The sequence below is a fragment of the Manacus candei genome, unplaced genomic scaffold (genome assembly GCF_025592945.1).
Source record: "Manacus candei isolate 608988 ecotype Guabito, Panama unplaced genomic scaffold, ASM2559294v1 h1tg000015l, whole genome shotgun sequence".
Taxonomy (NCBI): Eukaryota; Metazoa; Chordata; class Aves; order Passeriformes; family Pipridae; genus Manacus; species Manacus candei.
In genome coordinates this window covers 9,144,409-9,272,600 of record NW_026138063.1, presented here as the reverse complement: position 1 = coordinate 9,272,600, position 128,192 = coordinate 9,144,409, and the positions used below count along the sequence as shown (strand labels likewise).

At 62.2% G+C, this 128,192-nt stretch overlaps 16 protein-coding genes and 2 non-coding genes across 39 annotated transcripts in view; 10 read left to right on the top strand and 8 right to left on the bottom strand.

Annotated features, from left to right (window-relative positions):
• LOC127468356 (PHD finger protein 13-like) overlaps nt 1-915 on the top strand; it is a 4,294-nt gene extending 3,379 nt beyond the window's left edge. The window contains 1 exon segment of the mRNA XM_051781409.1: nt 1-915. This exon segment is cut by the window's left edge and continues 14 nt beyond it. Within this exon segment, the coding sequence (XP_051637369.1) occupies nt 1-213 (213 nt within the window). The 3' untranslated portion in view covers nt 214-915.
• A 171-nt stretch (nt 916-1,086) lies between these two features.
• LOC127468357 (uncharacterized) lies at nt 1,087-4,187 on the bottom strand. Of its 2 annotated transcripts, none has more exons than XM_051781411.1 (2): nt 3,936-4,187; nt 1,087-2,972 (listed from the first exon to the last, which is right to left on the bottom strand). In XM_051781411.1, exon 2 carries the CDS (start codon nt 2,946-2,948, stop codon nt 1,818-1,820), a length of 1,131 nt encoding a protein of 376 aa, XP_051637371.1. In that variant the 5' UTR covers nt 2,949-2,972; nt 3,936-4,187; the 3' UTR covers nt 1,087-1,817. The 2 variants fall into 2 exon arrangements, with proteins under 2 accessions (XP_051637371.1, XP_051637372.1); XM_051781412.1 differs by lacking the exon at nt 3,936-4,187 and adding an exon at nt 3,407-3,467.
• A 2,808-nt stretch (nt 4,188-6,995) lies between these two features.
• On the top strand, nt 6,996-19,286 carry VWA5B2 (von Willebrand factor A domain containing 5B2). 3 transcript variants are annotated; one of them, XM_051781281.1, is made up of 22 exons: nt 6,996-7,234; nt 10,580-10,735; nt 11,145-11,306; nt 11,624-11,837; nt 11,957-12,111; nt 12,532-12,663; nt 12,776-12,900; nt 13,024-13,200; nt 13,283-13,393; nt 13,509-13,711; nt 14,014-14,128; nt 14,206-14,391; nt 14,493-14,652; nt 14,729-15,018; nt 16,125-16,350; nt 16,436-16,780; nt 16,855-16,992; nt 17,069-17,188; nt 17,432-17,509; nt 17,722-17,791; nt 18,015-18,252; nt 18,377-19,286. In XM_051781281.1, exons 2-22 carry the CDS (start codon nt 10,597-10,599, stop codon nt 18,983-18,985), a joined length of 3,993 nt encoding a protein of 1,330 aa, XP_051637241.1. In that variant the 5' UTR covers nt 6,996-7,234; nt 10,580-10,596; the 3' UTR covers nt 18,986-19,286. The 3 variants fall into 3 exon arrangements, with proteins under 3 accessions (XP_051637241.1, XP_051637243.1, XP_051637242.1); XM_051781283.1 differs by having other exon boundaries at nt 7,015-7,234; nt 18,015-18,123; XM_051781282.1 differs by lacking the exon at nt 6,996-7,234 and having other exon boundaries at nt 10,278-10,735.
• Nucleotides 19,287-19,418: 132 nt separating this feature from the next.
• ALG3 (ALG3 alpha-1,3- mannosyltransferase) lies at nt 19,419-22,820 on the bottom strand. Of its 3 annotated transcripts, none has more exons than XM_051781285.1 (9): nt 22,645-22,795; nt 21,808-21,907; nt 21,566-21,713; nt 21,244-21,404; nt 20,985-21,105; nt 20,505-20,710; nt 20,193-20,269; nt 19,862-20,006; nt 19,419-19,758 (listed from the first exon to the last, which is right to left on the bottom strand). In XM_051781285.1, exons 1-9 carry the CDS (start codon nt 22,793-22,795, stop codon nt 19,569-19,571), a joined length of 1,299 nt encoding a protein of 432 aa, XP_051637245.1. In that variant the 3' UTR covers nt 19,419-19,568. The 3 variants fall into 3 exon arrangements, with proteins under 3 accessions (XP_051637245.1, XP_051637244.1, XP_051637247.1); XM_051781284.1 differs by lacking the exon at nt 22,645-22,795 and adding an exon at nt 21,984-22,096 and having other exon boundaries at nt 19,420-19,758; XM_051781287.1 differs by having other exon boundaries at nt 19,421-19,758; nt 22,786-22,820.
• On the top strand, nt 22,794-28,662 carry EEF1AKMT4 (EEF1A lysine methyltransferase 4). The gene is made up of 3 exons (XM_051781288.1): nt 22,794-23,086; nt 23,953-24,239; nt 26,644-28,662. The coding sequence occupies exons 1-3, from the start codon at nt 22,912-22,914 to the stop codon at nt 26,944-26,946; spliced, it is 765 nt and encodes a 254-aa protein (XP_051637248.1). The 5' UTR covers nt 22,794-22,911; the 3' UTR covers nt 26,947-28,662.
• CAMK2N2 (calcium/calmodulin dependent protein kinase II inhibitor 2) lies at nt 28,004-32,161 on the bottom strand. The gene is made up of 2 exons (XM_051781289.1): nt 31,894-32,161; nt 28,004-29,313 (listed from the first exon to the last, which is right to left on the bottom strand). Exons 1-2 carry the CDS (start codon nt 32,060-32,062, stop codon nt 29,243-29,245), a joined length of 240 nt encoding a protein of 79 aa, XP_051637249.1. The 5' UTR covers nt 32,063-32,161; the 3' UTR covers nt 28,004-29,242.
• Nucleotides 32,162-37,450: 5,289 nt separating this feature from the next.
• On the bottom strand, nt 37,451-40,935 carry LOC127468352 (mitochondrial ubiquitin ligase activator of nfkb 1-A-like). 2 transcript variants are annotated; one of them, XM_051781404.1, is made up of 5 exons: nt 40,852-40,935; nt 40,234-40,364; nt 39,916-40,003; nt 39,718-39,838; nt 37,451-38,946 (listed from the first exon to the last, which is right to left on the bottom strand). In XM_051781404.1, the coding sequence occupies exons 2-5, from the start codon at nt 40,345-40,347 to the stop codon at nt 38,250-38,252; spliced, it is 1,020 nt and encodes a 339-aa protein (XP_051637364.1). In that variant the 5' UTR covers nt 40,348-40,364; nt 40,852-40,935; the 3' UTR covers nt 37,451-38,249. The 2 variants fall into 2 exon arrangements, with proteins under 2 accessions (XP_051637364.1, XP_051637365.1); XM_051781405.1 differs by lacking the exon at nt 40,852-40,935 and adding an exon at nt 40,713-40,826.
• A 551-nt stretch (nt 40,936-41,486) lies between these two features.
• Nucleotides 41,487-49,896, bottom strand: ECE2 (endothelin converting enzyme 2). Of its 5 annotated transcripts, none has more exons than XM_051781399.1 (19): nt 49,728-49,896; nt 47,963-48,052; nt 47,435-47,579; nt 47,030-47,245; nt 46,831-46,955; nt 46,540-46,686; nt 46,398-46,463; nt 46,038-46,226; nt 45,517-45,659; nt 45,274-45,388; nt 44,912-45,022; nt 44,621-44,719; nt 44,456-44,533; nt 44,157-44,260; nt 43,754-43,864; nt 43,357-43,424; nt 42,543-42,733; nt 42,368-42,463; nt 41,487-42,245 (listed from the first exon to the last, which is right to left on the bottom strand). In XM_051781399.1, exons 1-19 carry the CDS (start codon nt 49,767-49,769, stop codon nt 42,069-42,071), a joined length of 2,313 nt encoding a protein of 770 aa, XP_051637359.1. In that variant the 5' UTR covers nt 49,770-49,896; the 3' UTR covers nt 41,487-42,068. The 5 variants fall into 5 exon arrangements, 4 of the variants coding, with proteins under 4 accessions (XP_051637359.1, XP_051637360.1, XP_051637361.1 ...); XM_051781400.1 differs by having other exon boundaries at nt 47,963-48,049; XR_007903532.1 differs by lacking the exon at nt 41,487-42,245 and adding an exon at nt 43,108-43,166 and having other exon boundaries at nt 42,370-42,463.
• A 1,779-nt stretch (nt 49,897-51,675) lies between these two features.
• Nucleotides 51,676-59,006, top strand: PSMD2 (proteasome 26S subunit ubiquitin receptor, non-ATPase 2). Its single transcript, XM_051781303.1, has 21 exons — nt 51,676-51,845; nt 52,526-52,582; nt 52,953-53,117; nt 53,364-53,485; nt 53,861-54,085; nt 54,189-54,347; nt 54,631-54,775; nt 54,962-55,022; nt 55,276-55,422; nt 55,593-55,699; nt 56,091-56,218; nt 56,303-56,390; nt 56,719-56,881; nt 56,978-57,079; nt 57,167-57,312; nt 57,530-57,613; nt 57,746-57,914; nt 58,010-58,104; nt 58,302-58,428; nt 58,516-58,634; nt 58,716-59,006. Exons 1-21 carry the CDS (start codon nt 51,711-51,713, stop codon nt 58,896-58,898), a joined length of 2,727 nt encoding a protein of 908 aa, XP_051637263.1. The 5' UTR covers nt 51,676-51,710; the 3' UTR covers nt 58,899-59,006.
• A 1,250-nt stretch (nt 59,007-60,256) lies between these two features.
• EIF4G1 (eukaryotic translation initiation factor 4 gamma 1) lies at nt 60,257-78,901 on the top strand. Of its 9 annotated transcripts, none has more exons than XM_051781240.1 (35): nt 60,257-60,354; nt 61,412-61,472; nt 62,778-62,886; nt 62,984-63,070; nt 63,361-63,393; nt 63,996-64,016; nt 64,545-64,718; nt 65,075-65,174; nt 66,946-67,058; nt 68,098-68,190; nt 68,271-68,337; nt 68,701-69,582; nt 70,707-70,795; nt 71,004-71,190; nt 71,552-71,685; nt 71,956-72,075; nt 72,268-72,441; nt 72,521-72,718; nt 72,985-73,131; nt 73,226-73,462; nt 73,549-73,653; nt 74,052-74,205; nt 74,313-74,410; nt 74,509-74,611; nt 74,731-74,833; nt 75,459-75,715; nt 75,809-75,924; nt 76,083-76,255; nt 76,411-76,536; nt 76,620-76,701; nt 76,929-77,027; nt 77,148-77,282; nt 77,370-77,451; nt 77,531-77,671; nt 77,782-78,901. In XM_051781240.1, the coding sequence occupies exons 3-35, from the start codon at nt 62,812-62,814 to the stop codon at nt 77,961-77,963; spliced, it is 4,887 nt and encodes a 1,628-aa protein (XP_051637200.1). In that variant the 5' UTR covers nt 60,257-60,354; nt 61,412-61,472; nt 62,778-62,811; the 3' UTR covers nt 77,964-78,901. The 9 variants fall into 9 exon arrangements, with proteins under 9 accessions (XP_051637200.1, XP_051637199.1, XP_051637198.1 ...); XM_051781239.1 differs by having other exon boundaries at nt 71,938-72,075; nt 74,743-74,833; XM_051781238.1 differs by having other exon boundaries at nt 71,938-72,075.
• Nucleotides 70,841-70,917, top strand: LOC127468884 (small nucleolar RNA SNORD66). Its single transcript, XR_007903716.1, has one exon. It is a non-coding gene; the product is annotated as a small nucleolar RNA SNORD66 (small nucleolar RNA).
• On the top strand, nt 72,117-72,192 carry LOC127468885 (small nucleolar RNA SNORD66). Its single transcript, XR_007903717.1, has one exon. It is a non-coding gene; the product is annotated as a small nucleolar RNA SNORD66 (small nucleolar RNA).
• A 1,171-nt stretch (nt 78,902-80,072) lies between the features above and the next one.
• Nucleotides 80,073-86,548, top strand: FAM131A (family with sequence similarity 131 member A). Its single transcript, XM_051781603.1, is given in 7 exon segments — nt 80,073-80,669; nt 80,671-80,714; nt 82,324-82,448; nt 83,308-83,401; nt 83,645-83,827; nt 84,036-84,164; nt 84,524-86,548. Coding segments are annotated over 7 exon segments (1,077 nt in total). The 5' UTR covers nt 80,073-80,613; the 3' UTR covers nt 84,970-86,548.
• A 256-nt stretch (nt 86,549-86,804) lies between these two features.
• On the top strand, nt 86,805-88,688 carry LOC127468405 (heat shock protein beta-7-like). Its single transcript, XM_051781526.1, has 3 exons — nt 86,805-86,946; nt 87,754-87,905; nt 88,444-88,688. Exons 1-3 carry the CDS (start codon nt 86,805-86,807, stop codon nt 88,630-88,632), a joined length of 483 nt encoding a protein of 160 aa, XP_051637486.1. The 3' UTR covers nt 88,633-88,688.
• A 105-nt stretch (nt 88,689-88,793) lies between these two features.
• Nucleotides 88,794-101,399, bottom strand: CLCN2 (chloride voltage-gated channel 2). Its single transcript, XM_051781493.1, has 24 exons — nt 101,256-101,399; nt 96,480-96,624; nt 95,870-96,001; nt 95,627-95,755; nt 94,971-95,104; nt 94,808-94,885; nt 94,620-94,698; nt 93,900-94,025; nt 93,748-93,832; nt 93,531-93,632; nt 93,362-93,446; nt 93,129-93,284; nt 92,691-92,760; nt 92,407-92,517; nt 91,940-92,153; nt 91,709-91,842; nt 91,439-91,590; nt 91,250-91,355; nt 91,108-91,181; nt 90,534-90,584; nt 90,004-90,042; nt 89,698-89,802; nt 89,536-89,622; nt 88,794-89,455 (listed from the first exon to the last, which is right to left on the bottom strand). Exons 1-24 carry the CDS (start codon nt 101,304-101,306, stop codon nt 89,246-89,248), a joined length of 2,655 nt encoding a protein of 884 aa, XP_051637453.1. The 5' UTR covers nt 101,307-101,399; the 3' UTR covers nt 88,794-89,245.
• Nucleotides 101,400-103,527: 2,128 nt separating this feature from the next.
• Nucleotides 103,528-111,510, bottom strand: CHRD (chordin). Its single transcript, XM_051781492.1, has 23 exons — nt 111,160-111,510; nt 110,726-110,829; nt 110,105-110,231; nt 109,556-109,693; nt 109,358-109,475; nt 108,362-108,458; nt 108,114-108,255; nt 107,899-108,039; nt 107,325-107,407; nt 107,089-107,236; nt 106,883-106,989; nt 106,686-106,802; nt 106,442-106,598; nt 106,109-106,350; nt 105,913-106,026; nt 105,473-105,685; nt 105,296-105,389; nt 105,121-105,177; nt 104,902-105,005; nt 104,661-104,763; nt 104,388-104,542; nt 104,135-104,228; nt 103,528-103,979 (listed from the first exon to the last, which is right to left on the bottom strand). Exons 1-23 carry the CDS (start codon nt 111,287-111,289, stop codon nt 103,912-103,914), a joined length of 2,853 nt encoding a protein of 950 aa, XP_051637452.1. The 5' UTR covers nt 111,290-111,510; the 3' UTR covers nt 103,528-103,911.
• A 5,898-nt stretch (nt 111,511-117,408) lies between these two features.
• THPO (thrombopoietin) lies at nt 117,409-121,031 on the top strand. 3 transcript variants are annotated; one of them, XM_051781524.1, is made up of 6 exons: nt 117,409-117,518; nt 118,379-118,829; nt 119,625-119,752; nt 119,822-119,908; nt 120,107-120,271; nt 120,377-121,031. In XM_051781524.1, exons 2-6 carry the CDS (start codon nt 118,790-118,792, stop codon nt 120,557-120,559), a joined length of 603 nt encoding a protein of 200 aa, XP_051637484.1. In that variant the 5' UTR covers nt 117,409-117,518; nt 118,379-118,789; the 3' UTR covers nt 120,560-121,031. The 3 variants fall into 3 exon arrangements, with proteins under 3 accessions (XP_051637484.1, XP_051637483.1, XP_051637482.1); XM_051781523.1 differs by lacking the exons at nt 117,409-117,518; nt 118,379-118,829 and having other exon boundaries at nt 118,859-119,749; XM_051781522.1 differs by lacking the exons at nt 117,409-117,518; nt 118,379-118,829 and having other exon boundaries at nt 118,859-119,752.
• Nucleotides 121,032-121,125: 94 nt separating this feature from the next.
• On the bottom strand, nt 121,126-123,618 carry POLR2H (RNA polymerase II, I and III subunit H). 2 transcript variants are annotated; one of them, XM_051781527.1, is made up of 5 exons: nt 123,456-123,604; nt 123,005-123,088; nt 122,194-122,287; nt 121,750-121,833; nt 121,126-121,654 (listed from the first exon to the last, which is right to left on the bottom strand). In XM_051781527.1, the coding sequence occupies exons 1-5, from the start codon at nt 123,526-123,528 to the stop codon at nt 121,537-121,539; spliced, it is 453 nt and encodes a 150-aa protein (XP_051637487.1). In that variant the 5' UTR covers nt 123,529-123,604; the 3' UTR covers nt 121,126-121,536. The 2 variants fall into 2 exon arrangements, with proteins under 2 accessions (XP_051637487.1, XP_051637488.1); XM_051781528.1 differs by lacking the exons at nt 121,750-121,833; nt 122,194-122,287 and having other exon boundaries at nt 121,557-121,654; nt 123,456-123,618.
• Nucleotides 123,619-128,192: the final 4,574 nt, after the last annotated feature.

The following is a 128,192-nucleotide window of genomic DNA, read 5'->3' as shown; positions in this document are numbered from 1 at the left end:
GATCTGATCACCTGCTTCTGCATGAAGCCCTTTGCAGGGAGGCCCATGATCGAATGTAATGAATGCGCTACCTGGATCCATCTCTCTTGTGCCAAGATCCGCAAATCCAATGTGCCTGACATTTTCATCTGCCAGCGATGCCGGGATGCCAAGCAGGAGATTCGTCGCTCGAACCGAGCTCGGACAGTGCCCCGCAAGCGCCTCGTTGACTGAAGCTCCTGCAGAGCAGGACGGCTGGGGGCCCCTTTTTAACCTGAAGACAATCAATGCACTGGCAGGGGAGGGGCTGGGACACAGGGCCAGACTGTTCCCCTCACACTTCTGACTCCTGAAAGCTGCCACACGTGTCCTCCCTGAGGATCACATTAGCTCAGTTATCCCAGAGGTGTGTGGGGGAGAGGAGGGTGGTCCAGCCATGATCCCTGTGGGTGGTGTGTTAGTGTTTGTGATCTCCTGGGGCCCCACATGCACTAGCTGTTGGATCCCACCTCCTCCTCACAGCCCCTCCAAAGAGCCCTGCCCATGTGCCTTCTGCACTTTCCCTGGGGGATGCAGACCCCACTCCTGTCCTGGTGACACTGAGCTCAGCCCCTACCTGCCAGTCCCCATGACTATAATTCTTAACTGGGTTCTTTCCTACTTGCACATCTGGTTACTGTGGGACCACAGCTGGGAGGAGGGTGTGGGACAGCCCCCTGTCACACAGCAGCCCCCAGGCTCGTCCCTGTGCCTCTCTCCTCCTGTGGAAAGCCTGGGCCCCAAAAGTGCTTTATGTTTTTATAGTTACTTTGTATTATAGTTAATTTGTATTATAGTTACTTTGTATTATAGTTACTTTGTATTATAGCAAATTCTGGTCCTTGCCCTGTGGAGTGTGACTGGAGTCTTATGTATATAATAAATACTTTGCCATAACAGTGGTGGCCTTGGCATAGTTCCGTGACCTTGGGTCTCGTGTCCCTCCAGGACCCGAGTGCTCCCCTTCTTCCTTTCTGCTGTGGCTGGGAGGGGACCTGGTGTGGGAGTCCCACTCAGCCCCACTATACCCCCCCGGGGAAATCCCAAGCTGCAAAATCACAGGGAACAACCAGGCCAGTGGATCTTTTATTTAACAGAGTGACAACCACCTCCCCACACTGCTACATAGGTGCACAGGGATGGCTCTACAGAAAGGTCCTCAGGAGGTGCATGGCTTGGGGGATAACCTTCAATGGGAACCTTGGTTCAGAGGCTGCAGCCATCTCGTGGGGAATGTCATGGGTTATTCCACAGAAGCAGCAGGTCCGATGGCTCAGGGAGGGAAGGTGTCCACAGGCTGTTGCTCTGACGCTTAAGGCACATCACTGTTTAGATAAGTTTCGCTCTTGGGCTCTGACAAACCTTGCCTCTGTCTCCACTCTGGAGTGCAGTTATGATTTAGTCCTGACAGCAATTGAGGTGCTAATGGTTCCAGTTTTCTCCACAAAATAAGTCTATTTCAGGCTTATTTAATTCCAACAGACATATCACTGGCTTTCCCTGAAGATCCAGAGGTGTGCCAGCTTCCACCAGGCATGCTGTTAGGTTAGATGGGGGATGCAGTGAGGGGGGCAGGGCAAGAAGGCTCTGGGGGTCAAGCACTGACCTGCCTAGGGCAGGAAGAAGGCACTGTTTGTGGGAACCCTTACCACGCAGGGTCCTGCTGGTACAACATTTCAGTCCTGAGGCTGCAAATGGTCCAGGAACAGCAGCTAACAAGGATGTAATTTCTATGCTAGGGGTCAAAGCTGGGTTTATGCAGCCAAGCAAGCATCTAGGTGAAGTAGCTAGTCAGGGGTCTACTCCTCCTTAGCCCAGGCAGAGCCACCTGCCTTCTGCTCCAGGTGGGGAACCACTGCCTCTGAGTAAAACTTCTCCAGCTTGGGCTCCGTCTTCCTCCAGAACTCAGCATCAAACTGGACTGGGACTACAGCCGTCTCCTTTTTGGTGTGCACCACAAAGTCAGCCCGCTCAAAGCCGGCTGTCGCCAGCTGGCATTGGACCTGGGTGAAGTAGCCATGATTCTTCTTCAGGGCATAGGAGTCCCCATCCACCTCCAGGCAGAAGTCCTTGTCCTTGCAGGCCTCGCGCACCGTCCTGTTCCTGTGCTTGTAGGGACACTTAACCTCCAGCAGCCCCAGGTCCTTCCCCGTAGTCTCCTCCTTGATGACTCCATCTGGGCTGGCAGCAAGCCACTTCTTGTCTGGGTGAATGAAGAGGCCACAGTCCTCCACCTTCACTGGCTTGCCCACTGCCCTTGCCTTCTGCTCGTAGGCCTGCACGGCCGCCTTCTCATTGCGAATTCCCCAGGACATGGCCGGGGTCTGCACCCCAGGGCCGGGGTTCACCACAGCTTTCAGGTAGGACTGGGGCACCTCATCTGTCTTGCCGTTGGCAAACTTGCTGTTGGCAATTTTGGAGGCCACGGAGGCCGTGATGCGGTTCTCCCGCATCTCGTACCACTTGGGGTTGCTCCACTGGCCCCGTGTCTCCTTTTCCACCCGTGGGATGTCCTGGCTCTCCATAGGGGGCAGGAACCGGTCCAAGGCTTTGCTCGTGTCAGCCCCAGGCTGCTTCTTCTGCGGACATGGGTCAGGTCTGGCCAGACCAGCAGCTGCTTTGGCATCAGACAGCTTCCTCTGGGTTGTAGAGGAATTCCTAGGAGGTGCTCTGCTCTGGTCCCCAGCATCTCCTCGGGCTCCACAGGATGCTGTGGGTCTTGGCTGAGCAGAATCTGCCTTTCTTCCCCGCCCCTGACTGAGGGTGGTAGCCTTGGCAGCTGGAGCACATTGGGATCGGCTGCCTGCAGTCGTGGCCTTGGCCCGAGTGGCCGAAGTGGAAGGTGGTGGTGCGGCAGGGGCAGTTTTGGAGGCAGTTGTGGCCGCCCGAGGGGATGATGTGCCAGCAGACTCCTTCCTGGGTCTTCCCATTGCTATGAGTCAGAGAGTCTTATGCTGTGGGCACGGAATAAAGTTTAATGCAACTCCCCAAAACACTCATTTCCTTTTCCTTGCGCCTCCCTGTGCCTGCCCCAGGGCGCTGTGTTCCTGCCAGAGCTGCTGTACCCACCCCTTTCTCCAGTGTGCCACGGTGGAATGGCGGCTGGCCCAGCTGGGCTGCTTGTCCTCAGCCCACTCCCCCCATCCCAGCCCTGGCCACCCCAAGGACAGGGCGGGGGGACAGCGAGATCCCCTGGGGCCACCTCCGCGGGGATGCGGCAGCGGTGCCCGCGGGCGCCACGGTTGCCCGGGGACCGGGCGGGATCCCCGCGGGCCCATCCGCTCGGCCAGCGGGGGTGCGGACACGCGTGGGGGGCCTGCCTGGCTCCGTCCCGGGGACCCCACGCGCGCTCCGGGACCGGGGCACGGAGCTCTCTCAGCCGCCTCACCCGATGCCGCCTCTGTCACGGCTCCGCCACCGCTCCGGAAGCGCGTCCCGCCCGCACCACGTGCTGCGGGGCGGTGGCGGCCCGAGGCGTGCGGGAGGGAGGTGCGGTGCTGGGCGCAGCCGGCGGCCGAGCCCCCGGTCCCCGCTAGAGGGAAGCAGCCGCACGGCCATGCCCGCCGCGGGATATGCCCGGACCTGCCCGCTCCGCTCCCGGCCCGACACCCCTCAGCCTTCCCCCGCATCATGCCCCCACCGCCCCCAGGCCCCCAAACAACATTTTAGTCCGGCCTAGGGACAAGCCCCCGACAGCCTCCACTCGTGGCCAGGGATCCGAGCCTGCCCCCCGCGTACCCCATCTCCGGCCGTGGGGAGCGGTCCGAGCCTCTCGGGCTCCACTGCGAAGGGACGGGCTGACCTGACGGGATCCCGCCGAGCCCCGATGGCCCAAGCTGATCTGAACCGCCACGTCCCACCGCGAGCAGACCCTCGGGAGAAGGATGGCAGCGAGAAGCTGGAGCAGCAATACCCACCCTCGGGCACCCGCTGCCCGGCTGTGCTGCCGTGTGAGGAGGGTCCCCGCGCAGAGACCGCAGAGCTTTGCTCGCAGCCCGCGGAGGGTTCGGCCGCTGTGGAGGAAGAAGAGAGGCAGGGCGTCAGCGGCACGAGGAGTTTCGCTTTCCTCAAATCCGGGGAGTCGCTTTGCTCCAATCCGGGGAGTTTCGTTTTCGGCAGCGAGCCTGGCGCCACTCCCTGATCCCGGCGGGCTGGCTGCTGCGCGATCCCCCACGTGCCCCCCCAAGGCTGTGAGCCCCCGCTATTTCCGGCCGCCGAAAGGAAACTCAGCAGACACCAGTGCGTGTCCTGGATCTGTGTAAGAGCCAGCCCCACAGGGGCTTCCAGCCCCATCTGCCTGCGCCAGCATCCTGCGGAGACTTCAGTTAAGTTTGGGCAAGCAGAAGTGCTGGCAGTATTCCCAGCCCCTCTCCCCAAGGATCCCTGGTGTCTCTACCAGCGTCTCTATCTCTGCTGATGTGTTGTTTCATTTTTTCCCTCTGGCCCCCTCTGTAACTCCCTGCAACTTGGCAGACTGATATTACACAGGTTAAGCCAAGGTGCACCTGATTTTGACCAGAAACATCACTAGCATTCCCTTCCTCCTCTGTGCTACCCATCCTCAAGGTCTTGTTTAGTTCTTGCTGATTATGGAGCAGCCAAACAGAACACCCCTGTCACTCTCCCTGCAGGCCAACCCTCTCCCCTTGCAGCCCTCGGTGGGGTCTGAGAAGCTGCAGCTGTGTTGAGCACAATCACTGCCAGCCTGACACCAGCTGGTATCTCCTTGGGTTTTGGGTTATTTCCCAAATAACTAAACTCACACTAAAGTCACAGTGACACCTATCAGTGACTCAGGACCTGAGAGCATCTGTAAGAGCTCTGTGGTTCGAGCCCCTCCAGCCAGCCTCGTCTCTGCGTGATAATTCAGTTCAAGGTATGGGGCATTTGGGGATAAATACCCAGGCCCTGACTGGTCCCTTGGGCTGTGCTGTGGCTGCTGGTGAGGGCTGCGTGGGATCACTGGGCTGTGTGGGGTCACTGGGGTGTGAGGATGATGAATGGAGCCATTGGGCTAAGCTGGGCCTGTGTTTAAAGGGTTTAACACATGCCTTAGCTCAGCACTCTGCCAAAAGGCAACACCAGCCTCTCCAGATCTATTTGTGGCTGTGATGAGGTACTGTAGTGAAGCTGTGACAGTGCAGAGCAGGGACACACACGCCTGATGCCTGACGCTGCTGGGAGCACTGTACAGAATGGGATGGAGCCTGTCTACGTCTGCCTGGGGCTGCTGTGGTCACCAGTGGGCTGGGGAGGTTCACCTGTGCCCCAGTGCTGTGCATGCTGTTGTTATTCACCTGCTGTCACGCCGAGACCGACGTCTGACACGGTGGGCTGGCCAAGCTGCATCACCCCGGCTGGTGGCACTGACCCAGCACTCGCATTTGGACACTTCTCTTTGCCTCAGCTTGGCCTAGAAATGATCTCTCAGGGAAAAATCAAAGCTTGCAGGGTTTTTTGTGGGTCTGGAGCAGCTCAGCACTTGCCATGAGGATGGGAGCAGGAGTGTCGTGCATGCTGCAGGCTGTGAAGATGTGCTGTGGTGCGTGCGGGGCCTCCAGCAGCTCCCAGAGCTGGCAGCTGTCACGGGGGGGGGATAATACATGGGTTAGCATCCTTCTCTTGTAAATGAAAGGGAAGGGGAGCAGCTGCACACTTCAGCTCACTCTCTGTGCAGCACAGAGAGGGGAAGCAGCGTGCCGTAGGGCATCTCACATGGGAGAGAGAATGGCTCAGAGTGCTCTTGCAAGGACCCTAGGGAACCACAGAGTGCCTCTTGGCCAGATAATTGTTGATTGAATCTCAGGGTAAGGGGTCAAGACGGGGGAGTGTGTCTCACGTGCAGCAAAGGATGTCTTCCGCCAAGATTTCCCTCCGTTGTTCCTGCCATCACCTGTGAAACCCGTGTCAAGAAGCTGAAGCTGTAGTGACATATGGGTCAACTTAGAGGTGAGATATAAAAATACCTGCTGAGGACTAGGGGCTGCTCCCCTCGTGGTGCTGCTGGAGCTTTCTGCCCCAGTTTGTGCCTGGACTGGCTCCAGGTTTGGCATGGCTGCAGTGGTGGGTTCTGCAGTGCTTGGGGGTGGGGTGGGGGACTCCTCTCTGTGTGCTCTATAAAAAGAGCTGCAGCAGCACAGTCCTATCTATAGCACAGGGAGCTGCCTGGGAGAGGCAGGGCAGGAATTAGTCCCAAATCAGGTGGATTTCTCTGGTCCCACTTGGGAACACAGATCTGTCAGTGGTGGCGGAGGGATTCCCAGTGCATCTCAGGCTGTGAGATCTCCCTGCCAGCATACATGTCCTGACTTCACTGGGACTTCCTGACTGTCTGCACCCTCCCCAGGGGAGTTTGTTGTCATACTTGTCACCCTAAAGCTGGGCTGTCCCTGAATTCCCCCTCTCTCCTGCTCCTCAGAGCTGGGATTTCACTGCAGCACATGGAGTCTAATGGGGACAGCCTAGTGGGACCCCAGGGCATCTGGGTTTGGAGTGGATGTGCAGCATCTGCCTGCACCTGGCTGTTTTGTGGTGGTCCCAGGGCAGCTGACACCTTTCCTAGTGGAGCTTGTTGTGACATTTGTGGCCCATGGTATTTGTACTGGAGACTTCAGCTGGCTGATGGGGGCTGTTTTGCCCTGTGCTCTGTTTGGGGGGGGGACGGACATGCAGGGTGTGGTACATGTCTCACTCAGCCAAACTCTGTGGTTTTGATGTTGTAGCATCACCTGGGGTCTCACCAGTATACAAGTTTGCCTGGAAATTGATATTCTGTTGGTGCAGATCAGCCCACAGCTGTTGACTCTGCTCTTGACTGGTCCCTGTCACTCTTTGGGGGTGTTGGCCATCCCCTGAGACCCCCAGCGTTCCCCGTGAGAGCATCCCCCCACCTCCCCCCCGGGCGGCGGTACCAGGGAGTGTGTCTCTTTAATGAGGCTGGGCTTGGAGCAGCTCAGCTGCTGGCACAGGGAGTGAGGGATGGAGCGAGGGCGGTGAAGGAGCCAGTGCCAGAGAGGGAGCCTGCAGCAGGGAGAGGCGGGGAAGGACCGCTCATCCCTCGGGTACTGCAGCCATCCAGCCAGAGGGGCAGGGAAACCCATTCCCAGGGAAGAGGGCTCTGCACAGGGCAGGGACCCAGTGGGTTCTGAGCCGAGCCTGCAGCTCCTGTGTCATCCTCCTCCTTCTCCTCCTCCTCCTCCTTCTCCTCCTCCTCCAGGTAAGGGCCAGGGTGGGGGGGAATCTGGGACTACGGTGACCTGGGACCCTGCACATCTCCTGCAATTCCTTGGTGTCCCATGGTCGCACACCCACTGCCAGTGCAACCCGGCTGGCATGAGGGGTGAGAGGTGGAAGATGAGGCAGCAGGGCCACAAAAGTGCTGAAATCACCATCTGGCAGGGACTGGGCAGGGCTGGCCCCAGTAACTGCTGGGAACATGCTCCAAGGTATCTGAAACCAGCCCCTGGCCCACGCCACAGCTGTCTCGTGGTGAAGGAGCACTGGGACCCTTCTGTGGGGCTGCCCAGCTGGGATGTGTCCATGTCAGGGGAAATCCATGGGGCTCTGAAATTTTTTTGAGAGGGGGGTGCCTGTGTTAGGATGCGTTGAGGACAAGTAACTGTTGTTCCCTGACATGGGGCTGGGGTTTTCCAGGGGTTTTAGTGGCTCTGGGGAAGCAAGAGCAGCAGCACAGGTCCTGGAGGTGGTGGTCCTGGATGTGGTGTCAGAACCAGGGTGTGTGTGCATGCTTGCACGCATGTGTGCAGTGGACTCTACTCTCTATTTCCACTTCCCAGCAGACAAAGCAGACAGTACCATAGGCTGGAGACAGCCCTTTGCCTCATCTGGGAATCTCTTTCCTCTTCAATCCTGTCTGGTCTCCACAAAGTGGCATGTCCCATGGGCACAGGCCAGCAGCAGTACCACCACCACTGTCTATACCATGCCTCCTGCCTCCATAATCTTCTCCATGCTCCAGGAGCTGGGATGGATCCTGCTCTCATGTCTTTGTGCCCATGGGATGTCCCACAGAGAGGGGAGGTGAGGGAAGCAGGGAGTAATGTGGGCGAGCAGGAGGGGCAGCAATACCTCCTCACTCCAAGCATTGTTGCAGAGGCTTGGTCTCCTCTCCCTCCATCCTTCCTCTTGTACCTGCCTGTGTATCTGTCACCAGTGGAAATTTCCGCTTGGTTTGCCTATGCTGGCACTGGCCCCTTCCTTCTCTGGGACCAGCCTGAACCCTGGTGCAGGTAGCTGTTGCTGCAGCAGGTGAAACTCTGACAACTCGTCAGACAGCTGAGGAGAGTCAGCTGGACTCAGGCGCCTGCCTCCCTGCAGCAACCTCTCTGGAAAACTCAGCCTGCCCATGGGTGAGAAGAGAAAGCCTGAATTATTCTGACATAAGGAAGAGTTACCTCCTTTCCTTCAAAGATGACTTTTAGCTGCCGGCACAGAGAGCTGCTCACTGCCTCCTGTGGCCCCTCCGTACTGGGGATGCTGCTGGTTAAACCAGCTCGTGTGGGCAGTAGGTGAGAAGGAAAGAAGAAGAGGGGGCTGTTAGGGGACTGGAAATCATGCTGGGGATGGGGAGAGGTCTGGGGACTTCTTGGTGATGTCACGCTGGCACCTGAGGACAATTTGCTGCCCTGGGGAAAGAGGACGAAGAGAGTGGGGTGAGGACCATAGGGTCTGGTTTTATTCATTACCACGGGGCTTAGAGCAGCCAGCATGAAGCGTGGCAGGGCCAGATGGGCCCTGTTTACTCTGTGAGGGTAAATGTAAAGAGAAGTGATAAAAAGCAGCCAGGACACCTTCTCCAGTAAGTCCCTGGTAAACAAGCTGGCAGTGACCTGGCTAATGGGCGGCACGGCAAATAGTGGGCAGGTTGCTGAGCATCTAACGGGGTGCCTTGGGAACAAATGGAAGGGCTTTGGGGTGAAATATGTCTTTAATAGCTCAGTGTGGCTGGGTCAGGGGAGTCCTGGTCTCCAGAGCCTGTCTGGGTGCTGCGGTCAGGGCAGGAAAAAGCTGATGATGTTCCCAGCTGTGGCACAGTCAGTGTGGGGGAACAGTGGGCTGTGCAGGGACCCTGCGCAACCTTTGTGTTCTGGGAGAGCAGTCTGGGGGGCTCAGCAGTGTGTGCAGCATCCTGCACACAGGGTGGGGGATTGGTGATGCTGGGGAGTGGTTGAGGGGCCAGGATCTACCAGCGTAACCCTGCAGTGCCTGTTGAGCAGGTAAATGTCTCTCCTCAGGCCTAATGGACTGATTTTTCTGGGATGCAGCCACATTGCTAATACACTTCTGTGAGGCTCCCTGCCTTGTGCTGGCTGTGGGCTTGGTCCTGGTGCTGCCTCCAAGGATGTATCCCTGCTCCACTTTCAAGGGTGCTCTGTGAGAGGCACTCTGTGACCGCGTGCCAAGAGCACCCCAAGCCTCCCATTACCGATGCTCTTATGAGCTGTTCCCAGGATGAAGGCCACTGGAGTGGGGGCACCAGATGGCTTACTTGTACCTGGCCTTGTCCTTGCCCCAGGCATGTTACATGCTGGAGCACCAGCACATGGTGTTGAGGGGGAACCTTGCTGCTGTTGGGTCACAGGTGCTTGGGGCAGGCAGGGGATACAGAGCAGAAGTCAGACCCATGTCTGCAGCAGACTCCATGCACACTATGCACAGATCCACACAGCCAGGGCTAAGGCTGATACAAATATTTTACACAAATATTTGATGGCATAGGGTGGGCTGATGTTAGAGAGTTGCGTTGGCTCCAGACAATTATTTGGGATGTGGCTCCTAGGTATTTTCCCCAAGGGGAAGAAAGATGTGGAGTGGGTTGGTGCCCAGGCACGGAAGGCATCCTCAGCTGCCTCTTTTCTTCCCAAAGGGTGGGACACCAGACTTATCCATTTCTGGGCAAAGCATTACTCTCCCAGAGGCGAGGATCGTCCACTTGCCAGGCTCCACCCTGCAGTGCCTTCCCCACTGTGCTGTTCTTCAGTGCAGCGCTGACCTTGTTGTTAATTATTAAACCCCCAGCAAACACTGCTCGTGTCTTTGTCCTAGTTACACTGTGGGCTTCTCGCCCTTCTGGTTTTGGTTGGGGTTTTTTTGTCCTTTTTTTCTTTTAAACAAATTTCCCTGGTAACCTCTGGGGTGAATGGAGATGGGAGCAGCAGATGTTCATCTCCCAGCCACTGAAAGAGATGACCTGGGGAGGTTCTGGAGCTGCTCTGGGGTGGTTGAGAGATGGGCTGGGTGTGGCTGGCCATTATCTAGGAGTCTCTGCTTGTTTGCCAGGGCTTGGGGCTTGCGTGTAACCACTGCCCACGGGAGTTTTGTTCCCCTCTCTGTGGGCTCCTGTGGCTCCGGTCTGAGCAGAGACCTGGGACCAGGTGTATGTGTTTTGTGGATGCTGAAGAGTAGCATCCCCAGGATAGGGGAGGGCTGGAGACCTGCTCCCCCCTGCAGACTGGGCAGATGGAAATGGCTTGTGCACAGAAGCCCCTTCCAGCAGACCCCATCCCTCAGCACCCAGTCCCTGCCTCCCCTCTGCTCACAGCTGCACGCTGAGGGACCATGCCGGGCCTCTATGCCCTCTCCTCCTGGGAGGCTCTACCCCTGAAGAGCTCCACAGTGAAGGCTTGTGCCAACGGATACACCCTGAGCATCACTGCTCACCTCATGTACACCAACCCTCACGAGGAGCCTGTGGAAGGTAAGAGGGGGCTATCAGGGCTGGCAGAGACCCAGGCTGCCTGCACGGCCTTTTAAAAGCCATGATGCTGAAGAGCATCCTGTCTCCAGCCCACCTGTGTCCCAACTCCCAAACCTTGCTCAGTTTGGGGAGCAAAGGTGGAGGCCAGCGGAGGTGGGGGTACTGCTACCCACTGTGGGCAAGAGGAGAGTGAGACTGAGCAAAAACATTCCAATCGTTGAGAAAGAGCGGGATTTCATCCTCCCTCTGGGTTAGTGAGGCTCTGGGTCCTTCCTGCATGGTGCCTTGTTCTCGTGCATCTAAATCACCTTGCAAGTCAGAGAGGTTCTCAGCAGGGCTGCCACGGGCTGTTGCGTGCCACGGATACGGCCATGCCGGGATCTGCCTCGGGGCTCTCTCCTGCCTGCAGGCATCTTCATCTACCCGCTGGAGGAGTCGGAGGTGGTGGCCAGCTTTGAGGCAGCGGTGGGCAGCCGGCGGGTGACATTCCAGGTCCAGAACCGGCACCGGGCACAGGACTGCTGCCTCCAGTGCAGCCCCAGCCCCGGCCGGCCGTGCCGCTGTGCCAGCGGTAAGTGCTGTGGCATGGGTGATGCTGTTGGGTGCTCCTGGCCAGCAGGCTCAGAATGGGCAGGGTGAAGTATGGGGGGATATGAGGGGCTGAGACCCCTGCCAGGCCACCCCAGCACCTTCTAAGGGGTGTCTGGGGCTGGAAATGTCAGCACCTCCTTTCCCCTCCCTCCACTTCTCCTAGGGTTCTGCCCACCTTTGGCATGGCCCACATACCTGAGCCCTGCTGCCACCTTTGAGAGCAGTCAGGGCCATTAATGCCCTCCTCCACAACCCCGTACGCCTTGCTGACCCCGCCACCATCCCTCCCCTGCCCAGGCCACATTGTCCTGGATGAAGATGCAGAGCGCTCCACCTTCATCATCGGCACCGGCACACTCTGCCCATTGGAGAGCCTGGCTGTCACCCTGAGCACGGCGCAGGAGCTGCCCACACTGCCAGACGGGGCCCTGCGCCTCCTCCTGCCTCCCATCCTCACGCCCCGTGTCCCCGCTGACCCCGAAAGCGAGCCGGCAAGCTTGTGTGACGACAGGTTGGCCCTATGGTGATTTTCATGACTTCCTCAGTCTCCGCCATCCCTGGGGGGGGAGATGCAAATGCTGGGCAAGCGGGGAGAGAGGGCGGGAGCCATCACCCGCTCTCCCCTTGCAGCCCCACCAGCTGTTTCGGGGGGCCAGGTGCCCGGAGCCAGACACCCACCAAGGCACCCGTGGAGAGCATGGATGTCTTTCGGGGACGACCCTACAACCCTTTTCCTTATGAGTTTGCCTTCGAGCTGCTGGTGAAGGGCCCCTGCTTGCTGGCAGGTAGCAAGGGCAGCTTGGGTGGTATCAGGTGGTTGTGTAAAACCTCTTCAAAATGTGTGTGGTGTGCCCTGGTCCTTCCATGCTTCTAAGAGGATGTGAGCCCCTGTCCTCAGGCATCTTCTTGCACTCCCTACAGGTGAAGAAGCCTTTTCCCCCACCCTTGGGTCTGGGACCCCTCAAAGTCACCCTGCCTGTGTGTTTGAGTGGCTTTAGGTCAACAGCCTCCTGTGAAACAGGGAGATGTGATGGATAAGGGAGAGGATGGGCAAGGAGGGAATGATGGGGATGTGCTCCTGGCTGTTGACCCAGTTAATCCCATTAGATCTGGCAGGGAGTAGCCACTGCTGTGGAGTGTGGCAGGTCAGGGAGTTGAGGAGGAGGTATGTGAGGGGCTGCCCTGCTGCACTGCTCTCTCCGCAGGGCTGGAGAGCCCATCCCATGCCCTGAGAGCTGACGCAGATCCCTGGGCCAGTTCTGCCACCACCACCTGCGTCACCCTGGCTGAGCCCCACCGCTACGATAGTGACCTGGAGATCATCCTCTACCCTTGTGGTGAGAGGGGACAGTGCCCTTGGCAGGTTTGGGGCATCACCCCAAAACCATCTTGAGTGTCGCCCAGCCCCTTGTGGCACAGGCTGGCTCCAAATTCTCCTGTACCCCTCAGAGCCCCATCACCCCCACCTGGTGATTGAGGATGGCACCATGACATACCCCGAGTACGAGGCACACATCCGGAGCCGCCGGGATTACGTGCGGATTGCCAGGAAGGACAGCAGTGGCGAGAGACAGGTGACATTGCTGGCCCAGCAGGAAGGAGGAGGAGGAAGGGGGGGAGGTAATGGAACGTGGGCGAGGAAGACCCTGACATGGTCCAGGTGGTGTGAGAAAGCTCCTGACCTGCCTGGCTTGCAGGTGGCTTTTGTGCAGAGGCGTTTCCACAAAGACATCTTCCCCAACCCTGTGCTGATGCTGAACTTCTGCCCGGTGGTGGAGACCATCCCTGGGGACCTGCAGAGTGTCACCCGTGAGATCCTCTTCCTCGTCGACTGCAGCAGCTCCATGAGCAGCCCAGACCTTGAAAAGGTCAAGGTGAGGCACAGCCATGGGTCCAGGGATGCTCCCTGGGTGGCTGGTCCTTAGCAACACTCCCTGGTCCCCAATGTCACCCCAGGAGGCTTTGCTGGTGGCTCTGAAGAGCCTCCCATCAGGGACACTGCTCAACATTGCTGGCTTTGGTGCTGATGTCAAGCCACTCTTCCCCTCCAGTCGCCTCTGCAGCAACGTGAGTGCTCCAGGCAAAGCCCCCCACCAGCTTGTCTCTGTCCCCGTCCCAGCTCCCTGGGGTGGGGGCTGTTGAGCTGTGGGACTGCTGTGAGGTTGGCTCTCTGTGCTGACAGGAGACCCTGCGCCGTGCCTGTGAGCACCTTGGTGGGCTGCGGGCAGACCCCGGCAGCACCAACCTGCTGGCAGCCCTGGGCTGGGCGCTGGCACAGCCCCTCCACCATGGATACCCCCGCCAGCTCTTCCTCTTCACTGGCACAGCGGTGGGCAATGCAGGCAGGATCCTCCGGCTGGTGCGCAGACAGGCCAGCACTGTCAGGTATGGCACTGGCACTGCGGCAGGTCACGGTGTTCTCCATGTCCCCTGTGCTGTTCCCACTGATTTCTCCTTATGCAGCCCAAAGTCTCACCTCCACCAGCCCCGAGGGTGTCCTTCACCCATCACATCTCTCAACCCACTGGCTTAGCTCTCCCTGCGGGTGGCAGAGCCCAGCATGCAGCCAGGGTGGCACTCTGGCTACCAGACATTCCTTTCCAGCCCTGCTGCTGAGCTCACCACTGGGCTTGCCAGTCCCTGGCACCAGCCCGGCCATGGCTTTCCATTACTCGGCTCTCCTGCAGGTGCTTCAGCTTTGGCATGGGCCCTCGGGTGTGCCAGCAGCTGCTGAAGGGCATGGCCAGAGTGAGCCGGGGCCGTGCTGAGTTCCTGAGCCCGGCCGAGAGGCTGCAGCCCAAGGTAACGCCCGGGCAGGGGCAACAGGGGGCACTGGGGGGCACTGCCATGTCTGACACTGTGTCCTCTCCCCACCCCAGCTGATCAAGTCCCTGAAGAAGGCGATCGAGCCGGCTGTCAGCGACATCACCATCGACTGGTACGTCCCTGACAGCATGGAGGCTCTGCTCTCCCCCACTGAGCTCCCCGCCCTCTACCCTGGCGACCGCCTCATCAGCTACTGCGTCCTCTACAGCATCGCCCGCTTTGGCAACAGGCACCATCCGGTACGGCTGGCACCACCCTGGCACGTGGAGGATGGCATGCTCCCGGTGCTGCTGGCTTCTCCCCAGGCAGGGGGCTGATGGTGATGCCTTCTTTCCCTTAGGGCCGGGAAGGGGCATGCCAGGGCTCCCGGGGCTCAGCCTTTCCCTCCCAGGAGGAGGTGCCCAGTCCTGGGGAGAGCCGCCAGCCACCCCAGAGCAACCCAGGATCTGGGGATGCCTCCCTGGAGCTTTTTGCTGGGAGTACAGAGGTGTCAGAGCGGAGTGAGTGGGGTCCAGGGCCAGGGTGGGTGGCACACATGGGAGCTATGGGCTGACAGGGTGTCTGCTCATCGGGCAGGTATGGATCCTGTATCAGGGGGAGACATCTGGAAGCGGATTTACCAACCCTCCTACATCCAGGAGCAGTATGTCCTGACACACTGCTCTGTCAGCACTGACCACAGCCGGGGGCTGCTCTCCCGCAGCTCCACCAGCAGCGAGTCCACTGGCTCTCGGGATGTAGCCCCCGAGGGAGGCTCCTTGGCCCCTGGTGCGGATGTCACCTCCCAGCAGGGCCAGAAGAGCCTGTCCCTCTGTGAATCCTCCACCAAATCTGCCCCACTGCCCTCCGCCCCGGCTGGCACCAAGGTAAGGATGCCAGTGGAGTGCAGGGACTCACAGGTGTGGGGGTTGTTCCTGACTTAGCTGGGGTCTTGCTGCCCTGTTGTGCCCAGGCACATGGCTGCTGGGCTGGGAACCAGAGTGCTGTAGCCTGGATTTTAAGCAAGGATCAGCCATGGGTGCCATGAGGAGGTTCTTTGGGGGGTTTTCACTGCTGGAATGGGACAACTGGGGACCAAGCAGCTGATCCCCCAGTGTCACTGGCCAGCAGTCAGCTGGGTGTCTAACAGACCCCTGAGCCAACTCAGTGCCTCCTTGATGCTGCAGAAACCAAGTGAAAATAGCTGGGCCAGCATCAGGTAACAAATCTGTTGAGAGGAGGGGCCGGCTGGCTGAGCTCCTGCCTGGCTCCTTCAGCTCTCAGCAAATGCTGCCAGAAGCTTCATTAGCGGTGGGCCACATTCCTGCTGTTTCATACCTGGGTTTAAAACCCAGCTGGGTCCCTGGGATGGGGAGAGGCAGTTGCCCCGGTGATGACAGCCCTGAGGCCGGGCGAGGCCAGCTGTCCCCCAGCCCCAGGACATGCTCCTTCCCGTGGTATGGGTTAGGTAACCTGTTCCTGTCGCCCAGCAGCACAGCTGGTGACCTTTGCTGCTGAAATGTCAAGCGTAAGTGATTTCCCTGCAGCGTAAATGATCCTCCCCGGCTCCCTGCTGCCTGGGCAAGAGGTGGCTTGGATGCCACTGCCCTGGCGTGGCTTTTAGGGGAAGCATCTCAGTGTGGGGACATGACTCTGCACTGGGGACTGCATCCCAGTGCAACATCACCAGGCCTGAACATCCTGGCTAACCCCGCTTCCTGCACACACACAAATCCCTGGCAACTCCAGTGTCAGCCTGAGTCAGTCCCCAGGGATGTTTGCAAACTCCTGTCTGGGTGCTTCCCACATGTAGGGAGCCAGGCAAGCAGCCTGGGAGGCTGCTGGTGCCAGCCTGCAGAGTGGCGGGGCTGGCAACAGCCAGTGGCTCCAGCCAGCAGCCAGAGGGGTGCAGATGCCACCTCATGGCTCAGTGCAATCTGGGCTTTGTGCCAGCACCTTTCCAGGCTTGACAACAGCCTTGTCCCCACCGCAGGTGACAGTGGCCCTGAGCACGGAGGAGCTGGCGCGACAGAAGAAGGTGCTGGCACGTGCTGCCCTGGCTGGACGCAGCTTTTCCACACCACACGGAGAGCTGGACACCCACCAGCTGTGCCGGGCCCTGGAGAAGGTGTCGCAGAAGAGGAACCAGTCCCTGGAGGGGCAGCTGGATGAGCTGGGACCCCAGGCACGGCAAACACAGCCCAATGCAGTGGAGTCAAGTGCGTGCTGCCTCTGGGGACGAGGGTGGTGGGGAGAGAGTCGGGTGCTCCTGCCTTGCTGATCCCACACCTTGCCATTGCCCAGATAACCTCCTCTCACCCACACCCCTGGACTGGGACATGCTGGTGGAGCCCTCCTACCTCTTCAGCACCTCACCAGCGCCTGAGCCGAGGCAGCCCAGCCTGGGTGATGCCAGCCTGCCCCTGCGCTGCCAGGTGGTGATCCACGGACTACGAGCTGGCAAACCTGTGTCCTGGGAAGTGACAGCCTCACTGGAGTCACTGCTGCAGCCCCGAGAGGGGCTGGGCAGGGAGGACCCACTGCGCCGGGGGGGCAAGGCCTGGGACAAGCCAGTGCACCGCTTGGCAGCGCGCTCCGTCATCCGGGACAATGAGAGCGCGGCACAGCGGGAAGCTGAGCTGGAGCAGGGTGGGTACCAGTGCGTGTCCCCCCTCTGTGCAGCCCCGGCATTTCCCTCTCCCTAAACATCTTGCTCTGGCTAGGTTTTGCCCGCCGGTTTCGCCTGAAAGCTGTGCAAACCAGCAAAGCCTGCAACGTGCCTTCCCTCTACACCCGCCTGGTGCCTGTGGACGGTGCCACACAGGCCGCCCTGCCTGCAGCCCCTGAGGTGTGGAGCACAGGTACAGACAAGGGTCTGGCAGGATGAGGAGGGGGCAGTGAAGGGACAGAGGATTGAGGTGGCATCATCCCTTGCAGCTGGCTCAGCCAACCGGACACGAGCTGCTGCAGCAGGGAGCTGGCACCACCGCAGCTCTTCAGCGGGGCAGGGCCAGCAGCAGGATGCAGAAGAGCAGGATGAGGGCCCTGGCACTGCAGGTACCAACTCAGGCCTTTATTTAGTTTATGCTTCCCGGGGACCTGCACAGGGGTCCCTGGGGATCCTCAGCTGGTGGTTGCATGGGGCTGGTCCTCCCTGGAGTGCTGTGGAGCCTGGAAAGAGGCATCTGCCCCACACTGGGGAGAGAGACATGGGGGAACAGCATAGCAGTCCCTGGCAGCAGCTGTGAGTGATGAGGCTCCCTGGAGCCCAGGGCCCCTCAGGACTTTGCTCTTTTGCAGAGCGAGATGGGACCCCCAGGACTCCAGCCAGCATCTCCTCCCCCACCTACGGCTGGGAAAAGCGAAACTGCTCAAACGGTGTGTCCAGGCTGGAGGGGACTGAGGGCTGGATGAGGGGGAGACACAGGGGGCAATCTGACATCCTGCTGCTGGCAGCTGGGAGCTGGTGCATCCACTGTGCTGTCACCGCCCTGGGCACATGGGCTGAGCCACCCTCCCAGGTGGTGGGGAGTGGGACACACCTCCGTGTGCATCACGTTCTCCCTGTGCTCAGCTCTTCCCCCTTGCAGGGCCTCCATCCAGCCCCTCCACCACCTCCATGGGCTCCCAGAAATCCACAGAGAGCATCGCTGGCTCCAGGTGACACTGTGGGATGGGGGGGATGCAAGGGACCAAAAATGGCATGTTGTGGGGAGAGGGGAACGGTACCGCTTTTTGAGTGCTGCTGGTCCAATGTCCTCTGCCAGCTCCTGCAGCATAAGTGGGGGGTTTGGTGCTCCAGCCCCTTCCCTGCAGCAGGCTGGAGTCCAGCTGCCCTTTTGGAATTTTCCCCCACCCTGTTACCTTGCCTGTTGCCCCACAGGTTTAGCCTGAGCAGGCGCAGGGGTCCCAGCCTGGTGCTACGCCCACAGTGCCTCAGCCCGGAAAGCGAGCGCTCCAGCAACCATGCGATCCATGACTACCTCCCACTGGTAAGGACCCCATCCCTGTCCCCATCCCAGTCCTCATCCCCATCCCACTGGGGGCACCTTCCCTTCTGGGTGCCAGCAAAGCTGCCCAGGTTACGCCCAGCAGCACCAACAGCAGAAGATGCAAACCAGGTAGGTGCCTGCTCAGCCCTGCTGCATCCTTGAATGTCTCTGAGGATCTTGGCTGGCATTTTGGGGGGCACTAGATTGTCCCTGTGCCCCAGGACACTCCTGCAGCCCTGCCTCCCCCTTGCAGGTGCAGCTTCAACAAGCCAGGGGGCCATTCCAGCTCACCGAGAGCTTCTCGGAAGTGGTGCAGATCCCTCTGGACCGCCTGCGCCGGGCCTCCCCCTACGCCTCCCACCGTGCCAGCCTCAGCCCCGTGTCCCCAGGGGCCAGGAGCAGCCCCGAGGCAGGGCCTGCTGGCGAGGAGGGTGAGGAGCCCACCACAGACCCTCAGCCCAGCTCGCCCCCATCCCGGAGTACTTGCTCCGAGGTGCCCAGTGCAGCCGTGTGGGCACAGGCGGACAGTGGGCACGGCTCCGAGTCCGACACCTGCCCCCACTCAGCTGCCCCCTCCGAGGCTGGTGTGAGCTGTCAGGACATGGGGCTGGAGGACCTGGAGAGTGCCAGCTGGGCCACAGCGGTGGCCTTGGCATGGCTGGAGCACCGTTGTGCTGGATTCTTTGAGGAGTGGGAGCTGGTGGCGGCCAAGGCGGACGCGTGGCTGCAGGCACAGCAGCTGCCCGAGGGGGTGGACGTGGGCTGCCTCAAAGGGGCAGCCAGGCACTTGTTCCTGCTGCTGCGTCACTGGGACGAGAACATCAAGCTGAACATGCTGTGCTACAACCCCAACAACGTCTGACAGCCGCCCGAGGGGCCAATAAAGACACCTGGCTCCAAGCCACCTGCACTGGCGTCTCTCTTGCGGACAGCGAGTAGTCGGCTCCATTCAGGCCACACCAGGGCTCACCAGAATCCTGGGGGGGGGTCACCACCTTCCCAGCCATCTACCATGGGAGGGAGCAGACAGGGGAACAGGAAAAGTCCTGGAGGGGTCCCTGGGCTCCATCAAGGCAATTCAAACCTTGAGGCAAAGCTATTCTGCGGATCCTCTGTTTTAACCCCCCCTCAGAGGCTGCTTGCCTGCCCTGGGCACCCTCTCCCTGGGCTGCAAAGGGAGTGCCCATGGCCCCAGCAGCTGTTCTGCCTTCCCCTAGGTGTTCTGACACCGTCACAGCACAAGGACACTGGGGAAGGGCACATAAAAGCCCCCTTTATTGTGGAAGTCCTGCCTTTTGGGGGTCCCCACCCCCCCCCCTTTGCACAGTTCAAGGGCTTGTGGCTCTCCTGGGATGGCTGTGAGCAGCCTGGGAGCTGGGTGGGGAAAGAGCAGGCAGAATTGGCAGTCCCAGAGGCCAGTTCCCACTGTCTGGCCTTCCACACTCTCACTGGGCTTTCTTGGATGTGGCTATGCGTTTCCTGCTCGGTGTGGGGGTGTGCGACACTGGCATGGGGGCCGTGCCATACCAGAGTTGGAGCAGGATGAGTCCATGGCAGATGTGGAGGGAGAGGGAGCTGCAGACTGTGGAGGGGTAGGTGTTCCAGCAGAGCTCGATCACACCCAGGAGCAGCACCCTGCAGTGGAAAAAGCTAGGGGTCTGCATGGGGGACACATATGAGCCCCCCTTGCTCCCAGACCCCCAGCAGCTGGGTGCTCCCCCTCCCTGGCAGCACATACTTGGGCATGTGGGCGAGCTTGGTGGTTGGGGTGCACCAGAGTAAGTAGGGCAGTGTGTGGAAATACCAGACGTAAAACTGGTAGTGCAGGGAGCGGCTGCAGCAGATACCCAGGAAGTTGGAGGAGAAGAGGATGAAGACAATCTGTGCACAGGCATTAAGGAGGCAAACATGGGAGGATGGAGGTGTGATCCCACAACAGCTCCCCAGCCATCCAGCACAGCTCCTTCCTCCAGGACAGGCTGGTCCTGGCAGCACTGCAGGACCTGGAGCATGACCAAGGTCCTCCCTGCCTTCTCCCTGCCCTTGCTGCCCACCCTGTCAAAGGATATCATTGACCGTCAAGGGAGGGGATGGGGGTTTTCTTTTGGCAGGGTCCTTCAGCAAAGTCAGGATGCTCTCTTTGGAACTGAGGGAGAAGCACAAACATCAATCTCAGCTGCTGAAAGTCTCTTCCACCCCAACCCTCCCCTGTAAGCCACGATGCCTGGGCAGCATGGGCCCCAAAACAGAACAGTAACACCCCCCCATTCCTGCCTGCAACTCCAGGACTGGAGCATTGTGGGGGCAGGCGAGTCATGGATCTGTATCCTGTATTATGGGGGCTGGCAGGGACCAGCACCCAAGGGAACCCCAGGTCTCACCTGTGCCACCGGTGCAGTGCAAAGAGCCCCAGGCCAGCCAGGTGAGCCAGGAGCAGCGCGGCATGGAAAGCCCGATTCTGGAAAACCTCTTCTGGGAGGAAGCGCCAGTTCACCGTCCATTTGAACTGAAACTGGCGGCCCAGGTCGAAGGAGCGGGTCAGGTACCCTATAGGGTTCACCAGGAGGAAGGGCAGCCCCAGAACCACCTGCCAGGGACACACCAGCACCATGGCAGCAGCCGTATGCCAGGTCTGTCACCCTGTCACCTCCTCAGTGCCATGTGGGGCGACAAGGACACTCAGCCAAAGATGAAAGCCCCATGAATTAGATTATTTATCAACACCAGCTTGCTGTGTGGGGCCAGCACAGGTGCTGATGCCACTGTACCCAACCATGGCTCTAAAGCCTGGCAGGATGCTGTGACACAGGCAGGTAGCCCACTATTCCTTGCTCCTGCAGCCACTGCAAGCAGGGACCCACCTGGAGCAGGGCACAGATGCAGAGCTTGGGGATACAGCCCAGGAGACCGAAGCGCTGCAGGAGGAGGAAGAGGAGTCCAGGTGCAAAGAGTAGGATGTTCATCTTCACAGACACAGCCAGGCTGAGTGGGAAGCTGTGTTACCACTGCAGACCCCACATGGGAGCCTGGGCAGCCCCCGAGCCCAGCGCAGCCTCCTCCCCAGGGCCCAGCTGGCTCAGGCCCCCAGCACGCCATGGAGAGCAGCCCCCAGCCCCTCACCTGAAGAGGAGGCAGCCCCAGGACCAGTGCTCCTCCAGGAAGAGGTTGATGGCGAGGAAGAGGATGGCCATGGCCACGGGGTCATTGAAGAGCCGCAGCACAAAGATGGAGTGGATGCGGTACGAGGCACAGCACATGAAGAAGAAAACGTATGGGGGTACCTTGCAGAGGGCAGAGACACACAAGGGTCAGCAGCCTGTCACCGAGCCCCTATGTCTGAGTCCCTCCAAACCTGAGACCCCTGCCCGTGTTGCTGGGGTGAAGACTCAGCAGTGCAGGGCAGGCTCTGAGGTGGCTGGCACAGGCCCTGGCCCCAGGGTACCTTGTTGGTTCGGCAGTAGATGCGGAAGACAAGGAGGAGGTTAAGCAGGTAGAGGGCAGCGAAGAGATACTGTGCCAGGCGGATGTTGGAGCCGCGGCCTGTAGCATGGTACAGGCCCAGGAAGATGTAAACGAAGCCGGCGGGGTAACTGTGGGGAGACAGGAGTGAGGGGCCGGGCCCTGCGGCCCCTCCTGGGAGCCGCCGGTCACAGTCACGGGGAGCTGGGTGTCCCTGTCACTCACACCAGCGGCCCTGTGTCACCCTTCAGCTGGGTGTAGTCCAGGGTCCCGTTGGCGAAACCCTCCACCTCCTGCATGTAGGCCTTCCAGTCGATCTCAGTGTCTGTGGGGATGGGGAGGGGTTCAGGTGGGGCAAGGGGGGCCAAGGAGCACTGCAGGGGGTGTGGGGGCTCACCTACCTCCCGACCTGCCAGCCTGGCCCTGTGCCTCCATGCCATGCTGCCAGCCCAGGCTCTGCCCCTCTGGCCCCAGCCCCATCCAGGGCTGCAAGCTGACCCCTGTGTGTGTTGCTGGACTCCCAGCCCAACCCTGCATCCCTCCCATCCCATCCAGAGCCCCCAGCCCTCCCCGTGTGTGTTGCTGGGCCCATCCAGGACCCCCAACCCAACTCTGCATCCTCCTCTGTCCCCTCCAGGACACCCATCCCATCCTTGTGTCCCTCTCTGACCCCTCCAGGACCCCCATCCCATCCCTCCATCCCCCTCCCATCCCTTCTAAAGCCCCCGGCCCCATACAGGCGCTCCATTCTGCCCCTGTGGCCACCCCAGCACCCTTCAGGACCCGCAATCCACCTCTGCATCCCCCCCGTCCCACCCAGGAGCCCCAGCCCGCCCCCCTGCCGGGGGATGCTCTCCCCCGCCGGGGCCGGAGCGGCCCTGTCCCCCCGCCCGCGGGATCCCCGCCCCCCGCGCTGCCCCAGGGCCAGCCCCCCCTCGCCGCCCCCGCGGGGCCGAGCTGTCACTGTCACTGTCCCCGCACCGCCCCGCGCTGTCCCGGACCGGCCCCGCCACCCCCGCGGGGGCAGCGCCACGCCGGGCTGGGCCGGGCCGCGGCACTCACAGGGCACCCTGCGGATGACCCAGAGGTTGACGCCGCCCTCGGCCAGGCAGAGGCAGGCGGCCACCAGCGGGGTGTAGCGGGGCTCCAGCAGCGCCGCCCGCCGCTCCCTCCATGCCCGCCGCAGCGCCGCGGCCCCCCGACCTGCCGCCATGCCGCTCCGTGTTTCCGCCCGGAGCGCTCAGCGCGGCGCACCCGGCGCGGGCCGGAAGCCGCACGTGGGGGCGCGGGCGGCACGTGGCGCCCGGTGCTCCCGCCCCGCTCCCGGGCATGGAGCGGCGGCGGCGCGCGCCCGCCGCCAACCCCCGGTACGGCCGGCGCCGCTTCTGGGACGCGCTGTACCAGCGGGAGGGCGCCGAGACCCGCGAGTGGCTGGGGGGGCTCTCCCGCTTCCTCCCGCAGCTGGAGCCCGAGCTGCGCCCCGGTGACCGTATCCTCGTGCTCGGTACGTGCCCCATGCCCGGCGTGCCCGGTGGAGGGCGGGCAGAGCGCGGGGTCCCGCCGGTCGATGCGCTGGCGCTGGCCGCCAGGGGGCGGTGCGTCACCGAGCCGGTAGCGGGAGCTGCGTCCGGCCCGGCCCGGCGGGGCCGGGGGTGCGGGCGGGCGGCAGGGCGGGTATAACCGCCCCGTAATCCCACCTGCGGGCTGATCCGCTGCCGGGCCGACGGGATTAGGCGGGTGTAATCACCGATCCTGTTAGCGGATCAGCCGCTGCCAGCTGTGCTTAATAGCTCTCAAATCCGCGCCCCCCCGGGATCCCCCCAGTCACCCCGTGGAGCGGCCGAGCCTCGGCGGAGCGGCTCTGAGAGGAGGTATGGGAGGGGGCCTCTCCCAGTGTTCTGCTGGACAGGGCGCTGTTCCCTGAGACAGCAGTTCCTCCATCCCTCTGTCCGTCCGTCCCGGTTAAACCCCCCCTACGAAGCTGCACGCTCCTCTACTTTCCCACTGGAATTTCTCGGCAGCTTCTTAGAGGACACAGCCGACTCCTGCCCTATAGCACTACTGGGGGGAGGACTGGGGATACCCCCTGCCCCCTCCCTGCCTCCAGCCTCTCCATGTATCCCACCGTGAGGTGTGGGGATCCAGTGCATGAGGCTGCCCTGGGACAGGAGCACAAAGCACCCATCTTAAGGGACGAGGGCAATTAATAAATATCCCAGCACTCACTAACTGGCATCAAAGCAATGACCTGCCCCCCTCCAGCAGCCCCAGCCCACCCACACCCTTCCCTGGGTCCAGAGGAATAGAGTTGGGGTGCCAGCCCCCCCCCATGGGCATCCCGAGCCCCGTGGTGAGCTATGCCCCACACAGGCTGTGGCAACAGCGCCCTGAGCCACGACCTGCACGAGCTGGGCTACACCGACGTCACCAGCATTGACTTCTCCCCCGCCTGCATCGCCGCCATGCGCGCCCGCTGTGCCCGCTGCTGCCCCGGCCTGCGCTGGGCCGTCATGGACATCCGCGCCCTCGCCTTCCCAGATGCCTCCTTCGACGTGGTGCTGGAGAAGGGCACTCTCGACGTGCTCATGGTGGAGGAAACCGACCCCTGGAATGTCTCGCCCCAGGCAGCTGCCTCGATGCGCCGGGTGCTGGCGGAGGTACGGGCTGGGGGGAGCTGAGCAGAGGGGCAGAGGGTGGACCCCCACCCCTCTTTGGGGTGGGGGAAGGTGCAGAGTGCCTGCTCACATCCCTACTTCCCTGTGAGTGCCCCAGCCAGTGGTTCTGCCCTGCCAGTTGGTGCTGCCCCCTCAGCTATGCTGCAGGGGGACACCTGGGGGGCTACCAGCACCCCTGGGGGTGGGAGACCCCCACTCTCATCCCCCAGCACCTCCTCTGCAGGGAGGTGGATGGAGCAGGTTGTGTCCCTGGGTCCTGTTGAGGGACTGGATAGCCCCTGTCTTTATTTGCACCCTAAGTATGAAGAGTTGGCAGGAAAAATGAGCCCCATCCAAGTGTGGGTGGCAGCAGGGGACCTGGGGGGACATGCCGAGGTGGCCCTGCCTGCCCAGGGCAAGGTGACGACTGCGGGGCTGTGACAAGCTCTCACCCCGCCCCAGCTTCGATCTTCTTAGCCGGGGTCCCCATCATCTGGTCTGGGGTTGCCATGGCAACTCCAGTCAGCATCGACAGGGCCATGGTGTTGCCACGGGGACAGGCGATGCCTCGGGGCCCCTGTTAATTGGCGGTGGTGGAGACAGGGACCGGATTGAACCTGCCCTGGCGTGGGGGTGCAGGTCCTGACAACCTCCCCTCCCCTGCGGGAAGAACTGCCAGGATAATTAATTGCTGTGCCTGCCTGGCACCCTGGGGTGCAGACACGGGGTGCTGGGAGGGTGCTCATGGCTGTTGACACCCCCTCATCCTCTCTTGCCCCACTGAGCCTGGGAGGGAGTGGGACCCCCAGCAGGGCAACAGGGCTGTGCTCATCATCCGTGCCCTGCACTCCCTGCCAGCTCTGCTGCCTGTCCTTGTCATTTTGCCAAACGGCAGGGATTTAATTTTCCCTTTTTTTTTTCCCTTTTTAATCCCCTGCTCAATCCCTGCCCTCCCCCAGCATTGCTGGGTACCAGCCTCCACCCGCAGCCGGTCCCTGCTGTCCTCATCCCCAGGGGGATTCGCTGGGTGTTCCCACTTGCTTTGGAGGTCCCTTCAGAGGAGTCTGGCCAGGGCATCTCCCCTCCCGCCCCCATCCCGTTTCTTGTGGGAGGTTCACAGCATCTGTCTTGCTCTTGCTCTCCCTGGAGAGGGGACATAAGAACCTGAAAATCCACCCTGCCTGTGGGGAGTCCCCAGGGATACCCCATCCCGGCAATCCGGGGGCAGCAAGTGTGGCGGGCGCCGGAGCGGGGAGCAGCCCCCGCAGCCCCCTTTCCCACCCCCAGGCTCTGGCTGGCGGATGGAAAGGTTTCCTGTTCCCGTCTCTAAGCAACGGCCGTTATTGCTCTATTAACGAGGGATGGGATGCGGACATGCGGGATGCCTTGCTCGGCTCCAGCCGGATATCCCTGTCTACCCCCAGCCCCGGGGACCCCCTTCCCCGCTCATCGGTTGGGAAGCTCTGGGGTCTTCCCAGGGCAGATTTTCAGGCACTTCCCAGGAGGGATGCTGAGCTGGGTGCCCGGGGAGGGATGCAGGGACCTGCCTTCCCCTTTTCCTGGTCAAAACCACTAAGGTTTAGTACAAAATCCACTAATGCAGCAGGGGAGGACACACAGGCTGCCTGTCCCCTCTGTTCCTGGCCCCAGCCAGTGCTGAGCTGTGGAGCTTCCCAGCAGGATTAAACCAGAGCTTGGGAAACCCCCCACTTGGCCCCCAGCCCTCTCCCTGCAGCGGTGACTCTCTGCCCTTGCCGGGGGGGCCTGGGGGTGTCCCCGCCTGGGGCAGGGTGGCCGGGGGGGGACCTGGCCACCCGCCCGCCTAGGGCAGTGCCTTTGCATGCAAAGCACGCAGGCGCTGGCCGTAAAAGCCTTTTGACATTGGATAAAGCCAAGCAAGAAAATTGATGTTCTTTTCCATCCTGTTAGCGGGGCTTAATTCCAGCAGGGAGAAAATGGTGATTAAAAGGGTTGAATCCTTTCCCATCAAACACCCCTTGCCCTCCCCCATTAGATTCTGGGTATTGGCAGGGGGTGGTACTGGGTGCCACAGAAAGGGGTGGGTGGGATGGGCATCCCATGCTGTGCTGAGGGGCCCCTGTGCCCAGGAGGGCAAAGCTTTTCCCCATGACAGGGTTGGGTTTCCATGCTGTCTTCTGTGGGTGGGGGTGAAGAGTTTTGGGGTGTGTTCCTTATTACCACCAAGCTGTGGGTGATCTGGGGGAAGGTCAGAACTGGGGGTGTGTCTCTTGGAGTGTCAAGGTTAAGATAGTGGATTTTGGGGTGCAATGGGAGAGTTTTGGGGGGGGATCTTTAGCAGATGGTGCTGGGGATCCCTGGTAATGGAGCCAAAGGGGTAAACCTCACTGTGTCCCCACACCCCATCCTGGGGGTTCTCTTGCCACAGGTGAGCCGGGTGCTGCGCCCAGGGGGCTGTTTCCTCTCCATCACCTTCGCCCAGCCCCACTTCCGCAAGCCCCACTATGCCCAGGAGGCCTTTGGCTGGTCCCTGTGCCACACTGCCTGCGGGGACGGGGACGCCGGCGCCTTCCACTACTTCCTCTACATCATGCGCAAGGGGCAGCCTCTGGACCCCCGTGACGTGGCCTTGGGGCGCCGGCTGCACCAGCCCCTCCCGCCCCCTGTCCCGCCGCCGCCCCCCGCCCCCCCGGACGACAACGAGGACTACCTCCTTGCCATCCAGCTGTGACCCAGGGGGGCTTCTCTGACCTCTCCCCACCCAACAAAGCCTTAAGCTGCTCCATCTTCACAGGCAGGGGATGGGGAAGCAGTGTATCACCCCCCAAAAGCTGCCCAGTGAGTGAGTAATGGGGGGATACTTGGCCTCCTCCCGAGGGGCAACGGGATGCTCTGGTGATGCTGTACTCCCTCCCTGGCCTTTCCTTGCCTGGCTGGAGAGCAGCCAGGACTCCGGGCTTTGTGGCCGGTAATGAAACCAAATCGGGTTTAATTCCACCCATCCATCTTGTGGGGAGTGGCTCCCTGCCCCCCCGTCTCTTCCCCTTGGCACAGGCAGCTGGGCTAAGGGCAGAATGAGGATGCTGGCACTGGGTGCAGGGGACAGGATGGGGGGTGCCCACTGATCCACCCCCCCACCCCATCGTGCACCAGGACCCCTGCCCCAGCCTCCTCGGCTATGGGGGGATGCAAGGACACCGTGTCCTTGTCACCCCCAGCCAGGTGGTGGGGGGTCCAGGCTGGGATGTGCCAGCATGGGGCAGGGAGCACCACGGGGCAGGCAGGGTGGCACATCTGCCCCTGTACCCCTCCATCCCCACTCTTTGGCTATGGTGACAACCCCGGTGTGCTGCACACGCCTGGCCCACATCTGCCAGTGCCTTGGGGCCAGCAGCGCGGTGACAGGCATGTGCCAGGGCTGGTGACAGGCGTGCCACCGCGTGCTGGCAGGGCTGGCTGCACACGGGTACCGGTGTGGCAGGTGTAGGTGCTACCAGGGTGTCACCAGGGGCTCTCTGGCTACCAGCGCTCCCTGAGGGGGGCACAGAGGGGACCCCTCCTCGGCAGGGCAGTGGTGACAGACCACAGAGGCGCAAGCTGCTGGGCTGCTGTTTCTGCAGAAAGGTGTAAGTGCCTCAGCTGGTGGCTCCCCCCGCACCAGGAAACAGCAAAGGGCTCTGGGGTCAACACCCCACCACTCCCACCATGGCACCCCATCCCGCAGGCACCCCGAAAACCAGCTGGCAACACGGAGGGACAAAGAGGAGCAGGAAGCTGCCGGCCTCACCTCAGTACATGAATGTATTTTATTCATCGCATTTTGTTCACCAGTACAGTGAAAAATGGCATTTAAATTTACAATGGATCGTTTGTAGAACATCATGACACAAGTATCTTTTTTTTTGAGTTTTTTTTTTTTTGAGTTTTTTTTCTCAGTTTTTTTGTTTGGTATTTTTTTGTTGTGTGGTTTGGTTTTTTTTTTTTGCGTCGTTGTCTCCATAAATGCCACTCGTAGGTTATTGAAAAAGATGATGAGTTTCTCATGCACATCAGAACCCCCCGAGAAGCTTCTTAAAAAATAAAATTAAATTAAAGTACAAAATTAAAAACAACGACTCAGGACAGTCCCTGCCCTCCCCACTTCCCCCCAGGCCCCACCACCCTCAAGCAAGGGGCAGTGCTGGGACTCCCCGGCACCGGCAGCCGGCCCCGGTGGGCTCTGCCCTGGTGCTGCCTGGAGGGGACTGCAGCAGCTGGTGGTGCTGCCAAACCCTCTGGTGCTCCTGCTGCTGGCAGGGGGTCGGGCTAGGGGTCCCTGCTCCCCTCCCTGCTCCTTTGGCTTTCCTCGTGCTCCCTCCATCACTCTGGCCCCCCATCTATTTCTTGCCCTCGGTTTTTTCTTCTTTTTTTGTCTTTTTTTTTCTTATGGAAAAAAATATGAACCTTTTTTTGTTGTTTGTTTTGTTTGTTTTTGTTTGTTTTCCTGATGCGGTTACTTCGACATCTCAACGTCAGCAGATCGTTTTTAACAAAGATTCGGATATAAAAATACAAATATGAGGAGTTTCTGTTTAAAAAGAAGCGTGCCGGAGTGGTGGGGCTGACCCTCGGCCCCCGGGCCGGCCGCCCGGGCCACCAAGCTCATGCAAAAAACGATGGAGCAAAAAATGTCTCTGGACAGCAGCGCTCCCCCCGTGCTCGTGGGGCCGGGTCGCCCCGGGATTCGGGGACCCTCCGCCAAGGAGGATGGGGGGGATGTGCCGAGGAGCAGGGGGCTGGACCCCTTCCCCGGGGAGGGGGGTCCTCGCCCAGGGTGGGGGGCTCGGCGGGTTGTCCCGGCCCCGGGGGGAGGCGGAGGGGTAAAGTGCATGGCTCGGGGGGGGGTGGTGGTGGCTGCAGGGCCCCCCCCGGGCCGGGGAGGGGGGCAGCGGGCATGGCCTCCCCCTCCTCATCGGCGGTCCAGCCAGCATGCGAGGCGGCGGGCTGGAGCGGGGCTCGGCCGGCGGGTCCTGGCGGCGGGTCCCGGCTTACACCCCCGGCGGCGACTTCTCCGTCATGCCCTTGAGCACCTCGTCTATCCGGTCATCCTCGATCACCACTGCGGGGACAGGCGGGGGGCGCGTGGGCGAGGGGACGAGTCAGCCTCTGTCCCCCCCCACCCCCCCCGGCTCCATGTGTGCCCCCCAGATGCTGGGAAGTGGGGCAAAGGGGGTTCAAGTGGGTGCAATGAGAGTGAAGGAGAGGGGATCACCCTCCCCCCACCCGGCTTGGTTAGGGGCAGCATCCCTCCCTGCAGCCAGCCGGCTGCCTCTGGATGGGTGGTTAGGGAAGTGGGGGGGCAGGAATAGACCAGGAAGGACCCCCCCTCCTCTCTGCGGCAGGCGCTGATGAGAGCAACAGGACTGGAATGGGTAATGACCCAGCGGGGGGGGGGCACCGCCTGCTCGGCGGGGGTGGCAGCCAGACCCCCGTCAGCATCACCCGCTGCACAGGACACCCACCCCCACCACCGGCATCACAGGTGGGGGAGCCGGACAGCCCCCCACCAGTACGGCGGGCTGCACGGACCCCCACCATCAGCATCACCATGGGAGGCTGAACAGCCCCCCCATCATTGCCACCTTCCAGAGAGCCCCCTCTCGGCATCACCCACTGGGCACCCCCCTCCCCCCGCATCAGCATCACCGGTGAGAGGCCGGACAGACCCCCATCAGCATCACCATCAGGGGGGGCTACACGCGCGCACACACACACACACACACACACACACACACACACACACACTCCGACATGACGGGCTCGGCAGGTGCCTCCCATCACCATCACCCTGGGGGGTGGAGGACAGACCCCCCTACCCCAACATCACTACCGGTCCGTAACCCCTCATCACCACCCTCGGGGGAGATTGACCAGACCCCCCCCACCTGTCACCAGCATCACTGGGAGAGCATCCAGACCACGGAGGGGGAACCATCCCCCCCCCTCCATCCCTGGAGGGGACTGCTAGACCCAGCCTCCACCACCGCAAAGGGGGGCAGTGGAGCAGGCAGTGGCTCTCCCCTCTGCGGGGCTGGGGTGTATTTGTGCTGGGGCGGGGGGGCTCTTCCCCCCCCACCTTGCCTCTGCAGCTCAAGGAGGGGTGTTTGCCTATGGAGGTCCCCCAAGCAGGCAGGATGGGGGGCTGCAGGAAAAGTGGGGGCCATTCTTGAGGGTCCACAAAGCATCAGGGAGGATCAACAGTGACAGATCAGGGTGCACGGGGAGGGGGGGCATTTATTTGGGTCCTGATGGAAGCAAGGGAGATACTGATGGGGGTCTCCGCAGCAGGCAGTAAAGTGGGGAGGGCAGGACACGGGTTCATGGAGTCCCGGGGGGACAGTAAAGCGGGGGGGTGTGGGGGTGAGTGTTTGTTGATCAGCATTACCGGAGACTGTTGATGGGGTCTCTGCGGCAGGCAGGCAGAAATGTGGAGGGAGAGAGGTTTAGGGGGCCAGGGGGCTGTTCCTGCTGATGATGGGGGGAGAGCGGGGGCTTGTTTATAGGGAATGAAAGGGGGGCAGTCCAAGGGGTACTGAGGAGAAGTTCCGGGGGTCCCAGGGGCACTGGGGGGGCAGCCCCAGGGATGACTGGGGACAGTCCCAGGGGCAGCTCCAGGGATGCTGCAGGGTAATCCCGGGGAGATGGGGGGGGGGGGGCAGCACTAGGGGGGACAGTGCTGGTGTCTGGAGCAGGGGGTGGGGGGGCCTATGGTTTTGGGGCAGTGCCTGCCATCAATCGCAGAGCTGGGGGGTCTCAGGGTTGCCGGGGGGGCAGTGCTAGAGTTGATGCAGGGCAGAGATGGAGATTCTGGGGATGTGGGGGGCAGTGCTGGGGATACTGGGGAAGCAGTGTTGGGGATGCTGTGGGGCAGTGCCAGGGGTGGCAGGGGACAGCGCTGGGGATGCAAGGCAGAGCTGGGAGTTGCAGGGATGCTGTGGGGCAGTTCTGGGGATGTAAGAGCCGGCATTGGGGTACCGGAGATGCCATGGGGCAGTGCTGGAGATGTTGCAGGGCAGAGATTGGGGATGCCGTGGGGAAGAGCCAGGGTAGAATCGGGGGTCCTGGGGATGTTGTGGGACGATGTCGAGGGGTGCCAGGGATGCACTGCCCAGTGCTGGGAACGCTTGGGATGCAAGGGCAGAATCGCGGATCCTGGGGGTGCTGTGGGGCAGCGCTGGGGATGCAAGGGCCAGTGCCGGGGGGCAGCACCGCGTGTGCTGGGGCAGAGCCAGAGATGCTGCAGGGCAGAGCCGGGGACTCCAGGGCAGAGCCGGGGATCCAAGGACAGATCCGGGGATGCCGTGGGGCAGCGTCGGGGATGCAGGAAGCAGTGCCGGGGATGCCGGGGATGCCGGGGATGCTGCAGAGCAGATGCAGGGGTCCCGGGGATGCCATAGGGCAGCGCCAGGGATGCAAGAGTCAGCACCAGGGATGAAAGGACAGATCCGGGGGGCTGGGGGATACCGTGGGGGAGAGCCGGGGAGGCAGGAGGCAGCGCCGGGGATGCCAGGGATGCTGCAGGGCAAATCCGGGGGTCCCAGGACAAAGCCGGGGATGCCGCAGGGCAGATCCGGGGTCCCGGGGATGCCGTGGGGCTGAGGCGGGGGTCGGGAGGGCAGAGGCGGGGATCGGGCGGTACCTCTTTTGGCGCGGCCGATCTGTCCCAGCTTGGGGGGCCGCTTGCCCTGATTGCCCGCGAAGAAGGCGTTGGTGTCCTGCAGGCGGCAGCTGAAGGGCAGCTCCCCCGCCTCGGGCTCGGCGCCGTAGCGGCCCACCTTGTCCTCGCCGTAGGGAAGCACCTGCGACATGGCGGGGCCGAGCGGGCCGAGCCGCGCCGCGCCGAGCCGGGAGCCGGTCTGCGGCGGCGGCGGCGGCGGCGGGGAGGAAACCCGGGCGGAAGGATGAAGTCATGCATCCGGGGGGAGCGGGGACCCCCCCGGCGGGGGGCGGCTCCGGAGCGCCGCGGCCCGGCCCGGCCCGGCCAGGACAGAGTCGAGGGACCCCCTCGGTCGGTGCCCGACGCCCGCCCGGTTGGGATGGGGACCCTCCCAGCCCGCCTTCCCAGCCCCTGCCCCGGCCCCAGCGCAGGGTGGTCCCCCGGGCACAGCCCGGCTCAGGCGGTCGACCCGACTCAGGCATGCCCTCAACCACAGGGTGCTCCTGTGGAGAGGGGAGCCCTTGGCACAGGCGGGTGCCCCCGGGTCAGACATCTGAGGACCACCAGACACAGCTGGCGCATAAAGGTGATGCCAAAAAGATCCCCTAATGCCCTTCTCCAATCCACCAGCTCTCTGCAGCCCAGAAGGCTCAATCCCTCAGAATCCCACCCCAGGTCTCCCCAGCCAGGCTGTCCCCAGCCCATTAGTTGTGTCTCTTGGCCTACACCCATCCAGGTACCCTCTCCTGCAGGCTCCCTGTGTTGGAGTCCCCCTTTGGAGCCACGCCGGTCCTGCCTCAACCCCTACCAGTCCCCTTAACTCCCTACATGTGAGTCTCTGCACATGTGTGTGCACGTTTGTTCACATCTTCCCATTATATGCTTTTGCAGGAAAGCAGGGGCACACAGGTGTGATTCTGCAGGAGTGTGTGAGTGTGGCCACATGGGGACTGTGCCCCAGAACACTCCTTGTTACACAGCTTGGCCCTTCCCCATGGGCTCTCTGAGGACAAGGGGAAGGGCCATCCCCTGTGGGGACCTGCCATGGGTCAGCAAGACCCCATTATCCCAGCAGAGCCATGTTTGCATCCCTTCTATACACCTATGTCCCAGACCCGCCCTAACTCTATCCTTCTGCATTTTTCACTGCCAGGGTAGTGATTTTACTAATTGGCATCAGTGTTCCTGGTCAGCCTCACCTGGGATTCCCCCCATTCGGGTCACCTGGGGCTGAGGTGCTATTTAAGCTCAGACTGAGGCTGCTGCACCTTTCCTGAGCCCTGGGTACAACCCTGACCCCTGGATCTGAGGATGACGATGGCAGCAGCAGCTGTGGTTGGTTGGAGATGACCACCCTACCTTGGAGCAGCACTTTTCCTGTTGCTCCCTCACGTCCGGGCCCCGTGGCTTATGTGGGGGTCCTGGGTTGCAGCTAAGCCAGAGCCCTGTGTGGAAATGGCACTTGCCAGCTCCAGATCAGCCCTATGAAAATGTCATGAGGTGTGAGGGGGTTTTACAGACAGTTCTGTGGTTCATCTCTCTGTGCCAGCATCCCCATGGCCTGAGATTCTGTTGAAAGGTGCTGCAGAAGGGCATCAGCTGGAATGGTCCATGACAGTGGGCAGGTACTTCTATTTTGGGAAGGCTCAGCCATGTTTTTACCTTTATGTCTGGCTCTGCAGAAAGTTGGTCCCTGCTCTCCCCCACCAGAGCCAGGTCGGGGCAGCGGTGCCCGCTCTCCTGGCAAAGAAATGCTTTTATTTCTGCCTTTGCTGGGGAACCAGGTTGAACTTTTTCATGTGAAGGCTTCTGTTCTCTGTGAAAAGTGCCTGGGAAAATAGGCAGGAGGCCCACGCTGAGATGTGGCCTGCTTTTCCCATCGCTGAGCCCACGTGCCACTGCCCGTGGGCAGGGACCAGCAGGCCGTGGCACGCGCGGGGCTGGGGGTGAGTGAGAAGAGGAGCAGATGGGCTGTGTGGGATGTGAGTGGCACCAGTGCAGCACTCCAGGAGGGTTTCCAGCCTGGCAGGCTGCTGGGGAGAGGCTGGAAAGGGGTCACCCTGGGAATGGCCCCACTTATCCCACACCTGTATCTGTTACAGTGCCGTGCACCCAGGGGAACTGCTTGGCTTGGCTATGGGGTAGGGGATACTCTGCGGGGCTGTCTGGGATTCTGGGGTGTGGGAAGGACCCTCTGCCCATCCCAGGCAGGAGGAGGGCTGGATTTGTGCCAGCACAGCTGGGCTGTGGGTGGGGCAGGGCAGTGCTGTGTCACGCATCCCTGGGCAGAGGGGGAAGGTACCAGGGACCTGAATGTGGGTGGGTGGACACTGGGATGCATGAGGGACTCCCCTCATCTCCTGCCATTGCAGATAGCATCCCCTCTAGTGAACCAGACAGAGCACCCTCCTTCCCCTGGCTCTCATCCCACCTTCGTTATCCGCCTTTTAGCAGCCACGTAATCTCCTTTCTCGCTTCCTTTGCAGCCTTTTGTCCAACACAAAGCCAACTCCAGAAGGAAGAAGGGGCTGTGGGAGTGGGAAGCAGGTGTTTTTTCCTGCCCTGGTTCCTTAAACCTGGGCAGTAGCCCTCGAACTGGGACACCTTGGGGGTGATGCAAGGGCTGGGGGCCAGCCATGCCACCCAGGGTGGATATGGGGCTGGGCAAGGAGCATGGGGCCAGATCTTGGCTTCAGTGGGATGGACAGTGGAGATTGTGCTGCATTGCCTGCACTTGGGCGATGCTCTGGAGCTCACCGGTGCCTGCCGTGCCCCAGCCCCACACCTGGGTGCTGCCCCTGAGCCCTGTGCCCTTGGTGGGAATTGGGGTGGCTTCTCCAGGTGCTGTGATGGAGGTGAGGGGTTTTCCTGCAGCCGCTGGTGCTTCAAGTGGTTCTACAGTGGAAAATCACCCTGTGTGTGCAAGTGGCTTGTGGTGGGACATGTCATGCCCAGGCTCTGCAGGGACCCCTGGGCAGCTGGAGTTGGACTGGATGGGAGTGCCTGGTGGTCCCCAAGGCCTGACAGGGATGGAGTCAGTGGCCCAGCAGGCAGTTAATGGATGTCAAGGAGCTTGGAGGAGGTAGGAGGCATCAGCCACAGGATGCAAGGCTTCCTTAGCTGCAGGTCTGGGAGGCAGGCAGTGCTGTCTCCCAGGGTGGGTGCCACAGGGCTGGGGGCTGCCGAGCCATGCCAGGAGGCCGGTGCGGGTACCTCCATCTGTGCTGCTTTGAGCCCTGCCAAGAAATGTGAAATGGCACTTCTGCTCCACAGTGGTGGCAGCTGCAGCCTAGGGGCCCTATCCAAGTGCCTGCTGCTGGCACTGCTGCTCTCTCCGAGCCCCCATCCTGGTGTGAGGGACTAGGTCACTTGTAAGGCTGAGGATGTGTCCATTCCTGGCTGTTGCCACTGGGTCTCAGCAGCCAAGGCCAGGTGAGAATGCCGCTTTGTGTGCTGCCTTTGCCACGGTTCGGGTCTTTTGGGGGAGCAGAGACACACACCAGGGCTGGGTACAGGCAATGGGGATAGATGACCATGTGGGACAGCGGTTGTGGTGACCCTTTGTCGCCGTAGTGAGGAGATGTTGGGGGACAGACATCCTGCTTGGCAGCTGCCCCACGGCTGAGCCCAGGGCAAGTGTGCAAAGGTGGCATGTTCCTCATCTTCTGCTGCCCCTGCAGCTGCTGATGTGGGAAGACAAGGCTAAAAACCCTTCCCAGGGAGGAAGTGCCCTTCCCAGGGAGGAAGAAGAGGTGGTTACTAGTGAGATGAGTTTGTCTGTCTTGGTGCACAGCCTGGAGTTGGGAAGAGGGTACCCTGAGTGGGCTCTGATTGTGTCAGGGCAGGAGGATGGCACTGCTCCCATCCCTCACATGAGCTGCCTGGGGCACAGCTGCGATCTCAACATCTGAGCAGATGGAACACTCTCAGCATGCTGCATGGGGCAGAGATTTCATGGAGTCCCCTGCCCAGACCTGGGGGTGATGGGGAAAACAGGAGGGTGGGGGCAGCTAACCCCGCTGGGCAAACAGCCCTGCTGGGGTGTGAGCTTCCATCCTCGCCTGTCACCACATCTCTGGTCACCATGACAACAGACAGGGAGGCAGGTGGAGCAGGCTGGCAGCCCTGGGGGTGGGGCGACGGGTGGAGGCCACGGGCACGGGCTGGTACCCAGGGGGATCCTGCGACAGGGCAGCTGTCGGGATGCCTGGGTCTCTCATGTGGGCTGTGTGCTGGGGAGGGAGGCTGGGCAGCGCTTAGCCCAGGCACTGTGCGCTTCCTGCTGTCCTGCTCCAACCTGCCCCTGGGGGGCACACAGCGGGTTCGTCTGGGGGTGTGGGCACTGCAGCGCGGCTGGGCAGCCCCTGTGCCGGGGCTTTGGCACGGCGAGGCTCTGGCTGGCTGTGAGCTGAGCGAGTGAGTCATGCTGCCGCCCAGAGCCGTGCCAGGCAGGGCTGACAGCAGGGTGTGCAGCTGGGCCGCTGCCGGGCTGGTGGCCTACCGAGGGTGGTGGAGACCCCGGGGGAAAAGGGCAGGGCTGTGCCCCAGCACGGGGGGAGGCAACCTCCCTGTGTACCGCCAGCACAGGAGATGTGTTCCCTGGCCCGGCTACCTCTGGGGGCAGAGGGAAGCAGGGGGGCACGGGACTCTCTCTACCTGTCCCATCCCCAGCTGGCTGCTGGGCCCCGGGGAACGAGGTGAGCAGTCTCTGGGAGCAGGGGCACTCCCGGGCACTCCCCGCCCCACGCACCCACTCGTGCCAGCAGCTCTTGGCATGCGGGGAGTGTGTTCCTGGCAACCCAGCCCTCTCCCATCTGGTATTTATCTCCTTCCCGAAATCCCTCCTGCTGTGGGGGGGATGCCTGGTGCAGCGGGGGAGGGGGGGAGCTGGGCCCCACTGCTCACTCTGCAGCCCAGGGAAGAGGCCAGGCTGATAAAGCAGGGGGTGGGAGGTGGAGGAAGAGAATTCCCACACACCAGCCCACTCCAAAAACGCACGTGGGTCCCAGGAGGCTTCACTGGGTACTCTGGGGCTTCACATCTGGCTGTGAGCCCTGGGGGCAAACCCACACGGGCACCTTTGCCTCAAGCAAGCCCCCAGCCTGACAGCAATGTGGGGCACTGCCCTGGGGAGGGGGTACATCATTACCCTCCAATCCCAACACTGTTGCCTGGCTGACAGTGGCCGTCCAGCATTGCCCCCCACCCCCAAAGCCGCAGGAGCTAGGAGAGCCCATGGGTTGCCTGGGCAACTGCAGCCAGGCAGTGATGGGGAGCGGTCCAGGGGATCGGTTGCCATGGAGACCCGAGGATTGCAATCACCTTGGCAACAGTCTTGTGTGTCCTGCCACCCCCATTCAGGGCTGCATCCTGAGGAGGTGCACCTGGGCTCCTCTGTGCACCTGGGCCAGCTCCCTGGGTAGGCAGGGAGGTGGTAGTGCCCGCCCATACAAGGTGAGAGCTTTGGCTCCCAGTGCATCCCCCCAGCGCCCACCCAGGCCCCTGACTCAGAGGCACAAAGGAAGAGGAGAGGCCGAGCTTGAGACTCCTTGGCTTTATCACTTCACATACCACTGCAAGCCATTCCTGCACCTGGTCCTGTCTGGGAGGTGGGCAGGAAAGCTGGGTACAGCAGGACTGGACATGAAGGCAGGCTCTGGGGCACCCCAATGCTGTTCTCCTACTCCAGAAGGAGAGTGGAAACCCTGCAGAGGGACATAGCCCCCCTCCCTGGGTGGTAGAGCAGCTGGCAAAGAGGCTCATTGTTGCCAGCCCCTAGGTGTCCCCAGCATAGTCTGGGCAGTGGCTGTAGGCACATGGATTGGGGTGGTAGGACAATAGTGGCACCAAGGTGTGCCACTGCAGTGGCTCAGGGGGGTTTGGGTCTCTGCTATCCCACTGTGCCTGCTGTATCTCACCAGCCCTGGTCTTGCCCTCATCAACCTCCCAATAAAACCACATGCCAGTAAAAAAAACATAAGGGAGAAGTCCTGCATGGCTTTGAGTGGGTCACAGCTGGAAAAGGGGCACAGGTCCAACAGCTGGCAGCCAAAGGAATGCCCCAGCATGGGGCTGGGGTCTCAGCTCCTCAGGACAGGTGTTGTGTAGGTTTTCCTCAAGCCTTCATGTTTGGGGGGGTCCTCTAGCAGACAAAGGGAGGATGAGGAAGCTGTAACTCCCCCTGCCCTGCCCTCCCTAAGGCAGATTATGGGGCACACCAGGACCCCTCCCTCCCAAAAGGAATCACACAACTGCACACGAGGGGACCGCTGAGATTTCTGCAGGCTGCAGGCTTGGCTTGGTTCCCACTGCCCTTCCCTGGGCACGCCCAGGTGCTCTCAGGCCTGATAGAGGGGCACCACACGTTCAATGGGCCCCCTGCAGATGGGGCAGAGGCGGGTGGGCAAGGCCTGGAAGCAGCGGAAGCAGCAGCAGATGTGGCCGCAGCCCAGGAGGACGCACTCACGGGGCCGTGCCAGGCAGATCACGCAGGAGTCCTCAGGCTCCCTGTCCCCGGCCTCCTCCCCATCCAGCTCCTTGTCCTCCTGCCGCTGCTTGGGGCGGGAGCGGCGGTAGGCGCGGCACAGGGCATGCAGGAGCACGGCCAGCCCTGCCACCGCACACAGCACCGCTGCCCCCTTCCAGAGCCCACTGGCCGACTCCAGCTCCGACAGCACCGTCTGCCAGTCCCCAAGGCACAGGAAAAACTCGCCCCCCCAGGCTGGCGGCTGCAGGTGCAGGGAGCCGTCGGGGTGCAGGGACAGCTCCCCAATGCCTGTCAGCCCGGCCCCCACCCGCAGCATCTCCTCTGTCTCCAGGATGCCCTTGGGTTTCTCCCCGATCAGGTACTGGCCCAGCAGGTCGCGGAAGCCATGGGTTGGCTGCTGGAAGCGCTCGTACACCATCTCCAGCGGCAGGCAGACGGCCTGGAGCGGGCTGTCCACGCTCACCTGCGTCACCGCCTCGGTGCCTGGCGAGGCCAGCAGGAAGGGCACGGTGTAGATCTGCTCCGAGAGCACCCGCTCGCTCTCGCTCCTGCAAGCAGACAGGGTTGAGATGTGGACAACAGAACCACAGAACCAATTAGGTTGGAAAAGGCCTCTGAGATCATTGAGTTCAATCTATAACTGAACACCACCTTGTCAACTAGACCATGACACTAAGTACCACATCCAGTTTTTCCTTAAACACCTCCAGGGATGGTGACTCCACGACCTTCTTGGTGGTGGAGCCCCCTGCTCCTGCTTTCTGGGCAGCCTATTCCAATGTGTAATCACCCTTTCTGTGAAGAAATTCTTCCTAATGTCTAACCTAAGCCTCCCCTGGTGCAGCTTGTGGCCATTTTCTCTCATCCTGTTACTAGTTGCCTGGGAGAAGAGGCTGACTCCCATATGGCTACAACCTCCTTTCAGGGAGTTGTAGAGAGTAATAATGTCACACCAGAGCCTCCTTTTCTGCAGGCTAAACACCCCTGCCTCCCTCAGCCGCTCCTAATCAGAGCTGTGCCCCAGACTCTTCAGCAGCTCTGTTGCCCTTCTCTGGACTCACTCCAGTACCTCAATGCCCTTCCTGAATTTAGGGACCTAGAACTGGACAGAAGACTCGAGGTGTGGCCTCATCAGTGTTGACTACAGGTGGATTATCAGTTCCCTGGTCCCTGCTGGCCACAGCATGAAGGAACTCCTAGGGCGGAGCCAAGCATAGGGACTAAAGCCTTTAACCAAGTTATTTTCTGCTTCTCAAGTGGCCCCAGAGTCTGGACTGTCTGGTGCAAGCCCACCCCTGCAGTCCCTTCCCATTGCTCACCAGCTCCGGGCCAAGCTGTTCCAGATCAGCCGATGCTCTTTCAGTAGCAGTTTCTGGATCACGCCCTGCAGCCCCTCATGGTAGTGGCTGGTCAGTGCAGCCTGGGCTGGTAGCACTATGCCTAAGGACAAGGGATGCATCACAGACGAAAGAGAGCCCTGCCCTTGTCCCTGGTGCGGGGCCACAGGGGGTTCTTACCTTCCAGGGCAACATAGGGCAGGCATCTCCCCTCAGCTGCAGACACCAGGGCTGGTAAATCATCATCGACCTGGAGCTTTGGGGCCTCCTGGAAGAGCAGGGACTGAGTGTGAGCACAGGCAGGGGCAGGCAGAGGGTGGGCCAAGCATGGCTTTGTGGAGATCTCTGGTAGGATGTGACCTGCTCAGTCCTTAGTGTCATAATGTTGGCAGAGAATGCAGCAGGCTGCAGCCATCAGTGAGTGCACCCAAATCAAAGGGTGTAGGGCAGTGGGGAAGGGAGAGTGGGCAGGAGAGAACATCTGAGGGATGGGGCTACCTTTATGCGTGCCACAACTTTGGCTTTCTTCCTGTACATGTAGTAGAAAAGGCCAGAGAAGGCAAGGCTGGAGCCCAGACACAGCAGCTCCCCTGGTGTGATGGGGATGTCCATGGCTTGGGCAGCAACGCCTGCAAAGTGAGTGTGTTGGCTGGGGAACAGGGCCATGTCACCCAGGAGCAGGGATGTCCCACAGGCCCTTTCCCCAGGGCAGGAACCTCCCTGCACCCCTGTCTCCAGGAGCAGGGACATCCCACCGCCTCTTTCAGGACATCCCAATGCCCCTTTTCCCAGGGCAGGGACATGCCTGCCCCTCTGTCCCCAGGGCAGGGACATCCCACTGCCCCTGTCCCCAGGATGCCACCTCAGGGCCAGGCCCGTCCGCGGCCCCGGCGAGGGCACTTCAGCTCCAGCACCCACAGTTGCCCGATACCCGGCCCGACCTGGCGGCCCCGGCCCAGCCAGGGCCCAGTGCCCACCGTGTATTGTACATAGGATCGGGCCGAGGCCCAGCACCCGTGACCCAGCCCGGAGCCTGGCCCAGGGTACCACCCGCGCCCGCGCTCCGGCCCGGCCCGGCCCGACCCCGCCGCCGCCCCGGCCCCGCTGCCCCCGTACCCCTGAGTCGCCCAGGCCCGGACCCTGGCCCCTCGGCGCTGCCTGCTGGGAAATGTAGTCCGGCCCCCGCGGCGCGGCGCCGGGGCGGGCCGCGCCCGAACTATCACTCCCAGCATTCCTCGCGTCGAACTACAGCTCCCGTCGTGGCTTGCGCCGCTCGAGGGCAGGACCACAATTCCCGGCAGCCCTTGCGAGCGCCCGTGCCAGTCGCCGCGGTTCCCGCGGGGTCCCGGTACCGGCGGGTCAGGGGGACCTGGTGCGGGGCTGCGGACAGGCTGTGCGGGGAAGGACCGGCCAGAGCGGGCCCTGGGGGCTCCGGGAGGGGACTCGGGGGCGGCTCGGCCCCGGGGCAGGTTGGAGTCACCCGTGCTGGGGGGCAACGGGACCCCCCGGCTGGGCTTTACCAGGGGGTAAAGCCTGTGCTTCTGACTCACTCCCTCCGGCCCTGCCGTTCTTCCCCACACCTCTGCTCCCCTCCCTTCGTCCATCCAGACATCTCATCTCCACTCCCCTCCCTCGGTCCCTCGGGATGTCTCAGCTCTCACGTGTCCCCCCAGACTTTGAGTCACCCCCCCAGCTCCAGATCCCACCTCTCTCCCAGCCCCGACACCGCCAAGGTCCCCGAGCTGCTGGAGTAAGTGGAAACTGCTTTTATTCGTTACATAAACTCGGCGACAGCCACCCACACCTGAAGGCACCAGAATCCCCGCTGCCGCCCACTGGTCCCAGCAGAGGTGGATGGGGAAGCCAAGCTGGATCGGGAGGGGACAAGGGAAGTGCGGAGCCGGGTGGCCCCTAGTCTCCATTTCTGGCAGGCTGCGGGGCAGGAGCGGGGGTATCTTGGCTCTAGTGCTTTCCCTGGGACCCCTCTGACCTGCCCACCTGCGAGGGGGGGATGCAGTGCAGGGAGACGCTGAGCTGTGCCCGACTCAAGCGCATCAGGGTTAGGGGCAGAGTTGCGTTTTGGGGGTGCTACAGCCTCTCTGCCGGTCGTGTCCAGCCCCAGGCTGTGGATGGGACTGCGGTGGGTGCCTGGTGTGGGGCCGTGTATGCCGGGGAGGGGGCAGAGGTGGGGTCTGCGGTTTGTGCACAGGAGGGGAACCGCGACAGAGCGTGACCTCCGCTCTCTGCCCGTAGCCAGCTCTAGCAGCCAGGAGGGCTGGGGGCGGGGGCACAGCATGGCATCGTCCCCTCTGTCCACAGCACCCTCCCCCTCCCTACCACACCTCACAGTGCTTGCCGGGGTTCATGGGGGAGCCCAGGGGGCAGCCGAAATGTTCGACAAAGTCCCGGGAGTTGCTGAGGGTGCCGATGACACGGTACTTGTCGGGGCTGTGGGGGTCGGTCACCAGCCCTTCATGGGAGCTCTCGGGTGTCCGGACGGAGCACCACACCTGGTGGAGCGGGAGTAGCCTCAGGGATGGGGACAGAACCCCCAGAGCAGCTGTGGGGGGCTGTGGGGTGGCTCTGAGCAGCCAAGGAGGGACAGAAGACCCATCACCCCGCTCAGCCCTACCTGTGCAAAGCCCACGAAAAAAAGCTGGTGGTTGGTGAGTCCCAGGGCTGGCAGACGCTTCTCCTCCCCGTTCTTCTGCAGCCAGGACTTGTATGCCTGCGGGAGAGCTGGCCTGAAGCCCCAGGGAGGGACAGAGGGGGGGCGGTCCGTGTCCCCTCCGGGCGGCAGCACTCACGTTGTAGGCTGCCTTGAGCCCGCCGTTGTCAGCGATGTTCTCGCCCAGCGTCTGCCGCCCGTTGACCTTCTCGCTGTGGACGGTGTAGCGGCCGTACTGCTCGGTCATGCACGCCGTCCGGTTCTTGAAGGCCTCCAGGGAGGAGTTCTGCCACCACGGCCGCAGGTTTCCCTCCTTGTCGTACTCTCGTCCTGTGGGACGGAGCAGTGGGGTGGGGTGGGACCAGGGGGTCCCGAAGCAGAGTGGGGTGCGGTGGGAGAGCGCCAGGGGATGCCGGGGGACCTGGCGCCTTGGGTCCCTGCCATGGAGGGATGGTGTCCCGCAGTCCCTGCTCTGGGCAGGCTCTGGCTGGGGCGCAGCTGCGCACTTGGGTCCCCAGGCATCCCCCGGTGCCTTCCCACTATCCAAACCCAGATCTGTGATCCCACAATCCCCCATTGACCCCATGTCTGCTCCGGGGCTGTGGTGAAGGCACAAAGCAGAGCGGATGCGAGAGGGACCCGCCCCGTGCCCCGCGGGGAGGAGGGTGAGGAGGGGGCCGGGGCTGCAGACATCGTGTCCTCACCAAGCGGATGGAGCGAAAGCTGCACAGAGAAGCCGGGGGGAGGTGTCGGCGGGTGCCACCTGGGGAGACAGGACGATAGAAGGGGGGGCGGCCGGGGGGCACGAGCACGCACGATGCAATGGATGGCAAAGCGGGACCCCTGTGCACCCAGGGCACCCCTTGCCCATGCCGAGGGCAGGGGCGGGTGTGGGGCTGGGGAGGGCAGGAAGGTAACAGGAGTCGGGGCTGGGGCTGCCCATGGGCTCTCACCTTGGTCGTCGAACGCGTGGGTCAGTTCATGCCCCATTACCACGCCGATGCCACCAAAATTAAGGGCTCTGTGGGGCCATGGGAAAGAGCCAGGTAAGTACAGGGGAGGGGTGTGCTGGTGTTGCAGTCTGCCTCTGCCTGGCCACCCCCTCCACAGCCTAGGCACCCGACCAGACTCTTTTCCAGTTGGGACCCAGCTGGGAATGAGTCTTACTGGGGACACTGGTGGCCCTAAGGGGACTCTGCAGGCTGTCTTGGCTGCAGGATGTTAAGGCTTGCATGATGCTTAAGCCCCCCAGGGCTTTGCTTTGTTACTGTGGGTGGCTCTGTGGCGTGCTGGCCCCAATCCAGCCCATTCCCCCCCACCCCCAGGAGGTGCCCCCCATGCCAGGCTCACTTGGGGTGGTTGCGGGCATAGAAGGGGGCCTGCAGGATGCCGGCAGGGAAGACGATCCCATTCTTGGTGGGCAGGTAGTAGGCATTGACGGTCTGCGGTGTCATGCTCCATCTGGGGCAGGGAGGTGTGATAGGGGACAGGCAAGGCTGTGTCACCTCTCACCCAGCCCACCACCCTCCTGTACCATCATGCACCATGGCTTCCCTGTGCCACCCTGCCCGGGGCTGGCACTTTTGCCCCCATCCTGTGATCAAGGGACCATGTCCTGGGGACAAGCTACAGCCACCACAGGTGACCTACAGTGCTGTGCCACCCCATGGGGGGACCTCCTTCCCACTGAGCCAGTGCCACCCAGGCACCCCGATGTCACATCCTCTGTCCCCCTCCAGGCCTTCCCCCTTACTGGTCGCGGTTGGGGGGTTTCCGGAGCTGGTCAGCCATCACTTTGGCAGAGAAATTGTAGAAGTTGAGCATGTTCTGGAAGAAGGAGTCTTCAGAGACCTCGTACTGGTGAGGAAGAGAAGGGATCAGGAGAGGCCCACTGAGATGGTTCCCCACACCCCGGCCAGGATGCATTCAGTACCAGGGTGGCTCTGCACAATGTCCCAAATGCCTGACCTTGCGGCCCTGGCCATGGGACAGTGACATTGCCCCACCATGGGGCCCCCAAGGGCGTGGTGTGAGCAGGGACCAGCCCCCTACCCCATCGTAAACATCATCCAGCTCCTTGTTATCCAGAATGAAGTCAGGGAAGCCAATCATGTCATAGATGGCATCTGCCTGCATGGGGAGAGGCCCCGAGAGTGAGATGGGGGGGCTTACTGGGAGGAGATGAGGTCTCACACCCACTTCCCTCCCTGGAGTCACCTTCTCCTTTGCAGCCTGCCTGGTCTTCTCATCCATCCAGTCCAGCTGCTCCAGAGACACCTCGAAGGCTGCCCGGATCTCGCTAATCATCTCCTCAGCCTGGGGAGGGGAGGGAATGAAGGCCCCCTACCCCCACCAGCCCCTTTGTGGGGAGAGAGTAGACAGGACACAACCTCCCCAGGGCTGGGGGTCCCAATTCCCAGCTCCCCACCTTCCAGCCCTAGGACTGGAGGGGAAACGGGATTCCCAAGGATGGTGATGGGGAGGGGGTGGGGGCAGAAGTGTCCTCACGATGGCCTTGCTGTCCCGGTCAAAGGTGGCTTTGACGAAAAGGGAGCCCAGAGCAAAGCCCAGTGTGTCATCCGTGTTGGAGATGCAGGTTTGCCAGCGGGGTGTGCAGGACTGTGGGAGCGAGATGAGGGTCTGTGAGATGCCCAGCTCACTCCCCTGCTCCTCTCCCTTCACCCAGCCTGGCTCAGCCTCCTCACCAGAGGGGAGATGTTCAGCAGTTAAACCCCATCCCAAAAGATGATCCCTGGCTTCCCTCTGCAGCATCCAGGGCTTAGCATCCCAAGGACATCCCAAGGGCAGAGGAGGTCCTGGCTGCTTCCAGGCCAGGAGCAGAGGGGGCTTGTCCCAGGACATACTGTTACCTTCCTGGTGCCATAGAGTGTCTCCAGCAGCCTCTCCTGGGCTGTCTCAAAGCGCTGATCCAGGCTGGAGACCGTTTTCTGCACCAAGTTCCAGATCAGGTAGTTGTTCAGGATGCTGCAAGAGCAGAGATATGCCACAGTTCACCACAATCTGTGGGCATGTTCCAGACTCCAAGCCACTGACAAGCCCAAAATGTGCCCCTGCCATGGGGGGGCATGGCTGAGGGCACGCAGGAGCCTCACCTCCTGTCAGTGTCATTGATGAGGTCAGAGACCTGCTGGAGGTAGGTGTCCCCATACACCACCACGGGCTCCGTGTCTGCCAGCTCCAGTGGGGCCAGGGAATAAGACAGATAATCCAGCCAGTCAATGGCAGGGGCCAGCACCTGGAGTGGACATGAGGATGTGGCACCAGGTAGAGGACCCCCTGGGGCAGGGGGCTGTGCTCTCTGGGAAGGTCCCAAGGTCCCTCACCACATCAGATCCCTCACTGCCACCAAGCACCCTTCCTGTTGCTCTTAATGCTGCAGGACAAGGAGGGGACCCCTGGATCCCGCTGTGCAAGGTGGCAGCTCCTCCCAAATCCTAGAAACTGGGTAGGTAAGCACCTCACTCCAGCACCCAGCACATGTCCCAAAATTGATGGGGCTGCCCAGGGTGTCCTGGAGGGGGGGAGCAGTGGGCATGGACCCCTTGGTGTCCCAGTGGACAACTTCTCATATGTCCCTGGAGGGTTTCCCCAGACTGCACTGGGCTGTGCCCACCTGCAACTCGGCAATGTTCATCTTGTGGTAGATCTTCTCATCGTCCCTCCGCTCAGCCTGGGGCACGGTGATGTTGGCCAGCTGGGTTTCGAAGTCCAGCACCTGCTGCATCTGGAGGCGGGTGGGCCCTGGGGTGCCCCCCAGCAGCGTGCCCAGCTCCACCATGTAGTCCAGGTAAGCTGCCAGAACCTGCCAGACCCCAAGCCCTCACTCAGCGCTGGCTGCAGCTTGTTCCACCTCCCCAGGGTGAGCACCCAAGGGGCAGGATGCAGGTGCCAGGTGCATCCCAGAGCTGCTCACACCCCATTGCCATGGCTTTCCCTGATTGCTGCCAGCAGTGTCCCCAACACCCAGCCTTACCCTCTCGTTGGCGGTCTTGTTCAGATAGTAATCCCGGGATGGGAGGAAAAGGCCTGACTGGTCCACCTGGGGGGAGAGAGGAGTAGCATAGACAGCCCAGTCCCACCTGGTGCCTGCCGCCCCTCAGTGCCAAGGTGCCAACCTGGATGATGTTGCTGTTGGAGCTCTTGGAGTCTGCACCCACATACACTGTGAAGAAGGGGGTTGCACGGTACGTGCCTGACACGCTCTTGAGTACCTCCATGAAGCTGGTTTGGTTCCAGGAGCCAGTGATGTTCCATCCCCCAATCTGCTGACAGACAGACCTGGCACCTCAAGGAGGGATGGGGTCCGTCCCCAAAGGCTGCTCCCTCCCCAGTCACATGAAGAGCTGAGCGGAAGACATGCTGGGCTGAGCCCTGACAGCTCGGCTCACATGTGGATGTCTGCCCACCTTGTCAATGAGCTCCATGAGGGGCTGGGAGCCCAGCTCCTCTATTCTCTGTTCTTTGAGACAGGACAGGTAGTACCGCTGTGTCTTCCGCTCTGCCTCGCTGCTGGAGTTGAAGGTGGCATTCTCTGTGGAAGGCTGTGGGTCAGCCCCAGGGACACAGTGGCCACCCCCTCAGTGCCTGTGACCCCTTGGTGCCCACCTAGGAGATGCTTCATGATGGCCTGGTTCTGGTCCCAGATGCTGTTGAAGGTGCTCCATTTGGAGCGCCCATTGGGCAGTGGGTTCCTCTTAATCCAGCCCCCACATGAGTACTGGTAGAAGTCCTGGCATGGGTCCATCTCTGTATCCAGGGCCTCCAGGATCTTGCTGGCCACCCGGACGCAGGCAGCCGTCAGGCACGTGCTGTGAGAGGGATCTGGCAGGGAAGGCATGCCTGTGGCTGGGCAAATGGACTGGGGGAAACTGAGGCGTGGAGCGGGGCCAAGCCCTGCCTGCACCCCAGGATAGGCAGAGCACCCAGAGCAGGTGCCTCAGGCTTGACCCATCACTCCTCATCCTCCCATGTCCTCCCAGGTGTGGGGACACCACTGCCGACTCCCCCTACCTCTCTGGTACTGAATGGCCAGGGTGATGACAGCGATGCCCAGCAGCAGGGCCAGGGAGACGGCGACGGCGCAGAGCACCAGCTCCAGCTGGCTGCGCGAGGCCAGGCGGCTCAGCATCGTCCCCGGCCCCTTCCGAAACCCCACCTGGGCAGGAGCAGGACCTGCCATCGCACCACGGGGGGACCAGACATCACCACTCCCCCTTCCCTCCTCCCCTGCCACTCTCCGGTGCCTGGCGTGGCTATATGAGAAGGTGGGGACCAGGGCATCCCTCCCCACTACCCCTGGCAAGCTGGTGGTGGGTTCTGGCAGCCCCCCCAAGCCACAAGGAAGGACAATTGTCCAAGCACACTCTGTGCTGCATTTTGGCTGCCTCCCAGCACATCCCTGGGGACAGCCAGGTCTGGCTTGGCTCCCAGCCCTTCTCCCACTGCCCACCTGGCTGCAAGCAGGCTCTGGCTGAGGGTGAGGGGGGAGGGCAGGGAGGATGGAGAGGGGAAGGATGGAGGAGCTGGGGCAGACCTCACCTCCACGCTGTCCGGAGAGGTGCTGCCATCCCCTGCTGGCTCCGGCCCCTCCTCATCCTGCAGCGTGGCACGCTTGTAGTTGGGCATCTGCTAAGGGACGGAGCGGGCTGGGACAGGGGCATGGAGGGCTGTCACCCACCCTGCCACACCCTTGGGCTCTTATGGGGAGGTGGGTAGTGTCTGCTCAGTGGGTACAAAGAGGGGCGAGGCAGCCCCTGACCCCTCCTGGTGCTCCTGAGTCTCCCTCAGAGGTTGTCCCCAGCCCCGGGTGGCTCTGGTGAGCACAGGGAGAGCTGCTGGCGGGGAGCTTGGGGGCTGCCACTGGAGCATCCCTCTGCATAGCCATAGCAGCTGTGTGGCATCAGCCCTGCCGACAGGTGCCACATCGCCACGGAGACGTGGTCCCCGTCACCAAGCAACTGTTGCCTAGTGCTGCTGTCTCACCCCTCCTCCCCTGCCTGGAACTTTCCATGCAGATGTGCATCGATCTGAAACATCTGGAGGTATCTCCTGCCCCATCCCAGCCCTGGGGTGACCAGGGCGCAGGACAGAGTGTGTGAAGGGAGAAGGGGCACTACAAGGGTACCAGCTATCAGGGCAGGATCCCCCTTATCCTTGGCCTTGCAGGGTAGTTTGCATGGATCCAACCGTGAGGGCTGCTGAGGACTCAGCCAAGAGGGAGCTGGTGGAATTGAGTCAGCAGCATTGGAGGGGGGGATGAGCTAGAAGAAAATGCTGGGGATTTTGGTGGAATAGACTCAACAATGCTGCTGGTTGTAAGCTATCCTTAGGCTTCAGAGTTAATGCCTGAGTGGCTTGTGGATCACCCTCCAGCCTGTGCTACGGAATGAAGTGAATGCCCAGGGCTGCCTGCAAGGCTGGTGTCGGGGGCCAGGAACGAGCTAGGGTGGGACAGATGATGTGCAGGGGGTGAAGCAGAGTGAGTGCCTCATGCCTAACTCTGCCCACTGCCACACTGCTGGGATGGGGAGGGGGCATCGCCAAGGGCTGCCATGGGACCGTGGGATTGACGGTTGGCAGGAACCCCCCATTAGGGTGGATTCCTGGGAGATACTGGCATTAGTAGGAATCGTTCAGCATCCTGCAGGAGCTTGACCAGTCAGACCCCCTCCACTACCCCACCTCCCCCCAGTATGCTCCTCTCCTCTCCTGGGTGGTCCTCATACTGGACAACAGCCAGCAACCCCTCTCCAGCATTCTTAAGACAAGAGCAGGATCTAGTCCTGGGGCTCCTCCTACCCCCTCTATGGGGCTGAGATGCGCAGGGACAGGGCTTCCTGCCCCTTCCACGGGTGCTCTCTTGTGGGTCACCCTACGAGCAGCATCACTATACCCCAGGTGGGCTTCATGCCTTGATGGAGCAGGGTCTGTGGGGCCGTGTCCAAACCACCCTGGCTCCCTCTGTTCAACCCCAGCCAGGGGTTTGGGGGGGCCTTCCTCCCCCAGCCAGGGAGGACAGGGGACCCTCTAGCCACTCAGTTCCCTTAGCCTCATCCCCATGCAGTCCCTGCATCCCTCAGGCTCTCACTGCCCTGTAATCCCCCATCCTTCCCTCCCACAGGTTCCCGAAGCTCCCCCAGCGCTTCCAGGTCCTTGAGCCCTCCAGCCTCCGGGCTCTCCTGTGCCCGGGCCCCCTCCTGTCCCCCTCGCCGCGCCCCTCGCTAGTCCCCCCATTCCCCTCTCCTCTTGCCCCCCTCCCTGCCCGTTGCCCCTGCCCTGCCCCTCCGCTGCCCCGGGCACTCACGGCGTGTCCGAGCTCCTGGAGGGCCACGTTCATCCTGGCCATCCCGGGCCGCCTCCTGCCTAGCTCCGCTCCCCGCCCGGGCCGCGCCGGGCCCCCGCCGCCGCCGCAGCGCCGCCTGCCTCCGCCGCCGCCATGGCCCGCACCGGGCGCCGCGCTGCCGCCAGGACAGGCACCGCCACCACCGGGATGGGTCGGGGTCGGGACCGGGCAGGGATGGAGCCGCGCCGGAGTGATGGAGCCGCGGGGTGTAGGACCGGCGGCGCGCGGACCACAGGCTCCGGGCAGGGGCGACGAGCGCCGGCGGCCCGGGAGGGGCTGGAGCGGGGGCACCGGTGCCCAGCCCCGTCGCACCGCTCCGGTTCGCCCGGCCCGGCCCCACCGCCAAGGTCACTGCCGTGCGCACGAGATGAGCTCCTCAGCGGCACCCGCACCGGTATCTGCACCGGCACCGCACCTGCACCCCCAGAGAGCCGCAGCGGCACCTACAGCCTCCCCCAGCGACACCGGCACTCGGACCAGCACCCGCACCGGCACGGGCAGCACAACCCAGGCTCACACCGCAACGGGCACCGGCACACGGACACACGGACCGGCGCTGGGCTTCAGCACCCGGGGAGGCACATCAGCGCCGCACAGCACCGGTTACTGGCTCCGGCAGCGGCAGCGGGTGGTAACGGTGCAGAGCCGCGGCAGCACCCCCTGCTCCGGTACCCGGGCACATGCCCCAGTGCACTAGCACCCGCACAGGTGGATTCACACATGCACACTGACACCTCGTCTTGGGTACCTAAAGGATGGCAACCTGATGTCACCCTCAGGCCCGTGCCACAGCACACGCACCCAGGGGTTCACAGCTGTGGGAAGGCCACGGCTGTGCACTACCTCACATCCTGCCTTGACACCTCCTAGCCCTGTGTGACCACCTGCCTGGGACAGGGCATTGCTGCAGGTCACCTGCTCAGTGCCTGGGGTGCTGCCAGGCAGTTCCTCGAGGAGCACAGCCTGGGGTGCTGCTCGGGAGGTTAAGATGTCCCCCAGGATGCCTGGTGGGGCTGAGTGAGGCAAGGCCACCTGCACAAACTGTGGAGCCAGGGCACATGAGCAGGAGCTGTGTGTGTGCACAGGGGTGCCCATGGGTGTCTGTGGCATGAGGGGCCCCACCAAGCCTGCCAGCCCCGGGCAATGCCACTTCACTTGTCTGGCTCAGGTGGTGGCATGCCCCGTGCCAGGGTGGCAGAGTCCCAGGTCCCCAGCTGCCAGTGCTCCCTGGCAGTGCCAGTGCTGCCGGTGTCAGTGCTGGTGTTGGTGTCAGTGTCAGTGTTGGTGCTGATGGTAGTATCAGTGCTGCTGTCAGTGCCACTGTTGGTGCTGGTGTCAGTGTCGGTACCGGTGTTTCAGTGTTGGTGTTGGTGCCAGTGTCAATGTCAGTGTTGCTGTTGGTACCAGTGCCAGTGTTGGTGTCAGTGCCGGTGTTGGTACCAATGACGGTGCCAGTGTTGGTGCTGATGGCACTGTTGGTACCAGTGCCAGTGTCAGCGTCAGCGTCAGCGTCAGTGTCAGTGTCAGTGCTGGTGTCAGTGTTGGTGCTGGTGCCAGTGCCGGTGTTGGTACCGATGTTGGTGTCAGTGTTGGTGCTGATGGCACTGTTGGTACCGGTGTTGGTGTCACTGTCGGTGCTGGTGCCAGTGTCAGTGTCAATGCTGGTGCAGGTGTCACTGTGGGTACCGGTGTCGGTGTCACTATCGGTGTCACTGTCACTACAGGTGTCACTATCGCTTCCGGTGTCACTATCGGTGCCGGTGTCCCTGTCGGTGTCCCTGTCACTATCGGTGTCACTATCGCTCCCGGTGTCCCTATCGGTGCCGGTGCTCCCGCACGTGGAGCCGCCCCGCCCCGCCCCTCTCCCGGCCCCGCCCCAGGCGCGCGGCAGTGCCGTCACGGCGCTGCGCAGGCGCGGTGGAGCGGAGGCGCGGCGGGGCGAACATGGACGCGGGCGGCGGCGGCGGCCAGAGCCGGGTGCAGGGTGGCCCTGGGGCAGGAGGCGACGAGAAGCCCACGCCGCCCTGGGGCCGGGACCACCGGGACCCGCCGGCCGGGCCCGAGAAGGAGCAGGAGCTGGTGAGCGCCGCCGTGTCGCGAGCCGCAGCTGAGTCACGGCTCGGTCGGGCCCGCGTCACCGACGGGGGCGGGACGTCATCCCGCGTCACGGGGGTGGCCGGCATCCCTCCGGGAACGGGGCGTCATCCACGTCACGGGGGCGGCCGGCATCCCTCCGGGGACTCCCTCCGGCAGGGCGCCGTGACGTCGTGGGGTGCCCGCGTGACGCAACTGAGGGCTCCCGGTGCTGGGAGGGGTGCTCAGGGGTCTCGGTGGAGCGGGATGAGTGGGGCTGTGATGTAACCAGGGTGTGCATGTGACAGTGGGCACTACGGAGGTGTCCCCACTTTGCCCAACACGGGGGTGACCTTGGCTTTGGGGGTGCCCATGGGCTGGGGGGCGCAGCCTCTGGATGAAGGTGTCCCCCCGAGGGGCTGTGCCTTGACGTGCCCCTCTGGGTGTGTTTTCATAAAGCACAGTGTAATGAGGGAGGCACATCTCACTCCCTGGGAATGGGTGGTTTGTCTGGGAGGGTATCCCCAGTAACATGAGCATTGCTCCACCAGGGATAGTGAGTGCCCTGAGCAGGGAATGTGTCACTATGTCCTGGTCCCCCTGCGGCTTGGGGCAACACTGCGCTGTTACACTGAGTGATTGTGCTGGACACCCTTAACTCTGCTTTCTCCTGTGCATTTTGGCAGTCTGAGGAAGACAAGCAGCTGCAGGATGAGCTGGAGATGCTGGTGGAGCGTCTGGGGGTAAGTCTGTGCTGTGCCCCTTAGGAAGGGGTCCTGGCCAGGACTTGAGTCCATCTGTCCCTCCATTATGGTTGTTCCTTGTGCAGTGGAGATGGGGAGTTTGATCTTGAGTGTGGCCCCTCCTTGTCTGCTGCAGCCTGTCCCCCCGCCTTGCTGCCTGTTTGACCTGTGCCCAAGGGACCTCTGTGTCCCTGGTGTGTGGGTGGCTTTCTGCCCTGCTGTGCCCTCCCTCCCCAGCTCTTGGGCTTCGGAGGCAGCTCAGGGCAGGGGGTTGTTCTTCTCAGAGCCGTAGCTGTGCTTGGGGAGAACTGGTGCAGTGGTGGCTCAGGAACCAGCTCACAGGGCCCTGACAGGCAGCTTCCTTTTGCAGGAAAAAGACACGTCACTCTACCGGCCAGCCCTGGAGGAGCTGCGGAGGCAGATCCGCTCCTCCACCACCTCCATGACCTCCGTTCCCAAACCCCTCAAGTTCCTACGGCCCCATTATGGCAAGCTGAAGGAGATCTATGAGAACATGGCTCCAGGAGAGAACAAGGTAAAGGCTTTTGGCCCCACCATCCCATGTGACTGGAGCGACAGTACTGGGGCAGGCAATTGCAGAGCTCTCTGGACCCTGTGGTCTAAAGGCAGCCTCTGTGACTTGCTTCAGAGGATTGTTACTTGCCAGGACAGTAGCTTTGCCACCTGTGATGGCTTGTGGAACAGGGAGGGTGTTGTGTCCCTGGCTGCCCCTGATTCCCTGAGCCTAGCCTGTGTCTGGAGCTCTGCACTCTTCCCGCAGCGCTTTGCGGCCGACATCATTTCTGTCCTGGCCATGACCATGAGTGGGGAGCGTGAGTGCCTAAAGTACCGCCTGGTGGGCTCCCAAGAGGAGCTGGCATCTTGGGGGCACGAATATGTCAGGTAAGCCTGAGTGGGACCAGGGCTTGGGGAAGGACAAGGGCTTGGGGAAATTTCCTGGAGCGCTTTGGCTCTGGCCTGTCTGGGATGCATCCTGACTTGCTGGACATGTGTTTAGCTGCCCCTGTCACACCTGCACATGTGTCACTTCATGCTCTATCCACAGTGATTTGCTAGCTGCAGAGATTTTGCTGCCATGGCCTCCAAAATCTCTGCTCTTAAACCTGTTCCTGCTCTGGGCTTGTCCTCCATAAGCTCTGCAGAATGTGGAGTCCCTATAAATAGCACATGCCCTGGCTAACTGGCAGCAGTTGCTCCCCATTCTCATGGTTCAGTGAAACTGTTTTCTGTGGTGGTGATGTCCCTTTGTCCCTGCAGACACTTGGCAGGAGAGGTGGCCAAGGAGTGGCAGGAGATCGATGAAGCTGACAAGTCTCAGAGGGACACACTCCTCACCCTGGTCAAGGAGATCGTCCCCTACAACATGGCCCACAATGCAGAGCACGAGGCCTGTGACCTTCTCATGGAGATTGAACAGATGGACATGCTGGAGAAATACATCGATGACAACGCCTACTCCAAAGTGTGCCTCTACCTGACCAGGTGAGGGGGCTCAGCAGGCTGAGGTGCTGGAGGGGGCCTGGTCCCTGCTGGGCCGAGGTTGCCCAACGTGGTCCTCACCCTCACGCCTGTCTCCTCCTCAAAGCTGTGTAAGCTATGTTCCGGAGCCCGAGAACTCAGCTCTCCTGCGCTGTGCTCTGGGCATCTTCCGCAAGTTCAATCGCTACCCTGAAGCCCTGCGCCTGGCTCTGATGCTCAATGATGTGGAACTGGTGGAGGACATCTTCACCTCCTGCAAAGATGTGTAAGCAGAGATGTTCCCTGTCCTCCGTTCTGCCCCCTGGGGCCTTCACCCATTGTGGTGGGGCACAGCTTCCCATGTGGGCAGAACTGGGTTGGATCCTGCCACTGCTGGAGGTGTCTGGGGGTTCAGAGGGAGACTCTTGTCCCTGAAGTCAGGATGAGCAGGAGTGGGTTGTCTCTGTGTGCCTCTAGGCAGGGCAGGTTGGCTCACCCTTTGGTGAACCTGTGTTTGTGCTGGGGTTTGTTGGGGTCTGGGCACTCGGGAAACCTCTCCATCTGCACAGAGTTGTCCAGAAGCAGATGGCCTTTATGCTGGGCCGCCACGGTGTCTTTCTGGAGCTGAATGAGGATGTGGAGGAGTACGAGGACCTGACAGAGATCATGTCCAATGTCCAGCTCAACAGCAACTTCCTGGCCTTAGCCAGAGAGGTGAGTGTCCTAGCTGGGAAAAGCACCCTGGGCTGCCTCCAGCTGTGGCTGCCCTGGCTGCTGGGCTCCATGGCAAGATCTGAGAAGAAATCCTTCATCCCTATGAGCTTAGCCAGACATCTGGAGAGGTTGCCACTGTAGGGTGTGCTGGCCAAGAGATAACCCCCTTCTCCCTTGTCTCTGCAGCTGGACATCATGGAGCCCAAAGTGCCGGACGATATTTACAAAACCCACCTGGAAAATAACCGTAAGGGCTTGCGTTTTGGCCTTTCTCATCCCTGCCTATGGGGAGTTCCTGGGGCTGCAAGGCACCTCTGTGCCAGTGCAGTCAGCTGTGTGTCCCGAGGTGGGCAGATGGCCTGCCTGTGGTCTCTGACCTGTGGATTTGGGCTTCTCCTTCCTGCTGGTGGTGGGACAGGTCTTGTCCCCCTGTGGTGCAGGATGGCTGCACGGCAGAGGGCTTCTCTTGCTGCCTGGCTCACCCTGATGTCCTTCCCCAGGGTTTGGGGGGAGTGGTTCCCAAGTAGACTCAGCCCGGATGAATTTGGCCTCCTCCTTTGTGAACGGCTTTGTGAATGCTGCCTTTGGACAGGACAAGCTGCTGACAGATGATGGCAATAAATGGTTGTACAAGAACAAGGACCACGGTGAGGGATCTGTCTGGGCAGGGGCTTGAAGATGCCCCCTGTGCTTGGGGTCACTTCTGGGAGCCTGCTGAAAGGGGGCTTGTCATGCCGGCCCATGTCCCTGGCCACCAGAAGCCCCAGGCAGGGCACATCAATTCAGGGCTGATGTGGGCCCTTCTCTGGAACTGCAGGGATGCTGAGTGCTGCAGCCTCACTGGGCACAATCCTGCTGTGGGATGTGGATGGGGGGCTCACACAGATCGACAAGTACCTGTACTCCTCGGAGGATTACATCAAGGTCAGTGACTCTGATCCTGGCTCTATGTCTGTGTGGGGCGGTCCTGCTGTGAGCTGGGTGTGTGGCTGGCTGGGATATTGGTCATTGCCTTGGTCCACTGTGCGGCTGAGCTCCTACATGGAGAAGGGTTGGATACCCTGTGTCCCAGGCTTTTGAGCAGCTCACAGCAAGGTGAGGAGCTCTTGGGGACTGCCTGAGGCACCTTGGAGTCCCCTTGTCACAGGGATATGAGTTTTAGACTGATCAGCTGGATCCAGAGTAGTGTTGCCCACTTAGTATCAACTTGCCCATCCTGGGGAGTGGGTGTGATGTGTGGGGTGACATCAGTCACTGGCTGGGAGGGTGCTTTGTGTGTTGGTGGCTGGTGCATGATGGTGCTTCTGCCTTGCAGTCCGGAGCCCTCCTGGCCTGTGGCATCGTCAACTCAGGGGTGAAGAACGAGTGTGACCCTGCCCTGGCCCTCCTGTCTGACTATGTCCTCCACAACAGCAACACCATGAGGATTGGAGCCATTTTTGGGTAGGGGCCCTGCCCCAGCCTCCCTGTGCTGTGCTGTGCAGGGTGGTGCAGTTCCCCACTCACACCCCTCTGGATTCTCCGCAGGCTGGGGCTGGCGTACGCAGGCTCCAACCGCGAGGACGTCCTGACTTTGCTGCTACCTGTGATGGGAGACTCCAAGTCCAGCATGGAGGTAGGGGATGAGGCAGGGTTTGCCTGCAGTTGGTGCTTCCATATCCAGTCCCCAGCAGCTCCTGGGAATGTAGAGTCTGTCCTGCAGCTGGTTTTTGCTTCCAGAGCAAGGCTACATGTCTCTGTTCGATGCTATGCTGTGCCAGAGCATGACCCTATTTTCCCCACTTGAGCTGCTAGCATGATGGGATTGCAGCAGATGTGGGAGGGTAGGAAACAATCAGGTCTCCCAATAGCCCAAATTTTTGCAGGAAGTGGGGACCAAGGGTACCCAGTACCCAGCTCACTCTGCGCTGTCCCTGTCTATGACGTCTCCTCTCCTTTACCAGGTGGCTGGTGTGACCGCCCTGGCCTGTGGGATGATATCAGTGGGCTCCTGCAACGGGGATGTCACCTCAACCATCCTCCAGACCATCATGGAGAAAACAGAGCCGGAGCTGAAAGACACGTACGCCCGGTGGCTGCCACTTGGCCTGGGCTTGAACCACTTGGGTAAGGCTGGGCAGTGCCAGTGGCTCATGGGTTGGGGGGACAGGGTGGGAGCATCCCTCCCCCATGGTCCTCTAACCACCACACCTTCCTTGGCAGGGAAGGGAGAGGCAATCGAGGCCATCTTGGCAGCACTGGAGGTGGTGTCAGAGCCATTCCGCAGCTTTGCCAACACACTGGTGGACATCTGTGCCTATGCGGGTGAGTTGGGCTGGTCGAGGTGGGGGGAGGCAAGAGCAGGTTCAGGGCCCTCTGCCTGTTGATCCTGGTCCTCCTCTCTCTTCCCAGGCTCAGGGAATGTTCTGAAGGTGCAACAGCTCCTGCACATCTGCAGTGAGCACTTTGACTCCAAGGAGAAAGAGGAGGACAAGGACAAAAAGGACAAGAAAGAGAAGGAGAAGAAAGAGAGCTCAGCTGACATGGGGGCTCACCAGGTGGGGAAATATGGGATTGGACCTGTGTCTCTGGAGCAGGAGTGGCTTTGGAAGGGTCCCAAAGGCCCTTGTGGGGTCAGAGCTGAAGGAAAACAGCTCCCAGCAGCATCCTCTGCTCTCCTTGTTCCCCTGGGCTTGAATGGGCACAGGAGCTGTGAGAACTTGGGTGTTGGGCTGGGTGCTCTCTGTCTGGTGGTCAGTGCCCGTGTTCCCGCAGGGTGTAGCGGTGTTGGGGATCGCGCTCATTGCCATGGGCGAGGAAATCGGTGCGGAGATGGCCCTACGCACATTTGGCCACCTGGTGAGTGACACCAAGGGGACAGCACCGAGCTGGGAAGGGACCTGAGTGTAGAAAGTGGGTATTGCCTCACATCTCAGTAGACCTTACTGCACTTGGTGATCTGGGTCTAACACGCACCGCCTTTCCCTGCAGCTGCGCTATGGGGAGCCCACCCTCCGCCGTGCTGTGCCCTTGGCCCTGGCACTTATATCAGTCTCCAACCCCCGGCTCAACATCCTTGACACCCTCAGCAAGTTCTCCCACGACGCTGACCCCGAGGTCTCCTACAACTCCATCTTTGCCATGGGCATGGTGGGCAGTGGTAAGCCTGGGGACAGCCTGGTTTGGGGCTTGTCTGAGGGCAAAGTGGGAGACCTGAGCATTGTACTCTACTCTGCCTCACCTCCTTGTCCCCAGGTACTAACAATGCCCGTCTGGCAGCGATGCTGCGGCAGCTGGCCCAGTACCATGCCAAGGACCCCAACAACCTCTTCATGGTGCGGTTGGCCCAGGTGATGATCCTGCACTCACTGCTCGTGTGGGGAAGGTTGGAATCCCTGCCCTTGGTGGGAGAGGGGAGTGGTGTCCTGGGGATGTCGCCCTTGGTGGGAGAGGGGAGTGGTGTCCTGGGGATGTCACCCTTCTGGGGCAGGGCTTGGTGTCTCAGGCATTACGCTGCCACTCTCATGTACTTTCGCTGCCACACCAGGGCCTGACCCACCTGGGCAAGGGGACGCTCACCCTGTGCCCATACCACAGTGATCGCCAGCTCATGAGCCAGGTGGCTGTGGCTGGGCTGCTGACTGTCCTCGTGTCCTTCCTCGATGTGCGCAACAGTGAGTACCGTGGGCTCCATCCCCCCAGCCCCCTCTGCCCCGCAGGGTGGGCATCGCTCAGCCACTTTACTTCTGTCTCTCCTCCAGTTATCCTGGGCAAGTCCCACTATGTTCTCTATGGCCTTGTTGCTGCCATGCAGCCCCGCATGCTGGTCACCTTTGACGAGGAGCTGCGACCTCTGCCTGTGTCGGTTCGGGTAGGACAGGTAAGGGGCAGCCAGAGCTGGGGATGGGGTGCTCTGATGTTCCTGGGTGACCACAGCATTGACATTGCTCTTCTCTCACAGGCTGTGGATGTGGTGGGCCAGGCAGGCAAACCCAAAACCATCACTGGCTTCCAGACTCACACAACGCCAGTACTGTTGGCACATGGAGAGCGGGCAGAGCTGGCCACAGAGGAACACGTGCCCGTGACACCCATCCTGGAGGGATTTGTTATCCTACGCAAGAACCCCAACTACGACGTTTGAGCCAAAGGGGGGTTGGGGGGGGGTAGGTGGTTTGGGAGGGGAGGGAAAAAAAACTGGTTTTTTTTTTTGTTACTGAGAGTCAAGGAAATAAACTAGGCGGAGACTCTAGCGCTGCTATCCTCTCCTTGTGCTGGAAGTGCAGGCTGGGCTCTCATCCCTTTGGGAGTGCCTGCTGCCCGTGGGGGCCAGGCACAGTGCAGACCCCGAGAAGCAAGAAGTGAACACAGAGTTGTGGGGTGCCGTGGGTGCTCCTGATCTTCAGCACCTGCCTGTCCCTGTGTGTGTGCCTGGCACAGCCATGTGTGCTGGCAGTGTGCAGCTCCCCTGAGCCCAGTGCTGCCTGTCCCTAGCCAGGACTGCCTTCCTGGGGTGTCTTGGCTGGCAACTCCCAGCTTTCAGCTGTCCTCCCAGATGCACTGGGCTCTGCCATCATTTGGTGCTGCTCTAGAGCTGGCATTGGAGTTAAAATCGGTCTTGGGGTGGGATGAAGGCCACAAGGGAAGTATTTTTAGGAAAGAGGAAAAACCGTGTCCTGTTTCCAAAATTGACATTGTCCCCACCCTGCCCTGACCCAGGCTGGTGGCTGTGGGAGGCTGTGTCTGGGTGGATGTGAGGTGCTGGATGGAGGTTGGGACGGGTGTGTGGTGTTGAGTCTAAAGGCGAGTGGGATGGGTGCAGGGTATGGGTAAGGTGCCGTGTCTTGGGGGGGGAGGGTGGGGGCCATGTCCCCCGTGGGTGTGAGATGCTGGGTGGGTCCTGGATAGGTGCAGCTCCTGGGTGTGGGAGTGGATCAGGCGCTGGATGGGTGCAAGTCCTGCATAAGAGCAGATGCCAATGGATGCAGGTCCTGGGTGGGGAAGGTACCAATGAAGCCCACGGATGTGGTCAGGGCAGGGTTCAGGTTAGGGCTATGGAGCGCAGGTGAGTGCAAGCCGGGGCAATGGTAAATTCTGGCCGGGGGGAGGTCTGGGGTGAGGCCGGATCCCGATGCTGTCGGTTCCCGCGTGGGTGCGGATCCCGGTGGTGCGGGTTTCTGGGTGGGTGTGGGTCCCGGCGATGCCGGTTCCTGAGCGGCTGTAGGTCGCGGGTGGGTGCGGAGTCCTGGCGATGCCGGTATCACCCGGTCCCCATGTGACCCCGCACGGGGCGGGCGGGGGAGGGCCGGGGCGGTGGGCGTGGCCTGCAAGGAAGGGGCGCGGCCTAACCGGACCCTTCCCTCCTGTGGGGCGCGCGGACTGGCCCCGCCCCTCCACGTGACCCGGCGGCGCGCGGGGCGGGGGCGGTGCCGGGCGCGCCTCCGGGCGTGGCGGCCCCGCCCCCGCGCGCCCCTCCCCCGCGGCGGCGGCGGGCGCGCGGCCCCCCGGCCCCGCCCCCTGCGCGCGGCGCGGTTCCGGAAATGGTCGTGCTGCGCTGCGCTGCGGCTGCGTCGGGCCGCGCGCGCTGAAGGAGACTGAAGGTAACGGGCGGGGGCGGGGCGGGCGCGCGCCCCGCGGGGGGGGGGGGCGCGCGTGAGGGGGGGGGGCGCCGGTACCGGGGCCGCGCGCGCAGCCCCCCCCCCCCTTCCTCCCCTCCCGGGCCTCGCGCCGCCGGGCCCCGCCGCGCCGCCGCCACCACGTGGGTGCCGCCCCGCCGCCACCCCCCTCCTCTCCCACGCCCTGCCCCGTGCTCCGCTCCGTTGTTCCGCCCGGCGCCACTCGTCCCGGTGGTCCCGCCGTCCCGGTCATCCGGCGGCGGCGGCGCCTCTCCGCGCCCACGTGCCGGCCGGTGCGCCCCACCGCCGCCGCCACACACGTGTTCCCGGCGCCGCGCCCGCCTAGGCCCGGCGCTGCTGCCGCCGCCGCATGTGGTGCGAGCCCCGCCGCCCCCGCCGCGCCCGCCCGTGCCGCCGCCGGTGCCCGCGGGGCCGCGGCTGCGGCCGGCAGTGACACGTGTCCTTGGCAGAGGCCGCCGCCGCCGCGGGGGGGAGCGGGACCGCCAGATGCCGCACCGGGCCCCGCGCCGCGCCCTCCCGCCGCCGCGACGGTGGTGCCGCCGCCCCGGGACGGAGTCGGCGGTTCGGCCGCCGCCTCGGCCTGGGGGCGAGGCCGGGCTCAGGCCTGGCGGGGCTGGCCGCTCCCGGGCCGCCACCGCGGCCTGTCCCGGCCCTGCCGCCGACGATCCCCGCCTTGTGTCCCCCCGTGCGCCCCCGCCCCCCGCAGCGCCGCTCCTGGCCCCCCGCTCGAGCCGGGCCGTGCCGCCCCGGGCCCCCCTCGGGCAGGGACCCCCCGCCCCGCCGGCAGGCCCAGCGCAGGCCGCGGCCTGGCCGCTCCCGGCGCGGGGGAGGCGGCGGCGGCTCCTCCTGTTACAAACCCCCGCGGCGGTTCCCTGTTGTACCCCCGGGACTGGATTCTTCTCTTCCGGCACCGCCGGGCTGGTTGGGGCCAGGGCAGTGCGGGGCCGGGGCCGGGCTCCCCCAACGGGGCCCGGGCTGAGCTCTGTCTCTCTCTCTCTCTCCGCTCTTTCCTCTCTCCCAGTCAGTCGGATGAACGGTCTCTGCAGGCCCGCTCAGCCGGCCCAGGTTTTTCCCGCGGGGGGGTGAGTATCCTGCTCGCTCCGAGTTGTCAGGGGCTGGGGAGACCAGGTCTGGCTGTCCCTGGGTGTCCTTGTCTACTGTGGGACATTCTGCACCCTCTCTTCTGGAATGAGTGGTCTCAAGGCCAAGCTAAGCTGTCTCAGGGATGGGCTGTCTGTGCCAGGCCCCTTCTGGTTCTCAGTGAGAAAGGGCCTGGGGGGAACACCAGGAGGTGAAACGCAGCCTCTGCCACCTCCTGAAACCCTGGCAGGGCCAATCTCCACTGCGGGTTCCGCTCGTGGAACCCCTGTGGTGGGGTGGCACCCCCATAAGAACAGGCCGGGGGGGATCGGGGTGCCCAATGTCCCGGTGTCGGTGGGACGTGCCTGGCAGTGCCCGCAGCGGGGCTGGGGGCCGGCAGTGCTGACGCGTCCAGGCGTCAGGTTACAGGAGGCACCACGGCTGTTCCCTCGGGTGCCCGGCCGGCAGCAGGCTTGTTGAGTGCCATGGGGTGCACGAGACCCCTGGCAGGGTGCAGGATGGAGGGTACTGCCTCTCTTTCCTGCCCCGGCGGCCTTTGCACTGGGGCGGGGAGAGCAGCACTGGCTGCCGAGTCCTTCCTGGGACAGTCAGGAGGGTGTCCGGGCTGCCCGTGTACCGGCAGTGGCGGGGGGCTGCAGGCTCCCCCGGGCAAAGCAGTGGCCTGGAGTGTCAGGGGTGGGGGGGCATGAGGGAGCTGCTCCCTGCCCTCCCTGGTAGGCGTTTGTGGTGTGTGCTGGGGACCTGGCGCCACCAGCAGGAACAGGTTTGGCCGGCCAGGGGAAGCATTTAGTAGGTCAGCCGGGGTGGAGCTGGGCACGGCTGACGCCGGGGTGCCGCCGGCCCACCCAGCCCCCTGGAGTTGGTGGTGGCCTGGGTGCTGGTGCCAGATCTACCTGGGCGCTGGTGCCAGATCTACCTGGGCACTGGTGCCCACTTGTGTGGGGGGCCCAGCCGGGCTTTGTGGTGTCACCTTGGGTGGGTCAGTCCTGCTGGTGGGCATGGCTGGGTTTGGGGCATGATGGCGGGCTCTGCTCTGCAGGCTGTGAGGACCTACCTGGGCTCAGTGACCTGGCAGTGCCACCCCCTTCCTCCCTGTGGCCCAGTGGGGCAGGAAGGGATGGCTGGGGGTCTGTGCCTTGGTGGGATGCTATCTGTGGGACATGGCTGGTGCCTGGCTTTATGCTGGTAGGGCTGGAGATGTGCAGTTCTCAGGGCTTACCTGGACAGGGGACAGATACCAGGGTGCTGCCACCTCCAGCTTATGCCCACTGTCCCTGTCCCTGCAGATAGCGAGGGGATCCTTATGCACAACCCCATGAAATGAACAAAGCTCCACAGCCCACAGGAGGAGCCCCAACAGCCCCACACCCTGCCCCTTCTCCCGGACTGCCGCAGGTAACTGTCCCTTTTGGGGATGAGGGACCCAGCTTTGCCTCACCAGTTGGTGCCAGGGGCAATGGTGCCATCTCCTTTCCTCCCTTCCTCCTTCCAGCCGACATTCCCACCTAGTCAGACGGCACCTGTGGTTTTTAACCCGGCACCGACCTCACAAATGAATACGCCTTCTCAGCCGCGCCAGGTAAGGGTTTTGCGCCCCATCGGAGGGGGTGATAAGGGGTATCCAGCAGCTTTCTGCCTCCTGGCCGAGTAGCGCTCACTACTACAGAGCCCAGGAGCTCTGTGGTGCCCCTCGGGGCTGGCGTGTACCTGCGAAGGGGGAGTGCGCCCACGATCCGGATCACAACCACTACCTGAGGACTTCCTGGCCCTGGGGTGGGTGGGCAGTCGCCTCCAACGGGGGTGCCCACCGAGTGACTGCTCTTCTCTCCTTCCTCCCCTGCCCCAAACCTCCCTCTCCTCCTCTCTCAGTTTCCAGCAGGGCCTCGGGCTATTCACCAGCAGGTACTAACCCGCTTCCCTTGCCCTGCATGCTGAACACCCTGCCCTGACACTGCACAGAAACACCATCCTGGGCCTGAAGGGACTGGGGAGCATGTGAGGACCCCAGAGCTGGGCAACAGGCTTGTCTGGGGAAAGTGGGGGACACCTCTTTAATTTTGGGTTGGTTTTTCTGCAGTGTCTCTCCAGTTCCCTCCTTGCATGAAGCCTGCAGCATGTGGCTGTGCCTGTGCTAACTCCAGCCCAGGCTGTGCCCTTCATCCTCCTTCTTCTGTCTGTGCCTTTCATCCTCCTCTTCCTCCCCACTTTGCTTGGTCTCCCAGAGCCCTGCAGTGCTCTGCGAGGCTCTGGACCTCCATCACCCCTCTTGTGTGGAGGAGCTGCTGGGGACAGATCTGGTGACATCCTTGGCTATGCTGTCTGGGAGCCCCTCAGACCCTTCCCTGCCCCTTGGGAGGTCCCTACAGGGGACCTCAGTGGGTTTGGGATGTGGGCAAAGGGCTCCTTGGCTGCCTGTCCTCTCCTTTGCTAGCCTGGTCCCAGTGCCGGTAACTCCTGTCTCTCTCTTTCCCCTTTTCTCACTGTATGCGTGCGCTTGCTAACAGGGAGGATTCAGGTCTCTTCAGGTAATGCTTTCTCCTTGCCCCGGGGGGTGTGTGTGCGGACCCTTACCCATTCGTCGCTGGGCTGGAGCTGCTGCTCCCGGGGATGCTCCGGCCTGGCAAACAGGCCGGGTCGGGATGAACGGCATTGGCCGGGGTGGGAATAGCCAGCTCCACATGCTGTCTGGCTCCGGCACGGTGGGACTACAGGTCCCAGCATCCTCCGCGAGCGCCAGGAACCGGTGCGGAGCACGCCGGGACCCGCCGCCGCCGAGCTGCGTGCGGCCGTGGCCGGCCCCGGGCGCTGGAGCTGCCGGCCCCCGGCGGGCCGGGCCGGGGCTGCACCGGGCATGAGCTGGGTCGGGTGGGCCCAGGCAGCCCCGCAGGTGCGTGGGGACAGGATGGTGCTGGGGTGGGGGGGCGACTTTGGGGCATGCGGAGGGGGGGCTGCATCCCGGCGGGGTAGGGGGGTGGTGTCTCCCCTCCGTGTGTGGCGGTGCCAGATGGAGGTGCCGGTGCTCCCGCTGACACTGCACCCCATCTCTCCCCAAGCATTTCTACCAGAACAGGGCGCAGCCTCCCGCCAGTGCGTCCCGCGTGCAGAGTAACACAACGGCTCGGCCCGGCCCTCCTGCCCATGTGTATCCGGCTGCTTCCCAGGTGATGATGATACCCTCCCAGATATCCTACACACCTTCCCAAGGAGCCTATTACATTCCCGGACAGGTGAGGGCCATGTTCTGGGCTCTGTGGGAGGGGGCTGGGATGGGCACTGGTGGGAAGTGTTGCCTGGGATTGGAGCCCAGGTCTGTTTTCAGAGGGTGCAAGTGGTCCCCCAGGCTCTCTGAGCACCCACGAATTTGAGAAGGGTGATGCTGGCTCTGTAGAGAGGCCGCAGGCAGCACTGGTCCCCTCCCCAGCAGCTCCCCTGAGGCACTTGGTGTGCACTTTGCTTGTATCCTGCTCCCTGCCCTGGTGCCCATCTAGTTCACAGGCAGGTGTGGGGTTACGTCATTGGTTTGGGGGTATGTCTGTGCCCTGCAGGGGACGTAACTGACCTTTCTTTTTCTTCCCCATTGCAGGGTCGCTCCACATACGTTGTCCCGACCCAACAGTACCCGGTCCAACCTGGCGCCCCTAGTTTTTACCCTGGAGCCAGCCCCACAGAGTTCGGGACTTACGGTACAGACAGAGGGGTTGCTCTGCTCCCTGGTGCTCTTCCAGTCCCAGCACTTTCCCCTTTTTTTACTCCCCTGCCTCTGGTCTCTTTTCATCCACCTGAGCTTGGGAGCTGAACACAGACCCCTGTACTTTTGCCAGCTCACTGTGGCCCAACTTTGTGACTCCATTGCAGGCTGTTTTGGGGGGTAGGGAGTATTGCTTGTCTCCCAACAGCACATCGTGTCCTACCGGTCCATTCACCCCCGCCCTTTTCCAAATCCGGGCTGATTAATGTTTAACTCTCCTGGTGGAGGGCTGGGGCAGACTTTATCCCCTGCTCCCCCTTGCTTACTGTCAAGGTGGTGAGCAGTTCAGTGCTTGCTGACCACCCTTGGCTCCTGCTCCCCAGGATCTGAGCTGGGGTGCTCCATGCCTGCCCTCTCCTGGTGCTGGGGAGTGCAGTGTGAGCAGCCCCTCCTTCTTCCCCCCGCTCGCATGTGGCCACCCGGGCCGTGACTATATTTAGGCTTGGTCGGTCCTGGGAGGCCTGGCAGACACAGAAATGTGAGCTGAGGCCTCCGGCCTGGCCCCGGCACAGCAGGAAAGCATAATCGGGGCAGAGATGGGCTTCTCCTGAGCCAGGTACGTGCCCAGCCTCCCTCCCTCTTGCCCTGGGGCTCGGCCAGCACCTCTGAGGAGGGAGGTGGCCCCTGGCAGTGCTTGGCTCCCATGCTTGGGCCAGGGCACAGCTGCACCTTTGTGCACAGCCCTAGGTGTCTGTATGAGGTTTCAGGATGGATTTGCCTCCCCGTCTCTGCTTTGGGGCTGCTGTGCCTCTTCCCAGGGGAGCTGGTAGCAGCTTGCCCCTTGCCCACAGGACTGCGTGGGTGACTTGGCATGGTTTGCCCCTTGATGGATGAGTCAGGTTGTCCCTCCTTTCTCTTGTCTGGTCCCCAGGGCTGGGCAGCTCAGGGTCTCCCTTCTTCTCCCTGTGCCTGGCCCATCCCAGTGTGTGAGGCCCATCCAGTGCCCCTATGTCCTCCCTGAGCAGAGGGAGGGTCCCCGAGTCAGGGATAAGGCAGTCACCAGGGCACCATGAGTGACTTTCACGGTTAGTGCAGTGGGGAAGGCACCTTAGCTGAAGGGAACCAGGACCTAGTTGTGCCTATCCCACCACACCTGTATCCTTGTGGCACTGCTCTGGGGTGATGCTCATGGATGGCCTGGCAGGAGCGGAGTGCTTCTCCAGGGCTGTGCCAGCCCTGGATGGGGTCCAGCTCTGCCTCTGGTCCCCAGCACGGCTCCCTTGTCTGGGCTGGGCTCGCCAGGGGCTCCAGCTGCACTGGGAACCCGAGCCCCTCTGCCTGGGTGTGAATGGAGGGTGTGGATGGGGCTGCGTGGTGCCGCCCTCGGGCTGGTGCTGGCCCTGGGGAGATAAGGGTGCCGGCAGCAAGGAGGCTGCCTGTGGAGCCAGGACACCCGTACCTGTCATGGCCGAGTGTCCAGGCAGGGCTCTTGGTGGCGAGGAGCCGGTGGGCACGGCGGGCGCCCGCGGGGCCTGGCTGGGCGTGGGGGCGGCGCAGGGACGCTCTCTGCTTCACAGGGAAGGAATTCGGTCAGGCCTGTCAGGCGGGTTGGGATGATCCAGGCCGGATGCGATGGGGGTTCACTGCAGAGCGGCAAGAGCTCCCCAGGCTCCTGGCAGACCCCTGTGTTTGGGAGATCAGAGAGGCCCCAGGACGGGCTTGGAGGGTCTGGGTTGGCTGGTTTGACACTCTCTCCTCTCCTCCAGCGGGTGCGTATTACCCGGCGCAGGGGGTGCAGCAGTTCTCGGCGGGGGTCCCCACTGCCCAGGTCATTGTGAGCCAGCAGCCACCGATCCCCCCAAAACGAGAGCGCAAGACGGTAAGGAGCCATCTGCCTCCAGGCATGGGGGGGGCTTGTGTGCAGGAGGGGGTACTGTGCCAGCCCCATGTGCTGGCAGTGTGTAGTATGGGATGCAGTGCAGCACGCCAGGGAAGGGGGGCGGCACAGGGCTGTGCCCGCAAAGGCTGGGGGGCTTAGTGAGGGAACTGGGGTGCACAGTGGGTGCCGGCGACCTTGGCCGTCCCGGCGGGCAGCGTTGTGCTGAGTCATGGCTCCCAGGAGGGCGGGGGTGCCGCGGCTGCCAACTGCTGTCTGCTCCCGGAGATGCCGGCGCTTGGAGGCCTCGCACGGGGCCTATTTATAGCGGGGAGCCGGGTGGCTGCCGGCATGGCCCCACGCCGGGGGGCGGGGGGTGCTGCTGGGAAGGGGAGTGCTGGCATTTCCTCATCAGAAAGGGGTTGAGATCTGCACTTGGTGTACTGGGAGCAGGTCGTGTTTACAAGGTGGGGAGAGCAGGGTGCCTGCCTACACTGTGCCACCCACCATAGTCCTAGCCAGACTCACATGTCACCCCCACTCACACTGCAACAGGGTGCCCTGTAGCTCGGGCTGCACCCGTGGCAGGCACTGGGCCAGTGAGACTGTGTGCTTATGGTCTGTGCCTGGGATGGCATGGAACTTGCTGTGATTTCTGTGTGCTGAGGCTGGTCTCCTATGTTGTCCCTGAAGTGGAAGGAGGTCCCTGCAGTCCCTGTGCCAGCACAGTGATGCCTTGGGATCCCTTGACATCTGGAGATGGACACTGGCCTGGGGATGTGGTGCTGGCTCCAACTGCCTGGCGTGATGGCTTGCAAGGCACTGGGACAGGCCAGTGTCTGTGGGACACTGTGCCCTGTGGTGAGGGGATGTGGCACCCACTCGTCCCCAAGCTGTGCGTGGCTGGGGCAGGCACTGGACTGAATGAACCTCTCCTCTCCCTTTGGATAAGGGAGTGTTGGGCTCAGGGAAAGGGGGTGGCTCGAGTGCTGTGTCCCCACCCTGCCAACAGCTTCCCCTCTCTACCCTGACCCTTGGACAGATCCGGATACGAGACCCCAACCAAGGTGGCAAAGACATTACTGAAGAAATTATGTCTGGAGCAAGGACCTCATCCACCCCCACCCCTCCACAGGTAAGGGTACCCTCCAACTCCCTAACTGGGGCAGCAGGAAGTGCATGCAGCCTATTCAACTCCCTCTTTGCCCCCACCAGGCTGGAAGCGGTTTAGAGCCCCAGGCCAACGGAGAGACCCCCCATGTAGCAGTTATTGTCCGGCCCGGTAAGTGCCTGTGCCAGGGCTGGGTGTGCCAGCTGGCATGGCTGCTGCCAGGCTCCCTAGAGCTGGCACTGTGGGGTGTGACATGCCAGCCCTGCTCTTCCTTGGTTCTTCTGGGACTTGTGGGGTCAAATGCTTTCCCTACATACCTGAGACCTCTGTCCCCGTGTTGGGTCCAGGAGAGTTTATGGGGGATGTGTGCTCATCTCAGCAGCCCCCCTGGGCACTGGAGGACACCTGTTCTCATCACCCATTTGTGATATGGCTTGGCACATCTGTCCCTACTCCTGTAGACAGAGGGATCTGGGGAGGAGTACAGGGTGAGCAGAGGATCAGAGCCCCCCATTAATGCCACCCACCTTGCAGATGACCGCCCGAAGCCCGCGCTGGTGGTGAGCAAGCCTGTCTCCCTGGAGCCCAGCAAGTCGGCCTCCCCGTCGCCTCCCCCTCCCCTCATTCCCGAGGTGGAGCCCGTGGTGCTCTCGGCTGTGACGCTGGTGCCAATGGAGCCTCCCGTGGACACGGACACAAAAGCGGAGCAGGGCGAGGCGCCACCTGACCCGCAAAAGACGTTTAGCGCCATCACTACAGTGCCAGGGCCTGCGGAGCTGCCCCTCGTACCCGCGCCCAACATGGACACGGTGGCTGTGGAGGAGGAGGAGGAGGAGGAAGAGGAGGTTGTTATTCCCCTCCCGGAGCCCACCCCGCAGGAGCCTGTGCCCCCCGAGGTGCCGCCGGTGCCCGTTGTTCCCCCCATGCCAGCCGTGCCCATGGTGCCGGCTGCGCCGTCACCACCGCCCATTGTACCACAGGCCCCCGAAGCACCCGCCAAACCCGCATCCCCCAGCCCCCCACCGCCCCGGGAAGAGCCCTGCCCTGAGCCCACTGCTGAGGCCAACGGGGTCTTGGAGGAGGTGCCTGAGCCGGTCCCTGAGGCACCTGTGTGCCAGCCGGTGCCAGTCCCTGAGCCGGTGCCCACGCCCACCCTGGACTCCCCCATCGCCCAGCCCGAAGAGCTGCCCCTGCCCAATGGGGTGGAGGGCACTGGCAAAGTGGAGCCGAGTGAGGAGCAGCCCGAGTCGGATGTCAGCCCCATCTCAGAACCTGAGGAGCCGGCCCAGCCCAGCACACCTGCCTCCCCCCAGGCAGAGGAGGAGGAGGAAGAGAGTGAAGGCCCTGGTGAGGCCCAGGAGCGAAGCTCGAGTCCGGCTCCTGCCCCTTCGCAGACCTCGGAGGCGACTGCTCGAGGTTGGCAATGCTGGGCTGGGGTGTGTGGGGCTGTGGGGTGCCCCAGTGAGGTGTTGGGTGATGGGGGCCATCACATGGGTGTGGTGCTAGGCATGGGGTATGTGGAGAGTGTTGGAGAACGGGATGGGGTTGGGGACACGAGACATGGAGGTATGGGATGCTGATGGGGACAGAGTGCCTGTGGATGGTGACATGGGGAGTACATCCACATGGAGGAGGATGGAGTGGGTATAGAGAGTGTGTGGGGTGCCATGGGGAATGGAAGTGTGTTTTATGGGATGACTTATGCAGAGCTGTAGGGTAGGTGTATCAGGGTTGTATCTGAGGACTATCCCCAGCCATTTGAGGACACAGGGAGGTGGAGGATTGGCAGGGAAGATGTGGGGCACCCTGTGTAGGGTTATGTAAGTACACAGGAGTGCCTGGGGAAAGTGGGGTGCTCTGGAGGTGTGCTGGGGTGAAGATATTTCTTTAAGCACCCTGCACAGGAATGTTGGGGTTTCAGCGGGGTGATGGGAAAGATGGGTGCACAGGATGTATTTATATGGAGTGCTCTATGCAGGGATACAGCAGGGGCTATAAGAGGGCAACCTGAGAGCAGGTGTGCTTCTGGGGAACACATTTATATGGACTGGTGTACTGGGGTGCCAGGGAGAGGAGTGTATATGGGGGCAGACGTGGTGTGTATGGGAGTGTCCACATAAAAGCTGCTCTGTGGTGGGGTGTGGGTGTCTGTAGGGATCCCTGAGGAGGACGGAGAGCACTGCGCTAGGGAAGTGGTGTGGATGGGAGGCTTTGAAAAAGGACAGGGTGAATCGGGATGCAGCATCTGGATGGGGAGAGGTGTGAGATATGTCTGTACAGGTATATTCTGGGATGCCTGCTTGGGGAGTGGGCTACCTTGGTGGGATGTGTGTAGGATTTGCAAGGCTGCAGATACCGAGGTGAGTGCACTGTGTTTGGGGGTGGAGGCTGTGCTGGGGTGGCAGGGCCACATCCCTGTGGCCCCATCATGAAGCTCACCTGGTGTTACTGGGGCTTTGATGGTGACACAGTAACTGGTGTCAGGGTACCTGGGGGATTGGGAGGGTTCCTGTCTTTCACTTCCCCATTTCTCCTCCCAGTCGCCGTGTCGGTGCCAAAGAAGAAGCGAAGGATGAAGGAGTTGAACAAGAAGGAGGCAGTAGGTGATCTGCTGGATGCCTTTAAAGAGGTGAGTATCCCAGGGGTGTCCAGGGATCACCCTGTGTTCCATCTCCTCCTGTGATGAACTCTACTTTGTGCCATCGTGTCTGGGCCACTGATGCTCTGTGATGGTAATGAGGATCTGAGGCGGGGCCGACACCAAGGAGTGGGGTGGAGAGGGCAGGACCAGACTCCTGAGGTGACTGCTGTCCCTGTCCCTCTCCTTCCCAATGCAGTCTCAGACTGGTGACAGTGCCTCGGAGGCGGAGAACAAGCCCCCCACGTCCACCCCTGCCAGTGAAGCAGAGGACGCGGCTCCTGCCCGTCCACAGGAAGAGTCAGAGGAGACGTGGGAGGAGAAGGAGGACAAGCTGGCCCCGGAGAAGGGCAAGGCTGCCGGCCAGAAGTATGGCTACAAGGAAGGTGAGTTGTGCCTTGGCACAGGCCTCTGCTGGAAACCACCACCTCTGGATCCAGTGGTGGGGAGGGTGGGGGTGGCATGTCCTAAACCTGCCATTTTCCTCCCGTCTTGTCCTCAAGCTTGACATGGAGTGGGGGCCAGAGGCCCCAGCATGAGGGTCCTGGCAGGAGGCAGGGAGCTGGTAGCATCAGGCTTTCTAAGCAAGCAGTGTAATTTTCATGGTGTACCAGGCTGGAGCAGCTCTGTGGTTGTCTACATCCCACCTCGCTGGTCCCTGTGTGGGCCTGGATTTGCCACAACTCAGGGTGGAGGAGGATATGGGACAGACCACATCAGGGTGTCCCTCTTGTTCCCCCACTGCAGAGCAATGGAAGCCACTGAACCCTGAGGAGAAGAAGCGATATGACCGAGAGTTCCTGCTGGGCTTCCAGTTCATCTTTGCCAGCATGCAGAAACCTGAGGGGCTGCCCCAGATCACAGATGTGGTGCTGGACAAGGTCGGTGCGGCCCTGGAAATTGGGGAAGCATGGGTGGTGGAGAGGTAGGGGTCTGGCTCCTCTTTGAGCCTTGTCAAGGCAGAGCAGGGACTTACCTGCTGTGCTCAGGGTCCTGTTGTAGCACATGCAATCACCCTTGAGCCTGGGTTTTATGGGTGGAGGCACCTCTGGGGCCTTCTTTCCAGTTCCTTGTCCCGGCACTGAGGCTGGGGGATGGATCCGTCCCGCTCCTCTGCCCCCGGGCATCCTCAGCCGTGTGTACCTTCGCAGGCCAACAAGACCCCACTACGGGCACTCGACCCCATCCGCCTCAGTGGCATGAACTGCAGCCCTGACTTCACCCCCTCCTTCGCCAACCTTGGCCGACCTGTCATGGGCAACCGGGGCCTGGTGAGTATCTCATCACTTCACTCATGCTGTCCTGCTTCACCTCTCTGTGATGATCAAGCTTTCGAGCCGCTGTGTCTGGGCCACTGATGTCCATGATGGAGCTGAGGATCTGAGCGGGCAGATTAAGGACTCACCAGGACCCAGCCCAGCTGGTCCCAGAACAAAGAGCTGAGTTTCTTCTCCCTGTGTCAGCCCTCAGGGTTGGGTCCTCGCCGCTCCCAGCAGAGCCAGAGGAAGGAACCCCGCAAAATCATTGCTACTGTGTCTCTCAATGAGGATGTCAAGCTGAACAAGGCTGAAAAGGCCTGGAAACCCAGCAGCAAACGTGCTTCCGAGGAGGAGGATCCTGAGAACATCAAGACGCAGGTGGGAGCTGGGGCGGGTGGGCAGTGAGAGAGCAGGGAAGGAACGTGCCTGGCTCTTGCTGATCCTGTTGTCCTTGCAGGAACTGCTCCGTCGTGTCCGCAGCATCCTCAACAAGCTGACACCCCAGATGTTCCAGCAGCTGATGAAGCAGGTGATGGAGTTGTCCATCGACACGGAGGAGCGGCTCAAGGGTGTCATCGACCTCGTCTTCGAGAAAGCCATCTCGGAGCCAAACTTCTCTGTTGCCTATGCTAATATGTGCCGTTGCCTTATGGGGGTGAGCAGAAGCTGGGGGGTCTCCTGCTGAACAGGCAGAAGTTTGTTCATTTTTCTAAGCCTCAGCTGAGCTCAGCAGTTTGCAGGTCCTTCTGTGTGGGATGGGGAAATGGATGTGTGGATGGAGGACCAAGTTCAGAGTCTTAGCAGAGCATCACAAAGTTGTAGGGTGGCTTTTCCCTTGTTTGAGCAGTACCAACTTAGCTAGTCAACTTTTGGGGGAGACAGAGCTCATGCTCCTTGTCTGGGTCGTACTTCTCCCTGCAGCTTAAAGTGCCCACAACAGACAAGCCCACAGTGACTGTGAACTTCCGCAAGCTGCTGCTCAACCGCTGCCAGAAGGAGTTTGAGAAGGACAAGGATGACGACGAGATCTTTGAGAAGCGGCAGAAAGAGATGGACGATGCCAGTGCTGTGAGTTAGGGTGGGAGGCTGCAGCTGAGGGCTGATGTGGGTGTCCTTGGGGTGGCTCTGGGCACTAAACTGTCCTGCTGTGCTTTTCTTGCAGCCCGAGGAGAAGGCCCGCATGAAGGATGAGCTGGAGGAGGCGCGGGACAAGGCCCGACGACGATCTCTGGGCAACATCAAGTTCATTGGAGAGCTCTTCAAACTGAAGATGTTGACGGAGGCCATCATGCATGACTGTGTAGTGAAGCTGCTCAAAAACCATGATGAGGAGTCTCTAGAGTGCCTTTGCCGCCTACTTACGACCATTGGCAAGGACTTGGACTTTGAGAAAGCCAAGGTAGTCCCTGCCCTGCCCTGCCCTGCCTTGCCTTGCCCTGCCCTTGCCTTTGGGAAGGATATGACCCTGGCTCTGTCCCTCTATAGCCCAGGATGGACCAGTACTTCAATCAGATGGAGAAGATCATCAAAGAGAAAAAGACATCATCCCGAATCCGTTTCATGCTGCAGGATGTCATTGACCTCAGACGGGTAAGGTGCATGGAATGCTGTTGCCTGGGGACTGTCCTCTGTCCCCTGCTTGGTCCCATGGAGCTGCTGGTCTGTGTCCTCTGGGTACCAGCAATCCGTGTGTCCCTGGGAGGGGAGAGGGGTATGTAAGTTGTGGCCAGCCCCAGAGACACCATGCTAGCCCCAGCCCTTGGTTATCATGGTAGTGGTAGTGGGCACACAGTAATCGGCGGCTGTTTAATGCAGGGGGGCTCCAGAAACTGAGCCCTTTTGTGCCAAAAGCTGCCACAGCACATGGAGAATGGTGATGGCTGAGGCAGGAACCAGCCTGAGACTTTGAGGGTGGGAAGGGGGGATGTCACTGCCTCCCTTCACCAGCCACCTCAGTGCCCTCTTCCCTTCTTCCCTGCCATCTGCAGAATAGCTGGGTGCCTCGGCGAGGAGACCAGGGCCCCAAAACCATCGATCAGATCCACAAAGAAGCAGAGATGGAGGAGCATCGGGAACACATCAAAGTGCAGCAGCTCATGTCGAAGGACAAGAGGAGAGGACCCCCTGGGCCATCCTCTGGTGGTGAGTGCCTGGGCTCAGGGGCACCTGAGGCTACCAGGGGTGAGTTTCATTCACTGGGCACTGCTGGATACAGGGCTGCACCTTACAACTGTTCCTCTTGTGCCCAGGGCGCAGTAGCTTGGTCGCAGACGATGGCTGGAACACGGTGCCCATCAGCAAGGGCAATCGGCCCATCGACACCAGCCGGCTAACAAAGATCACCAAGGTGAGGCGGGAGGTGTGGTGTGGCAGCCGAGGCGACTGCCTGGCCTGGATGCTGCCTTGGTGTGGGGTTCAGGGCTGACTCTCTCTCTCCACCTGCAGCCTGGATCCATTGACTCCAACAACCAGCTCTTTGCGCCGGGTGGGCGGCTGAGCTGGGGCAAAGGCAGCAGCGGAGGGTCTGGCGCAAAGCCCGCAGATTCAGGTAGACAGCATGGGACTGGCTGGGTGCTGTGGGATGAGGTGGGAGAGGGCATCCTTCCCCCGGCAGTTCCTGTACCGGGGAGGTGCTAAACTCTGAGACTTCCCTCTTTTCACACCCAGCATCTGATTCAGGGCGACCAGCCACGAGCACCTTGAACCGCTTCTCAGCGCTCCAGCAGTCGATGCCTGCCGAGAGCTCGGAGTCCCGCCGTGTGGTGCAGAGGTGAGGGGCGAGCCCTGCCTTGGTGGGTGGGCATGTGGGGAAGAACCCTGAAATTGAGCTGTTGTCAGTCAGCATGTAGGCAAGTTATGGTGTCTTGACTGGAATAATCCCCTGTGGCAAGATGGGGCCTTGAGGGGGCTTGGAGTCAGTGGTGAGTCCTTGTGGCAAGGAAGGTTGACCCCACCTTGGGTTTCCTCCCTATGGTTTGGCACTTGGGAGACCACATCTGGGTACTGGGTCTGCCTGGGAGTCCTGAGACCAGATGAACATTGATGGACTGGAGGGAATCCTGTGGAGGCTGGTGTATGAGGTCCCCAGAGAGAGCTGGAGTTTGGATTTGTTCAGGAGAAGAGGAAAATGGGGTTTTCTCTGCAGTTTGCAGCAGGAGGAAGGTGTGGGCAGGACGAGGCCAGGCAGTGCTCAGCCATGGCAGTGGACAGAGTGAAAGGCAAAGGGCGTGAGTTGGAACGGGAGAAAGGGAAAAGTATTTTCCCCCAAGAAATGATCAAGTGCTAAAAGAGGTGGGGACTGGAGTGGGACAGCCTTACTTGCAGAGCTCTGCAGTATTGGGTCAGGGAGGGTGGTGACAGGCTCTTCACATTGTGTGCATCTTTCTCCCACTCAGGAGCAGCTCCAGCCGTGACAGGTCAGAGAAGGCTGGGGAGAGAGGGGACCGGGAGTCACGTTCGGAGAAGGGCAGCGACCGTCTGGAGCGTCCCGACCGGGGAGAACGGGCAGACAGGAACAGGTCTACCATCACCAAGAGGAGCTTCAGCAAAGAGACGGAGGACAGAAGTCGAGAACGGGAGAAGCAGGGCGGCCCTGAGGCTGTGCGCAAGGCTGCCAGCATGACGGAGGAACGGGACCGAAGCCGAGAGACCAGTGAGCTGGGGAGCAGCAACATCCCAGGGTCTGGCTGTGGCCTGTGGCTCTGCCTGTCCCAGGAGGTGCCTGATCCTTGATCTCTCCTTGCAGTTAAGCAAGAGCCAGCACCTCCTGCAGCATCCACCAAGCCTGCGCTGTCGGAAGAGGAGCTGGAGAAGAAATCCAAGGCGATCATAGAGGAATACCTGCACATTAATGACATGAAGGTGAGAGGATGGAGTGGCCAAACACAACACCATCTGGTCCCCCTGACATGCAATATGCTTCCCTACATGGCATGGGCAGGGTGCTGGTGGTGGCTGGATGCAGAAGAGGGGAGTCAGAGCTGGCTGTGGGGCAGTACTGATCCACCTTTTCCCTGCAGGAGGCTCTACAGTGTGTGCAGGAGCTGGGCAGCCCCTCCTCGCTCTACATCTTTGTGCAGAATGGCATTGAGTCGACACTGGAGAGGAGCACCATCTCCCGTGAGCACATGGGGGCCTTGCTGTGCCAGCTGGTGAAGGCAGGCACGCTCTCCAAGGAGCAGTACTACAAAGGGTGAGGGGCCATGGCAGCCTGGTCCTAGGCTAGTATTTGCCTGGCTTTGAAATTGGCCCTGCCTTGAACAGGGCTCAGCACTGAGAACTCCCGAGGTCCCGCCTAGCCGAGGGCACAGGGACTGCTGGATCCCAACAGCTCCCTCTTCTCTGCAGGCTGCGGGAGATCTTGGAGATTGCAGAGGACATGGAGATTGACATCCCGCACATCTGGCTGTACCTGGCTGAGCTCATCACCCCCATCCTGCAAGAGGAAGGCATCCCTATGGAGGAGTTGTTCAGGTGAGGGCTGTGTTCCTCAGCAGGGCTGGCATGGCAGGACTCCTCGTGACAAGTAGCTCAGCCAGGTTTCTTGTGCCCCACAGGGAAATCACAAAGCCCCTGGTGCCCATTGGGAAGGCCACCACGCTGCTTGTTGAGGTGCTGGGCTTGTTGTGCAAGGGCATGGTAAGTTCACGGGGCTCACGTGACTGCCGGTTGCTGCCTTGGGGACTGGCAGCCTGCCTGGGGGCCAGGTGACCATGTAGGGATTGAGCCCCCCTGCCATCAGAGGGGATGATGCGTGGCATCCCTTGCAATGTCTGGGTCATGGGGGTGGTGTGGCCAAGCTGCAGTATCTTTCTTCCTGGAGATGGGAAGGCATGGTGTGCTGATGCTTACTGTCTGTCCCACAGAGCCAGAAGACAGCAGGCAAGCTGTGGCGGGATGGGGGCCTGAGCTGGAAGGAATTCCTGCCTGAGGACCAGGATGTCAACAAATTTGTCACAGAGCAGGTGGGAGCTTGGTGGTGGTGAGGGACGGAGGTGGGCTGTCAGGGGACCCTGAAGGACCCTTCTGGGAGTGTGGTGCTCCCCTGTGATGCCTTTAACAGCTCTCTCTGCCTGCTTCCCTAGAAATTGGAGTACACGATGGGGGACAGCTCAGATACACCGAGCCGCAAGGAGCTGACCTCAGAGGAGCTGTGCAAGCAAATGGACAAACTGCTGAAGGAGAACCCGAACAACCAAAGAATACACGACTGGATTGAGGTGCGGATGTGGGTGCAGTGCTGTGTGTCTGGGGGCTCCCTCCCGGCTCCCTCTCCAGCTCACGGTCCTCTGCCCTCCCCCCTCCAGGCCAACCTGAGCGAGCAGCAGGTCTCGTCCAACACGTTTATCAGGGCCCTGATGACGTCTGTGTGCCACTCGGCCATTGTCTGTGAGTACCAGGGTGCGGCAGGAGTTGGGGGGGCTTCCCCTGTTCCCACTGCCTCCCTCTCACGCCCCATCTCCCGTAGTCGAGAACCCATACCGCGTAGACACCATGGTCATCCGCAACCAAGCCAAGCTGCTGCAGAAGTACCTACGGGATGAACAGAAGGAGCTCCAGGCGCTCTACGCCCTGCAAGCCTTGGTGGTGAAGTTGGACCAGCCTCCCAGTGAGTGTGGGATGCGGGTGGGCTGAGAAGGGGGGTGGCAGGTGTGTCCCCACCCCAGCAGGCTGGGTGGTGGCTGGAGAATGGCAGAGGTCCCCCTTTGTCCCCCCCAGACCTGCTGCGGATGTTCTTTGATGCCCTCTACGATGAGGACGTCATCAAGGAGGAGGCTTTCTACAAGTGGGAGTCCAGCAAGGACCCAGCAGAGCAGCAGGGCAAAGGGGTAGCTCTCAAATCGGTGACAGCCTTTTTCACCTGGCTCCGTGAAGCTGAGGATGAGTCGGACAACAACTGAGCAGCTGTAAGGAGGAGGAGGAGAAAGCGGGGAGAGAGAGTGGGGCACCCTGGGGAGTGACTCCATCCCCTCCCACCCATGGACTTGCTGATACCAGGGCTGAGGGACCTGCTGTGCCTCCTGCAGCCTCCTTCTCTCTTTCAGTTCTCTCCTTCCTTCCTCTGTCCTGGTTCTGTTTGTGAGGCCTGTATTAGTTTGTCATGATGATAATAAACGGATGCTGACAGAGGCGGTAGCTGCCATGGGTCCCCTTGGGGACCCTCCTTACCCCCCTCCCAGCACAGGCACACTGGGTCTCTGGGAGTGGGGCAGAGCACCCCTGGACTCATGTCATAGAGAGGGGGGATAGGATGGGGACATAACTCTCCCCTCCTCTTCCTCCTCCTCTTTCTCCTCCCCCCTTCTTGCTGAAATATAGAGATTATATATATATGAACATATTAAATTTGGTTTGGGGACAGGAGCGTGATTTCTCCCCCTCCCCTGTCCTCTTTCTATTCCTCCATCACTGCCTGGACCTCCCCCTCTATGGTTTTTAAATTTTAAATATAAATCATTCCCCCCCAGCTCCTGCTCTGATACCTGGGGAGGGTGTCGGGAACTGGGCGGGGGGGGGGGGGCGGCCCCTTCTCTCTGGGCCAGGCTGAGTCCCCTCCAACACCCCAAAAGCCCCCATCCTCCTCCCAAACGTTTAAGGCCACAATTGGGCAAGTGACAGGGCGGCCCCCCCATCCGCGTCCCCTGTATTTATAGAGCGCCGGATGTGATGAGCCGCATGTGTAATTATTAAAACAAGGATTCAATTACTGGTCACGTGAATTTGTAAATAATTTTTTTTTTGCCTTTTTTTTTTTTTTTTTCTTTATGGAGTATTTAATTGAAGATTTAAAGGCATCTTTTCACCTTAAAACTGGAAATAAAAGAACATTGCTAAATAATGCCCCGTGTGCCGCTGTTGCCACCCCTCCACCCCGTCCCATGTTGCTTGTGCCTGGGCTGGTGTGGGGTGCCAGCCTCAAGCATGGGCAGGGACCAGTCTCCCCTGTCACCCCAGGGCAGATGGTAGGTACCCCCCCATTCCAGGCCTGGGAGGGTGGCAAGGGGGTTGGATATGCCTGCAGCCAGGCCCCCTGGACTCCCCTCACTGGCTCTGCCTGGCACAGGGTGTCCCGTGGTGGAGCAGGCAACCTTGCCAGCAGCTTGGCTGTGGAGCAGAGTCCTGATTGTCCTGAAGTCTCCCTTTTCCCACAGGCACAAGTGGCAGAACCTGTGTGGTCTCCTCGGGGTAGGAGATGGGAGATGTGTGCCAGATTCCCCCTACACTTTCCCATGTGGGAGGACATTTTTCTCTCAGCCCCCTCCTGCCTTGTCTTGCAGTTGGAGTGGAGATGGGGCAAAGCTGGGCCCTGCTGGAGGTACCCTGTGGGGTGTCCCTGTTGGGGACAGAGGCTGGTCTTTTCTGCCTTGGGCTGCCTCTTGCTGAGTCACCCTGGCTGTGGCCCAGAGGGTACAGAATAATTAACCAGAGGCTGTTCCCCAGATTAGAGGCTGATCTGTCTGAGCTGCAGCCCTGGCAGCACTGATGCTGGGAAGCAGTTGGCAGGGAAAGGCCTGGGGCCAGGGACTGGCCAGGAGCTCCCCCTGACTGGGAGTGAGTGAGTAAGGAGGGAGCCCTTTGAGCGATTTTGGGTAACCTGCTTGCCAAAGGGAGGGCAGCACCCTGGCAATGTCCTCCTGTGCCAGGCAAAAGGTACCGCAGCATTAATTGCCATCAGTAGGTTTCAGAATGAACACATCTTTGGCTGTAGGTTAACCCCTCAGCCTGACCCTCAGCACTGGCCTGGATCTCCTGCAGGGGACGTTTCTGTGGTGCTATCGGATGTGATGTCCCTAAGCCTGCACCCACCTGTTCCTGACCCAGGACCCCCTGCCATCGGCTGTGCTCTCTCCAGCATCAACTGCCCTTCGGGGGAGGGTAGGGGCAGGCAGGGCCACATCACCCATTCCGTGGGCAGGCCTGGGGCTGAGGGGTGCCCTGTTGCTGCAGGGCCCCAGCCCCTTGTGCCCCCCGGGGGGTGCACGGGGGCCCGGGGCCAGGCGGGGCAGCGCTGTCCGCGGTGCTGGCACGGTGCTCTCCTCGGTGCCTGGCCTTCCTCTCCTCCTCCTCAGCCCCCTCCTCTTCCTTAGTCCATCCTCCTCCTCCTCCCCGCGCCCCCCTCCTCTTCCTCCATCCCCCTCTTCCTCTTCCTTCAGCCCCCCCTCTTCCTTCATCCTCCCCGGCTGCCTTCATCCCCCCTTCTCCTCTCTCTCTCCTCATCTCCCCTTCCTCCTCTTCCTCCCGGCCTCCCTCTCCCCTGTTCTCCCCTTCCTTCCTCTCCCTCATCCTTCAGCCCCCTCCGCCTCCTCTTTCTCAGCCTTCCTCCCGCGCATCCTCCTCTTCTCTCATCCTCCTCCTCTTCCTCCTCCTCTTCCTCCCGCCTCCCCCTCTCCCTCCTCTTCCTCCCCCAGCAGTGACGTCTCTGGACGTGCTGCTTCCCGGCCCGGCGCAGACATCGCCCGGGGCTCCGGCATCGCTCGGGGCTCCGGTACCGCGACCCGGCCCGGCCCGGCAGCGGCTCCGGCGGGGCGCGGGCGCTGCCCGGGGCCGCCCATGCGGCCGGGGGGCGATGCGGGCGGCGCGGAGCCGGCGGTAGTGCCCGCACCGGGGCCCCCCCGGGAGCATGGGCTGCATCGGCTCCAAAACCACCATCGGTGGGTGAGCGGCACCGGGATGGGACCGGGGGCTTGAGGGGTTTGAGGGTCCTAGAGTATGGACGGTGTTTTGGGGATGGAAAGGGGAGGGTGTGCGGGGGCTGCTGGGGACGGTGGAGGGGCTGCAATGAGAGTGTCAGAGGCTACCAGGGCTGGGGGATATGGGAAGGTGGAGAGCACGGGGCTTCTGTAGGGGAGCTGAGGGGGGTCTAAGGGATGGAGTGGTGGTGTATGGGGGTTGGGGGCTGTGGGATATGGAGAATTATGGAGGTGAGGGAAATACACAGAGAATTGGGGTATCTAAGTATGGTGAGGGTGCAGAGAACTTGAGGGCTCTAGGTACATATAGGGTGATGGAGACTATAGATGGGTGGGGGTTTGAGAGCTCGGGGTGCTGCTCTGGGGCAGCTGGGTGGTCCAGGGAGTGCGGGGAGGTACAGGGACATGAGGATGTGTAGGGGTTTGGGGGATTAGAGGGGCTGGGCTGCTGCTCTGGAGGTGCTGGTGGGGGTGCAAGGGGCTTGGGGGATTAGGGTGCTGGTCAGAGTCCTGGGAGGTTACAGGGGTGCTATGAGAGAGATAGAGGTTTTTGGGGGGCTATTGGATGGGCTATGGGGGCTGGCAGGGGTGTGCTGCAGTGTGTGGGGTGCAAAGGGGGTGCTGCAGATGTCTTGGGGATGTTGCAGGAGGGATGGAGGTGATGGAGGTTGTGGGTGTGATCTGAGGGTGTTCTGGGAGCTGGGTTGGTGGGGGCTAGGACAGTGTTGAGGGTGTTGCAGACGTGCCAGCGAGGCTCTGGGGGTGTTGTTGCTAAGGGGGTAGAGGTGTTGATGCTGGAACGTCACCACAGGGTGCCCCTGCCCACAGCTGGGAGTGGGAGCGATCCTATCAGCAGTTTCTTTAGGAGCCAGGGTCTACCCTCAGATGTGGGTGGGAGGGAACACTGCTTGCCCCCCCTATATCCCGCTTCATGGCTGGTTTACGTCAGCCAGGCCCACCTCGGTGCAGTGGAAATTAGGCTCTTCAGGGACACCCCATCCCCTTTGAGACTGGCCTGTCCAGGGGGCTGCAGTGACAGGAGACCCTCTCCCTGGGCCAAGTGCTTGGGAGTCAGTGCCCGAGGGTGTGGGCAGTCATCCAGTTGGGGTGCCACTGCCAGGAGGTCATGCTGTTGGAGTGAAGGATGGGTATGTCTATTGCCCCTATTCCTTCTTGCTTCTTTCCTTCCTGCCCCAGAGATGGGGAATTGGAGAGGGGGGTTTTGGAGACAGTGGAGGTGCATCAGCCCCCCACAGGCATGGCCCAGTGCTGCCTTCCTCCACACACCCAGCCCCTTGCCCTGTCCATGCCCCCAAGCCTGGTCCAGCTGCCCCATCCCTGCTGAAGCAGCTGCCAAGCTCGGACAGGAGCCTGGTCCCCAGTGCCAGGTTGAGGCCCTGCGTTACCGCTGACACAGGTGGAAGAGTTGCCCGGGCATGAGTCACTGGTGCTGCAGCAACGAGTTGTGTCTGGTCTCAGACTAGGCAAGAAGCTGCTACTGCAGGGTGGGGGGTTGAGGGGGCTGCTGGGGGGACAGAGGTGCTGAGGTTGGCCCTGGCTCTTCCTGCAGTGGCCGTGGACACGACGCTGTGTGTGGAGTGGAAGGAGGTGAAGGCACTGTCACCACTGAGTGCTACCCGCCCACTGCCCCGGCTGGTGCGCCAGGCCTCCTTCGACAGCCAGGACTTCCTCCAGGTACCACTGAGCCCTGACATGCCCGGCTGGGGTATCTGTGTGCTGGTACCCCATGGCGGGGCACCCGTCCTGGCCATGGCCCTGCCATCTCGCAGCAGCTCGAGGCTGCTCTGACGTCAGCCATGAGCCGGGCTGTATCCTGGGAGAAATCAGTCCACGGTGCCTCGTTGCCATGGCAATGCAATTTGTTGCGCGCCTCCAAATCCCACATCGCTTCCCCCGTGGCCATGGGCTCAGGGCCTGGCATGGCCGAGATAGCAATGGGGACATGCAGCGGGATGTCCTGGCGTAGTGTATGTGCTGCCAGGGAGTGGGTGCTGGGGAATCCGCCTGTGCTGGCCTTGCACGTGCATGTGCACAAGCTGGGGAGTCAGTGGCACCAAGTAGCACAGGGCACACACGTGTGTGGGCACACAAGTGTGCAGGTGCACTTGCGTGTACAGCAAGTTCACATGTGTGCACAGCGAGGGTGTGCCCCCGTCTCACTCACATTTGCTTGTCTGTGTGTACGTGTGTTTACCTGAGTGGACACGTGCCAGTGTGTGTGCACTGAGCACATCTGTGTGTGCACAGGTAAGAGTGCAGGTGTGAGTGTGCACAGTGCGTGTGCACACAGTGTCAGATCATGGCTGCACAGTGTGGGAGAGTGCACCCAGGCACAGGTGAGTATATCCACTGCCCTGCATGTAGGGACTGTGGCCACCCCTCTGCACACATGTATGCCTATAATGTGTGCATATGTTACACCCCAGGCGCCTCGGGGTGGGCACCAAGTGGGGTTGAGCCCAATTCCTGGAGCATGGGGCTCACAGAAGGGGAGTGGTGCCAGGGTCTGTGACACTGCTGCTCACTCTGGCAGGTCAATGTTGAGGACACTGTCGAGATGCTGCCCAAGTCGCGGCGCGCGCTGACCATCCAGGAGATCGCTGCCCTGGCCCGCTCCTCGCTGCACGGTAACTGTTCACACGGGGGTGCGTCTGGGCAAGGGGCTCTCCTGAGATGAGTGGTCTGGGCCTCCTGGGGAGGGTGTGGAGGTCAACCCTGTGGAGTTTGGGCGGCTCAAGGGGTCCCTAGTGCCCAAGAGGAGGGCATGGGATTGCCAGGTTTCAGGGGCTGGAGGCGGGGGGTTCTGGGTCCCAGGGCAATGAGCTCTGTGAGGGACACTTGGGGTGCTGACATGGGGACGCATCCCGTAGGCATCTCGCAAGTGGTGAAGGAGCACGTGACGAAGCCGACAGCCATGGCGCAGGGCCGCGTGGCCCACCTCATCGAGTGGAAGGGCTGGTGTAAGCCAGTGGAGTCACCTGCTGCCCTGGAGAGCGCCTTCAGCTCCTACTGCCACCTGAGCGAGGGCGAGCAGGAGGCGCGATTTGCTGCCGGTGGGCACCGTGGGGCATGGCCGGTGGGCGTGGTCCTCACTGTGGCTGAGGGCATGGGTGGTGGGACAGGTTGTCCCCATCCGTCCATCTGTCCGTCCATCCATCCATCCATCCATCTATCCATCCACTGGGGGCATAGAGGTGCTGGGGCAGGGGGATTTGGGGGCACCTCCCTGCATGTATTTGACCCGTACCTGTCCTGTGCCAGGAGTGGCAGAGCAGTTTGCCATCGCTGAGGCCAAGCTGCGAGCCTGGTCCTCGGTGGATGGGGACGACTCCAATGACGAGTCCTATGACGAGGACTTCTTGCCCTCCACAGAGAGCTCCCAGGCCACCGGTAAGTGCCATGGGGAGCAGGCAAGTGGCCCTGCTGCCACTGTGGGTGTCCCACCACTGAGGGTTGAAGGAGCTGCCTGGCACATTCCCCAGCCTGGCCATCTCTACACAGGGCAGTGCTCCTGCCTGGCATCATGGCAAACAGTGCCCATGCCGGGGATGGGGAAGCCCTTCAACGTGACACCCTCCCTGGTGCCAGAGCATGTTTTGCTTTTCCTTTGGTGGTTAACAGTGCATGCAGCAATTTGTGGGCAAAGGGGTCATGGGAGTGCTCCCAACCTGCTGGGCACAGTGGAGGGGGCAGCTGACATCCGTGGTGCCCTCAGCCCTGGACTGACCCAGTGTCCTGGTTCTCCACAGAGCTGTCTGGCACGATGCCCGCCAGTGCGCTGCTGCGAGACCTGCTGCAGGGCCACCTGTGCCAGCTGGGCGTGCGGCACGGCTCCTGCGAGCCCGAGAGCGACTCCTCGCACACCCTCTCCCCTGAGACTCTCTGCTCCAGCCTCTGCAGCCTGGAGATGGTGTCCCCCTCCGAACTCACTGCCAAACTGCTGGGCTCCCTGGGGGGCGAGGACCTGCTGCTGCCCAAGCTGCCACCCCCAGCCAGCCAAAGTGCCTTGCGGGGCCTGGCACGGCTCCGGTGCCAGGACTCCCTCTACTCCGTGTCCTACGCCGAAGCCTGCCTCTCGCCCGCGGAGGATGAGGTGGTGCTGAGCAAGGACTTCCCTCTGCGCCGGAAAGTCTCCGATGTCGCCTCCTCTGGGGTGGCGTCGCTGGAGGAGGAGGAGGACGCTGAAGAGCCCTGATGCCCCCCAGGGTGCCCTGCCTCTCCTGGTGGGGGTCCAGTCCCCCTACCGAAGCCCTCTGGCCAGACCCCATACTGGGCAAGGGACGGGCCCTGCTGCTGCTCCCCCTCGCTATCCGGGCGCAGGAGGGGCTCGGGGGACCACTGCAGCCCCCCCAGCCAGTGTGCCCCCACTGTGCCCTGGCCCTGCTTGGCCACATCGTTGCCCTCCTGGATTTTTGCATGAGAGCAGGGAAGAGGCGCAGGGAAGGGCTCGGGGGGTCTGTCCCCCACCCTGATGCCCAGATGTGACCCCCAAAACTAACAAGACTAAATAAGTGGGGCTGACTGTTCGCATGTTCTCCCCCAAACCACCCTGGGCTCCCCTTTTGGGCACAGGCCCCCACCCCCCCCGCCATTGGCATGGTTGAAACTCTCTGAGCATCCCGTGGTACCCCCACCACCCTGAGCCAGGATGGTGGTGGCCATTTGGGGTGGGAGGGGCTTTTCTCCTCTCTCCCTGGCCAACTTTTATCAGACCGAGTTTTAAACTGTGAACTGCTGCCTCGGTACATGGGGCTACCAGAGAGATGCTGTGGGGGTGCTGGGTGTTCTGGGGGGCTGCGGATGTGCCGTGGTGCTGGGACTTTCTATACTTTTGTACATGCATGGGGCTGGCACAGGAAGATTGCAGGGCCAGGTGGGCATGGACACTCAGAATGGTGGCTTTGGATGACCAGGACAGCAGCCCCAAGCCAGCCCTTCAGCAAGGGGCTCAGCCCAGCCAGGGCTCCCCAAATCTGCTGTGAGGCAATGCTGGGTGGAGAGAGAGGGTAGGCAGTGGGACTTATGTCCCTGTCCCCAGGTCACTCACCACTAGCAGGGAACCAAGTGCCTACATGAAGGGCGACCAGCCCCACCCATCCTGGCTGGGGGTGGCACCCCCACCTCGGGGGCCCCTCAAGCCCATGCCAGGGGTTCCAGGCACGTGGTTTGGGGGAGGAATGCCAGTTTTTGCCAACGCTTGCACGCCCCTTCCCGCATGGCACGTGTTCTTGTAGGGCCACTCTCCCCCTGCATGCTGCTCCTCACCCACCCTGGCCGTGGTCCCCTGGCCTCTCATCCCAGGGTGCCCCAAGCACCTGCTGCACCCCTGCTCCTGTGCACCCCCAGCACCCCCACAAGCCTTTGCTGGGCACAGCCCCTGTTCTCCCTCCCTGCCCTGGGGTGCCCACTGTGGGGCTGCCCCCCAACCCCACCCCTCCATCGCCAAACTATGAGGGGCTGCAGGGGCTGGCAGGCCTGATGCCGTGCCAATGGGCTCCTTGCCACCCGCTGCCATTCCCTCCCAAGGGCAGCAGATGCTCCCCAGGGTACAGGGATAGGATGGGATGGTGAGTCTGGGGTGCCTGCAGGTGGGTGGGGGGCTTTGCTCTGTGTGTGTGTGCATGTGCACACCTGGGAGCGCATGGGCATGTGCACGCATGTGCATATCTGTGGGGCTGCCTGAGCCCCCCACCCCGCTGCGGCGGTACCTGTGGGGTGTCCACACCGTGGCACCCCCTCCTCTATCCTGCCAGGTCTTGAATAAAGTCAATTGTGCGAGCGCTGCGCCGGGAGCCTCTTCTTGCAGGTGGGGGCACCTCCTCCCCGGGGGGCCAGAGGAGTGGCAGGCCAGTGGTGGCAGTGATGTATCCCCCTCCGCGGCCCCACAGGGTGACGGAGGCATCAGGCATCGTCCCTTATCTCGCATTCCTAGGGACAGGGTGCCTAATTATGGGCATCTGGCAGTGGTGTCTGGCGGGCGGCTGGACCCTCCCCACGGCAGGGCTCTGGGGGGTGCGGGCAGCAGGCGCCATGGCATCGCTCAGCTCAGCCGCGGCGTACCATGCCGAGCTCATCAGCGCCTATGGGCAGGGCCATGGCGAACCCCGCTTCGAGGGCGACCGGCGGCACGGACCCTTTGGGCCACGGGCACATGAGGTGTTTGGGTATCCAGGTACCAGGGATGGGGAGTGGGGGGCCCTGCTACCCTGGGGAGGGTCCCTCTAAGGGTTATCCAGCTGCCCTGTGCCTGGGCACAGAGTGGGACCGTCCCCCCTGCACGGGCTGGGAAGGCTGGAAGGGGAACCCTGACTGCCACCCAGGTGCCCTGTGGCTATCTGGACTGTTCCCCAGCCCTCATCCCCCCCAGGTGCTTTTTGCTCTCCCTGTAAGTCCCCAGTTCCTCCAGTGTCCTGGCTGTCCCCAGGACCACTATGCTCCCTGCTACCCTCTCCCCAGACAATTCTGAGCCTCCCAGTGTCCCCAGAACTACTCATAGCCTTTTCCAGTCCACCCCAACCATCCCGGCTGCCCTTATGTCCTCAGCTCCTCTGTGCCCCAGACCCCTTGATGTTCCCTGTTAGCCACCCCCCCCTTTCTTGTACACCCCCAGTAACTCCAGTGCCCTCTTCCCCACCAGCCTGCTGCCTCCAGATTTTCCTGGTCATCAACAGTGTTTTCAGCTTCTTGTGCTATTTTCCTGCTGTCTGCAGGTTGTCCAGTGCCCCCAGACCCTACCAGTACCCTCATCCAGACCCCCCATTTCCTTGTTCAACCCCTGGACCACACCAGATCACCCAGTACCCCCCTACTCTGGAATACCCAATTCCCCCTGCAACTACCTCAGCACCTTCAGTGTCCCCAAACTCCCACTGCTGCTGCTACCCCCAGCCCTCCCTCCCCCAGTGTCACCAGACTCTCCCACAGCCCCCCATCCCCAGGTACTGTGCCCCCATGCCCATTAGCCCTCCAATGCCCGCAGAGTCCCCAGGTGCCATGTACCCCTGCAGCCTGGGCACCTGGGTGCGTGCCCAAGGTGACACCTACCAAGTGGTGGCCGACGTCAGCCAGTTTGATCCCCCTGACATTGTGGTGACCACTTCCAACTGCCATGTCTCCATCCAGGCAGAAAAGGTGAGGCACCCCGAGGGGGCAGCATCCCCTCTTGGCCATGGTACAGTGGGGATCCTGCCCCATGACACCCCTCTCCTGTGGGTGGGGGGATGGAGTGGTAACTGAGGAATGGCCCCTACTGGCACTGGGGTAATAAATGGGACCTGTGCCCTAGTGATGGGAAAACAGGTAGCTCCTGCTCTACTGCACCTCTCGTGTAGTGGGGTAACTGGGAACTGTCCTCACCGAGAATGGAGCGACTGGGAACTCCTGCTCCACTGCATTCTCTGCTGAAGGTGGGCAATTGGGAACAGTCCCTGCTGACACTGGAGTAGTTAGAAATCACCTCACAAGACTGGGGCAACTGGTACCTGCTCCCTGCTGGCAATGGGGTAATTGGGAATTGTCCCTGAGTCACTGGGAACTGCCCTGTTGAGCTTCCTGCTGGAGCCAGGGTGACTGGCAGTTGCCCCATTAGTAGCACTGGGTTTAACTGGGGGTGTGCTGTGTACCACCATGCCACGCCGTATTCCACTGCACTGGTGCTGCCTTCCCACAGGTGGCTGAGGATGGCACTGTCTGTGATACCTTCACCCACAAGTGCCAGCTGCCAGAGGACACGGACCCGCTGTCGGTGAGCTGCACCCTCACTGAAGCCGGCACTCTGGTCATCACAGCCCGGCGCCGTGCCGGTGCCCGCCCTGGGCAGCCCCCTCCGCTGCTGTACCGCAGCGAGGCCACGCTGTGAGCGGCACTGGGCAACAAAAGGCTCGTTGCCCCAAGTGATCCCAACCCCGGCGCTGTGGTGAGGCTCAGCTGGTGCTCACTGGCTGTGCCCCTCCCTACCCTCAGCTCCTCAGTGCTCTGGCTCTGTTTATAAAGTCCTTTTATTAAATTAATATAAAAATCTCTGTATTTACAGGGGGAGGGGTGCCCAGCAGATAGGCAGCAGGACCCCCCATTCCCAGCTAGGAGGCGCTGAGGACAGGGGGCAGTGCCCACCCCTGTCCCTGCAGGCATCCTGATCTGATGCCCCTCTGCCTCCCTGGGCCACCCCAAGCAGGGACACTGTGGTGCCCATGGAGGGGTAGGGGCAGTGGCCCTTCCAGGGGGCACCAGGGGGTTTGGAGAGTGCAGAGGTAGCAAAGTGGGAAGCCCCAAGAGCTGGCAGGTAGTTGGGGAGCAGGGGCAGGCTGGGGGGCACCCAACCTATCCCCAGCACAGGGAGGGGGCAGCGGCACTGGATTGAGGGTGCCCACTCCTGTGCTGAGCCTGGTGTGAGTGGGCACAGGGCAGGCATTCCCTGGCACCTGCCAGGGGCCCCTGCAGCTTCTGGTGACACAGGTGGGACCTCAAGGGACTCACTGCCCCTTGGGAGTGTCATCATCATCATCCTCGCCCCCAGGACTGGCCTCGCGGGGCATGGGGTGGTGCTGGTGGCGGTCCCAGAGCTGGCGCAGGGCTGTGGTGTCGGCGTCGCTGGTGCTGGCGGTGCTGTCACGGAAGCTGGCGAGTGGTGGGCGCACCTTCACCCCCTTGGCCGTCACTGAGCCCTCAATGGCCTTGCGCAGCTGTGGGCACCCCAAAAACGTGGGCAAACAGCTCCAGGTTCTGCTCTGTGCCCTTCCAAGTCCGCCGCCCCCCTGCTCACCTCCTTGAGGGACACCATGCCCACCAGGCGCCCGATGCTGGTGACAAACGCGTGGTCCAGGCCCAGCAGCGAGAAGATGGTGTGGGTCTGCAGGAGGAGCAGAGGCTGAGTTGGTGGTCAGAGCGGGTGTGGGTGGGGGTCTGGGGTGGGGTGTGGGTGCACCTTGTGTAGTGAGGTGTGCTCCACCAGCTGGAAGGGTGCAGGGTCGATCTTGGCGCTGCTGAAGTCCACCAGCTGGTCCAGCTGCTGCTCTTCCCACTCCAGGATCTGGGGGGGTTGTGCCATTGGGCAGGATTAGGGGCATGGCTTCCCCCCAGGTGCCAGCAAGGGCCCCCCCATTCTCCCTACACTCGGTGTTATGGAGAAATCTGTTTCATCCACCCCCACCTCACGCCTTGGCACCCCCTTGGGATCTCCGGAGTCCCTGTGGGCAGGTAGGGTCCTACCCACCCCTGCCCACCCCCTCACCTCTGCTGGGGTCATCTTGTCACCCAGGATCATCTCCTCCTGCAAGAGAGGCGTGTTGGAGCAGCGCAGAGGGCAGCAGGCAGTGCACCCGCATGCTGGCTGCAGGCAGGGTACGGGCAGGATACAGGCAGCACATGCAGACAGGGCGCAGGCAGCACGTGGGCAGGTTGGGGCAGAGTAGGTCAGGTAACATGATTGGTTGACAGGACATTGGTCACACCCTGATTGGCCCAGATTGGACAAGCCAAGCTCATGATTGATTGGTGGAGAAAATGCAAGGGGTGCCATGATTGGCTGAGCAAAATGGGGCAGGTCCCACAGCCGTGACTGGCTGAGAGGCTCCAAGTCCTGATTGGCCAGGAAAGTTTGGGACTGATTGGCTGAACAGAATTGTAGCTGTCCGGGATTGGCTGCACAGACACAGGCCTGATTTTATTGGCCAGGCATAATCTGATTGGTTCAGAGAACCCATGCTAGGCTCTGATTGGCTGAGAGGAGCTGTGCCCAGGCTGTGATTGGCTGCAGCTTACCACAATGGAAATGCGGACGCGTTTGGCCTTGTGATAGGCTGTGCCCTGGGCCTGGCACCGTGGGAGAGATGGCGGAGTTAGGACAGGGCGTGGAGTGGAGTAGGATGGGATGGAATGAGGTGGGATGGAATGGGATGTGATGTGATGGGATGGGCTTGGATGGGGAGAGATGGGCAGGTATGGGCAGGGATGGGATGGGATGGGCAGGGACAGGTAGGGATGGGCTAGAATGAGGAGAGATGGGCATGGATAGGATGGGAAGGGATGGGCAGGCGTTGGCAGGGAAGGGATGGGACAGGCAGGGATGGGTGAGGAGGGGCAGGGATAGGCAGAGATGGGCAGGGAACGGAAGGTGCCAGGAAGGAATGGGTAGGGATTGGGAATGATGGAAAGGAATGGGAAGGGACAAGCAGGGTTGTGCAGGATTGGAAAGGGATGAGACAAGAAAAGGGTTGGGAAGGGCTAGGCAGGGCTGGGCAGGGCCAGGCAGGGCTGGGCAGGGCCAGGCAGGGCCGGACAGGGATGGGCAGGCCTGGAGAGGGCCAATCAGGGCTGGGTAGGACCAGGCTCTCACCTCAGTGGGCTCTGTGGCGGAGTTGGCACAGAAGAGGCTCTTGAGGGCGATGCCAGTGTGGTCAGTGGCGCCAGCTGTGGGTGGGGAGGGGGCGTCAGTGGGGGGACATGGGGGGGCCGGGGTGTGCTGCATGCAGACTCACCAGGGGGGCTGTCAGCAGGGCTGCTGGGCACCCGCTTCAGTGCCGGCTTCAGGGGCTTGCGGAGGGCAGGGCGGGCAGGGGTGCCTGAGGAGGCCTCTGTGCTGATCTGGGAAGGGAAGGGGTGGTGGGGAGATGGCAGTGGTGGGCACCCTGTGACTGGACATCCCCTGAGGGGGCTGTGCCCCTCACCTGGAAGCGGATGCTGGAATCGGAGAGCCGCTGCCCATCCTCGGACAGCACCTTCTGCCGCAAGGTCAGGAGCCGGCGCTGCGGGCTGAGCTGGTTGCTGAGCAGGGCCCCCACCTGTGCCCGCTCGATGGAGCCCAGCAGGATCATGGACTCTGCCAGAGGAAGCAAGGGGCAGCATTGACTTTTGATGTCCCCTTTGCCACCCACCCACCAACCTGGCATGTCCCATGGTTGGGGTGGGCACCGGCAGAGCCGCTGCCTGTGTCTCACCGGCTGACTCCACCAGCGGCAGGTTCTTCATCTTGGTGCTGTGCAGGACCTGCTGCAGGTCCCGGTACCTGCAGTTGAGGGTGACGTAGCGGATGTCCCGCACCATGATGTCTTCCACCCGCACGTTGTATTTCCTGGCCAGGGAGGGGAATGGTGGTCTCAGAGTGATGCAACCCCCTCCCCTTGTGCCTGGTGAGGGGCTTGGGGATGGGACGTGGGACAGACACTCACTCATGGTGGCCCCAGCCCAGCTCAGGGAGGTAGGGCAGCTTCTTGATGCGGATGATGCTGTCGTAGAGGGAGGGCTGGAGGCTCTGAGCCACGGCATTGGCCAGGATGACAGCAATCATGACGGGCAGGATGTGCGAGATCTGCCCTGTCAGCTCGAAGACGATGACGGCCGTGGACACCGTGTGGGTGACAGCACCCGACAGTGCAGCCGCCCCTGCAGCCACCCCCAGGAGACACAGGGGTGGCTGTCAGGTGTTGCCCGCCAGGCTGGGTCCCCACCCTGGTTTCCCCCCCTCTAGGTCATCTGCCACACCTGGAGCCCTTGGGACCTCCCAGGGACATCCCCAGTGGTGGTATCACTCTCAATTCCTGAGGTCAGCACATCAGCCCTGGGGAACCCACCGGGTCCTTTGGAGCATCTCCAGGTGATGCCCACCATGGTGTCCCCGTTCCAGCCCAGTGCTTACCCACCACGGCGTAGCCCCCTGGCACAATGCGGTAGGTGTTGCTCTCTGTGTGGATGCCATCAGGGAACCAGGCTGCCATGCTCTCCCCCACCAGGCGCCCGAAGGCTGCCCCTGCTCGCAGAGAGGGGGTGGGATCAGGCACAGGGCTCTCCTGGCACTTGACCCAGCCTCATGCCCTCTCCTCTGCCCAGGGGAGGGAACACCTGAGGACTCCTGAGGTGCCCAGTATGGGCTGGCAGTGGCTCCCTCCTCCCGCCATGCCCACACAAGGTACAGGGTCTCACCAATGACAAAGACAGGCATGAAGGCTCCACAGGGCACTGGGATGGTGGTGGCCAGGGCTGACATCCAGAACTGTGGGGGGGATGCAGATAGACATTAGTTGTCCTCCCTGCCCCAGCAGTGCCTCCTGCCCTTGCTGTGACTCGCAGCTGGCTGCTGTGGAGCAGCACATGGGCACCACACCCTGCCATGGGCATGGGCTCCTGCCAGGAGCACCCTGCCAGCTCCGCCCAGGTGGCACCTTGGTGGCTCCCAGCCAAGATGTCTTTGATAGTGTGTCAACACCACCCAGCCAACACCTTGGTGGCCTCTGGGAGCAGCCACCCAGTGGCTTCCGGTGCCACTGGCAACCATCCAGCACCTTCCTGGTGGCATCCAGGAGCTCCTCCCCATAAATTCCTGGTGGTACCTTGGGCCTGACTGGAGCAGGAACCACCCACCTTCATGAGGATAAAGACAACAAGGGTGACGAAGACGTTGGAGCGGGGATGGCGCCAGGCCTCCAGGATGCCCAAGTATTCGAACTCATCACTGAGCCCCTGCTTGGCCCACGTCTGGTTGTCAAAGAGCGTCACCAGGGTGTCCTTCTGGGTGAGCTGTTAATGGGCAGGGGTCAGCTAGGGCTGCTGGTGGCCCTGAGGTGGGGACCAGTGTGTCACCCCACATTAGGTACCTGGCCAGCCATGAACTGTCCAAAGCCAGGTGGGAAGGTCAGCGTGGAGATGATCAGTGTCACCAAGGCAGGGAAGAGCAGGCGCCTGGCAGGGTGGCACAGGGCAGGGAGTGGCTTTGGTGCAGCCTCAGCTGCACCACCCCACTTCTAGGGACCCCTGGTCACCTACTTCTTCATGAGGAAGCGGTTGATGGTCTTCTGACGACGCATGAACTGCACGATTTTGCGGTTGAGGTAGACGAAGAGCGCGCCCCCGAAGCCGCTGGCGATCCTGGGCAGAGCCAAGGGGTGAGCGCCCATGTGTCCTGCTGCCACCACCAGCACCACCAGCACTGCCACTGCCACCCCCAGAGCCATGGGATGGGTGCTGGGATGGCTGCACTCACCCGATGACAGCGAAGGCAGGCAGCTCCTGCAGGTCGAAGGGGAAGTCGAGACGGAAGCGGGTTTTGAACAGTGCCGTGATTGTCTCTGGGGGATGATGTGGATCAGCAGGGCTGGGTAGGGGACCCTTGTGCCCCCACCCTGCCAGAGGTACCTTCATCCTTGTTCCAGACAGCGAGGACACGGAAGATGAAGGCACTGAAGGTGGCAGCTAAGAAGCCGCGCCAGTAGTTGCGGACAGCGAAGAAGGTGGAGGTGACCTCAATGCTGAAGAGGACGCCTGGCATTGGGGGTAAGTGCACAAGGGAGGTGGCGAAATCCAGGCAGGCCCCCAGTGCCTGGCATGCTTCCCACCCCGAGTCCATGCTTGTGCACAGCCCATGGAGGTCTGGCTGGCCCCACAGACACACTATAGGGCAGTTCAAGAGTTTCCCTGGCAAAGCACACAGCCAGTCCCAGCTGGACATGGCACAGCATCAGTCTACATGAGCGAGAGGGTAGCACAGGGGTGTGGGCAGCAACATGAAGGGTGGCACTGGAGTGGGGTGGGGTGCATACAGATGGACAGAGAGGCAGATGGGGCAGTGCAGCAGGCAAAGGGCAAGGAAAGAGTTAGACACATCACCAACCTACGGGTAGGGCTCAGCGGGACTGGAGTGGGGAGCTCCCTGGAGTGCAGGGCAGTAGGGGAGAGGACAAGAGCAGATGTTACACCTCTGGGAGGATGGTGCCCACTCCTCCCATCCTCCTCCCCGCTGAAAAGCACTGTCCTCTCCCATGCCAGCTGTCCTGGGGGTCCTGCTTGCCTTGCCAAGTGGCCCCTGGTGCCCATGTGGGAGGTGAGGGGAGTGTGGGGGGGCCAGGGTGACCCTACCTCCAATGGGGGCGGCGAAACAGCAGCCGACACCGACGGCGCAGGCGGCTGCCAGCATTTCAATGTTCCTTGCCTCATTCTGCAGGGGAGACAGGGGTGAGTGGACACTACCTCCGTACCTCTGTCACTGCCAAACCTGCTGGGGGGCACGGGTTTAAGCCCTCCTGGGGTCAGCCTGCCTTGCTCACCTCGTAGAAGCCCCCGAAGAGGGAGAGGAAGCGGCTGAGCAGGGCTGCACACATGCTGGCGATGTGGACAAAGGGACCCTGTGAGGACAACAGAGGGAATGAGGACAGTGGCCTCACCCCCCTCCTGGCCCCCTGCCCACCCTGCCTCAGGCACTGCCCTCACCTCCTTGCCCAGGGGCATGCCGCTGCCCAGGGCACATGTCAGCCCGATCACCTTGGCCACAAAGGTCTTGAGGGTGAGGTACTCCTTCAGCACGACGCCCCGCAGGATGGTCTTCATCTCGGGGATGCCTGAGCCTGGCACCATAGAGACAGCCTTGACCCACAGCCATAAAGTGGGGGACAGTGGGGAGACTCTGCCCCACATTTATGGGGGGTAATCCTTAATGCTCTGCTACACCCCACTGCTACAGGGAGACCCCAGAGACACCTCTCTCCACAGTACAGTTGGCAGCCCCATTACAGTGTAGGGACAGCTCAAGCCATAGCCCTATGTGGACCCCAATCTCATAGCCCCCAGGATACACCCTGAAGATCAGATCTTAGCCCTAGGAAGACCCCCAAGACTGCTTGCCTCATAGCCCAGGAGGACATCCATCCCTTAACTCACAGGAGACTCTCTGAAGACAACCTCATCCCCCTCGGAAGACCCCAACTCCATAGCTCAGGATGACAACCAAATCATAGCCCCCAAGGAGACCCTCTGAATACCAGCCCATAGCCCTAGAAAGACCCCAAGGACCCCTAGGAGGACCCCCAGTGCACCGCCCCAGGGAGTAGACACCCTTTTAGGGTGCAGGCAGCCCCCCAGTGCCTTACCCACGGCCTGGGGGGCGAGGATCTGGGTGAAGCCGGCTGAGAAAGTGATGAGCACAGTAGGGTAGGTGACCCAGGCCATGTACTGCAGCAGCACGTTGGTGTCCAGGCCCCCATACATCCACTTCTGAGCTGTGGGAACAACCGGCCAGGTGGGTCACGGGTGGCACAGGACATGGCATGGCCCCAAGGCATGGCCACCCCCTGCCCTGCCCTGGCCCCAGGAGCCCACTGGTGCCCGCTTACCTTGGAGGCAGGTGGCAATGGCAAAGTCCATGGCCCAGCTGACCAGTGCCATGACCAGCCCCAGCAGGATGAGGAAGACCCAGTCCTCGCCCACCTTGGAGATGAGGAACCGCTGGCACTGCAAGGCGCAGACTGCAGACACAAAGGCAGGCTCAGGGCCGGGTGCCTCAGGGGTGGGCACACCAGGGTGGTGGGGCCAGGCTGGCAGCGACAGAAATGCTCACAACTGGCAGCACCAATCCAGCACCGCTGGTACTGTCCGGTGCAGGAGCACCCCTGTGCCCAGCCATCACAGCCAGCTGGCTGTGCACAGCCACTCACAGCACTGCCAGGCACGCACCTCCCTCCAGCACGGTCCCCCTGGCACGGCCCCAGGCAGAGGGGCTGGGGGCCCCCAGTCCCTGCGGCGTGCCTGGCTATTTTAGGCCATTGTGTCCCCACTGCCCGGCGGGCAGGTGGCATTGTCCTCGGCGCCGGTGTCCCATGACAGCCAGAGAAACTCTACCCGCCACCACTGTGGCGGGGTGGGCAGCTGTGTCCAGACTGCGCTGCTGTGGGGCTGTGCCCACCTGTGTCCACCTGCTGTGTGTCTTATCCTGGTGACCCTTACCGCGACAAGGGGCACACCGGCCCTGGGTGTACTCCAGCAGCTCGGAGGGCCGGCGGGGCCGAGGGGTGTCCCCCTCCTGCAGCCGCAGCCGGGCTGCCTCATCCTTGGCAAAGGTGCCCAAGTCCTGAGTGTAACGTCCATACATCTGGGAGAGAAGAAGTAGAGAGGGGTGTTATGGGGGGCTGGCACCCCAGCTCCTGCACCCAAGTGGGGAAACTGAGTCAAGGGAGCAGTGGGCACACTGGCATGGCCTCCCAACACCGGAGGTGCCAGGCGAGGAAACAGGCAGCCATGGCACCCCCAGGCAAAGGGGCGGTGGTGCCTGTGGGAGTGCCTGCCTGCCAGGCAGGGTGTGGGAAGGAGCCAGGTGGATAAGGTGTGTGTGGATCGATGGCGTTTTCCCCATGTGCCCAAAGCAAGCAGCTGAAACGTTGGTACCAGTCCCCGGCCCTGCCCAGGTGCCCCAGGCACCAGGCTGGGCTGGCGAAGGGTGGGGAAGGGCCTCCAGTGATGGGAGCATGGCCAGCTTGGCCAGGAGACTCTCTGAGGGCTGATACTGGGGTTGTGCTGGCGCCCTGCAGGCACCAGGCTGGGCTGGCGAAGGGTGGGGAAGGGCCTCCAGTGATGGGAGCATGGCCAGCTTGGCCAGGAGACTCTCTGAGGGCTGATACTGGGGTTGTGCTGGCGCCCTGCAGGCACCACACCCCAACATTGCTAAGAGCAGGGCTGGGATACCCCCCTGGAGATAGCCTCAGCAGATCACATGTGACATGAGCTGGCTGGTCTCAGCTGGCAGCAGGGAGGCGAGAGGACAGTGGGAGAGAGGGTGTACACCCAGTTCCAGAACAGAGGGAGGCACAGCATCAGGCCCAGGGCAGTCCCTGGGTTGTGAGGAGGGAGATTAGGGAGAAAGGGGGTACAAGTGGCTCTGTGCCCACATAGGGGTCACCTTCCCTGCTCCTTGGGTGCATCCTGCCTGGCTGTGGCACGTGGCCTGGTCCTGGCAGGGGGGTGACCCTGGCAGTGCCCCCTGTGCAGGCCAGGAGCTCTTTGTGCCCGTCCTCCCCACTGAGCCAGGGGCATTTGTCCCGCACTGGCGGGCACTGCCAAGGACTCGGTTGCTTGGTTTCCGCCTCACTCCCCCCGGCACGACCTGAATGCCAAGCGCCAGAGGTTGGCTCGGCACAAAGGGAGGCTTCAGGGCTGCAGAGGCCCTGCCAGGCTCCCACGTCGGGACAACGTGAGCCCCATGCTGATGGCGTGCCCACCCGCCGTGCTGTGCCAGGGCAGCGCGTGGCTGCCCAGCCAGGACGCAGCCGCCCTCCTTCCCGGCATGGCCCGTGCCGGTGCCCGGTGGAGGGGCAACACCACGGGTGGGCACTGTGCTTGGCACGTGGGCAGCCCAGCCCCAGCTGATGGTGGCAGTGCCCGCCCTGGATGCCTGGGTCCCGTTCACAGCCTCTTGGCCTGCTGGCACGTGCCAGCTCCCTGTGGGGACAGCGCGAAGATGCACTTCTCACGGGACATCGCTCCTGCCCAGGTCGCTTGGGTAGGGAGCAGAAAGCAGCCAGAGTGGTGCCAGGCGGATTCTCTGCTGCCTAATACCCGGGTTGTGCTCAGCAGTGGGAGGGAGGGTAGGGATGTCGGTGGGGAGAGGAGAGTACATTCATTTCCATTGCTGACCCTCTCCTGGCATGGATTTTCCCCCAAACTCCAGCTCAGCATAGGCTCAGTGGCTCCTTGCCCTGTGGAAAAGTGCTGGGGGGAAAGCACAGCCACCTCGAGGGGCCAAATCCAGCATTGGCTGCCAGAGGAAGACCCTGGCCATGCATGGGGTCTTGCTTTCAAAGGCTCCCCTTGGGCGAAGCTTGTTTGCTCTGGAAGATGAAATGGGCCAGCACTCCAGGAGTGTTGTCCTCTTGCCAAGCCCCCGCCTCCCCCAGCCCCACTACTGACCCACAGCCAGCCCCAGACGAGACAGGAGCACCCCCAAGCTTAGTGCCCCCAAACTGGCTCCCACCTCCTAGGACTGTGCCAGGGGCTGCCACGCTGCCCCCCAGGTGTTGGGGCATGCGATGGGATGCCCAGTCCTGGGCGGTCTAGCTTGTTTGAGGGTGGTGGGATTTGCTCCCCGCTCTGCCTCACTTTGCAGCCAACCCCACTTGCAACAACAGGGATGAAAACAAAGGGGCTGTGCCACCCTGTTGCCACCTGTCACCCTCTGCCACCCTTCTGCCCCGTGCAGGCATGGGGCATGCCATGCCATGCCCCACAGGCAGGACATGGGACCCCCAGGGGTGCCTAGAGCTGAGCAGCCACAGCTGCTGTGCCCACAGCCCTGGCATGGCCAGGAAGGCCCGTGGTGGGCTCTCTCCTTCTTCCTCCTCCTCCTCCTCCTCTGCTCGGGTTATTTTTCCACAAAGGCCTTTTGAAACACAAACAGCCCCGGGACTCCGGCCTCCGCCGCGAAGCAGCTGAACAATCACAGTGCTGGGCGGGCAGAGAGCGGGCACGGGGGGGGCTGGCGGGGGGCACTCGGGGACACGGGCACAGGCCAAGGGCGCTATGTCAGTCCCAGGCTCCTGTGCTCTGGGCACTGGCTGTGCCACAGCCCCCTGGGCATTGCCAGCCTGCGGTGCCCACTATGCCTGGGTGATGCTGTGCCTGGGGCAGGGACTGGCATCTGGTGCTGCCATGTCCCCGTGCCACCCTGTCCCATAGCACTGAGCTTGCCTGGCAGCAGTGCCCACCTCCACATGGCTAATGCCAGCCAACCTTTTCCCTCAAATTTCCTGTAGGGGGGGATATTTAAAGGTGATGGGGGTGGGGGGCTCCTCAGGGCTGGCAGTGGGCAGGCAGAGGCCGGGGAGTGTGTCACGCTGCCCGTCTTAGCCGGGCTCTAATCGCCCTGAGCAGCTCGACAAGGAACAAGGGCAGTTTGTCAAGCTTAATCCCCCCACCCCAGGGGCCCTTTGCTTCCAGCCTGGCATGTGGGGGGCACGGGAGCTGACATGTACTCCATCACCCTTGGCATGCCAGGGGTTCCCGCAGACACCTGCCCTGTGTGGGAAGCCCAGGGAGGGATGCCATGGCGTGGGGAGACCTTTAGGGCTGGGGTCCCAAGGGCCATGGCCATAGCAGCCCAGGGCTGGTGAAATCCAGTGGGGATAAGGACGTGGGGTTGGGATGGGGCTCTTTGGGCATGGCTGTGCACAACTCTGCAGCCTGGCTGTGATGGCTTGGCTGTGGGCATGGGCAGCAAGAGCTGTCCCCAGGGCTGTCTGGCTCAGACCAGTCCATGCCAGGCTTCAGCTGGATCCTGACCCTCCTGGCAGGTGCTGGCAGAAGCTAGTTGTGGCACAGATGTACTGGGCAAGGCTGGGCACCCCTCCTGCCCAACACATGCCCAGGCAGCTCCCAAAATCCAGGTGTGAGGCTATGGGACAGGAGCCCACATGCAGCCTCACCCATGTGCCCCAGGCAATTTCATGAGCCTCACTGAGCCCAGAGGCCATGGGGATGGGCACTACGGAGCACTCTGGGCACGGGTGCTACCCTGCCTGAAGAAAAGAAGGGCAAAGTCTGCTGGTGCTGTGCCTGACTGTCCTGATGCCAGCCCAGCGTGCCTGTGCCTCTCCCCTCACGCGCTGCCCGCAGGCTCCTCCACCCCGTGATGCCCAGCTGGGCTGGCCTCTCTGCTCACTCACCGTGACCAGGGCGCCGAGGGGGGCAGTCTGGGGCTGGCAGTGGGCAGAGGCACTCCCACAGCTCACCCCTGCACACCCCTGCTCCTGCCCCCGACTGCTCCTTAGCCCAGCCCTGCTGGGAAGGACCACAGGGCCAATAAGGTTGTGGAGATGCTGGCACAGCTGGGGCTCCCACGGTGGGCCAGTGTCCCACAGCCACCTGACAGCAGCGGGGAAGGGGCAGCTTGGGTTGGGCACTGAGAGGCACCATCAGACAAGGGATTTAGGTGCTTGGAAAGGCAATACAGAGGGTGCACAGCACAGCAGTGCCCTGACGCTGCCCCGTGTTCCCATGCCAGGTGGGCAAGGCTCAGCAGGGCTGGCCCTGCTCACAGAAACTGGCTCAGGCTCTCAGCATACTTGGGCAGCTGTGGGCATGGGAACTCTGTGGCCACTCAGTCTCTGCTTCTCTGTCCACCTTCCTGTCGCTGCCTCTCTGAATGCTTTGCTGGGGCAAAGTACCATCTGCCTTGGGCACCATCCCAAGCAGAGGCCAGAGAAGAGCACCTTTGCCTGTAATGTCTGTGGGCAGTGGAGGGACTGGGGGCACAGCGGAGAAGGAGGGCAGCTCAGGACAGCAGGGCATCCTGGTGCCAGTGGGGAGGCCCCGGAGGAAAAGAAGTTGTAAACATGGGGCTAAGGTTGCAGGCAGAGGAGATACGTTATCTTGGGGGCAGAGGGCCGGGGACATGCAGTGCGGGGGGGTGAGGGGTGCCCGGGCGGTGCCTCTGGGAGCCCCCACAGGGTGGGCATCCTTCCCCAGTGATGAGGGGGTTTGGCAGGGGGTGGTGAGGTGCGTGCAAAAGTCCTGCGCTGGGGGTCAGTGATCAGTTGGGCTCCTGCACCGCTGGGGGGACTGTGGGTGACACCCCAAACTGGAGACAGCACCCCAAACAGGGCACCGCGGAGCCCTGCCGCCCTGAGCAGCGCAGCACCCCTATACCCCCAAATATCCCAGACGCCCCGTCGTGCCCCGTCACGCCCCGCGCCACAGCGGTGCCCGGTGCCCCCCGGCGCCCCCAGCACTCACCAAGGTCTGCTCATACTGCAGCGCCCGCTGCGCCTCGCTCTCCGAGGCCATGATGCCGCTGCTGCCGCCGCCCCGCTCCGCGCCGTCCCGGTGCCGGTGCCGCTGCCGGTGCCCGCGGCGGCGGCGGCTCCTCCCGAACCGTGCGGGGCGGGCCCGGGGCACTGCCCGGGGGAGGGATCGGCCGCGCTCCGCCTCCGCCGGCAGCGCCCGGCACCGGCGGTGCCCGGTACCGGCACCGGCAGCGCCCGGGCTGGGTCCGGGGATGCCCAACCGGGAACTCTGTCCGGCGGCGGGGCCCCTTCCACCCGTGGGCTCTGTCCAGGATTGCACCCGTGGGCTGCCAGTGGGTGCAGGTGAGGGTAAAAGCTGGTGTGGGACGAACACGGGTCCAGCTTCCCCCAGGGACACGTTGTTCCCTCTTCCCAGGGGTACAAGTGGCTGGTGTGGGGCTGGGCAATGGTCCCCTGTGGGTTCTCCCAGTGGGATGTGGGAGGACCATGCTGGGGCTCTGCAGATAGTCACTGCCAGGCTCATGTCCATGCCTGGCTGGGGGACAGATTTGGGGGACAGAGTGCCTGAGGTCTGTGGGGACTCACCATCCCAAAGCTGGCAGGGAGCTTGTCCTTACCGTGGTGCTGCTTAGCGTCCCGGGACTGTCAGCCCCCAGGAAGGGAGGTGGGCTCTGCTCTTCCTTGCCGAACCCACTGGGCAGCAGCAGCTCAGTCCTCTCCAGAGGGGCACACGGGTAGAGGTTGGCACCGGCAATCCTCGGGCAAGGCTCTCCAGCATGGCAGGCTGGCTGCCGGGACCTCCGTCTCACTGCCGCCGTGGGCTCAGGGGCAGCTGGGGCAGCTGGCAGGGCCAAGGTCACCCTCCTCCCTGGGGCACCGCATGGCACCTTTGTGACAAGAACTGGGTGCAGAGAAAGACAGAGCTGTGGCACTGCTGGGCTGGTGCTGCAGGATCAGGAACGGGCTAGTTCTCACTGCCCAGGTGCCACCCTCTGGTTTGACGTTGGCACCCCCAAGGGTGGGTGACGATGGCTGGGCTGGGGGCTGGAATATGCCCTGTGCCAGCCTGGGAGGGTTCATTGCCGGACACAAACCGGTTTGAGGCAGGGAGGTGACAAAATGGGCTGCCCACTCATTGTATCCCCAGGCACGGAGCTCCATCCTTGCTCGTCAGCTCCTGGCACTGCCCTGTGGCAGCAGGGACACTCATCCGGAGGGGAAGCCGTGTGCCAGGACACATACTCTGCCCACTGCTACTAGCGTGCCCGACTATGGACCACCATCACACTGCAAAGCCACCACGGGCGATGCCACCCTGCTGGCACAGACACCTGTGTGGCCGTGGATGTGCACAGGGCAGGACACCCAGCTCAGCACACAGGGCTCTGTCCCAGTCCGTTTTCCCCCAGTACCATTCTTCTATTGCCCTACCTCTACTCCTGTCTAGCCCAGTGTCACCTTTGGTGCAGGCCCAGGGCAGACTAACACTGTCCCACTGCAGCATTGTTGTACCAGTATGCCTTACTGCTGTCCCAGTAGAGCCCAGTGTTACTTTCCCTACAGCCCTGGCACTGTTCCAGCATAGCCCAGTATAGCTCTTGTAACATCCCAGTCATTCTAGTGCATCCATCCCAACACAGCATGGATGTTCCCAGAGATACCCCAGTCCTCCACCTTGGGGATGGAAGGGCAGGTGGCAGCACTGGGTCTCTCCCATGGGCCCCATGAGGCCTTAGTCCAGTGCAGCTGTACTGAGGTGACTGGAGTTGCACTGCCCCAGAGCACTCGCAGTGGCCTGCTCTGCACTGCCACGAGTGTCTGTGCCCAGCCCCGGGCACCTGGCTGGTTGTGGTGCTGTAGGACAGCGTCTCCATGGGTGGCAGCTGGCTTGTGGCCCTGGGCTGGACTCTTTGTGCCATCATGGAGGCATGGGAGAGAGAGTCCAGCTGTCCCTGTGCCAGTGGGCACCATTGCCAAGGACTGTGCCCGCAGCCTCCGTCATGGAGAGAAGCATGGCTGGCATCGTGGCTCCAGCTGTGGCACTGGACACCGCTCTGGTCCTCTCCAGTGCCACTCCACGGCCCATGATGAGTGTCTCCAGCCTAGCATTGGCTCCTATGCCCTGTACCCCCCAAATACACACCCCCAAGCCCAGCAATGCCAGGACCTGCAAATCCTAGTGGAGCCCAGCATGGGCCTGCTGCTGCTAGGAAGAGACGGGAGCCAGGTGGGCAATATCTCTGGTTTTAATAAATACATCTTGACCCCCGTCCACGGGCACCATAAATTACGTGAGAAGCCCAGCCGAGCCAGGGTGGGTGCAGCAAACAGGGATCAGAGGGATTTTACATTATGTACAACGTGGGCACGATGCCCAATGGCCAGCGGGGCTTGGAGGGAGAGGGCAGCAGGTGCCCAACCTTCTCTGAGCCCAGCCTCTGCCCACTGGCATGAGTGGGTAGGGCAGTCCTGGCATCGCAGTCATGCTGAGACGGGGTGCCCAGGCTGGGGGCCTGGCCGTGTGCACCCCGCTGTGCTCCTCTGTGCCCCCCACGCTGGGCGGGCAGGGGCAATGGGTGGCAGGGACTCCCCCCTGCCACCCAGCCTCGCTGTGTGCTTGCCCTAGTCTGGGCAGCAGTCACTGCTCAGTGACTCCACGCCTCCACCTTGTCATCGTGGACCTTCTCCTGTGCATCCAAGGGGGCGTCCAGGGCTGTGGAGAGGAAAGTGAGGCTGAGAAATGGGCACAGAAGGCTCCATGAGGGCATGTGGGGTCGTTGTGCCAGCCCTGGCTCAGCACCAATGATCCTGGGAGGTACAGGGAAGCAAACTGTGGAGTGGTGCCTATGCGTGAGCAGCAGCACTCACCACGGCACTTGGCACAGCAGGGGTTGTCCCTTGTGGCAGGGCTGGCACAGGCAGATGGGGGACACTCCTGGCGCTGGCAGTGTGTCTCCCCTGACTGAAGGACAGAAAGAGGGGCTGAGCACTAGAGCTGGGGGGCAGCAGCTCCTCAGGGTGCAGTGGGTGCCCAGGGTGCTGCCCTCCTACCCGTTCTCAAAGCCCCGGGGACTAGCACAGGGCATCTTCCCCTATTGCTGCCTCAGGCGGGCACACTCACCACACACCAGCACAGGATACACTTCATTTCTCCAAAAGGGGGCACGGAGGGGTGCCAGCTCTCATTGTTGAGGTACCAGCGGCGCCCGAAGCGGCAGGCTCGTGGTCCATCTGCCTGCATGGAGTCAGCCAGCTCGGGAACACTCTTCTCCGGGGCTGCAGGAAAGGGCACTGGGAGGCTGCCTACCTGTGGCAGGGCACCCTGTGGCATTGCCAGTGGGGGCATGGAGGGGCTATGAAGGGAGAATGGAGGGCAGGAGAGGGGTGCAGGTACCTGGGCACTGCTTGCAGCAGTCGGAGGGGCTGACACGCACGGGGTTGGCACAGGTGAGCCGCGGGCACTGCACCTTTTCACAGTGCACTTCACCCGTGGTGCCCTGCAGGGAGTGCATGGGGCTCATGGGAGGCACGGGGCAGCTGGCACCCCACTCCATGGTTTGAGTTCCTGCCCAGTAACCAAGAGCACCCATAGGTGCCAGACCAGTTTGGGGGGCAAGTCTGGAACCCACACTCACCTTGCAGGTACAAATGGCACATTTGATGAGGCCAAAGGGGGGCACAACAGGGTGCCAGCGAGTGCCAGAGCCTCGCCATGTTTTGTCCCCATCAAAGTAGCAGCCTGAGAGAGAGAGAGAGAGAGAGAATAAGAAGAGGAAGGCATAGCCCTAGCGGGGGTGTTGGGGAGGCTGAGAGAAGTAGAGCTACCCTCTCAGTCCATACCTACTAGGACTCACCCTCACTACTGTCCCGTGCCCGTTCCAGCTTCAGCTCTTCCTGCTCTCTCTTCTTCTCTACAAGGAAGAGAAGGCCATGAGGGGGTGCACACAGTGCCAGCAGCAAAGTCTCAGAGAGGGACCTTGTTCTCTGAGGGAACCCCCCAGCATGGAAACCCCTCTATCTCCCAGGTACCTTCACAGATGGGGCAGCACAGCTCTTCGGGGTGCACCTGGTGGGTACAGTTGAGGGGCTGGCACAAGATGGGGTCACAGATCACTGTGCGCTTCTGGGGACAGCAGGGATGGGGTTCATTACGGGGGGGCACTGCTGGTGGGTGCTGCCTCCGAAGCACATCCCCCTGGCTTGTACCTGGCAGCTGCAGATGGAGCACTTTTTGTCATAGTCGGGTGCCCAGCGGGTGCCGTGTGCCCGGTGCTGACCCTCAAAGAAGCAGGAGTTGGGGTCCTTCTTCAGCTGCTCCAGGTCCCTGGTCTTAGTGCCCTCTGAGAACTGGGCCTCGCTCAGGGCCTCCTCTGGGGTCAGGCGGGTCCCTCCTGCATGGCACTGATTGGGGATGTGCACCTGGAAGGGGGCAAAAGGCAGGAGATTGCTTCGCTGCCCTGCATGGTCAAGACTAGTGAAGAAAGCACCCACAGCCACAGAACACATCACGCTGTAATGCTGGGACCACACAACAGCATCTCCCCCATCCTGTGCTCTTCCACCCTGCTCCAGGCAGTGCTACCCAGCTGGGGACCCCAGGCAACAGCGGGGATGGGTAGGGGTGCCCCGACCCAATAAGGACCTACCCGTCCCCGCATCTCCCCGTGGGGGTGTGCTTTGGTGCTGACTTGCAGGAAAGCAGTGCCCTGGGCCAGGTGTTGCAGCAGGTCAGCATCCAGGTCCTTCACCACCCCCTGAGCCTGTCAGGGCAAGAGGAGGTAAGGATGGTGAGGTCTGGCCCAGCCCCTGCCATGGGGTGCCCCGACCAGGTGCCCACCTCACCTCAGTGCTGTAGAAACCCTTGAGCAGGCGCTTGTGCTGGTGGGGGCGGGCACCCATCTCGCCGAGCTCGGCCACCCCGTGGAGGTGGGCACTGACAGTGCCGTCGCTCGGGCGCCCCAGCCCTGCCACTGAGATCTCGTAGTGCAGGTGGCAGTGCTCATCCAGCGAGAGCCAGGCATGCCCCCCAGCGCCGCTGCTCACTGGGGGGGACACCAACTGCCCTGCCAATGCCACGGGCATCTCTGTGCACAGACAGGGGCCATGGGGGTGGGAGTGGTGTGTGAGAGAGCTGCCTCACTGCTCCCCATTACCACCCCACATGTCCCTGGGTACCTGTGTAGCGGGCGAGCAGCCCGCTGTAGGGCAAGGAGATGACTTGGCCCCGCAGCTCGCCCTCTGCCCAGTCCTTGGTGGCCACATTGAGGAAAAGCTCATTTTGCAGAAGCATATGGGCATCACGGGCACTTGGGCTCTGCCAGGCACCCCAGGCCTGCCACCGGTGGGAGACAACACAGGTTGGAATGGCCACTCACCCAAAGACCCTGTGCTATCCCCCCCAGTGTCACTCAGTGCTCACCAGCCCATCCTTGTAGCTGGGTGTCATGTCGAACAGGATGTTCCTCTTGCTCTTCCGCCGGGGTTTGGTCTCCAGTGTGATGCCCACCACCTCACTGGCAGTGCCCACCACCTGCACCTGCAGGCAGGGTGTCAAGGGGCAGTGCCAGTGTGGTAGATGCCCCCAGGGAGGGAGGGAGATGGGTGCCCACCACTTACCTGGTACTCCAGGGTGCCATTCTCATGCAGTGCCAGCTTGGCTGAGCCCACAGCCCCGGTCTTGGTCGGCATCAAGGCATCTGCTCCGCACAGCACGCTTTGGATGGCTTCATCCCAGGGAGAGAGGCACAGGGGTGGGTGAGGTTGACAGGGAGTGGGCATGGCCACCCCCCTGCACCCCATGGTGCCTGCCCCGTGGTGCTCACTGTCACAGCTGCGGCGGGTGGTGATGGTGCCTGCCAGCTGACGTGCATGCCGGCCCTCCGTCTCAGCCACGATGCGGAGCTGCCCCTGCACCAGCCACTGCAGCTCGTGGGTGGACAGATCGCTCAGCACTTCTGCGAAGTCGGGCTCCTGCCAAGGGGGGTACAGTGCCATGGATCAGCCGTGGTGTTCTGGGCACTGTGGCTGTCAGGGCATGCAGGGGAACAGATGGCTTTACCTCCCTGGTGATGTTGGCCCGGACCTCCCGTAGCGTCTGGCCCTGGTACAGTATGCGGACCCTCAGTGGGACTGAGGAGGATTCTGGACAGGGCAGAGGGAAGTGGACCCACTGGACTAGTCAACCATTGTCAGACTCACCCCTCTGCACCTATCACCCTCAATCCCCTGCACCTGTTCCCCCTTTCTTGCCAGCTGCCTGCCCTATATGCCTGGACCCTCACCACTTCCTCCAGCACTCCCCAGATCCTTGCACACTGACATCCCAAACCCATCCTTCTTGTACAGTGACCCCCACACTCCATATGCACTCCAGCATCCCCTGGCCTCACACTCCTCCATAGGTGCACATCACACACCCCCAATCATAGAGCAACCCCTATTCACACCTCACATTCCCCCCCATATCAGCCCCTATACCCACCCTGAGCCCTACACCCATTTCAGACACCCATCCTGACCCCACAGATGCTGACCCATGCATCCTGAGCCACAGACATGCCATGCACCCCACCAGCCTTGCAGCCCTGTCTGGACAGTGCCAGGCCCCACAGGGTGTCCCTGCCAGCCCTCACCCCCAGCGCCAGGCTCCAGAAGCCCCCGGGCCATGAGGATGAAGTGCAGGTTGCTCTCGGTGTCACTCAGTGTCAGCATGGCCATGCCCCCAGCACCCAGGTGCAAGGGATCTGACGAGGTCAGGATGGCACCGAAAGTCTCTGCGCAGAGAGAGGGGGTATGAGAGGCATTCTGGTGGGCACCCATTGGGTGGGCATGCAGGAGCTGGACTTACCTGCGAAGAGTGCCCGGTGCTTGAGGATGTGCCCATGGACCTCTCCAGAGGGCTGTGCCCGTGTGATGAGGGACACACGGAGCTGCTCCCCCCGCAGCAGCTGGACATTGGCTTTGGACACTGTCCTCCACATCCCACAGAGCTGTGGGTGATGAATGAAAGGGTTAGGCAGGGGCTGGGGGGCACCGCACACCTGAGCAGGGAGTGGAAGGGGCACCATGCCCCCCTGCCCTCCCAGCCCCTCTCACCATGCCATCCTCGGGGGCAGCGCTCTTCTGCACAGGGTGTTCGAACAGCACGTTGCCCTCAGGGTCACTGAAACGCACCCGACTCGGCCGCCCCAGCCTGTGGGCACCAGGGGGTGAGCAAGGACCACCTGCCCGGCCCCCTTCATCCCCTGGCACCACTCTTACTCAGCATCAGGCATAGGGGTGTGTTGGGGAGGGCACATGGGGGTCACCCAGGGGTTTGGGGTGGGCAGGAGAAGGATGACGCTCTCCTGGGGTGCCAAGTGCCATGCTCTGCCCGCCCATGTCAGGACTAGCCCAACATTACTGTCCCACTGGATGCCAGCTTGGCACGGGTCCTCTGGGCTCTCCTAACCCAGAGTGGAGTCTAATTGGCACAGACCAGGGTGGGGGTCCCTGTCGGGAAAGGCAGCAGAACCGGACCTGCTGGGAGCCGAGTGCTCAGGCTGTAAATAAGGAGCATTTTCGGCACTGCTTGGCTCCCCCGGTCAGAGCTGGAAATTAGTCACCACTTTACTATGCAAAGGGGCCTGGAAGCGAGGAATAACAGAAGAAACTGGATCAGGAGGAGGGAGGGAGAGGAGAAGCTCTGCCGCTGGCAGGCATTCGGGGAGGGCAAGGCAAAAATAGGGGAACCTGGTAGCAGTGCCCTGGTAGTGCCCACCAGCAGAGCCTGCAGGGTGGCACAGAATTTCTGCCAGCTGCACCCACAGGAACCCTGGAGCTGTTCCAATTTGTTCCCACTCCAGACCTGGAGGCAATTGGGTGAGGCCGGGCCGGCACCGTGGGTGTGCCGAAATCCTGGCCACTGACCCAGGCTGGAGCCCCAGCACGCTGCCGCCTCCCCAGATTTCTCACCCTGTCAATGCAAGGCTGTGGCACCACAACAGGGGATGTCAGAAGGGAAACTGAGGCACAAACACTGTAGTATCCCCCCCTGAGAGCCAAGAGCTGCCTGCTGCCCTGCCCGGGCAGGGGGTGGAGAACAGGACTCACCGCTCGTAGCTGATGGAGAAGAGCAGGGACGAGCGCAGCAGGGTGAAGCGAGCCTTGGCCACTGCGCTAGACGTGGGGTGCCATGGCTCTGGGCCGCTTGTCAGCAAGGCCACAAACTCTGAGGAGGGATGCCGATGGTGACTGGGAGTGCAGAGGGGTGCCCCCCACTGCTGCTGCCCAGATGGGGGGGTGGCTCACCTGTGCGGGCATCGTCACGGGCCAGCCCCTCAGAGCTGAGGTAGGAGCGGTCATTGTAGGGCTTGTCCAGGTCATCCTCCTTGTCCTGGAAGTACTCGAAGGTGTCGAAGTGGGGTGCAAGGTTTTTCTCTGGGAGGCCTGGCAAGATTGGCATGGGGTGGACACAAGGGGAGAGCATCACACCGGGCTGCTTGTGCCCAAGAGCTCAGGGAGGGGGACAATAATAAATCTCCCCTCCTGAGCTAGACCAAGAAGTGCCCTGTGAATCACTATGGGTCTCTGAACTGGGGTGCAGGGGCATGCTGTGCACAGGTCCATGGACAAGCAGGGCATTTAGCCCTGTGTGCCCTCTCTGTACTCCTTCCAGGGTGGTTCAGGGATGACTGTGCCCTTCAGAGCTCCCCCATGCCCGACATACTGTGCCCAACATAAGAGTTGAAATCAATCAACTCTTTTCAGAGGTGTGTGCAGTGCCCCCTTTCCCAGGCCCACGGGAAATGCTGGGGGTGCTGGGGGGTTTCCCTTCATGGAGGCACCTGCTGTTCTCACCTTTGGGGCAGGTGTGGCAGCAGTGCCCAGGCAGCAGCGTGGCCCGGGGACAGGCAGGCACGGGGCAGTCCTGCTTCATATTCTTGCAGTTCACTTTCCCCACTGGCTTCCCCCGGCGGTTCCTCTGCTGAGGGGGGCCAAGAAGAGCCTGTGAGAGGCATGCCAAGGTATGCCAGGCCATGGACTCCCAGCACAGCCTGGTTTTTCCCATCTGGAGCCCCTGGACACCTTGCACAGCCCCCAGCTGCCTGTAAGGCAGCCAAGCCCGAGCCCCCCTCCCCGCGGCCCCCAGCCCCCTGACCAGCTGTGCGTGGCCCCGCCAGTCCTGGACTCGGGGGACTGCTCGGAGGGAGGGAGGAGGCCAGGGGCCATCCCTGAGGAGGGGGAGAAAGAATGAAGCCTGATCCTTTAAACCCCCCTTCTCCTCCCTGCTGCCTCGGGGGAGGACATCCAGGTGTCCGCCTGGCTGGAGGGATCGCGCTTCTCTCTTCCATGGGAAGGAGAAGGAAAGAAAAGGCTATATTGAACGGAGGGGTCGAACTCCCTCCCTGCCAGCCCCGTCCTCAGTAGGGTCGGGTCCTGGGGAGTCTGCTGGGCAAAGGGTGTTGAGGGGCCACTCACCGGCTCGCAGTGGCAAATAACGCAGCGCATCACCCCGAAGGGCTCCCCCAGGTCCGGATGCCACGTCTCCTCCAGGGCATAGAAGTGCCCCCCGAAGGCGCAGCCTGCAGAGACACCACCACCACCCACCGCCGTCCCCGGTCACCTCCGGGCCGCGGACACCCCCCTGCCGCACCCCCGGACCGGCCGGCACCGCCCCGCCGCCCGCTGCGCTCCCGGTGCCGGTCCCAGTGCCCGTCCCGGCCAGCCGGGGGGCCCGGGGCGGGATGCCAGAGGAGGGGGGGTGCAGACATGCGGTGCACGGACAGGGGTGCGGGTGGCAGGGAGGAGGTGCCCGACGCGGGAATGCGCGAAGTGGGGCGCGGCAGCGGATGGTGCAGGACGAGGGGAGCGCGGAGCGGGGGAAGGAGGGGTGTAGGGCAGGGGGCTCCTACCTGCCGCCCCGCCGGGGGGCAGCGGGTCCGTGTCGGGCCGGATGGGCAGGGCGAGCTTGGGGCGGGCGGCGCGGCCGGGCAGGGGCCGGAGAGGGAGCAGGGCGAGCAGCAACAGCGCGGCGGCGCGCATGGTGCCGGCCGGCCGGGGCGGGCGGACCGGGACCGGGGGCGGCGGCGGGGAGCGGGGGCCGGGCGCTGCCGGGCGCTGCCGCCGCCTCTGCCCGGCTGCCGGCTCCGGCTCCGCTTTATAGGCGGCGGCATGGGCAAGCGGGAGCTGCGAGCCCTGAGCAAACAAAGGCCCCGCTAATGAGGCGCAGGCAGCGGCCGGCCGGGGGGGATGCGCCCCCCGCCGCGCTCCGACACCCCCCCGGGCCCCAGCTCCGCCGCTCTCGCAGGGCACGGGCCATCCTGTCCTGTCCTGTGGCACCCCGGGACACGTGGCTGCCCCGCTGGGCAGGGAATCCCCCCCATTCATTGCCCCCTCCCTACCCTGAGCATGGGGTACCCCCGGGTGTAGAGCGTTCCCACTCACATGCCAGCCCCAGGGCATGGGGAACCTGAGGGATGGGGCTTGGAACTAGGTGATCATTAAGGTCCTTTCCAACCCAACCCAGTCTATATGATTCTATGATATAACCCTCCCTCAGGGCATGGGGCACCTTCAGAGGCTGGGCATCTTGGGGACACAACACCCACTGGGACATAGGGCACTGTGGAGACACCACCATCACCATTCACACCCCTTCCCTCAGACCTTGGGGTGTTTCTGAGCACTGGGCATCCTCGATATGCCCCCATTCACATGCCCCTCTCTGAGGCCATGAGCCCCCCGGGGAGTCCCTCATCCACATAAGCCACCTTGGGAATAAGGCATTTGCAGAGCACACCCATTCAAATGCCTGTCTCCTCAATCCATATACTCTCCCTGGCATGGGGCATCTCCTGGGCACAGAGCATCCTGGGGTCTCCCCATCCACACAGTCCACCCTCAGTCATGAGCCCTTCCAGGGCTCATTGCCCCCCTGTCTTGGGCATGAAACATCCTGGGGACTCCTCCACCCACTCAGACCATTCTCAGGCCACTTGGCAGCCCAGGCCACGGGGTACTGCAGGGCACTGTCCGTCCACAGTCCCATGAGGAACACGGACCCCATGTGGGACAGACCTCTCCCCCACATCCCGCCCTTCTACGGGACTATGGATCCTCCATCCGCTCAACACCCCTGAGCATGGACTCCCAAGTTAGCCCACCCCCACCCCCCAATCCACACTGCACTCTGCAAAGTCATACACCCCCCACAGCTTGCAGCTTGTGCCCTTGACATTCCTAAATTCCTCCAGCCGCCACCCACCCTGGGCAGAGGAAGGCTCCAGAGTGAGACCCTGGGCTCCTGCTCACCAGTGATAGCGGCTGTGGGGGCACAGGAGCCTGGATGCCTGGGTTCCCTTGCCCAGGGTTGGAGGGGGCAGCTGGGGTGGGGAAGGGGCTGTGAGAGCAGCACCCAGCACCAGCCCCACTCTTCACCCACATGTGCCTGGGCTGGCCATGGTGGCAGTGGTTGACAATGAGTAGACACCACGGAAAAACCTGTGGAAAGCATCATCCAGCTGGGTAAACTGAGGCGTGAATTTTGGGGAGGGGGAGCCGGTGAGGAGTAGGGCTAGTGTGTGTCACCCATGTCCCTGTTGCCACCCCTGTGTCAGGGAGGGGCTGAGGGTGGTGGGTGTGTGGCAGGCGGGCACCCGGTGTGGGGAAGGCGAGTGGAGATGGGAGGAGGGGGAAGAGCAGGACTGCCAAAATCAACTCCGGGCGGTACAAACACCCGGCCAGCTGTGCGGTGTAGCTAGGGAAACACAGCACAGCTGGAGCACAACAGGCCCCTGCCTCCCCAGAAGACTCCTCCTGGGCCTCCCCACAGCCCGCTGAGTGACTAGAGGGGCTGCAGCCCACTGCCCCATGCCCCCAGTGCCAGCCCACATGGGATTGCTCATCCCCAGCTCACTCATGGCTGCCCCATCCTGTTCCGTGTCCCAGTTTGGCACATGTCCCCATGCAGTGGGCACCTCTCCCAGGGAGGGCAGTGGGGCACAGGGGCTTGGCCATGCTGGAGACCTGGCCCTTGGTAGGAGCTGGCAGAAGGCAATGAGGAGGGTTCCCTGGGCAGGACAGCCTGCCAGCATCGCCAGGGCTGGGACACTGCCAGGACCACGGGCATCCCCCCGGGCATGGCTGTGCCCGACACCCTGCTGCTTGCAAGCACTTTCTGCAAGCAGGAACCATGCCAGGCAGCATGGCACCCCTTGTCCCTGTTCCCTCCTTGCTGTCCTCAGTAGTGTCACTGACCTGTCCCCTCTCCTCTCTCCTGGTATCCTCGCTGGCTTGGGATCCAGTGACGTGGAGGGCAGGGGAGGGTTGGGGTCTGTGTGGCTGTGCCAGCACTGCTGCACAGTGCCTGCTGCAGCACGGCAGCGGCCCTGGGGACTGCGGAACGCGAGCGGGGCTGAGCAGGGAGGAGACGGGTGATGACTCCCAGCTGTCCTGCCGGTGCCAGGAATCCAGTGCTGGCTCTGTGCACCCAGAGCTCGTCACAGTCTCCTGGCTCGTCTGCGGGACATGGGGAAGCAACGGGGGAAGCTCCCTCCCTTTTCCTAGGGAAAGGAGGGAGAGGCGGGGAACCCTCCTGGCTGCAGCTCTCCGCATGGGGGAATCTGAGGCACGGGGTGGCAGCATGAGGGAGAGGGGGGCTGCAAATGTATCCTGGCACTTCCAGGCTGGGACCAGGTTGGTACGCTGGCAGGGGGCCTGACAGGGCAGGTGGGTGCTGGGCATCCCTGCCCAGGGAGGGGGCACGGGCACTGTAGTGGGAGCACATGGGCAGGGAGGAAATGGGTGCCCCAGCTGCGCCTGGAGATCATCCACAGCCTGATTTGCCCCTGGAAATGCCCCCCCCCATCAAAGGGCAGAGGTTGCTTGCCAGAACCTGGGGGGGTCCCTGTGCTCTTGGGGAGGGGGTGGTGCCTGCTGAGGGTGGTGCTGGGAAAGGGTCCTGGTCTTGCCAGCTGCTTCCCAGCGCCTACACATGTGTGTGAGCAGCACTGCCCTGCACAAAGGCAGCTCTGAGGCTCCAGAGCTGGGCCTGACTCCGGCACATCCCCAATGGGGCTGCCGGCTACAGGCAGCTGGAGCTGCACCAGGATGGAGACAGCTGGCCATGGTCAGCCCCAAACGCCCCGCCTGGCACCCACACCCCTCTGCCACCTTTACCCAGAGCGGGCACTGGCTTGTCCCGCTTGGGAAGGTGATGGTCCCATGAGGTGTCATTCCAATCTCAGCAAGCATGGGTAGGACGCTCCACAGGTGCCCCCCAGAACAGCCTGCAGTGCTGCCAGGGCTTCGTGGGCACATGCCCTGCCCAGTGGTGAGGGTCTTATGAAGGATTCCAGAGGGTCGTGGTGCCAGGGCTGTGCCATGCCTGGCACGGAGGCGTCGCAGCAAGCCCTCACCCGTGCTCTGCCCCATGCAGTTCCCATTGTCTACCCTCATTAGCCGCTGCCTGCTCGCGGCTTTGAACATGAGCCGGGCTTGGGGCGGCAGGAAGGAGCCTCTACTCCCCAGGGATGGGGTCATGGCGAAACTGCATGCCCTAGCCCCCTCTTCCCACAGCTTCCCACTGCCTCCTGGGCACCCCAGCGCCCCTCCAGGCACGAGCCTGGAGATGGGAAGGCATGTGGGTCACCCCTTCTCTCCAAAAAGAGCCCCCCTGGACTGACCTGCCTTGTCATGGGGCGTGGAGAGCCATCAACCTCCCCAAAGCTTTGTGCTGAGTGTGGCTTGTGCCGTGTCTAATCCCCCCGGCCTCACACACACGCGGCGGGGCGGGGGGGGCTGTCGTAATGGGTGGAAATATCTCATAATTCACGTTGGACACAGGGATTACAGCCGTTCCGGCAATATTTGCACAACTGGTAGGCGACTTACAGGGCTGGGCCGTCCCAGACGAAGGCTAAGGGGGGTCTGGGGATTGAGGGGGTTTTGGGGGTGGCAGGTACAGGAGGGGAGGGTGCAGTTTGAGGGGTGGTGGAGGGGGGGAAAGTGGTTGTTTTCTGTCTGTGAACAAGTGGAGTTTATTACAGAGGGCGTGTTGCTGGCATGGTGGGAATGGCTGGGGCTCTTGCCTTCATCCCATCCTGCTGTGGTGGCCATGGCTTGGGGAGCAGAACAGAGACCCCAAAAAAGTCTTGTCTGCCATGCCAAGCAGATCCTGGCAATGCTCTTGAACACCACGCCCAGTCCCAGTGCCCCATCAATGCCACAGAGCTCCCTACTCACAGGAGCACCCAAAGGTGCTGGTGTCTCTCTGGCCCCAAATGTCCCCTCCTCAAAGGCTTTGTGGGGTGACCCCAGCAGGAAGAAGGTGGGGGGCATTCAGGGCATGCGGGGGCCTTGTTTGGCATGGGGATTAGCAAGCTCCCAGAAGCGATGGTGGTCTCCCCCCTCCCCACCGGACATGCAGGCAAATATTTGTGCCCAGACTTCGCAGGACAGCGAGAAGGAATTTCATTCTTGCGCCCACCTGCGGCTCGGCCGCCTGGCATTAACCCCTTCACCACTCCATGGGATGGAGGGAGAGGGATGAGGTGCCCTCCCGGCACACCGCGTGCCCCGTACTGGAGTGGGGAGCTCAGCTGAGGAGCAGGATGGGAGAAGTGGCACAGTGGAATCACCCCAGGTGCCGGCAGAGCCACTGGCACAAGGTACCCTTGCCCAAAGCAGTAGCTGGAGGGTTCACCCAGGGGCATCCTCTGGGAAGCACCCAGGGCTTTGTGCTGCAGTGCTGGGCAGCAAGTGGCCTGCGAGTAATTGGGAAAGGTGGCAAAAACTGTGCCAGCCTTCATCCCCAAGCTGCAGCACCCTGACCAAGGTGCCCCTTGCAAGTCCCTTTGCCCAGCAGCATCACGGTGCTCTCCTGGGACAGCTGTCTGGGAGCAGTTCGAGGAGGATTTGCCCACGGATGTTTATTGCAATTTGCAAATATAGAAAAAAAGCCCAGAGGATCCAGGAGGGACCCTGCTCCCGGGGGCTGCCCGTGCCTGGGGAGAGGCTGCCCGGGTAGAGGGTCCCCCGCTGCCTGGCACCCCCAGAGCCCCGCTGTGCTTCTTTCCCTGGCCCCGGGGCCAGCTGTGCCCTGAGCAAACGGGGCTGTTTGCTCATGCCGGGATTAGCCGCTCCCTTTGTTCCTTTGACTTTCTCTTTCCTTTATGCCAGACCCTTTTATGGGGGCTTCAAAGGGGGCTAGGACCCCCCCTCCCTGCCCCTGGAAGGCCAGGTTTGCTTCCCATGCTACCCCGGCCTTGCACTGACATCCTCGGGGTGCCCATCGAGCACATCTGGGTGGCCCGCGGGGACAGCAGCTGTGCCACCGATCCACAGTCTCCCCCCTAACCCGGCGTCTTCCCCCTCGTCCCCCCCCTTCCTTGACTCCTGGCACCTCCTGCTGTTTTCAGCACCTTGGCAAAGTGGGTGCGAACGGCTGCCCCTGCAGCGGGATTCCCGGCACTTTGCACCCTGTAAGGAGAGGTGGGAAACTTGGCACCGGGATCCGGCCAGCTGTGCAGTCCCTCAGCCCCGCCTGGCTTCCTGTCCCCTGCCAGAGCCCTGGCTGCCTGGACGGAGCCCCCGCATCCTTCTGGGGTTCCTGTGCCTCACTGCCCCCGCACCCCCTCCCTCCACAGCACACAGCATCGCTGGAATCGGGCTGGGGCCCGCAGCCGGAGCTCCCCCCCACATCCTCCTCTGCCCCTCTGACACGGACAGCAAATGCTGGCATTGCCCTTTCCAGCAGAGGAATACCAGGCTGCCTATGGGCTCGGGCTGACACTGCCCGATAGCTTCTGGCATGGCTGAAAAGGAGCATTTTGGAGTGAAAGGACTATTGTGTGCACCTTAGGGTGCCTCAGTGACCATGGGGGCCCATTAGACCTCCAGTTTCCAGTTGCTCTCCAGTTTCCCCTGATGAATTTTTGCCTAATGAAGAGGGAATGCAGGGCACCTGGCATCCCCAATGGCTTTGCCAGGGAGGGATGGGGACACAGGCATGGAGGGAGCATGGCAGGGACTGACGTGGGGCTGGTGATGGGACTGGGGCCAGTGCTGGCAGAGGGGTTAAGGGTGCTGATGGGTGTGTTTGCAGCTTGTCACGTCCGCAGACGGGCCACGGCCTGCAGGGGAAGCCTGGAGGTGTTTGACCCCGGTGCTCACAAGTCCCGTTGCTGCCAGCTGTGCCCAGGCGGGCTGGGCTGCCAGTCTCATCCCTGGAGCTGTGGCACCCACTGGACCCTCCATCCGGGCACCCCGTAAGGTGGGCTGTTGTGGGCTGAGCAAGGCTTGGAGCAGGCGGAGCAGGGCTGGGTGTTTACTCTGACTGTTGTCACCCGGCCAGGCGCTGCTGGGAATTGCCGGCCGCAGGAACAGGGGTGGGAACGTGCAAGAGTGTGCGAGAGCCGGGGTGTGAGAAGGAAATGCACGGGCTATGGGGAGACTGGGAGTAAGAGGATATGGGCTGGGAGCGGGGTGTCCCCCAAAGGGAAGTGCATGGGAGGCTGCTGGGGCGGGGGGTTATCTGGGCGCGTGGCCTGACGCGTGCCAGGGGAGTGCGCATGTGCACACATGGGTCTGAGGGTGCACGTGGGGCATGTGTACCGTGTGCCATTATGGACATGCATGTACACATGGGTATGGGGCTCTGCACCCAGAGTGCCTGGTGGGGGTTGGCTTTGCTGGGGAATGCCATGGCCATGTCAGAGCCTGGAGCTGAACAGACCCCCAGTACTTCTTCCACCCACCCCACTCCCAACCAGTACCCCCAGTGAAACAGCCCTGGGACCGTGCACCAGCCAGATCCTTGTGCTCCATTACCCTCCCCAGCTTAGAGGGGTCGCTGTGCATCACAGCCACCCCAGGGATCTCAAGCTCCCCAAGTTGCCTCTGGGTGATGGATGTAGGGGTCAGACCACAACCTGGGTGAGGGTTACCAGGGATGGGGTCTAACTCTGGGAAAAGGTCACCAGGGATAAGTCCACCTCTGGGAGAGGGCCACCAGGGACAGGGTTCACCTTTGTGAGAGGATCTTCAGTGGCTTTCATACCTGTCTGCCACAGCCAAGAGCTGATGCTCCTGGGGCTGTCCAGTGCAGGGTCACTGATGCCGTCTCTTCTGCAGGTACCAGGGCCACCCCCACCCCCTGGACAGGCACAGCAGAGGCACTGACCACCGAGGCGCTGGCTGCCAAGCGCTCAGGACAGGGGCCAGGTGAGCAGACGCCGAGGGCGCCCAGGGACGTCTTTCCCTAGCCCAGAGCCAAGGGAGGAAGCGGCGGGAGGCAGGAAGCCGTCCCCCGGGCCCGGGGCCCCTGCTGTGATTTTGCTCGAAGGTCAGCGGCGACACAACAGGAAATCGTGCTGCCTCGGCTGGGCGGCCAGGCCGGAGCCGCAGAGCCGCGCTGTCCCGGGGCCGCTCCCGGCCTCCGGCCCTCCGTCCCGGCTGGGCGGCTCGCGGGGAGCCCGCGCCAACACTGCCCCCCATGGAAGGGGGACGGGAGCCGGGGAGCAGCCGCTGGCCCCAGGGCGGAAGATGCAGGGCCGAAGCCCCCAGCTGAGCATGGAGCTGAACAGTGAGTGCGTGGCTGAAAGGGGGGACGGGAGCGCGCAGGAAGGGACAGTGGAGGCTGCGGCCCCAGAGCCAGAGTGTGCCCCGCGTGATGAGCCCCACAGGTGGGCACCAAACCCTAAGGGTGGCTTTGGACTGGTTGGACCTGGCCACCACCAGCGTGCGAGGGCAGCCAAGCATCTCTCCCTGCCCATCCTAGGCAAACAGGCTGCGTCGAGGGCTTTTGGGGACAGGTGCAGTGTCAGGGCAGGCAGCGAGGCAGGAGGACGTATGGAGGGCCTGTGGAGAGGAGATGCCTCTTTCCAGGATGGGCAGTCCCTGGGTACAGCAGCACTGGGGGAGGCAGTGCTGGCAGGAGAGCACTCAGCCAGGGCAGCAGCAAGGACCAGATGTTCCCTGTGGGACATTGCAGGCCGGGATTCCCCGAAGTGCACGTGACACTCAGAGCTGCTCTTGGCATAGATCTGGAGGGCTGGCCCTGGTCTGGACAGGGAGTGGAGCTCCACTCCTTTGCCTGGAGCAGGGCCAAAAAACCTGGCACAGACATGGCTGTGGGGCCCCTCGGCACTCACCACTGGCACACAAAGCCCAGCTCTCCCCAGTGAGCAGTGGGCACCCGTGCTGACTGACCAGAGGGCAGTACCAGGCCCTCCTCAGCCCCCAAACCTCTCCCTGCACTCCCACCACAGGGTCATAGAGGCTACCACTGGGATGCAGAGAGGGCTTGCCACTGCAGGCCCTGGGCTGGTACTGCCCAGGGAGGGTGGCACAGTGCCCAAGGTAACCCCATCTTCCCCAGGACTGCTCCTCCTCACATCCTTCCTCCTGCACGTGAAGGAAGACCATGCCAGCCCAACACGGCTGGTCTGTGACAACAGGCTCATCCAGAAGTACATCCTGGAGGCCAAAGACATGGAGAAGAGAGTGGTGAGCATACAATCCCCCCCAAAACCCAAGGAACATGCACAGCTCCTCAACATCTCCTCTCCCCAATAGGGCCAGTGCCAGGCCCTACCTGTGCTCAGCTGCCCTGTGGTGCTGCCCTTGGTGGACTTCAGCCTCCAACAGTGGAAATCCAAATCGGTGAGAGGGGCTGGGATGAGGGTGCTGGCACTGACATGCCCGCTGGACCAGAGAAGGCACCTTGGGTTGGCACAAGCACCAGAAATGCTGAGCAAGATGCCTGTAGGCATATCTGGTGGCATGGGGGGGTAGAAGACCCCATTCAGACCTAGGGTGGGCACAGGAATGGGTCAGGCCACTCATTATTTGCTCCCCCAGAACGAGACAAAGCGGCGGGAGATCCTGTGTGACCTGGCCCTGCTGGTGGGTGCTGCCACAGGGGCCCTGGGCCAGGTGAGCGAGGAGTGCGGGGCCAGGCAGCTGAGCCACCTTTACCAACATGCCAACTCCTTCTTCCTGCTCCTGCAGACCTTCAGCTGGGAGGTAATACCTTCCCACATGAGCCAGTCCACCATGGCGCAGGTGCCAGCTCGGCTGGGTGGGGTACAATGATGTTTGTCACCCCTCTGTCCTGCTCTCGCCCCTCAGGCAGGACACTGGGAGCTGAGCTGCTCCCCACACTCCATGGAGCAGACCCACATCACCAGTGTCTTCCTCACCTACCGGCAGCTGGTGCAGGGCAAGCTGCGCTTCTTCTTCCACGACCTGGCCAAGGTCTTGTGCAAGCAAGCACAGGGGGGCAGCAGAGACCCTCCGTGCGGGGCCCGGTGAAGCTGCACACAGGGTTCACCCCAATGTGACTTTGGAGAAGTCCTGCTGGACACTGAGCTGTGCTCTGGGTGCCCAGGAAGATGCCCACAAGGAAAGGGTTGGCTCCTGTTCCTCAAGTCTTCGGAGACCATGCAACCCACAAAGGCAAAGAGCGACACCCACGTGCTGGCGGGCACAGGCCCTGCTCCCACCTGGGCAGGCACCTCTACTGTGAATGCTTTTCGATTAAAGAGCTATTTTTCTAAAGGGTTGTGTGTGTCCTCGCCGGGCCCGGGGCAGGAGCAGCCCCTCTGGGACATGCTCCCAGCTTCTGCTCCCTCCCGTGGCAGCCACCAGCACTGCACGGACGCCCGGCCCTGCCCCGCACAGGGCCTGAGCTGCCACTCCTCACCCCTGGCACCCACCTGCCCTAGCACAATCTGTACCTGGAGTGGTGGCAGGTGGAGAAGAGCCCAGGGCAGGTGTGGACTCCTCATCCTTTCGGAAGTGGCAGAGACCCCCTTTGTGCCCTGTGCAGATGTATCCACTCCCTGCCAGCCTCATCTCTCAGCAAGCAGAGCCAGGAGTAGAAAACATCCCAGTTTAATCAAAACCAAGTCAGCCTGCCTTGGGATGGCTCCTGAGGGAATGGTCCCCAGGCCCTCGGCAGGCAGGCAGCTGTTCCAGTCTGGCTGCCCCTGGCCAGAGCCAGGGCTGAGCCTACTGTTGAGCACAGGAAGGTGGAGGTGAGGAGATGCCATCAGGCAGGACCGGAGTACACGGCACTGTCTCCACTTGGACGTCAGGCACCTCTCTCCTTCCAAACGGAGCTGTGGATCCCAGCAGGAGTCAGAAGAGGCTGGGATGAAGAGGGGGACTGCTCCTTCCTCCCCAGCCCCAGAGAGGCCAGGAAGCATGGATGCTGTGGCAGAATTTGGGGTCTCGGGTCTCCTGTTTGCTTGCCAGCAGGATGTCTGTGGGTCAGTCATGGAGGTGTGCTAGAAGGCCAACTTCTTCATCAGCAGGTAAACGCGAGAGTCCACCTCAAACCCGTGCAGGTTGTTTGCGTCTCCCTGCAGCCGCATAAGCAGCCCCCCATAGGACACATAGGCAGAGCTGGGACAGGAGGAGAAGAGATATGAGAACAGGGAATCCCATGGGAGACCCAAGCTGAGATCCCAGTGCCCCCCACACCACCCCGGGGCACTCACAGGCGTGTGGCCGCCTCTGTGGAAGTCTCGTCCCCTTCAATCCGGTACACCTTGCCGTACATCACGTACTCAAACTGGTCTGCCCTGCAACAGCACAGCATGAGGTCACCAAGGGATCAAACCTGGGCAGGCCCCCAGCTCAGTGTCTTCTGGGAGAAGGTATCTCACAGTCACAGAATCAATCAGGTTGGAAAAGTTCTTTGAGATCATCATTGACCGATCACCACCATGTCAGTTAGACTATGGCACTCATTGCCATGCCCAGTCTTTCCCTAAACACCTCCAGGGACAGTGACTTCACCATCTCCCTGGGCAGCCTGTTCCAATATTTAATCACCCTTTCTGTGAAGAAATCCCTCCTGATGTCCAGCCTGAGACACCCAATCTCAGCACTCCCCCTTTTCCCCCGCCCATGCTCACGTGGGTCCCAGCTGGGCCCTGTACCTGGACGGCCGGTCATCTGTGGGGTTGTACTCGCCGTCATCCAGGGTGCCGTCCTCATACAATGTGCTGGCGATGACCAGGCGGAATTTGTCCCCTGGGAAGAGGGCAGAGGAGAGGTGAGAAGGTGGAGGCACAGCCAGAGCAGCAGCAGCCACAGCCAGAACTCAGGGTGGTGGTAAACAGCCACCCTGGTAGGTGTTTTACTTGTGATATAAAAGCCCTGCCCCTGCTGCCAGTCCTCCACCAGGACTGTGGGGAACGAGTGAAGGGTCACACTGAATCCTGTGCTCCCCTATTTCCCACATCATGGAGGAGACCAGAGCCACCAGGACACCACTTCTGGTGTTTTTGTGGGACACGGCAAGATATTCACAGGGAGAGTCCCAGAGAACTTGGCTGGACCCTGGGCAGAACCATGACCCCTGCAGCACCAGTTCCAGCTCTTCTGTGCCTCACTGAGGGCAAATTCTCTTTTTCACCCATTTAGTGTATCTAGCTGCAAAAGTTAATTTCAGGCCTCCCTTAAAGCTTGGCATCAGCAAGTGAGACATTTTCCCCAGACATCTCTGGGGAATGGGACAGAGGTGAGTCTAAATGCACACAGGTGAACCAGAACCCAGCTCAGCCCCAGCACATCGGAAGCGCCCAGAAGCTCCTGTGACCTGGGACAGCACAGGGGTCCAAGGAAGTCTGGGACAACTCATTTCTTGTTCACAGCAAATTCAGGCTCCATCCTCAGAGTGCCTCTCCAGCCTATCCCACCAAAGCTGACAGCGTTGACCCTCTCTGGACTACCAGCCTGATGGCTTACCGAGGTCCACCGGGTAGATCTGGATGTTCACGTCCAGGATGAGATCCATCTTGAAGGACTCACTCTCGCAGTGCAGGCGAGACACTAGGGAGAGCAGCAGAGTCAGGGATCAGTACAGAGAACATCCCCAGGGGCTGGGTGGGAACAGGGCCCCCTCCCCACCCCTGTCGGGCATCTGAGCTGTTTGGGGGTGGATACGGGGATGGCTGCCGGAGCCTGGGAGCTGACGGAGGTGTGCACAGGCAGAAGAACACGGTGGGGCGGGGAAAGAAGGGTTCCGGGGGTCGCGGGGCGAGAGGGGCACAGCAGCCGGGCCGGGGATGCCCTGGGGAAACAGGACGCTCCGGGGGCAGGCAACACGCGGAGGTGCCGGGACACAGCGGCCACCGCCGGCGGGAGGAGCAGAGCGGGGACCGGGAGAGGCCGAGGGAGGGCGCGGGGCCCCACTCACCACGGTCGAACTTCTTGCCCTCGGGGTCGATGTCCTTCACGTCGAAGATGTCCTCGAAGAGGATCCCGGCCATGGTGGCGGCTCCGCGTCCCGGCCCCGCTCCCTCTCCTGCTCTCTCCCGCTCCCGCCCGGCGCGCGCCGATGACGCGCCCGCCCTTCCAGCGCCGGGCGGAAGCAGCTTCAGGGTGGGCGGGGCGACCTCCCTGCCAGCACCGCCGGGCCGGCGGCGGGGGGAGCCCCGCGGTCCTGGTGCCCGCCCCAGTCCTGGTGCCCGCGCGGTCCTAGTGCCCGCCCGCCCCCCCCGGGGCCGGTAGGGGGCGCTGCGAGGCCGCGGATGGAGCCGCGTTCGCCGCGGCCCCGCCCCCGGGGAAGGAGCGGCCCCGGCAGCGCCCCCGTGCGGCTGGTCCGGGGTGTGCGGGGGGGCCCGGGGGGTCCCCGATGGAGCTGGGGATGTCCCTGTGTGGGTCCAAGCTGTCCCGCGGGGGTCCGGGCTGCCCCTCGGGGGGGTCCGAGCTGCCCCCGCGGAGGATCTGGGCTGTCCCGCGGGAGTCTCGCAGCCCGCTTCCCACCCTCGTCGCACAGAGGGGCTTCACCTGCGTTCTCCGGCCGCAGGCAGGCATCGATGTGATGAGCTGCGCGGACTCAGCCAGTGACGGAGCCAGGGCTTGCAGCCCCCACCGGCTCCTTCCCCCTTCCACGCCAGCCACTGGGGGGGGGGGCAGACGTGTGACACTGTCACCCGTGTCCTGCCGATGAACCGTGAAGGGAGCAGGGGGGTCTGGCACGGCCAGGGGCTGCTCACACGTCGGGCACCACGGGGTGCTCCCTGCCTGGCATCTGGTCGGAGCCGCCGGCACGGGTTCAGGAGTTCAGCCCTTTTCCCCCCGGTTCCCCGAACAGCACCGCCAGCCTGCCTGAACAAATTTTTCCCTGGCTCAGGCAAGACGTTGGAGTGGGGACCCTTCACCTCGTTTGGGCAGCGGGTGTCCGCTCAGATGTGGCACAGAGGGGGCTGTCACAGGGGCTGGTGGGGCGGGCAGGTGTCCTGGTGTGACAGGGACTGGGGAAGGCAGGTGGCACGGCTCCGTGTATGCCGCACGTGCCAGCAGCTCTCTGGGGACCACGAGACCGTGAGTGGGGACATCAATGGGACACAGGTCCCTGTGTGTGGCACTGATGCCTGCAGCGAGGTGGGGCATAGCCCACGCTGTCCCCAGGAGCCAGACATCTGCAGGTGGTCCGGGGTGGTATCCAGACCGAGGTGCCCCAGCACTTGCACCAGGATGCCTGCCACAAGATGCCTGTGGTGCCCAGACCCACACAGGTGTGGCCTCCCCACGGCATGTCCCCTCCGTGACACGGTGTCAGCACATCCCCGCACATGCCTGCGGCGCAGGCAGCGGAACGGGGCAGTGTGGTGACACAGCGGGGACACCAGCTTGACGGGGGTGCTGTTGGAGGGGGCTGGTGGCCTGTTGGGGGGGTGCCGGCGGTTCACGGCAGGGTCACCCCGCGGCGGTGGCACTCAGCAGGGACAGTCTTTAATGTGCTGGGACATAACCTCTGCTCCTTCTAATCATCGGCTGGACGGGTGATCCTTCACGAGCCCCCCAGCCCTCTCCCCACTCTACCCACCCAGACTTGGGCGGGGGGGCTTGTACAAACCTCCCTGCCAGAATGTGGGGCCACGGGCAGGCACCTCGCCTGGTGCAAAGTGTGGGGTTTGGACCCCCTACCCCGGGGTCCCTGTGCCCTTCTGCACCCCAGGGTGCCCCTGCCTGCTTGTCCAGGGTCCAGGGCTGGGTTGTTGGAGGCTTGGGCACCCGTGGGGGGGGGGGGAATCGGGGGGCACCCGGGACTGTGCAGGTTACCGGGGGGTGGCAGCAGCACACTGCATGTGGCAGAGCACCCCCAGGGTGTGTCGAGCTGGGAAGTCCTACAACGGCCAGGCTCATCAGTATGACCAGTGCCCCCTCCAGCATCCCCAGGGTGCCATCCTGTGACCAACTAGGCGGGGACCAGCCGGGGCAGAGTGATGTGGGGTCCAGGGCTGTATTTCGGGGAGCAGTCTATGTGCCAGCCTCCACTATGTTCAGGCATACCCCGGTGCGATTCAGGCTGTGGGGGCTCTGGCACAGCTGTACTCCCTGCTTGGATGCTCTCAGGGCCACTGCAGGGTGACACAAAGGGCTAATCCCACCTGGCTGTCCCTGCCTGCCCCTACTGAGACCTGGCACACTCGGTGCAGGCCAGCAGGCAGTTGGGACTGTGCTCACCAGCCGGCGAGGCAGCCCCCCGGGGGTGCTGCTACCCACCGACCCCACCAGCCGGCACTGCCGTCTGCCTCCCTGCCCTTTCGGGACCGGGGCACAGATGAGCCCCGACCCTGGGCACGGCCCCACATGGGGGTCATGGGCACACAGCCACCTGCAGGGCCAGCTGGGGAGGGGGGGCAGGGTGGCGGTTTCCAGGTGCCCCCCAGATGCCACAGGATTGGAGTGGCAGCAGGAGCCTGCCACATCCTGAACCTCCCGGGTGCTGGCTGTGTGGCAGGGCCGTGGTGCCAAGCCCCCTCCTTGGCCCCAAGCCCCCTCCTTGGCCCCATGCCTGGGCAGCCTGTGGGGCAGGATTGGCCAGGGCAGGGCTGGTCCTGGTGTAAATCCGGCCAGGGTTGGCAGAGGATGGGTATCCTGCTTTTCCCCCACACTCCATCCCCATCTGCCCTGGCTCTGCCGCATGCCTGCTGCCTTGCTGACCCCGTGCCATGTGCCATGCCATGCCATGCCGTGCTGTGTCACAAGATTGTGGGTGGCCAGAGGGACTTGTGCTCAGCAAATGCCAGCCCTGTGCTGCCAGGGGCAAACAGACGGTCCTGGTGCAGGCGCTGGTGAGTGCCATGGGGGTCGGCACTGCTTTTGGTGCCATTGCCCAGGGAGTGTCAGTTTGCCAGCCAGGTGCCTGGCGTTGCCTCCTTATCTGGTATTAAACAAACCCTCCTTAGATCTGGCGCCCTGCTTTGGAGATGCTGTCCCTCTGCCTGTGGGACCAGCCCTTCCCTACCTTGTGCTCCCATTGTGCCTGCTGCCTTTCCCCCATGCTGGGCTGTGCATGAGTCCCTGGGGTGAAGAGCCCCCCAGACAGTGAACCCAACTCCCCTTGCTCTGGTCATGCAGTAGCCCCTGGGGTCTCTGCTCAAGGCAGGCAGCACCTCCAAAGCAAGGTGCAGAGTGGGACCATCTCTACCTCTACCTTGGGGCACCTCCAAAACATCCCAGCACAAAATGGGACTCACTGGGGGGTCTCCTTGTCCTGCCCTGGCCAGGGAGATGCCCATGCCCTCAGTGTGATGGATCCTGTCAGCCCCAGTGCCATGGTGCCAGGCTCCCCGGAGCAGGGGTACAGCTTCCCTCCCTCGTTAGTCGCTTGTCTGTTATCTCCTGCTGATAAATTATACAACACAAGCGCCTTTGAAAGGCGGCCAGGCCTCCATCCGGTGGGGTGGCCTTTGGGGGGCCCACATCAGCCGTTGTAGGCTGCTGCCAGCTGCCTTTGCTGGGGTGGGTGACAGGGACAGGGGTTTGGGCACTGTCCTGGTGACAGGGTGCTGGTGACGGGCTCCTGGGCTGCAATATGGACCCAAGACAAAGCAGAGGAGCAGTGGGGGTGAAAAATGTGCCTGCACCCTTGCCTGCACCCTGTGCTCATACCTGCTGATTGGAACCCTGCCTGTACCTGCCACCCTTCCTGCCTGCACCGCTGCCTGTGCCCCTGCCTTCACTCCTTGCTCATATCCCCATATTGTCTGTCTGGTTTTGGGTGTGGGGCGGCAGGGGTGCCCGGGCTGGCGGCCGGTACTTCAGAGGCAGCAGCGATCCCTGTTATCTGCCGGCACAAAGGAGCCGAAGCGCCGCCACCGTTACGGACGCAAACAAGGGCAGGGTGAGGCTGGGAAGGTGGGCAACCGCCGGCACCTGCGGGTACCTGACACCGTGGCATCCCTGCCCATCCCAGTGGGGTATGGGGCAGGGTGGTACCATCCCCATGCCCAGGAATGGGGGTCCCCACATACACCCCGATGTCAGGGAGTTAGGGCCAGGTGGGCTGCCCAGGGCAGTGCTGCCAGCCCGAGCATGTTGCATATGTGTGTGCACTTATGTGCTCTCCCACCAGCTCTGCAGGTGCCCCCATGGGGTGCAGCAATGTGGCCTCCGGGTGCCCATCCCTGCACCCTGCTGGGCTGGTCCCCACCTGGGCTGGGGTTCAGGAAGGAAGAGATGAAGCCGAAATTAGGCTGTTAATGAGCCCGTCTGTCACCAGGCCACCAATTACCCGGGCTGGGAATGAGGAGATGATGGACCGTGACTGGGGGAGGGGAGCAGGATGTCAGGGTCTTCAGCATGGGGGCAGCTGGGGGGTGTCACCATGTCTCAGCAGCTTCCTCATCGCCACCTGCCACCAGCCACCCCAGGGACTACCAGACACATCCTGTGGGGTGGGGGACAGAGGAGACCGAGGGGTGACAGGGCCACAGCCCCAAGGGATCTTGGAAGGGATTAGAACCTTCTTTCTCCTCGCTGAGGTCCTGGGTGAAAAAATGGGTTTCTGGGGAAATCAACCCCAACCACTCTCCCTGGCTGGCACCAGTGTCACGAGCTGTCTGTTCTCTGCACTCAAGAGCATGGAGGGACATGTGTCTAAGGGGAGCAGAGTCAGCGACTGTACCCTGGAGATGCTCCC

Excerpts from the sequence above, each read along its gene's own strand:
- LOC127468352 (XM_051781404.1), bottom strand. The coding sequence starts at position 40,347 with ATGGACATCCCCATCACACCAGGGGAGCTGCTGTGTCTGGGCTCCAGC. Across the intron at positions 40,004-40,233 it reads AAGTTGTGGCACGCATAAAG|GAGGCCCCAAAGCTCCAGGT; the intron begins GTAGCCCCATCC and ends CTGCTCTTCCAG. Across the intron at positions 39,839-39,915 it reads GCCCTATGTTGCCCTGGAAG|GCATAGTGCTACCAGCCCAG; the intron begins GTAAGAACCCCC and ends CCTTGTCCTTAG.
- ALG3 (XM_051781285.1), bottom strand. The coding sequence starts at position 22,795 with ATGGCGGCAGGTCGGGGGGCCGCGGCGCTGCGGCGGGCATGGAGGGAG. Across the intron at positions 21,908-22,644 it reads GGTCATCCGCAGGGTGCCCT|ACACTGAGATCGACTGGAAG; the intron begins GTGAGTGCCGCG and ends CCATCCCCACAG. Across the intron at positions 20,711-20,984 it reads GCATCTGTGCCCTGCTCCAG|GTGGTTCTGGGGCTGCCCTT; the intron begins GTGGGTCCCTGC and ends TGTCCCTGGCAG.
- THPO (XM_051781522.1), top strand. The coding sequence starts at position 119,537 with ATGCAGAGAGGGCTTGCCACTGCAGGCCCTGGGCTGGTACTGCCCAGG. Across the intron at positions 119,753-119,821 it reads AAGACATGGAGAAGAGAGTG|GGCCAGTGCCAGGCCCTACC; the intron begins GTGAGCATACAA and ends TCTCCCCAATAG. Across the intron at positions 119,909-120,106 it reads AACAGTGGAAATCCAAATCG|AACGAGACAAAGCGGCGGGA; the intron begins GTGAGAGGGGCT and ends TTGCTCCCCCAG.
- POLR2H (XM_051781527.1), bottom strand. The coding sequence starts at position 123,528 with ATGGCCGGGATCCTCTTCGAGGACATCTTCGACGTGAAGGACATCGAC. Across the intron at positions 121,834-122,193 it reads ACAGATGACCGGCCGTCCAG|GGCAGACCAGTTTGAGTACG; the intron begins GTACAGGGCCCA and ends GTGCTGTTGCAG. Across the intron at positions 121,655-121,749 it reads ACAGAGGCGGCCACACGCCT|CTCTGCCTATGTGTCCTATG; the intron begins GTGAGTGCCCCG and ends CTCCTGTCCCAG.
- LOC127468405 (XM_051781526.1), top strand. The coding sequence starts at position 86,805 with ATGGCATCGCTCAGCTCAGCCGCGGCGTACCATGCCGAGCTCATCAGC. Across the intron at positions 86,947-87,753 it reads TGAGGTGTTTGGGTATCCAG|AGTCCCCAGGTGCCATGTAC; the intron begins GTACCAGGGATG and ends CAATGCCCGCAG. Across the intron at positions 87,906-88,443 it reads TCTCCATCCAGGCAGAAAAG|GTGGCTGAGGATGGCACTGT; the intron begins GTGAGGCACCCC and ends GCCTTCCCACAG.
- EEF1AKMT4 (XM_051781288.1), top strand. The coding sequence starts at position 22,912 with ATGGAGCGGCGGCGGCGCGCGCCCGCCGCCAACCCCCGGTACGGCCGG. Across the intron at positions 23,087-23,952 it reads TGACCGTATCCTCGTGCTCG|GCTGTGGCAACAGCGCCCTG; the intron begins GTACGTGCCCCA and ends TGCCCCACACAG. Across the intron at positions 24,240-26,643 it reads TGCGCCGGGTGCTGGCGGAG|GTGAGCCGGGTGCTGCGCCC; the intron begins GTACGGGCTGGG and ends CTCTTGCCACAG.
- CLCN2 (XM_051781493.1), bottom strand. The coding sequence starts at position 101,306 with ATGGCCTCGGAGAGCGAGGCGCAGCGGGCGCTGCAGTATGAGCAGACC. Across the intron at positions 90,043-90,533 it reads GCGTCCGCATTTCCATTGTG|GAGGAGATGATCCTGGGTGA; the intron begins GTAAGCTGCAGC and ends CCTCTCTTGCAG. Across the intron at positions 89,623-89,697 it reads AGCACACCTCACTACACAAG|ACCCACACCATCTTCTCGCT; the intron begins GTGCACCCACAC and ends CTCCTCCTGCAG.
- ECE2 (XM_051781399.1), bottom strand. The coding sequence starts at position 49,769 with ATGGCCAGGATGAACGTGGCCCTCCAGGAGCTCGGACACGCC. Across the intron at positions 46,687-46,830 it reads TCATGGAGCTCATTGACAAG|ATTGGGGGATGGAACATCAC; the intron begins GTGGGCAGACAT and ends GTCTGTCAGCAG. Across the intron at positions 42,734-43,356 it reads CCACGCGTTCGACGACCAAG|GACGAGAGTACGACAAGGAG; the intron begins GTGAGAGCCCAT and ends TCCGTCCCACAG.
- PSMD2 (XM_051781303.1), top strand. The coding sequence starts at position 51,711 with ATGGACGCGGGCGGCGGCGGCGGCCAGAGCCGGGTGCAGGGTGGCCCT. Across the intron at positions 52,583-52,952 it reads TGCTGGTGGAGCGTCTGGGG|GAAAAAGACACGTCACTCTA; the intron begins GTAAGTCTGTGC and ends TTCCTTTTGCAG. Across the intron at positions 58,105-58,301 it reads TCATGGTGCGGTTGGCCCAG|GGCCTGACCCACCTGGGCAA; the intron begins GTGATGATCCTG and ends CTGCCACACCAG.
- LOC127468357 (XM_051781411.1), bottom strand. The coding sequence starts at position 2,948 with ATGGGAAGACCCAGGAAGGAGTCTGCTGGCACATCATCCCCTCGGGCG.
- EIF4G1 (XM_051781238.1), top strand. The coding sequence starts at position 62,812 with ATGAACAAAGCTCCACAGCCCACAGGAGGAGCCCCAACAGCCCCACAC. Across the intron at positions 64,017-64,544 it reads GAGGATTCAGGTCTCTTCAG|CATTTCTACCAGAACAGGGC; the intron begins GTAATGCTTTCT and ends TCTCTCCCCAAG. Across the intron at positions 74,411-74,508 it reads GGCTAACAAAGATCACCAAG|CCTGGATCCATTGACTCCAA; the intron begins GTGAGGCGGGAG and ends CTCCACCTGCAG.
- VWA5B2 (XM_051781281.1), top strand. The coding sequence starts at position 10,597 with ATGCCGGGCCTCTATGCCCTCTCCTCCTGGGAGGCTCTACCCCTGAAG. Across the intron at positions 12,901-13,023 it reads ACAGCAGTGGCGAGAGACAG|GTGGCTTTTGTGCAGAGGCG; the intron begins GTGACATTGCTG and ends CCTGGCTTGCAG. Across the intron at positions 18,253-18,376 it reads CAGCAGAAGATGCAAACCAG|GTGCAGCTTCAACAAGCCAG; the intron begins GTAGGTGCCTGC and ends TCCCCCTTGCAG.
- CHRD (XM_051781492.1), bottom strand. The coding sequence starts at position 111,289 with ATGCGCGCCGCCGCGCTGTTGCTGCTCGCCCTGCTCCCTCTCCGGCCC. Across the intron at positions 110,830-111,159 it reads GCCCCCCGGCGGGGCGGCAG|GCTGCGCCTTCGGGGGGCAC; the intron begins GTAGGAGCCCCC and ends GTGTCTCTGCAG. Across the intron at positions 107,408-107,898 it reads TCTGGAGCCTGGCGCTGGGG|AATCCTCCTCAGTCCCACTG; the intron begins GTGAGGGCTGGC and ends TGCCCTGTCCAG.
- CAMK2N2 (XM_051781289.1), bottom strand. The coding sequence starts at position 32,062 with ATGTCGCAGGTGCTTCCCTACGGCGAGGACAAGGTGGGCCGCTACGGC. Across the intron at positions 29,314-31,893 it reads GATCGGCCGCGCCAAAAGAG|TGGTGATCGAGGATGACCGG; the intron begins GTACCGCCCGAT and ends CTGTCCCCGCAG.